The sequence below is a fragment of the Peromyscus leucopus genome, chromosome 9, assembly GCF_004664715.2.
Source record: "Peromyscus leucopus breed LL Stock chromosome 9, UCI_PerLeu_2.1, whole genome shotgun sequence".
Lineage (NCBI taxonomy): Eukaryota > Metazoa > Chordata > Mammalia > Rodentia > Cricetidae > Peromyscus > Peromyscus leucopus.
Window position 1 is genome coordinate 91958619 of NC_051070.1, and position 121896 is coordinate 92080514.

At 39.3% G+C, this 121896-nt stretch overlaps 1 protein-coding gene across 8 annotated transcripts; it reads left to right on the forward strand.

Moving 5' to 3' along the window:
• Positions 1-25879: 25879 nt before the first annotated feature.
• On the forward strand, positions 25880-121598 carry Slc4a7 (solute carrier family 4 member 7). Of its 8 annotated transcripts, none has more exons than XM_037208675.1 (26): positions 25880-26117; positions 52986-53067; positions 57952-58098; positions 64696-64834; positions 65520-65680; positions 67960-68148; positions 71209-71577; positions 75804-75919; positions 77815-77972; positions 80169-80256; positions 82196-82342; positions 85601-85707; positions 87785-87959; positions 90932-91065; positions 92186-92431; positions 99363-99468; positions 100827-100988; positions 101516-101629; positions 102877-103038; positions 103199-103450; positions 106385-106453; positions 107672-107845; positions 110683-110814; positions 113994-114091; positions 116092-116199; positions 117660-121598. In XM_037208675.1, the coding sequence occupies exons 1-26, from the start codon at positions 26070-26072 to the stop codon at positions 117739-117741; spliced, it is 3765 nt and encodes a 1254-aa protein (XP_037064570.1). In that variant the 5' UTR covers positions 25880-26069; the 3' UTR covers positions 117742-121598. The 8 variants fall into 8 exon arrangements, 7 of the variants coding, with proteins under 7 accessions (XP_037064570.1, XP_028712159.1, XP_037064569.1 ...); XM_028856326.2 differs by lacking the exon at positions 71209-71577 and adding an exon at positions 77102-77161 and having other exon boundaries at positions 25881-26117; positions 67960-68109; XM_028856325.2 differs by lacking the exon at positions 71209-71577 and adding an exon at positions 77102-77161 and having other exon boundaries at positions 25882-26117.
• Positions 121599-121896: the final 298 nt, after the last annotated feature.

Consider the following 121896-nt stretch of genomic DNA (forward strand, 5'->3'; position numbering starts at 1 on the left):
GTTGTCCAATTCCATTTAGAAGTTCTGGGGAAGTTCCTGGGAACTGGACACAGATTTTTCTGCAGAAGCTCCATCGGTTGGGTTCTCAGGAACAGCACAATGACAAGCTAGGACGCCACAGCTGTGGAGCCAGGACAGCCCTTCCGAAATCCACACAGTGAGGCCAGGCCTAGGCCTCTGGAGTTACTGCTGTCCCTGGGATTCTGTGATCTTTGGCAAGCTGGCTTCCTCAAGCTCCAGTCAGTTTCTGAAAGGAACTGAGTTATGGGCTGTCAGGCAAAGCAGAGTTCCTTGGTCTACTTGGGACTATGAAAGAGCATAACACTCATTTTGTATGTGTTAGGCAGGACATTTTGTCACAAAAGGGGAGATATAAACAGAAAATTCCAGAAAAGAGAAGGAAAACATTATAAGCAAGGAGAAAATACAGAATAAATAGTGAAAGTTAACTAAAACTAAAACATAGTGTTATGGTGACATAATCATAACTCTGGGGCCAAGGCAGAAAGGTTGTTATGAGTCTGAAGTTAGTCTGAGCTTTAGAGTGAGATCCTGTGTCAAAAAGCATAAGAAAAAATTTCTGTTTCTTAATCCTGGACCACAGTTTCACACTGTGCATCCTACGTGAATATTGGGATTAAAGTGGCCAAGGTCACCTGCTATACCACGGTTAGTTATGGAAAACCTGTGAATTCAGGCTGTAACCTCCAAAGTGCATTAACATGATTAGAGACTAGTTCATTAGAATTGTTTACTAGGGGAGGTTGTCCACTCAGATGAACAAGTCCAGAGCATGAGGCGCACACAATAAAGAGAATACTGATGTTGAGAAAATACTGCATTTAGCAAATCTGAGTCTTAGCTTATCAATGAATTGCTAACCTCTGTATGTGTACCCATGAGTGTGTGTGTGTGTGTGTGTGTGTGTGTGTGTGAGAGAGAGAGAGAGAGAGAGAGAGAGAGAGAGAGAGAGAGAGAGAGAGAGAGAGAAGGAGAGAGAAATGGGGGGGGGAGAAAGAGAGAGAGAGGGGAGACAGAGAAACTGCAGATTAAACTCCATGCCCAGCCTGCTCTTCTACCAGGAACATCCCTAGCCAAGAATTAGCAGCTTTGCATCATCCTTAGGATCTGGGGATCTTAGTGGACTTGGCTTTGAGATCCATTGCTGAGTGCATTTCCTAAACTTTAAGCCTCCTTTGAGCACAGGAAGAGAAGTATTTTGAGTTTAGGGAAGTGGTCTCTGACGGAGGCAGATGCCGACAGTCTGAAGCTTGCATGTGGGAGCTGGGAGGTGCAGGCAAAGACCTGCCACTATTTCCTCTCCCATCTTGACAATGATAAGTGTGTCTTGCTTGTTTTGGCACTGAGATTGGCTTGTATCCTTTGAGAATACCTCATGAAGGCTGAGGAACAAGAGGAACCCATTCTGAGATTAAGCATGCTGTCTGGAGTAAGGACAGGGCAAAATGGAAAGTTATTGCTAGCTTCACTAGGTACCCAGGCTGTGCATGAGAGCCCACAGAGGCAGTTTCCTCTTGACAGTCATTTGGACCACAAGATGTTGAAGGGGAGGTTATGGCGGAGTGGAAAGTTTCCAGGTGGCAGTTCCCTGGCTTCGTGCCAAGTGTGTTACTCAGCACTCACGAAGCTCCAGCTGGCATTTACCACTCAACAAAAGAGGAACGAAAAAGTACCTCTGTGCTTTTCAGGTCACATTGTTAACAAGGCATTCAGGAGGAAACAATATTATGGGGAAATGAGAGAGACGTTCCTGGTCTTTGTTCATTTTTATCACAGGACCTCAATTACTTCTACTACTTTTGAGAACGTAAGAATCTGAAGTGTTATTTAAGCCTTTTGCCAAAATTTGTTTACGAACTTCTGTATCTGAGGAAATGACAATTTAATCGGCTCACTTCCTGATAGGCTGGTTTCACTCCTGACTCAGATGATAGCAGAGCGGTCAGGGGACAAGTGTCCCCTTTCTTCCCCCAGAAAGCTGGCTGAGTAAACAAATAAAGGTGCTTTCCTCTCTGGTATGTGGTTCTAGCTGGCTTTGTATTTATTATTATTATTTGTTTTTAAAGATTCCTTTTATGGAGGATCAGGACATTTCTTGTCCCCCATCTTTGTTTCATTAGGACCCCTAGATAACTCTGTGTTCAACTGTTCAACTAATACCAGAAGATTCATTATTGCAAAATTAATTTTGAAACTATCAGTCACTTCCATGCACTTGAAAGTCTTCTAAGGACTTGTTAAACTTTGGCAGATCCTTCATGCTGCACAGCAAACTGACCATGTCACAACACTATCTCCCAAGCATTTCCTGCCCTCCACGCTACTCTACCCACAGAGCTGAAGAGGAAACACAGACACGAAACCCCTGCTTTTTAAAGGGAATGTAAACCTGTCTCTTCATATTTGACTTCTAGCTTGTCCAAAGATTTGTTCAGTTAATACTTCCTTGGGGATATTATATTTGCTTTGCAGAGTGAGCTTTTTTTATGGAGAGGGGTGTGACTCCTGCTTATTGTGGTGCTGTTCACAACAGTCCACTGATGGAACCAGCCTACATGTTCATCCACAGGGAGAAGAAAATGTGTTACATGCACATAATGGAGTTTTGTTCTGCCCTAAGGAACAAGGAAACGATCAATTGCTGGGAAACTGATGGACCTGGAGATCATGTCTAGTGTAATAGCCCAGGCTCAGAAAGACAAGTGTTGCACAATTTCTCTGGTATGTAAAGTGATTTTTAAAAAAGAGCATAAAAGTAGAAGAGAAAGGAGACTAGTGGGAGAGGAGGGAGACAAGAGAGGAGAACAGACGGGTGATGATGACCGAAGTTCATGACATCCATATACGGAAGTGTGAGGAAACTCAGGATTTTGTACAATTTACATGTGCTGACTTAAATGTCTAGGGTCTGGCAAAACACACAAGACCTGCCCAGGTTCAAGCCAAACAGGGTCCCAGAACTGACAGGAGAATGTGAACATGGCACCCACTCCTAACCAAGAAGCTACGTGAAACTGATGCACTCCAGCAAGGGAAACACCAGTTTTCTCCACTGGAATGTCACTGGGTATATCAACCACACTCCAGGGTAAGGCCAAGTGCTCTCTGCCTCCTCTCCTTCTCCTCTCCTTCTCCTCTCCTTCTCCTCTTCTTCCTCCTCTTCCTCTTCCTTCTTTCCTTCCTCCTCTTCTCCTTCCTCCTCCTCTTTCTCCTCCTCTTCTTCTTCCTCCTCCTCTTTCTTTGAAAGACAGAGCATAAAGTTGGATGGGGGTGGAGGTGGGGATGATCTGGGAAGAGTTGGGAGAGGAGAAAAACATGATCAAAATATATTGTACAAAAAATTCTAAAATGAAACAACAACAAAAACCATCTAGGGGCTGGAAAGGTGGCTCAGTGGGCAAGACCGCTCGTTATACAAACACGGTAACCTAAATTCAGATCCGCCCACATAAAAGTCAGGCATCGCGCTGTACAGACGCCTCCGCTGGTGAAGATGCCTTTTGCCAAGCTTGATGAATTGAGAACTGACTCTTGCAAGTTGTCCTCTGGCTTCCACATGCATGCTATGGCACACACATTCACACACACACATATACACATAAGCACACAAATAAATAAATTTTTAATAAAAAAAATTAAGCCAGGGCCTGGAGAGATGACTCAGCTTAAGGTAAGAGAACTGGTTGCTCTTCCAGAGGACCCGAGTTCCATTCCCAGCGCCCACATGGTAGTTTACAACCATCTGTAACTCGAATTCTGATGCCTTCTTCTGGCCTTCACAGACACTGCATGCACCTGGTACACAGACATTCATGCACATAGACATAAATAATTGTTTTCTTAATTTAAGCCAAGCATGGCCTTGTGCATACCTGCAAGCCTACGCAGTGTGGGGCAGAAACAAGAGGATTGCTGAAGTCTGCTGGATGCCAGCCTAGCTCCAGATTTAGTGAGAGACCCTGCCTGAAAGGAATGAGGTAGAGAGTGGTAGAACAGGTGGAGCAGGGCATCCAAAACACACTTTTGGCTTCTGCATACACCAAATGCATGCATGCACACACACACACACACACACACACACACACACACACACACACGCAGTGGGGGGGAGGGAAGGGGAGAGAGAGAGGGAGAGAGAGAGAGAGAGAGAGAGAGAGAGAGAGAGAGAGAGAGAGAGACTAAGTAAACATGATGGCTCACACTTGGAATCTTAGTACTTAGAAAGCAGGAGCAGGGATATTTCTGTTCCAGGTCAGCTAGAGAGGTACATAGCAAGAATAGCTATTGATCCTTGCTGCTGTGATGACCAGTGAGTGGCACCCACCTGCTGCTAGGCTGGCCTTATCCTCCCAAAGAAGCATAGTCATCTGAGGTTGCCCACTCTGTTCGGTATATTGGACCCCACCTAGTGATCCCATACTGCCTGTAGAGTTACATGTATTGGGCTGATACTGTTTCTTTTCACAACATGAACTGCTCTAAGAATCTATCTGGTGCATCCCACAAATCTCCAAACTGAGCTCTGCTTCTCCTACCTGCACCTGGCCGTCTTTGCTTCCCAACTCCCCACGCTAAGCCTGTTCTCTCCTGCCAAGCTCTCTTCTCCACTCCTTGGCACTTCCTTTTCTTAGTGGCAACTTGAATGATTTCTCTGTACCCCAGCCGCTCTGAGTAACTGTCAGCTGCCCCCAAGTGGCTCCCCGTTGCCTCAGATGTTGGAACTAACAAAATGCAGAAACTTGTTTCCAGTTACTGTCCATGATATGTGGCTCCACTGTAGCCAGTCTTCTTGTTTGCTTCTGAAATGCCCTATGCTCTCTACCCATTTCTCCCAATGCTGTTTCTTCCACCTGCAGATTGTCTTGGTTTTCTTCCTCTGTATACTTTGTCTTTCTAGAGGTCTCCGGGTGCACAATTTCTGTCTTAATTTCCTTCCTTTCTTCTTCCTAGGACTGGGGATTGAACCCAGGACCTTCTGCATGGTAGGCAAGCTTTCTATCATTGAGTCATGACTTCAGTTCTTTGTGTTTTATTCTGAGGCAGGAACTTACTAAGCTGCCCTCTGATCTCTGCCTTCTGTTCTTTCTGCCTCACATTCCTGAGCACTGAGACTAAGACAACAGGTGTGTGCTATTATACTTAACATGTTTTTTATTTTCTTGTCTCTTCTTTCTGGTAGTCAGAAAGTCTTATCAGTCAGCCATTGTGGAGCATTTAAAAAAAAATATTGCTAATTGATGTAGGAGGCCCAGTCCACTGTGGGTGGTGCCATCCCTAGGCAGGGGAGCCTGGGCTGTAAAAGAAAAGCAGCTGAGTAAACCATAGGGAGCAAGCCAGTAAGCAATATTTCTCTATTACTTTCTGACTCAAGATCCCAGCTCAAGTCCTAAGTGCTTCTCTCAGTAATGGACTGTGGTAGAGATGTGTAAGCCAAGTAAACCCTTTCCTCCCAAAGTTGTTTTTGGTAAAAGTTTTATCACAGCCACAGAGAAACAACCTAGAACAGATACCATGCCCAGGAAAATTTTACATGTCTTCTGGTGAATTGGGATTGAAGATAATTTTCAAGTATATATTTTTAAATATCTCAAATGAAATTTAATAAGTGCATAATGTTGTGGGGTATCCACCAGAAAAGACTGTTCAGACATGGGTTTAAGCCAATAGCAAGTCTTTATAAGCCAGCCGGCAACTACACTGGGTGTTCCAGATCCCAGGATAGCACTGAGCCTTTCTCAGGGTCAGCTTTTAAGCACAAAAAACATATCCTGGGTTGACATATTTCAGTTAACAAGAACAGTTAGCCAGAAGCAGAACTACAGCCAAAAAGTGAGGTTAGTATATCTAGAGACTTTCCCAGAACTGTGGTATTTGGTGGCTTAGGTTTTGTTTTGGCAGGTGTTGCTGTCTGTGTGCTGAGTTTTATGGCCTGAATGGTACTTCCATCATGGAGTCAGTTGTGCTAAGGTCTGGGGCCCTGTTATACAGAATTCCTGAAGTGAAGAAATTATGATTTAAATGTGGAAGTTCTAGAGTCGATATGTTGAGTTATTGTCTCAAGAAAGAGAGAGGGAAATATACAAAGCATATTTAAATAGCCAGATGTTGATTAATTGACTATTTTATGAATATCTATTCAGAACTTGTCTGCAAACGTTACTGCGTGACCACAGCAGGGCTATTGCACACGTTATAGGTCTATACATTTTACATTTTTAGACAATGAATAGTCATTATCCCTCATTTCATCTTTTAAAACTAAGAAGGTTTTGGAGGGTGGATGGGCTGGATACTCTTCTTTGCCTTTAACTTGTTGTGAGCTGAATATTAGCAGGTGCTGTCACCCTGTTCTGTGGTCACTTCTCAAAGGCCTCAAAGAAGCAAGGAGGTGAAGTCCTGCCTCTCTTATCTCCTACCAGATCGCCACAAAAATATGCTTGCCTGAGTAATAGGTAGGCGAGAAATACGGACAAGATGTTTGTTTTCCCCGTGAACTTAATGTCTCTATGCACCATGTCCTCTTTTGCCATGTTCTCCCAGGGTTGCACAGCCCTCCCCTCAGGCACCACAGGACCCATGTCAGAGCACAAGGTATCCAGTTGCGGGGCTTTCCCTCCAATCTTCAGAGTGATCCAGACAGAAGTGGCTTTTATTACATTGGACAAAAGAAATTTTGATTGACTGATCCAAGAAATCAATCCCAAAAAGTGTTAATCATGTTCGTCTACTTTCTTTTCATTTTTTATTATTAAGTTTTTCATATGTTACCTATAATTAATCTTTCATAGTCACAGTTAATTCTATCCAGAAACAAAGTGAAAGGCAGGTACAGTAGCTCACATTCCTCATTCCAGGACTTGGGTGGCTGAGGAAGATGGATGCAGTTTTAAGGCAAATGTGCTTCATAATGAGACGCTGGCTCAGAAAACCAAAACAGAGGGGAAAGACAGATCTGATTTGGTACTTCCTTCTCTTGTACACTCATTGTGACACAGGCACTCGAATGTGTGAATCCCACACCTTGCACAACCAGCATTTCTCCAGGGCCATCATCTTAGAGATGCCACAGGTCAGCTCAGGTCTGGTGCTGACACCATGCAGGGCCTGTCACAGGGCTGTCCTGCACATTGACTGCTAATTGTTGTCAGTCGATTACCAAGTTTTATCTAACTAGATGACAAGTGCAAAGTCCCCATGATCCTCCACTTAGATAATTTACTAGAGAACCTTTGAATTTCAAGGAAATACTAGATTTACCAGTTTGTTATAGTCAGACCTCAGCATCTGTAAATTCAATCAACCACAGACCAGAAACATTTGACAGGAAGGGTACCAGGACTGAACATACAAATGGTCTCAACACAGCATGAGATCTATCACACACTACCTGCACTGCATTGTAGAGATGACTGAAAGCATCTGAGGGAATGAGTGTACCTTACAAGCTTTATATAAAGAACTTCAGTATCCATGGGCTGCCAGGTCTGTGAACACTGAAGCATGATTTCTTTAAGATAATAGATGACATGCTCTATAGTGCAAAGTCTGGACAGGTTCTGTGTTCAGCAGTTCTGTCTCTGTGGCATTGGAAAACAGTATTCCATGGCCTGTACATGTGCTCACCTACCCAGAACGTCCCTGTACACAATAATACAGGACTTTGATGATGCATTGACCTGTAGGCATCATCTACACTGATTCAAGAACCAAACCCCCTCATATCTCAGGAGAACTTAGTGTACGCTGAAAATACTAAATGTCTAACCGTGGTCTGGGGTCTCTGCTGACCAACCCCACCTAGGGGCAGCTTGTGTCACTCCACCAGAACAGGAGATGTTCCTATCACCCAGAAAATTCAGAGGATTGGCCTCGCAGTGTCAGGAATCAGGCTCCAAAGCCAGATATTAGAACCAAGGATGAAGCCTTACCCCACCGCACAGGGCACAGCATAAGCTGTAGGAGCTCTGTACCAGATGCTCCTTCCTTTTGCTGTCACAATAGCATGTGCTCAATGTAATAGTTTGTATCCAGGTATGTGCTAGGTGCCACCCTGGCCCTGGAGGTGGTGCAGTGACAGGACACATTTCTGTTTTGACAGGACTTGTTGCTTGGTAGTAGAAACAGACATTAATATGTTGCAGGTAAGGACATCATGTAATTATAACTATCAGGAACTACTGGAAAAGAAATGATAGTTTACAACCATGTTTCTCAAACCTGCTCATCAAAATTTTGAATATTTTGGCTCCATTGTAGGAATGGATTCTAGGAATTCATATATTTTACAAATAACAGATCTAAAAATACCCTGCTCTGATGTTTTCAAACAAAGGTTGCAAACCTAAAACTACTTATGTTTATTCTTTCAAGTTTTTTAGATGTATTTATGTGTACGAGTGTTTTGGCTGCATGTATGAATATACACATGTGTGAGCTTGATGCTCTTGAAGGTCAAAAGAGGGAATCAGATCTCCTGGAATTGGAGTCTGGTGGTTGTGAACCCATGTGAGTGCTGCAAACCCAACCCAGGTGCTCTGTAAGACCAACAAGTGCTCTTAACTGCTGAGCCATCCCCTCAGCTCCACCTTTCCTGTTTCTTACAATGTAATACAAAGCTGGGGCGTGTTGGTGCTCACCTGTAGCTTTAGCACTTGGGAACTAAGGGAAGGAGGATTAAGGGTTCATGGCCAGCCTGGTCTGCATAAGCCCTTGATTCAAGAAAAAGGAAACAAACCAAACAACAAACCCAAATCAAAGATGCCACAAAGCTGCATGCAGTAGCCTAGTCACTGCCCAGCCTGTATCTTGCAGTATATTCAATACACTATTATAATATAACTCCCTCCTGACAAAGTAACAAAAGCCAAAAAGATAACAAATAAGAAAACGTGACAGTTCAGGGTGCGGTGGCTTCATTAGCAGTAGGGGGTCCTGAGAGTCCAAGCTTTGCCCTTTGCAGCTCCACTTTCTAGCTGTCCTGAAGCTCCCTTTGAAGCTGTCTCCTTTATGTTTCTGAGTTCCACAGATTTCTATGAAGAATAGATTATTCTTATACTGAGAAAAAGTATGTATTTTGTTAAGACAAAACAATTTAAAATATTAATTGAAGAAGCAAAAGAAATGTTGTGAGTTCAATTCCAGCTTGAGCTACATAGAGAATTACAGGCTGGCCTAAACTATGAGTAAGACTTTGATATATATATATATATATATATATATATATATATATATATATATGAAAAATATTATGTATATATGTTTGTGTGTGGTCTTACAATGCTTTATAAACTTTTTTTTTCTTTTTGAAACAGGGTTTCTCTGTGTAGCTTTGCACCTTTCCTGGAACTCACTCTGTAGCCCAGGCTGGCCTTGAACTCACAGAGATCTGCCTGCCTCTGCCTCCCGAGTGCTGGGATTAAAGGCATGCGCCACCACCGCCCAGCATAACTGGAGAGATGGCTCAGCCATTAAAGGCTAGGCTCACAACCAAAAATATAAAGAAGCTTTAAAGTTCCGTTTTCTTTTCTTTATCTCCTTCTTCCTCTTTCTCCTCTCCCTCCTCCCTCTCCTTTTTCTCTTTGTTTTGAGATAAGCTGTCACTCTGACCCCTGGCTGCTCTGTAACTCACTATATAGTTCAGGTAGCTAAGAAGTAATGTCTTACCTTCCTCAACCTAGTGAACTATTGGTTTATGGATTTGAGTTACCATCCAGCTAAACGTTACTTTCAAAAAGCCAAGCAGAGTGCTAGGGATGTAGCTTAATTGCTAGAGGGCTTGCTTAGCATGCCTGAAGCCCCAGATTCAGTTCCTAGCATTATGTGATTCATCCTTGTAATTCTAATACTTAGCATATGGAGGCAGTTGCAAAGCTCAGAAATAGCCAGTTTGAGGCAGCCTTAACTGAGCCTCCATGAGTTGTTCGTATTAAAAAGTTACAAAGCTAAGAACATTTCTAATAACCAAAGCTAAAAAAAAAAAATGTCATTTCATTATAAACCAGTCCTAGGAGCACAAGTTTGTACTCTCAGCTACACAGAGCAGTAGACTAGAAAGTTCAAGACCAGTTTGAACAATTAAGTAAGACCCTGTGTCAAAATAAAAAGTAAAACGAAGCTAGGAGTGGTAGTGCAGGCCAATCATTTCAAGGCTTGGGAGGCAGAGGCAGGAGGATCGATGCAAGTTTTATACTGTAAAAAAAAGTGAGGTGTGCATCTCAAAAAAGTATGATTGCATCATAGAAAAGGGGACAGAAAGAATGTAAGAGGCAGAGGGTGGGGAGGATGCTGTGAACTGCTGTCCTCTGGATATGACATGGTTGTTACATATTTGAGCATGTTATATATACATAACACAGCAGCCATGGTTACGTATACAAAATGTGCTCAAGATCAAGCCAGTCAATTCCAGTCTGGAGAAGGGTGGGGAGCTATTGGCAGTTGATACATGCTGGAGGAGGAGGAATCCCTTTTCTTTACAAGTGTGGCCAATGGAAGGTTGTCCATGCCCCAGTGAATGAGTCCATGCCCATGTGCATGTAGGCAGCACCAACTGGTCACAGTGGGTTAGAAAATAAATGAATGAATTATAAAAGAAGGACATGAAGTTGAGAGTGGAGATGTGATGGAGATTCTGGGGAGAATTGAACGGGAAAAATAAGGAATAGATATGACCAAAATATATTATATGCACATATGAAAAATTTAAAGAATAGATTCAATTTTTAAAAGTGCAACCGCAATATAAAGACACACATGACTTGCTAATGAGGCCTTCTCTATTGGAGGCTAAGCCAAAGCTGAGTGGGTCAAACATGAGCTTTCTAAAGACCAATGGTGTATGCAGTGAATCTTAAAGAATGTGAGATTCTCAGAGCAGAGAGTAAATATTTTCCATGACATCTTTTCTGAATAAGGGAAGTAAAAAGAACCTTCACACAAAGAAAATGAAGGACTTTCAGAAAGCGTTATGTGTAGGAAACAAAACCCAGTTGGTAGCAGACGTTGCCTGGCAATATAGAGTTCCACAAACATTTAAATCCACAGAGCGTCAGTTTTGGCAAACAGAAATTTGAATGTGAAGATATTTCCACCAACTTTTATAAGCGATCTTCAAAGACTTTCAAACAGTCCTTTAGAATGAAGGCTCCTAAGATTACCAGCTGGTTAGGAGCTAGGATTTCCTTCTTTGTCTGAAATTCTGGTAGGCCAAGATTTCCCATCTTGGCTTCTGTAGAAATATTGCCTGAGGTTGGGTCCAGCCCAGCTTGGCGGGCCTGTGAAGGCCCTGGGAGCCACCGCCAGCGTGGAGTAAGGCAGGTGCTAGTTTTTCAAAGTTGTGTGGACTTTGCAACTGAGGCAGGACTGTGGGCTGCTGCACTGTTCCCCTTCCTCAGGTGACATGGAATACCTGTCTCCTCTCTTCTGAGTGGTTTTTGTCTGTCTGTTTACCTTTTAGACACAGGCTCTCAGTATGTAGCTCTGGCTTACTCAGAACTCACTATGTAGACCGGACTGGCCTTAAACTCACAGAGATCCACCTGCTTCTGCTGTGAGTGCTGGAGTTAATGGTGTGCTTCACCACTCCCGACTCTCCTCCGACAGTCTCAGACTGTATTGATTGAACCTAGGACCTAGTATGGTAGCAAGTTCTACCCCTGAGCCATACCCCTAGCCCTTTCTTAAAGCCATCATTGTTTGAACTCACTCCGGAGTCCAGGCTGGCCTTATGACTCTCCTGACCAAACCTACTGAATAGTTGGCATTGCAGCTTACAGGCCTGCACCACCATGTCCGGCTTCTTTCTTTCTTTCTTTGTTTCTTTTTCTTTCTTTCTTTCTTTCTTTCTTTCTTTCTTTCTTTCTTTCTTTCTTTCTTTCTTTCTTTCTTTCTTTCTCTCTCTCTCTCTCTCTCTCTCTCTCTCTCTCTCTTTCTTTCTTTCTTTCTCCCTTTCTTTCTTTCTCTTCCTTCCTTTCTTCCTTCCTTCCTTTCTTTCTTTCTTCCTTCCTTTCTTTCTTTTTTTCAAAACATAGTGTCTCTTTCTGGTGATCAGTTTCTGTCTTAGTTAGGGCTACTATTGCTGTGAAGAGACACCATGACAACAGCAACTCTTATAAAAACCAAAACCATGTAACTGAGGTGACTGCTTACAGTTTCAGAGGTTCAGTCCATTATCATCATCATGGGGAGGATGACAGCGCACAGGCAGATGTGGTGCTGGCTACATCTTGACCAGAAGGCAGAAGGAAGCTGACTGACTGGCTGTTACACTGAGTAAAGTTTAAGAGACCTCAAAGCCAGCCCCCCACAGTGACACACCTCCTCCAACAAGGCCACACCTCCTAATAGTGCTGCTCCCTTTGGGGGCCATTTTCTTTCAAACCACTGCAGCTTCCAATTCATGGTTTTCCTGGCCCCATATCCTGAATTTTGGTACTATAGGCACACACCACCATGTCCAGCTTCAAGCAATTATTTATACCTAAATGGATGGTAACAGTATGTTTTGAGAATTTTAATTCCACAGTACGTAATCTTCTTAATTTCTGATTGCATAAATGTCGTTGCAGCTTTCTGTTTCGCAAAAATGGGGCCTTAGGAATTTAGATTTCCCTCAAGTGTAGGTGTTTTCTCTGAGCCTCTTGCATTCCACTTCATAGACTTCACTGATGGACACACTTTCATAAAAGGGTTACTTGATGGAAGTTTTGCTGTATGTAAAGAGGGGTATTCCTTATGTAAATTGGACAATAGGGATCTAATGATTCCACTGCCAAAGAGGAACCATCTCCTGAAAGTAATTGGATCATAAACCACACCTAGGTGTACTTAGGTGTGACCAAAATGGACTCTTTTAAAGAATATTACCTAAATCAAAACATGTGGCAGCTTTAAAAAGAAGTCTGCTGGAACATCTTGGATGTTCGTCTTGGGAGTGGATATACACACACACTTCTGTACTCCCCACCTGCTACTCAAAGGTACATTACTACAGTCAGCTTGACTGCTGACTGCTGAGAAGTCTAGGGGGTCAGGGACTTGGAATTGCCTTTAAATAAATCAGAATTGCAAAAGAAACAATGAGTTCTTAGCCTGAATAGGAACCCTTTCTAACTCACTGTGTTATTTAACTGTATGAGTGCTTCCAGCCTTCAGTTTAAAACAAAACAAAACAAAACAAAACAAAACAAAACCATTGTTCCTTCTGAATGTATATGTGTAAAAAGAAATTAGAAACAGATACATAGTTGGCAAAAACCTGCTGAATGAGGCAGAGCCACACCTATAATCTCAGCACTTGGGAAGCAGAGGCAGAAGGATCAGGAGTTCAAGGCCACCCTCTTGTTATCCTGCCTCAAACAAACAAAACAACAACAAACCCTAAAATAACTGAAAGGTGACAACTGAAATTATAATTATCTTATAATTACAAGATATAATTATTATGTTTTATTATGCTGTGATATACTGTTTCAGAGCACAGCATAATAAAACTGTTGTAGAACTATAGATAGGTAAAATCGAGTGACCGGAAGAACAATCCACCAACCCCAGATGGTGGAATGAGCATGTCAATTGTGCATATGCTTCTTTTTTTTAAGACATATTTTTATGCATGGGTGTTTTGCCTGCATGGATGTCTGTATGAGGGTGCTGGGAATTGAACCTGGCTCCTCCGGGAGAGCAGCCAGTACTCTTAAGTGCTGAGCCATCTCTCTAGCCCCATGTATCTATTTCTTTTGCTTATAAATTAGGTTGATTGAGGCATTTCCATAGAGTTCATCCACTAATATACAATATTGGACTGTTACACCCAGTCTGTTATGCACTACGAGGAAGAAGAGAGACAACACTTATGGGTTCCAAAGATTTTAATAAATTACCACATAAGCGGAGTCACTGATCCATCAGGGCTGAAGAACAAGGACTTGGGAGCCTTATTTCTCCTGGTAACCCAAAACCACAAATATTTTTGCCAAGTTACGGTTTCAATTTTCACCAATCAGGAATCAAAGATTAGGGACTTTCTTTGTGTGTTCCATCACTGTCAAGTGACATACAATGCAAGCCTTTCAGTCTAACCAATCAGATTCATCTGTTCTTTCTGTTGTTAGGAACAGCCATAATATTTCTAGAGAACTAAAGATGTAAAATGACTATTTCTGTGGTTTAAGGAGGAGGTTGATCAGCCATTGAAAAGTTCTCAGCTCCCTCAGGGTTTGGGAATCGGAACTTTATTTCACCCTACAGGCAAAATGAAGTCTGAAGGCAAAATGGCAGCACTTCGGCCAAGGTACTTCACCTTTCTTTGATGTTACTGTGATATCTGATGAAAACAAATGAAGCGAAATATGATTTCTTTTGATTCCCAGTTTCAGAGAGTTCAGTTCATGGTTACTTGGCCTCCAGTATTTTAGCATAATATCATGGCTGGAAGAGCTTAGGGCTGGAACCAGGGGTGGGGATACAACCTTTAAAGACCACCTACTAGTGACCCTGCTTTTACTAGCTAGGTCTCACCTCCTAAAGGTTCCGCAACCTCCCCAAACAGCACTGCCTGCTGTGGAACAAGCATCTATGTATGTTTCTAATTTTTAAGCAGTTTCACTAATTAGCTTTGGCTGGCCTAAAGCACAGAACAGCTGAGGATGACCTTGAACTCCTCGTAATCCTCCACCTCAGCCTCCAGTGTGCTGGGATTAAAGGTGTGCACCATCAGTCCCAGCAAATTCTTTTTAAAAAATTACATTTTTTTTTATTAGGGGGCAGGGAGCACGGCACAGTGTCGGTATGGAGGCAAGAAGACCACTTGTGGGAGTCAGTTCTCTCTTTCTACCCTTTGGGTTCCAGGGATCAAGTTTAAGTAACCAGGCTTAGCAGCAAGTTAATTGCATTTCATCATTTGGAGTTCTAAAATATATTTAGCCAATTTCTGTTGACAGTAGACTTACTCATGTTTGCTAAGATTTTTTTGTGTATTAGGGTTCTGATTTTGACAGTGTCTCCAATATAGCCCAGAGTGGCCTTAAACTGATAATTCTCTTGTCTCAGGCTCTTGTATGTTGGCATTACAGGCAAGGGCCACCACCTACCTGCAAGAGTGTACAAGGGAGAGGGAGAAGAAAAGGTTTCCTTTGTGTCGTGTGTTAAGGTCCAGACTACTTGCCTCTGGAAGATCAATATTTTGGAGACCAGAGTTGGCATTATGAAATCAGGTTTATTGAAGGGCTGGAAATCTGGAGAAGACAGAAAGGCACAAACTTCAAAGCACCATCTTCCAAGGGCTCAGAAGCAAAAGCTTTTCTAGGTGGGGAAGGGAGATGAGGAAGGCTAATTGCTGAAGAGGGTAGTATCTTCTGTGAAGTCATCCAGGACATATCACCTTTTCACCAACCCCAACCTCAAGTGTTTGGGACATCACAATGAAACTGAGATTTTAAAACAGAAGCTTGCCTTTACTCCCAGCACTAGGGAGGCAGAGTCAGGCAAATCTCTGTGAGTTCAAGGCCAGCCTGGTCTACAGAGCAAGATCCAGGACAGGCACTAAAACTACACAGAGAAACCCTGTCTGAAAAACCTAAGGAAAAAAAAAAAAGAAAGAGAGAGAGAGAGAGAGAGAGAGAGAGAAAGAAAGAAAGAAAGAAAGAAAGAAAGAAAGAAAGAAAGAAAGAAAGAAAGGAAGAAAGAAAGGGAGAAAGAAAGAAATGAAGTTCAATCCCTTGCTGACTTCTGACTGGAGCAAGAACCGCAAACAGTCTTTCAATTCACTTTCTCACATCCAGGGAAGATCATGTCTTCCCCACTTCCTACAGAGCTGAGATGTAAGTATAAAGTTCTGTCTATACTCAGATGCTCGTGAAAAAGGATGGTGAAGTTCAGGTTGCTGGGGACACTACAAAGGCCAGCAGATGGGCAAAGTGTTCCAGGTGTGCAAGAAGAAATACGTCATCTACACGGCAGGAGTGCAGAGGAAAAAAGACTAATGGCACAATAGTCCACGTGGACATCCACCCCAGCGAGGTGGATATCACCAGGCTAAAGCTGACAATGAAAAACAGAAAAGAAAAGAAAACCTGGGAAGGAAAGCCGAGTCTAGAGCTGAAGAAAGATAAGGCAAATACAGGAAGAAATGATTGAGAAGATGTGGCATTAGAGGAATCTCATGTACAACTTTTTCATTAAAGACTACTTAAGTAAAAAAAAAAAACAAACAAACAAAACAAAACAAAACAAAACAAAACAAAAAAAAACCCAGAGCCAAGTGATAGTGAAAAGTCGAGGAAAATTCATTTACTGTGCTCACACTGGGAGGAGGAACAGATAAAGGGGTCTTATGACCTACATCCAGCCTTAGGTTCTGACATGAGGTTTAGGCTGGGCATAGTAGTACATGCTTTTTATCCCAGCACTCAGAAGGCAGAGGCAAGAGATATCTAAATTCGAGGCCAGCCTGGTCCACCAAGCCAGTTCCAGGACAGCCAGGGCTACACAGAACAACTGTCTCAAACACACAAACACCAGAAAAACATCTATACATCATTAAGCAGTCCTGGTCTGAACCATCATTGGCCCATCATTTTCTCACTTTGGGTTCAGCAAGTCAGTGAAACAGTTAGGAGTCTGTTAATCACTGTCATTGTCCTAGGCAACCAATCAGGTTCCTACAGTACGATTACTTTTGATCCAAGGTGCATATCACCCATGGGGTTGGGGGTGGGAGGTGGGAGAGGAGTTGGTCTATCCAATGAGATTTTTGTTTTTTGAGTCCAAGGTGACCAGAGGTGTAGGACAATGACTTTTATCTTTCTATCTTTTGCAACAAAGGGATAGAGATAGGTTAAGTGGCAGAGTTAGGCAGGAGTCTGACCAAAGTAAAGGACACAGTCCAAACTGTAACAGATCCCCAGACCTTAGCATAACTGACTCCATGGTGGAAGTACCCTTCAGGCTGTAAAATTCAGCACATAGATATACCACCCACCAGAAGGAAAACAAAGACCTAAATCATCAGAATCCATAGTTCTGGAAAAGTCTCTAAATAACCTTTCTTTTAGACTTCTGCAGTTCAGTCTCTGGCTAACTGTTCCCACTAAACATTTTATTACTTAGGTGGGGCTTCTCTTTGGAGTTTAAGATGTCATGACCAAGGGAGGGGAACTGAACCTTACTGCAAAAACTAGTTAGCAGAAGGGCATAGGAAAGGAAGAGCCAAAGTTGCTTCTTCAGGAGCCTGGGATGCAAGGTCCTTCCCTTTATATGACCTTACACCCACCTCTCCCCCACTTCCAATGTGATAAGGACAGGTGCATTTCCTGTTCTTACTTAGCCACTGCAGTTAATGGTTGCATTTAACCAACCATTACTGCAATTCCATAAGGAGGCTACTACATTTATTCCCAAAAGAGCTTCCAAAAAGTTAAGGGGAGATGAGTCACCTAAAGCCTCAACTATGAGTCCAGAGAGAAACAGCTCAGAGCTATTTCACCCAAACTTGGCAAGCTTTATCATTTATCTTGCTGCTACCCTTCTGCTGTTGGGATCAGGCTGTGCCCTGCCCTATGTTACTTTGTTTTGCTCAAAAGTGTTTTTCCAGAATTGCCTTGGAAAAGGAGCCTAGACATGGAAAAGTCTGTGCAAAAATCTTGATAATTCTTAGTGGTTAAGGGCAACTTCATGCAACCAAGTAACATAAAATTAAGTCAATAACCTTAAAAAAGGTCAAAATGTCTTTTTTTCCCTTCAACAGAACAGAGAGGAATGTGGATAATGTACACACACTGGGTGGGGTTCTGTCAATGACAACAAAGACTGTGTCGGTTCATATCAAATCCAAGAATCAGACAATCAAACATTTAACCTTCTTGTGGTTTCTCTCAATATGCAGCATTCATTACGGTAGTTAGGTCCCTTCCCCGGCTTTCTGCAAGTCTGAAGTCGCGTTTCTGGTGTCATTGCCGGCGTCTCCGCCCTCAGAGCTGCTTTTGCCTTTATCCCACCATCATCAAATACTCAGTTAAATAGTAATTCATATTTTTTAGATGACTACTCAACATAATACTTAAGAATGGGATTTTCTTTCTAACAGAACCCAAGAGCCAACTCCTAGATATATATTGTTGGTATATTGGAGATGAATTGAAAGTCATCTTTCAATTTGAAGGCCATGTGTAAAGTTTAACCATATTGTACAATACCTGTTCTGTATTAGAAATAGATAGTTGAACTTACACTTCTCAAAACTCATGTTGCTGTGTACACAAACTGAGTGTATATGTGAACCTAGTGAGTCTTTTTGTGTTAGACCAAAATAAAGCAAGGATTTATTTTTTCCCAAAAAAAAAAAAAAAAGTGTTTTTCCAGACTGTGCCTAGCTCTAGGAGACTGCATTAATTAGTAGCTTTGGGCTCCATTTTTAGCATGAGGATGACCCCACATTGAGGTGGATGTGTGAGCAGCACTGTCTATCTAGCATCACCCACACAGGTGGTACAGACTGATAAATGACTTATTCCTGGCAGCAGAAATGCTGTCACCTGTATATTTATTGATGTGAATTGGGACTGTAGGGACACATGGGTGTATTAAAATGTTATCAAGGAATCAGGACTGAGAATTTACTGTGCACACCAGGCCAAGGAAAGGGTACAACTTCCTCACCTGAACCTGTAAAAAGATGGGTACCTAGTACAGCAATGGTGATGCCCCCGCCCCAATCTGTCATCTGACCATCCAGTGTGGATTAAGGACCAACAAACACAGAACTGCTGACTATGCTGGAAGTTTCAGCTTGGCTTGGTTCCACTGTTGACTCGGTCTACTTGACGTGCCATCTCCTGGTCCTCCTGCTTGTCTCTTAGGACTTGCTGTCTCCCTGATTGTTTGTCTGGGTCCAGTCTGTCCTTTTGCAGCTAAACTCAACTGTACAGTGCAATGCTGACCTCGCAGCCTGATTCCATGATCCACAACCAGAGCAGCTTTAGTTAGACCTCCAGCAGGGTTGGTTTGTCTTCAAACAGAGAATCTTGCATTTCTATCAGTTCCTCAACTTGCACCTCTCAGGCTTCTCAGACTATACTAACAACTTAACAATACATCTAAAAGCTCTAGAACACAAAGAAGAAATCACACCCAAATGGAGTAGATGGCAAAAAAATAATCAAATTGAGGACTGCAATCAATAAAATAGATACAAACAAGTAAAAACAACAAGAAAACCCCCAAAGAATCAATGAAGCAAAGAATTGGTTCATTGAGAAATTCAATAAGATTGACAAACCCTTATCCAAATTAACTAAAGGGCAGTGAGAGAATATCCAAATTAATAAAACTGGAAATAAGAAAGGGGACAGAACAACAGGTACAGAGGAAATCTAGAGAATCATAAGGACATACTTTAAAAACCTGTACTCAACCAATTGAGAAATCTAAAAGAAATGACTAATTTTCTTGATACATATAGCATACCAAAGTTAAATCAAGATCAGCTAAGCAATTTAAAAAGACTTATAACCCCTAGTGAAATAGAAGCAGTTATTAAGTCTCCCAATCATATCCATGCTGCCCAGAGAGGCTATGTAACAAGGAGGGCCCAAAGAGGGACTGATTTCGCTGGGGAGGGGAAATAGAAGAGATCTCCTGGGTAAACAGGGTGGGAGTGGGAGGACGGGGGTGGGGTAGGGATGGGACCATGAAGGATTGGGTTGGGTGGGTTGAGGGTGGGACAAAGGGGGAGAGTAATGAAAGAGATGTCTTGATGTGGGGGGCATTTCAGGTTTAGGGAGAAACCTGGTACCAGGGAAACTCTCAGGAATTCACAAGGATGACCCCAGCTAAGACTCCTAGCAACAGTGGACAGGTAGCCTGAACTGGCCGTCTCATGTAACCAGATTGGTGACTACTCTAATTGTCATCAGAAATACTCTATCCAGTAACAGATGGGAGCAGATGCAGAGATCTACAGCCAAACATTGGGCAAGCTCTAGGAATCCTGTTGAAGAGAGGGAGGAAAGATTGTATGAACCAAACCAAGGGAGGCAGGGGTCAAAGTCATCACAAGGGAACCCAGAGAAACAACCAACCTTGGCTCCTAGGAGCCCACAGACGAGAGCCCGCATGGGACTGGCCTAGGCCCTCTACATATGTATGACAGTTGCACAGCATGGTCTATTTGTGGGACTCCTCGCAGTGGGAGCAGGGCCTGTCTCTAATGCTTGGGCTGGCTTTTGGGAACCTACTCCTCATACTGGGTTGCCTGCCCAGCCTTAATATAAACGGAGGAGCTTAGTCCTACCTCAACTTGATGCACCATGCTTTGTTGACACCCATGGGAGAACTACTCCTTTCTGAACAGAAACAGAGGAGGGATGGATGGGGGGCAGGTGCAGAGGAGAGATGGGATGGGGGGAAGGAGTGGGAGGAGAGGAGGGAGGGGAAACTGCAGTAGGGATGTAAAATAAATGAAAAAATTAATTAATAAGGAAAAAAGTCTCCCAATCAATGCTGTGTGTGGTAGCACACACCTTTGATCCCAGAGTTTAGGAGGCAGAGGAAGGTGGATCTCTGTGAGTTTGAGGCCAGCCTGGTTTGCAAAGCAAGTTCCAGGACAGCTAAGGATGTTACACAGAGAAACCCTGTCTTGAAAAAACAAACCAGGAGTGGGGTGGGGCAGGGGTGGGAGGATGTGTACCAACCAAAAAAAAAAAAAAAAAAAAAGCCCAGTGACAGATGGTTTTAGCGCTGAATTCTACCAGAATTTCCAAGAAGAGTTAATGCCAATACTCTTCAAATTAGTCCACAAAATAGGAACAGAAGAAACATTGCCCAATTCATTTAATGAGGTCACAGATAATCTGATAGCCAAACTATATAAAGACCCAATAATCTGATAGCCAAACTACACAAAGACCCAACAAAGAAAGAGAATTACAGACCAATCACCTGTATGAATATAGATGTAAAAATTCTCAACAAAATACTTGCAAAACAAATTCAATAACCCATCAAAATGATTATCCACCATGATCAAGTGGGCTTCAACCCAGAGGGGCAGAGATGGTTCAGTATGCATAAATCAATAAATGTAATCCACCATATAATCAAATTGAAAGACAAAAACCACATGATCATCTCATTTAATATAGAAGAGCCTTTGACAAAATCCAATACCTTTTCATAATAAAAGCCCTGGAGATTAGGGATACAGGGACATATCATAGCAAGCCCATAACCAACATCAATTAAAATGGGGAGAAACACAAAGCAATTCTACTAAAATCAGGAACAAGACAAGGATGTCCACACTCTCCATACCTATTCTTTAGTAGTTGAAGTCTTAGCTAGAGCAATTAGACAACTGAAAGAAATCAACAGGCTACAAGTAGGAAGGGAAGAAGTCGAAGTTCTATGTTTGCAGATGATATGATGTTAAATTTAAATGTTGCTAAACATTCCTCTAGAAAATTCCTATAGCTGATAAACACTTTAAGCAAAGTAGCTGGATACAAAATTAAGTCACAAAAAATCAGTAGCCCTTCTATACACAAATGACAGACTGAGAAAGAAATGAGGGAAACAACACCTTTCACAATAGTGTTAAATAATACAAAATATCTTGAGGTAACTCTAACCAAGTGAAAGACTTGTATGATAAAAACTTCAAGTTGTTGACGAAGATATTAGAAGATAGAAAGATCTCCCATATTCATAAATCAGTAGAATTATCATAATAAAAATGGTTATTTTACCAAAAGCAATAAAAAAGAATTCAATGAAATCCCCATCCATATTCCAACACAATTCTTCACAGATCTTGAAAGGACAATTTTCAGCTTCATATGGAAACACAAAAATCCCAAGATAGTTAAAACAATCCTCAATAATAAAAGAACTACTGGAGGTATTACCATTCCTAATTCCAAGTTGTACTACAAAGCTATAGTAATAAAAACAGCATGGTATTGGCACCAAAACAGACACATTGATCAATGGAATCAAATTGAAGATCCAGATATAAATCCACACACCTATGGATATCTGATTTTTGAGGCTAGAAATATATACTAGAAGAAATAAGGCATCTTCAGCAAATGATGTTGATCAAACTAGATGTCTGCATGTAGAAGAATGCAAATAGATCTATAGTTATCTTCCTGCAAAAAATTCAACTCCAAATGGATCAAAAACTTCAATATAAAAACCAATACACTAGGCCTGATAGAAGAGAAAATGGGGAATAGCCTTAAATACATTGGCATAGGAGAAGACTTTCTGAACAGAACATCATTAGCAGAGGCACTAAGATCAACAATTAATAAATAGGCCCTCATGACAATTGAAAATCTTCTGCTAAGGATACTGTCATTTGGACAAAGTGGCAGCCTATAGGCTGGGAAAAGATTTTTACCAACTATACATCCAATTGAGGGCTAATATCCAAAATATATGAAGAACTAAAAAAAAAAAAAACCCTGAATATCAAGAAAATAATGCAGATCTCAACAGAGAATTCTCAATAGAGGAAACTCAAATGGCAGAAACTCTTAAAGAAATGTTCAACATTTTTAGCTATCAGAGAAATGCAAATCAAAACTACTTTGAGATTTTATCTTATGCCTATCAGAATGGCTAAGATCAACAAAAAAAGTGACAGCTCATGTTGGCAAGGATGTAGAGTAAGAGGAACACTCATCTATTGCTGGTGGGAAGACAAATTTGTACAGCCACTATGAAAGTAAGTGGAATTTCCTCTGGAAGATGGAAATTGATCTACCTCAAGACCCAGCTGTACCACTCTTGGATATATACCCAAAGGACACTTTATCCTACCACAGAGACATTTGCTCAACCATGAAATTGCCATAATGGGGGAGACAGAGTCTCAACTGGCCATTTCTTGTCACCAAAGAGGCTTCCAGTACCAGGATTGGGGTGTATCTAATTGAGTTGTTGGCCAAAGAGTTCCTGCTGGAATCTTCAAACAATGCAGGCTGTTGCTAAGGCTGTAGGTTGATGTCCACAATGATGGCCAGGCCCCATTACTGAAGACAATACCAACACAACTCATTGACCATGGTGAAGTTGAGCCAGTGCCTACATAGAGCCTTCTCCACTATGTTCTAGGGTCTTTTGTACAGGAAGGTACTCAGTACACTACCGAAAGAGAAACTTAAACACGGAGCCAGCCACAAACCCTCTGATCCACAATGGTGTCCTGCCTATAAGATATACTAGGACAATGGTGGCACAAAGCTTGTGTGAGTAGCCAACCAATAACTGATTTAATTTAAGGCCCACTCTACAAGATGGGACCCATACCTGACACTACTTGGGTGACTAAGCACAGGGACCTATGATAAAATCAAATACTACTGTTTTAGAAGAAAGAGGAGGAGGAGGGAAAAGAGGAAAAGATAAAATGACTCTTAATGACATTCTGCTACATTCATAGGTCAGTGTCCTGCTCAGCCACCAGAGAAATTTCCTCCCACAGCCAGACATTATGCAGAGAATGAGAGACCTTGGAACACTCAGCCATAAATGGGATATCTCCATCAAATCCTCCCCCCCCACCTTCCCACAGAGCTGGAAAAGAGTGTAGGAATAAGAGGTCATGGAGGACACCAAGAAAACAAGGCCCTTTAAATCATCATGATCAAAGTTCATATGAACTCACAGAGATTGAAACAGCTTTATGAGTTTCCTTAGAGCATGAAAGAATGAGTATATGATTCTTGTGCTTCTCTTGTGTTCTTTTCTTTCTATTGGCTTGTTCTGTCCAACTTTAATGTTATATATTTTGCTATAAGAGAGTTGAGAACAATTTTTTTTTTGGTGTATGGATGCATGTTTGTATGTCTGTGGAAACTTGTATGTGGAGATACATGTGCATATGTGTGTGTAAGTGGATGAGCTGGTGTTTTCCTCAATCACTCTCCACTTTTATTTGTTGAGGTTGGGTTTCTCAGTTGGACCCAGACCATGCGAGGGGCTAGTCTAGCTAGCTAGCTTGGTTGGGAGATCACTGGTCTCTGACTCCCATGTACTATGATGACAGGTAACTGTAGTACCTGCCTGGGTATCATGCATGTTGTAGGGTTCTGAACTTGGCTCCCATGCTTGCTGGGCAAGAGCTTTATCCAGCAAGTTATCTACCCTTCTTCATTATAAAGTGCATTCATAGGATGGGTGATATTGCTCAGTAGTAGAGTATTTGTCAAAATGAGTGAAGCCCTCGTTTAAACTTCTAGTGCAGAAAAACTAAAAAGTCAATCAATCAATTAATCAGTTATTCCTTTTCTTTATTTTTTTCATTCTCTTTATTCCTTTACTGAATTCTTTCTGAATCATGCTTAGTGAGGCATTAGAATGGTACAAAAGAGTTCTTGTACTTACTAGGACCCCTAGTTATTTCTATTTAGTCTTCACTTCCTCATCTGTAAAATGGGGATACAACACTCGACTAACTCCATTTGGTGTGGTTGTGCAGAACAAGGCAATCTGAGTCATTTATAAAGAAAAGCAGTATTTCTCACAGTTCTCAAGACGGTGGAGTTTAAGGTGGGAAGGCTGCATTTGGTGAGAGAAACTTGTTCCTGTGTCAACCTGAATCTGAAAGCAGAAGGGCTAACGGCATTTATGAGATAGCAAGAGTTTTATTTGCAGTCCCAGATCCTTGGGCTATAAACACTAATATGCTCATGAGTTTGTGATGCCTTACGTCCTAAATACCTCATCTCTCAACACCATTGCACTGGGGATTAAGTTTCCAATACAGCTTTTTGCGGGACACAGTCAAACCACAGCAAACACACTCTGTAGTATTGTGAGGATTGGAGATGAAACATATTTGCAAAATGTCACCGTCTGTAATTGTAGGTCTCTTCAAATGGTAGTTATTAATGGAAGCACATCTGCTCTTGGACACATTAGTCACAGTCATGTGCCAGCCTACCCTGTACCTCCTCTCTGGGAAATTTAGAACAAAAGAGGGTCTAGGAATCAAAGCAGGAACAGCCATCCAGTACACTTTGCTATTTATTGTTGACAATGGGCTTTACTAATATCCTGTTAAGGATGGGCAGGAGGTGTGCTCCTGACCTGCTGATAAGTATTTCCTTCCACAGTCGGATTTGGCGTTTCTCAACCTTTTATTGTCTTTATTAACATCCTGAGAACCCCGTTAACAATAGTGATAAGAAGCACACCACATGCCAAGCACCTTCACAGAGGGACGGAAATGTACTTAATCCTTCAATGACCTTGTGTGGTGGAGACCTTCATCACCTGGATACTTGACAGGTGCCCTGTAGGGCCGACCAATAGCGGGAAGGGCCGTGGTACTAGGCCCACTCAGCGAGCACACCAGGCAAGTGGTCAACTGCATCCCCTCTTTTACAGGGGCCATGATAGAGTTTCTCTAGGAGAGAAACTTGCAGAGGCGGAGAATGAATCGGGCGTCGTCCTGTTTCCCTCCTGCTGGTAAAACACGTGGTGAGGAGCCCGCAGGGGTGGTGACCCCACTCCACTTCAAAAGTCTGAAGAACTTCCGATCCGAAAAACTGAGTTCCACTCTTAGCCTCGGTCAATTAAGCCTTTACAAAGAGGGGCGGGGCCTGTAGGAAACGGACCGTGGGGGCGGGGGGCGGGGGCCGAACAGAACATCCCGCGCCGCTGATTGGCTGACACGAATGACTGTTCCCTTCTGCCTCCGCCCCATCTCCGAGCTGCCTAGCCACTGGAGGCGGTCGCTCGACGCCGGCCGCAGTGCCAAACAGGCAGGGGGCGGGCCCCGGGGGGCGTGCCTGAGCGCGCCCCGCCCCCGCCCGCCAGCCCCGCCCCCGCCCCGCCCCCGGCCCGGCGCGGCTGCCTCCTCCGCGCCGCGTCCTCTGGCTCCCTCAGTCCTCGCGGCACGCCGTTGCTTCTCCGCCTGAGGACGCCCCGCGCCCGCAGCCCGTTCCCGGCGCCAGCGCCGCTCTCCGCGGCCAGCGCTCCGCACAGGGTCGCCCGCCGCGTGCCCGTGTCGGCCGCGGCCTCACCGTGCCCCGGGGCGGGCCATGGAGGCGGACGGCGCCGGCGAGCAGATGAGACCGCTACTCACGCGGGTAAGGAGCGGGGAGGCCGAGGCCCGCAGACAAAGGCGGCGGCGCGGCGGGGCTGCCGGCGGCCTCTGTCGGCGGCCGCGCGCCGCCGTCGCCTTTGTGTGGCGGGGGTCGCGGGGGCCCGCAGCCCGCGGCCGGCCTGCAGCCCTGGCGGCCGGCTCCCCCGAGGGCGCGCGTGTCCGCCGGCCGCAGCGCCCCGCTCGCAGCCTCGCGGCGCCGGCCGCCGCCTTCTCCCGCCGCGTGGACGCCGCGGTCCTTGAGCCCCGCTGCTCTTCCTGCGCCCGCCGCCCGTCACCTCTGGCCGGACCGTCGGTGCCAGCGCTCTGTGGAGTGTCGGGTCGCCGGCCAGGAGAAGGACCGTGTGGATGTCCTCCTCCGGGCCCCATAGAAAGAGAAAGGACCGCGTCACCAGCCCAGCGGACCCCGCTTTCCCAGTGACACTAGCAAGCTGCTGGAGTAGCCGTGGGCTTGCAAAAGTGGGGTTCTCATTTAGACGGAGGACAAGTGGCCCTTTCCCAAGGAACAGGGGTGCATATGTGCTCCACAGCGGAGACTGTCTTCTTTCATGGGCTATGACTCAAAGGATGGGGTGGTATTAATTTTCCTACTTGCAATTTTTACTCTGACCAGCGAAAGGGGAGGGAAGCTTGCAGGGATAAAAATTTTCCAGTCTTTTCACAGCAGGGAAAACAACTTTTCACTTTCCTTTTTTAAATTAGAATTTTTCTTAACGTCCTCATCCCACGTTCATTTTAAGATTATTGTGGAGGCCACGGGCAGTGGTCATTCATTATTACTTCACCATATTCAAATAGAAGTTCTTTAAATATAAAGGGGAACTTGAGTCTGAAAACTGAATTCGTTCCGCAGTGGTTATGGGTTTGATGGGTCACAGTGATGGCGTACTGGAAACTCGTAAGGATTCTTTTTATGGTCTTTGAATGAACTGTTGGGCAGCACCTTCCCCAAGAGTATCTGTCAAATACACTGTTGCTTATTCTTAACCTTATTTGCACATTTTCAGCTGAACAGTAAACAGTATCAGTTTTCATTCTCAAACACTGCTTAAGCAGACGTAGTACATAATACCACCATTGCCACTCATTCATTCATTCTCTGCAGTAACTTATTAATATATACTGTAGTGTCCAAAGTAGAACCTGCTTTTTCCTAATAGGAGCTTCATTCAACGGGATGTGGGTGTGTCTACAACGAAGGACAGGATGGGACAAACAGATGGCAATGAACTCTCAGTTCTGGTATTAGTGGCATGATAGGAGAGTATTTTGGAAAGTCATACTCCCTAAGTCTTTGGGAGAATAAAATGTCAATAGTAAACTTACAGAAATTAATAATAGAAATAAAATTCAGCAAAATTTTCAAAATTTTTTGACCAAATGAAGCAGTGAAAATGGGTTGAAATGGTGGAGGGTGCTCTGATTTTTGAAAAGTGGGACACTAACAAAGTTAGAGTTTCCCATGCTCACTTTACTTTGATAAGTGAAAGTCATAAAAATGAAATACTCTGATGTTGGCCAATTGTAACTTTTTCTTCCTTCCTTCCTTCCTTCCTTCCTCCCTTCCTTCCTTCCTTTTTTCTTCTTTTTTTCTTTTTCTTTTTTAAACAGGGACTCACTTTGTCCTTCAGGCAGGCCTCAAATTTGCTACAGTCTTTCTGTCTCGGTCACACTAGTGCTAGGATTACAGGCATGAGCCATCATGCCCACCCAACTCTCACTTATAACTTTTAGTTCACAATAGACTGGCCTTGCCAAAAGAGTAGACTAAAATCAATACTTAGGCACCACCTTAAGTTTATAATTATGCAAAGAATTAAGTGGCCGTTAAGTTGGTGGCCATTTATATTATTCTGAAAATGGGGCCCATTCTTTTCATAATGTAGTATCTAAGGTTTCTTCTCCTAGAATTATGATTCTCACTGACCATAGCATTGGAAAGAAAAATCTTACCTTGCATTATCTAAACAGGGTGAGGGAAAGCTCACACATGCTAGGCTTGTGCCACCATGTATGGCTGCAACTTTTGTTTTGCCTTAATAAAAATATCACCTTTGTAGGTATCACTTAGAATTTATCAAAGTCTTACTTCTTAGTGTAGAGTAAGTAGTAGTTAGTCATATTTTCTAGTGTAGGCTGTAAACAAATGGTAGCATTTTTCTAGCAATAGCAAATAAGCTTTCTTTTGAACATTTTGGCAATGTCCCATGGAAAGGTTGCTTCTATGATTTCTTCCATTATTAGGCTTTTTGTTGTTTTTATTTGTTTGTTTTTCAACACAGCTGTTATAGGTCTGTGTTTCATCACTGGCTGTCCTGGAGATCACTTTGTAGACCAGGCTGGCCTTGAATTTACAGAGATCGCCTGCCTCTGCCTCCTCCTGAGTGCTGGGATTAAAGGAGTGTGCCACCACCCACCTGGCTTTTTTTTTTTTTTTAAAATTATTATTAAAGGCAAGGTTTCTGTGTATTGAGGATGATCTTGATCACCATATAGCCAGAACTGGCCTCAAAATGCATCAACCTCCTGCCTCAGCCTTAAATGCTGGGATTATAGGCATATTTTACCTCATCCAGCTTCATTTCATAGATATTAAGTGTCTCATGGATTCTGGGTGCTGGGAAAATAGACATACAAGGTAGATGGAGTCCTGCCTTCAGTGAGTTTATTTTGGCGTGTTGGGAGAACACAGTGATAGCCTTTATATTCCACTTGTGAATGCCAGTTAAAACATTTCATGAGTCTGTTAGAAATAGTTCTTAAAAAATAGATATTAGGCTAAATGTAATAAGACTCAAATAACCCAGCTTTTGTGAGTCTGTAAATAGCCTTATTTTGGGGGACTGGGTTGCTATTGACAGCTTTTAGGTATATGGCACCCCAGGAGTATTACTAGAATTCCACTAACCTTTTTGGCTTATTCTTGGTAATTTGAGTTCCAATTTGAGTTCATGGGTTTGTAACCGCAAAGCGAGAGGCAGCATACCTGTCATCTGTCTAAGGAAACTGGACTTGGATTGGGGGACCACTGTATTTGATCCTGAGACAGATGACGGCTGCTCTAAGAGGAGCCATCACAGGGTTTCTTTTGATTGAGCAGAGGATATGAAAATTAGCATGGTCTTATACTAAACTCTTATTAGTTGAGTAGATTAAAATTAAAAGCCAAAGTACCCTGGCATTGGAGGAACCTAGTATAACATTTTAGTGGCCTGTGGCGTGCTAGCTAATATATATATAAACTTCAGTAGTTACTTGTCAACATCCTGTAATGGGTTGTTTTTCTTCCTTTCTCTCTCTTCTTTCTTACTCTATCTTACCACAAATAAGATCTTAGAGCGGATAGGATTTGCAGCTACACAAAGGGTCGTTTATGTAAAGGAACATTATGGGTGTGAAAGTCAGTTCCAGCTCACCATTCTTCTGTCTCAACCCTCCATACAGCTGGGGTAATAATCAACACACATTATTTTACACTCCTGCAGTTACAATTCTTTTGTACATTTAGTAATTCTCAGTTTTGAAGTAAATGTATCAAAAAGAAAATTATAATTTTTATTAATAAAATATGTATCTTCTTTGTTTACCAGAGTATCACATATTTTATTGAGATTTAATGATTTGGACAAGTTTAGAGTTGTGTTTTTGAAGATGCTTAACCACTAAGAGGGCCTGTGACTGGTGTGATTTCAGGCTGTAGCAGTGCTGGGGTCTGTGACTGGTGTGATTCAGGCTGTAGCAGTGCTGGGGTCTGTGACTGGTGTGATTTCAGGCTGTAGCAGTGCTGGGGTCTGTGACTGGTGTGATTTCAGGCTGTAGCAGTGCTGGGGTCTGTGACTGGTGTGATTCAGGCTGTAGCAGTGCTGGGGTCTGTGACTGGTGTGATTTCAGGCTGTAGCAGTGCTGGGGTCTGTGACTGGTGTGATTTCAGGCTGTAGCAGTGCAGGGGTCTGTGACTGGTGTGATTCAGGCTGTAGCAGTGCTGGGGTCTGTGACTGGTGTGATTCAGGCTGTAGCAGTGCTGGGGTCTGTGACTGGTGTGATTCAGGCTGTAGCAGTGCTGGGGGCCGGATACTAGAAAAGTGCTAGGTTGGCCTGTGACTGCTATAGCAAGAGTGGATTAGATATTATGTGGTTATGATATAGATTTACATTTATCTGGAGCTGATACTATTTGAATTTTAATGCATTTAATGAAGCAGTTTTTTTTTTAACCCCAACAGTATAGAAGTGAAGAGTTAGAGCAATTTTGACAAAACGCATTAGTGTTTTAAATACCTATTCTTTCTTGTGCAGAGAGTGTTATGTGGACTAAAGCCATTTGCTTCCCATTCTGTTCATATCTCTGTGGAGATCTTCCTCTGCCTGTGGATTCCAAGATTGTATTACTTATTTTCTACTAGATTGCCCGGTTTGAGAAGCTGTTGGTTGTATATCATTTCTGATGAGGATTAAGAATGTATCTTTGGCCGGGCGGTGGTGGCGCACGCCTTTAATCCCAGCACTCGGGAGGCAGAGGCAGGTGGATCTCTGTGAGTTCGAGGCCAGCCTGGGCTACAAAGTGAGTTCCAGGAAAGGCGCAAAGCTACACAAAGAAACCTTGTCTCGAAAAAACCAAAAAAAAAAAACCAAAAAAAAAAAAAAAGAATGTATCTTTGAAAGTAGAGTCACACTCTGTAAGATGCACATTTGATTAGAAAGGAGCGTGGAATGGTTTCTAAAGGAATGGAGATAAAAAGGTTTTCTTTGCAGCTTTCTATAACATATAATTAATAACTTGGTGTGCTTGTGATTTGCATACTTTTATATACACAATTTTCTCTACCTAATAATATTTATTTTAAAAAATTCTTTTTGAGACAAGTTTTGCTGTGTAGCCCAGCATTGCTTGGTACTCATCTTCAGCTCAGGCTGGCCTTGAAATTTTAGTCCCCCTCCTACGTGTGCCTTCAGAGTGCTGGGATTACAATTGTGTATCAGTACATTAACTTACTGGCAGTCTTCATTTTGGGAAAATACTAAAGGTCTACAGAATCTCTTTTGCTTTAAAAATCAATGTATTCAACAAGAAAATGAATCAGATTCATGTAGAGCCTCTTTCTCTTAAGTCTTCCTGGTAGAACTACAGATGCTTTTGGTAAAAGTCTTCTAGGAAGCATCTAAAGAGTCTTACTCTGTGGCTCTGTTTGGCCTGTATAGACCAGACTGTCCTCAAATTCACACAGGTCCTCTGCCTTCTGATTAAAGGCATGTGCCACCATGCCCAGCAGAAACAAATTTTTTTGTGGAATAATTTTATACTTTGCCATGAAGATATTATTTTGGTTTGGAAATAAATATCTTTGAAAACTTTAGCAGTTTTAAGTATTGGTATGGTTGGCTGGAAAGTGGGCAAATAGGGGACTAGGGAAGTGAGGGAAAGACAAGTGTGATAGACTAGAGGACATGTGTGAATTCCTGTGGACACTTTTAGGCAGATGTGGTCACTTGTAAGTGGAGCTCAGGGGAGTTGGGTTTCAGTAATCCTCACAGTTCTCTCCACCTTCCTCCCTCCCTCCCATGATCTTGCTAAGCATTCTCAGCCCATCTGGAGAACAGGCTGGCCTTGAACTTCCATTGAACTTGACCCTGCCTCCAGAGTGCTGGCATTACCACACTTCACTGCTTTGATGTACATTTAAAACTGGATTTCTTTTCTTGGTGTTCACACTTCCCCGTTTAGATTGAAAGCAGAACTTTTTTTTTTTTAGTAGCGACTCTTAACAAATTGTGAAATTCATTGCTTTTTAAAAACTCCTAGGAGTTGGGTTCTTATGCATGCTTGTGTTGCTGTTAGCTACCTGGGAGGCCAAAGTAGGGAGGTTGCTTTAATCCAGAAGTCCAAGGTTAGCACAGGTAGTTAAGCCCATTTAAAAAAAAAAAAAATCTTGATTTTTATATTCTATGAAATGAATTGAAAGGACCAAATTTTTGTTTTGTGAGAATGTAATTTATTTAAAATATGAGAAAAGAGACTCCTGTATGATTAATGTTACCTCATAATACAGCACTGTATTTAAAATTGATTTAAAAATAGAGGTGACTGATATGGCATCAGGCGGGTTCATGAATCACCCCCCCCCCAAAAAAAAAAACTTTTTTCTATTTGTTTTTTTCTGGGAGAGATAGAAATAACTTTGAAATCTCAGAGGAGTCCCGAAGACAGCTAAAGAACATATCCTAAAAGTTAACTCAGTTTGACTACATGTCTTTAAAAATTCATAGGCTTATAGTTTGCTTAAATAATTGTTAGAAATTTCTGCATTCACCTCCATAACATACATTTGCAATTTATTTCTCAGATTCTAAAGTCTATAGGAGAGTCTGTGAAAGAACAATTTGTAGTCAAATAAGTTTGAGAGATGTCACACAGACTTTTTAGAAATTCGTAATACATAACAATACATTAAAGATTCTTGAGAAATCCTGTAATAGATAAGTATATTAAACTTTGAGAGAATACAGCCACATTCAGTGGTTCTTAGAAAACATGAACACCAGATCACTAATTTATGTCATGGATCTTTAAAAAAGCAAATCCTGTGACACCAGCTATGTAATCCTGTATAAGATAGACTTTTCTCTGTGTTAGTTACTGTATAGGAAAGATTGAAAATTGTGTCATTTTCAAAGTTGCTTCTTGCAATCATACCATCTGGGAAACTGAGGCAGGCCATTGGCTGTGATTTTGGCCTACATCGGAATACACTATCTTAAATAAAAACAAATTCGGAAGCAACCTCCTTGTGTGGCACAGGTAGAGTTAATTACAGGATATCCACCTCATGCCATCTGACAGGTGGCTGAAGAGTGAGGATGGTTCTTTGTACTGATAGAGAGGTAGCTAGATCTGATTACAGAGACTTCTCTAAGGGGTAAGAATATGTATCTAAATACACTGGAGAGCTAAAGAGGAAAATGGTATACATCCCTAGAGAGGAAGAGTGTGAACAGTGAGAGTGAGGGGAGGGAGCAGAGCTTCACAGTGAATTGTTTTCATACCTATGACAAAAGACACAGGATGTTTTTTATTTTATTTTACTTTTGTTGTTGTTTAAAGACAGGGTTTCATTGTGTAGCCCTGGCTGTCCTGGATCTCGCTCTGTAGACCGGGCTGGCCATGAACTCACAGAGATGCAACTGCCCTCTGCCTCCTCAGTGCTGGGATTAAAGGCATTTGCCACTATCATCCATCTTTTTTATATAAATAATTCTTATGTTTACACATAGCAGAAAAAAATTTTGAGCCTAGGCTGACCTTGAACTTACTGCTGACCTCAAACTAAGGCAATTTTCTTGCCTACATATATGCACCACCACACCAGCTTCTAATTCCTCCTTCTTCCCTCCTCTCCATACCTCTCTCCTTCTCCCCTCTCATCTTCTCCCCCAGCCCCCTCTTTCTGAGATTGGGCATCTCACTACGTAGCCCAGGCTGGCCTCAGATGGCATTGTTCATGAACAGAATCTTTATCCTCCTTCCTTAGTCTCTTGTCATGCCCAGCAGATGATTTATGTCATGGGTTGACATTACTTCATGAGAGGTGTTAATAGAGTCTTCTAACATATGAATTACCTAATTATCATGTTGTGAAGGTACTTCATCGATGCTATAGTTTATATAGTATATAAGCTCAAAAATCATAACTAATATTAATGAACTGCATAACTCCTACCTAATTATGTACCGAATTCATAACTAATACAGTGAGCTGCATACCACCTACCTAATTGTGTACTGAGTTCATTTATCCTTTAGAAATTGGAGTTTGTAGTTACTGATGTTCTTTCTAATCTGTTTACATTCTACTGAGGAATTCGAGTCAGTGAAGTGTAAAGGAAAGGTTAGGGGCACTATTTAAAATGCAATGGCTTGGGTATAAGGAAGTAACAGTTTGGTGATTGTACTGCTTATTTTTTGTCAACTTGACACAGGCTAGAGTCATCTGAGGAAAAGAAACATCAATTGAGAAAGTGCCTCCATCAGACTGGCCTGCAGACATGGCTGTGAGACATTTTCTTGATTAATGGTTTCTGTGGTATGGTTCCGTTCACTGTGTGCAGTGCCACCCTTGCACAGGTGGTCCTGGCTTGTATAAAAAAAGTCAGTTGAGCAAGCCATGGAGAGCAAGCCAGTAGTAAGTCATATCCTCCATGGCCTCTGCTTCAGTTCTTGACTGCAGGTTCCTGCCTGGGTTTCTCTTGATGGCTATAAGCTAAAGTAAGCCGTTTCCCCTAAGTTGTTTTGGTCATGGTCTTTATCACAGTAGAAAGCAAGCCGGGACAGTGATGTACAATATGACTTTGTTCCTTTCTTTCTGAGATGGTTTGGCTGACCTTCGGCTTTAGACGACCTTTTCTGACTCCTGAATGCTGTAATTACAGGTGTTTCACCATGCCCAGCTGGTGGATACGCTGTTGTAAACCTAGACTTTCCCCTTGTGAAAATACTTACCTTTTAATTGAAATTCATAATGGTTTTTAAGTTATCCATAATGTACTTAAGATTCATATATATATATATATATATATATCAAAGTTATTAAACGTTTTAAGTCATTTAAGTTATGAATAAAATAGTCATAATTTTTTAAGTTCAAAGGCTAGGGATGTGTGTAACTCAGTGGAAAAACACTTGCTCAAGGTGCTTAAGGGACTGCAATTAGATCTCCAACATCCTGAGAAATAAACTCAACAAATAATCCAGGTGAATTGGCATTTGCTGAAATTACAGGGACACAGTTGTAGGGGACACTGGTCATATTGCATTCCTGATTTTATTATGGGGGCCACTGTTTACCAAGTTTTTAAAGTTAACATTGGGGAAAAGATCATTTTTCCATCTTTTGAAGTTATTTTTCTTTTCAAGAAAGTATTTTTATATTTGTTTTTCAATATAAGTCTTAGTGCATGTTCAGAGATCACACAACCCCTTAGATAAAGTAACAAAACCCACTAAAGGTTCTTTTTTGTTGTGTTTGTGAGATAGTCACTTATTTTGTAGCTCAGGCTAGCTGTGAACTTGGACATAATCTTCCTGAGTGTTGGGATTGTAGCAAGTGCCCACATACTCTGAGGGCGTTTCATTTTCTGTTTGTGTTTTGAGATGAATTTTGCTACTTTATTGCCCAGGCTGTCCAGGAGTTCAGTACTTCGCCACAGCCCTTCCTGATCTGGGATCTCAGACTAGCCACTTGAGCCCTCTCCTTAATTTAACTAGAGGTAAGGCTTTATTCAAGCAGGTGATAAGTATTGAACACCAGGAACATAGAAATCAGTTTTCACCAGTTTTAGATATTTTTAAGTTTTGGGAAATTATGTATTTTACTTGTTTGCTACTCCTTGTGTGGTTTTCGATTTATAGAAACCATGGGTTTTTCATGTACATGATTATAAAAATGACTAATGACAAGAAGGATTTCCAAGCTCAGATGACAGCTGTTACACTGTTCTGGAAGTGTTGAAATGTGCTATTTCTAGTTCATCTTTAAGAATTACTATATGGTAGGAACCTTTGCTCCTCATCTGCTTTTAATTTTATGATTTGGGGTTTGTGGACAATCTTTGACTACAATTGCCCCCTAGCCTCATAGTGCACTTCTCAGTGGGGGCCTTTTAGGAAGAATGGGGTGATCTTACCTACTTCCAGTTGTCAGGAGGAGCTCCCTTGGGTATTTTTGCATTTCATACCTGCAGGGTACAGTTTTCCTTGAGATTATTTTTGCGTTTGGGAGACTTAGTTTCCCTTTTGCTAAGAATTTGGGATTCTTTCAGAATAAATTTAACCCTCATTCAACTTTTTATTTTGTCTAGCTGTTTTTTTTTTTTTTCAGAAATAGGGAATTTGAGAAATGATTATAAGTTCTACAGACTGTTTCAAAATAAGACAAAATTCAGAGACAGCACAACCCAGGCAACACATTCATAGCTTCAGACAGTCTTATCACCACCAGGTGGCTCCCCGCAGCCAACACACCTTTATATTCTCCTGCCTGCTGCAACTTTTAAATGCTGGATTACAGGTATGATTGCCCTGCTGGCTTTATGCATTCTACTACAATGCAGTTATTTGACTAATCTGCTTAATTAAAATCTGTAGTCTTAACCTTATTTAGAAGGATCCAGAGTAGAGCCTCTGATGAGAAAACAGGAAGCTGGAGCCAGTGCAGACAGTGATTTCTGGAGGACCTGAGAAAGAAATACACGACAGAGATGAGAAGGTTAGAGGCAGCTCTTCCCTGAGGCCTTTCCTAGTTGTCCTGTAGTGTTTGGTCATTATTTCTTGGATCCCAAAGAGAACTCTATGTACTTTCAGAAAGAATCTGGGAAGTTTAAACAAAGTTTAATAGAGAAACCAAGAGAAGCCTGGTTAGTAGCCTCACAGAATTTCTGTTTTCTTACTGAGATAAGAAATACCAATTATGAAATAGCAATAATATAAGAATTCAGATTAAAGCATTGCTAAATTGCTATGCAGGTCAACTGGCAGGTCTTTACCATTTATAGCAAATGCTTGTTGCCTGCATTCAAAGCTACTCTTTGACGCTTCTTTTGGATATTTATTTCAACAACTCATATTCAAATGAAAATTACTTCATAGTACAACAGTGCCTATGCTGAACAGAATACAAACTAAACTTTTAAGTACATTTATTAAACAATTTTAGCAAATACTTGATTAGGTATTTAACTTAACATTCTTCAAAGCACAGAGATCCCAAACATATTCCCAGTATTTTCCATATTCTCTAACAATACTTTTTTTTTTTTGTACATAAGAATAAATACCTCCTGACTGGGTCTGGTGGTATAGACCTGTAATCCCAGCTATTTGGGAGGCTAAGGCAGGAACATCACAAGTTGAATCCCCATTTAGGATCAAGAGTGAGTTTAAGGCCACTCTGGGGGACTTATTGAGACCCCTGTCTCATAACAAAATGTAAAAAGGAGGCAGGTTTATATAGCTCAGGACTAGTCTTTCCTAGCATGTGTGGGGCCTTAACGATTGTAACAGAATTAATACTTAGAGGAAATAAGGAGGTAAAGAAAAACAACTTGGAGGTCATTGGACCAAAGATTTGGGTCTAGGTGATTTCTTGCCCCTTCTCATTTGTTTACACAGTGGCAATTTTATGAGAGTAAACAGACAAGAGTTAAAGAATAGGAAAGGAAACAGGACCGAGCCAGGAAGATTGCCAGTTTGAGGCCAATCTGGGCTACAGAGTGAGGCTCTGTCTCCAAAGAATTCATAAAGAATAAAATGGGAGAATGGTATAATAAAAGAGGAATTTAATAAAGTCTTTGGGAATGTGAATGCAGGTGAGGCTACTCATTTAGAAAATCAATAGGAACTATAAAATAAGTGTCTATTTCTAAGAAGAAATGAATAGATTTCATTTTCTTCAACAATAAACTTTATTCCCCTTTTCACTCAATTATTTAACAACATTTATCAAGGAGCAGACGTACACTATTCCCAGACCCAGTTGTTCGGTTTAGTGTGTTCAGTCTCTGAAATGAGTTGAGAGTGTTTGAGGAGTTGGACGGGGGAGCCACGGGCTGGGCAGACGGCTCGGTGTTAAAGAGCACTTGCTGCTCTTCCAGGCACATCCTTCTGTTCCCGAGGGTCGGACACATCTCCTGGCCTACATGGGATCCAGGCATGCATGTGGTACACAGACATAAATGTAGGCAGAACATACGTACACATAAGTAGCAAAGTAGACCACAGGCAGTGTTGGAGAAGGGAAGTAAGGTAGACCTTTGGCTTGGATTCTTTCTGAGAGCTGTGGATATAATATCCACATTAAATGGGGGAACAGTCAGTACTGTCTCCTCCAGACAACTCTAGAGACAGTTACGTGGAAGCTGGAAGCCAACGAGAAAGTTACCATGTTTTCCAGGCCAGTGAAGATAGAGGCTTGAGCTGTGATGATCAGAGAAAGTAAAAGGAGAAGCAGGCTGCCATAAGATCCATAGGCAGCTGAATCAGCTGGACTTGGCACTTGACTAAAGTCATAGAAAAGCACTGGGTAGTAGTCATGTTTCTACTAAGCAGCCAAATATGAGTGTCTTATTTACTGAGGTAAATGTAGAGAAGAGAATGTCATTTAAGTTTAAATCTTCCTTTTGTAGCCCTGGCTGTCCTGGTACTTTTTTGTTTGTTTGTTTGTTTTTTGAGACAGTTTCTCTGTGTAGCTTTGCGCCTTTCCTGGAATTCACTCTGTAGACCAAGCTGGCATCGAACTCACAGAGATCCGCCTGCCTCTGCCTCCCGAGTGCTGGGATTAAAGGCATGCACCACCACTGCCCGGCTCGTCTTGGTACTTTTAATGACTGAATTAGCAATGGTCCTCCTGCTTCAGCCTCCACAGTGTTAGGGTTACAAATATGCACTCCTGTCTTAGAATTCAACATATCTTCAATGTAACTTAGCAGTTTGAGTTCTGCATGGGCTGCGTAGCAACACTGACTCAAACCCAAAACCAAACCAAACAAAAGTGCAGAGCCAAGAGCTAATGACTTTACAGTATGTTTAGTAGGTCTGTGGGATGAGTGTAGAAGCGCGCTGGTTTTGACAGCCGTTTTCGTATGTGAAAGTTCAATAGACTAAGGCCCAAAGACTTATTCTGTAACATTTGGAAGCACATAGAAAAAATGTTTTTCAGCTCCCTTTTATGGATTTAAAAATATTTTATGGAAATAGCAATAGGAATACAGAATAACATTTATGTGCATTTATATTTCTGTGCCCTGGAAAACAAGTATATTCAGTACAACTCTTTAAGTTCAAGATGTGTTTAGATCAGTTTTTGTGAAAGGATGAAGGCTTTGCTTTATGTTTGATTTTACACATCTTCATATTGTTGCTGAGATGGAACCAGGTAGATTTAAATTTTTTTCTTCAGGTTCTTTAAAATTAGTAGTGCTCCCTGGTTATTTCCAAAGCAGTAGATATCATTGTGGTTGGGCCCAAGGTATCTTTTTCCCTTCCAGTGGACATTTGGCAGCATCTGTGGATATTTTAGTTTATCCTAACTTTGGTGTGTGTGTATGTGTGTGTGTGTGTGTGTGTGTGTGTGTGTGTGTGTGTGCGCGCGCGCTTCTGACATCTGTTAAGTAAAGACTTAATATGTGATGACCTACCAGTTGTACAGCCTGCTAAGACAAAGTAGTACATAGGCGAAAATGTCATTAACACTAAGGTTTAGTGTCCCTGTCCTAAAGGATTTGATTCAAGAGTCATAGAGCAAGAGAACAAAAGTGTCAAAAGAGGGAAGGCAGAGTAAGTTTATCATAGTTTACTATATTAACCCCCCCCCCCCACATTTTTGCCCAGATTGGCCACGAATTTACTGTTCTCCTTCATGTTGGGGTGACAAACATACACCACCATACCCAACCGTATTTGACTTTTTTTACATGTGTGTGTATGTATGTATGTATGTACACATGTATGTCCACATGTTCACATGCGTATTGGGTGTGCATGCAGAGGTCCAAAGTTGATGTCAAGTGTTTTCCTAATTGCTCTTCAGTTTCTTTATTGAGGCAAAGTTTCTTGCTAAACTTGAAGTTGCCTTTGTGGCTAGTCTAGCTACTCAGCTTGACTCCAGGGATCCCCTGTCACTTCTCTCTGCTACTGGAATTGCAGGCAGCTGCCATGCTTGCGTGGCTTTTATGTGGCTGCTGGGAATTTAAACTCAGGGCTCCCCACTTTTGCAGAAAGCATTTTATTTACTTAGCTATCTCCCCAACCCATATTTTGACTTGGTTGTTGTTGTTGTTATTTGTGTGTATATGTGTCTGAATATGGGGTATACTAATGTGTTTGTGTCTGTGTGTATACATGGAAGCCAGCCTTCCTTCCTTCCCTGAACCTGGAACTGTGTGTCCTGCATCCCCCACACTCCCAGCTTCTAGCTTAGAAGCCAGCAAGCCCCAGTGACTATTCTTTGTTCACCTGTCCTTGGTGCTGGGGCCTCAGGGATGCACTGAACATCCAGCTTGTTATGTGGTCTCTGGTATCTGGACTCTGGTCATTAGCCTTGCTTGGCCAGTGTATGTTTGTTTGTTTGTTCTTTTTTTTTTTTTTTTTTTTTTAAATTTTCTGGAGCTGAGGGCCGAACCCAGGGCCTTGTGCTTGCTAAGCAAGTGCTCTACCACTGAGCTAAATCCCAACACCTTGGCCAGTGTTTCTAACCAGTGAGCCAATTTCATATATATATATATATATATATATCCTCCCTCCAACTTCCTCTGTACCTTCCTGGGGCTTCTTCCTTCCTTCACCTTCATGTTTTCCTCGTCGTCATCCTCCTCTTCTTTTATAACCATTGAGTCCAATTAGTGCTGCAGGCACCTGTGTGGGTGTGGGGCCACCCACTTGAGCATGGGAGACCTAGTATTGCTGTATCCAGAAGAAAAATGATTCCTCTTCTCCTGATCCTCAGCTTGGTGTTGAATCTCATGAACCTTCTCCATCATTGCTGGAATGCTAATTGGCTTGCTCTTGTGCAGGTCTAATTTGACTTTTTATTTTAAACTTGTGTGTGGGTCGGGGGGCTTGTCTGAAGGGATCAGAGGAAGGTATCATCTCTTGGAGCTGTAGTTACAGGTTGTTGTATGCTGTCTAACATGGGTGCTGGGATTTGAACTTGGGTCCTCTGGAAGAGCTACAACTGCTCTTAATTGCTGAACCGACTGTATCCCCTAGTTTAACTTTTTAAAATTATATTTAGATAAGTTGGAGTTTGTCCTTTACCTTTAAATTTCTTAGGTAAAATTTTCTAGCTAAGTGTAGTCCAATATGATCACTGCATCTTTATGATTAAATATTGTATGACTTTTCTTGGGGAGATAGGAACAAATGTCCACCTCAGGTAGGACACTGATGACAGACCAAAGAAATTATTCTACAAAGTCTGGCTTAGTGAACCAGTGAATTTATTGGGGTTACTTCCAGGACTGTAGGTGGTGGATTACTCACAGTAGCTGAATCACTGAGAAAGGACAGAAGTTATACCCCTGGAGCTCCCTGTTCAACTTGTAGGCAGTTTAGCCACCCCAGCAGTCTGGATTAAGCTTGAGGATGGGCCTGGTGATTCCTGTTACTTTGAACTGTTGAGTCCTGTAGATTTTGTTTACTTTCTGAGTCTGTAACTTTCTTTCAATACTGAGAGAACAACTACTAGACAGTACTATAAACACTGTAACTAAATTGACATTTCTCAAAGCAAATGCAAGCTGAATTTATATCGTTTTCGTCTTTGAAATTTAACTATGAAGTATTGTTTTTGTTGTATATGCAGCACTGAGGATTGAACCCAAGGCCTCCTGAATGTTAGCAAAGTCTTTACTTTGGCCCCTGAACTACTTTTTTTTTTTACTCTTAAGAAAAACAGAACCAGATGTGGTGGTATACTCACAGGTTCATACGTCAAAATAAGGTTATAAACAAAATTCTTGAAATGGTATGGCATTTGATACAACTTTAAAAATGGCCTCGAGGAGTTGTCTTTACCTCATATATAGCATAAGGAGAAAATTTCCTGTTTCTAATCAAAGCCATTAGCTGGTGATCTTATGGTGAGGCCTGAATTTTGGTGGTGGTGAAAACTGAAATGGTTGCCTAAATTAAGCCATGTGAATGTAGCAGTGTGGAGGATGTGGTCTGGCCTTGTGCTCCTTGAAGTATGTTGTAAATGAAGGAAGTCTGCATTTGGTTTATATGGATTTTTTTTTTCTTCAACAATTTCCTTCTAATTTTTCTGTAGAAATCAAATTAAGACCAAATATCCACTTTTATTATATTTATGCTGACCTACTACTGTGTTACCATTTTTGCTTTTTAATATTATTAGCTGTCACTAAATTACTAGTAGGTTTAAAGTATTGAAAAATAATTGAGCATTTTTGTGAATGAATAATTTATTTTCTTAAAATTCTCCCATGAAATGTATGAGCAAATAGCATTATGTAGGACAGATAAAGTTACATGTAGTTTAACTTTGAGGATAGGTGATGTGTTGGAACATTGTGGCTTTGACATTGAGTAGTCCTTGATTTGAATAGTGACCAAGTTCATTGTAACTAACTTAAAGAACTCTTGGAAATTAGGAATGTTTGAGTAGTTCAGCAAAGATTAAGTAGTTTCTGGAGGTAGGACATGGTTTCTTGAATAGATGGGTATTGTTTTTTTTTTTTCTCTTTTGGGGGGTCTGCCACCCAGCTCCTAAATAAATCACACACGGAGGCTTATCTTTATAAATACCCGGCCATAGCTTGGCTTATTTCTAGCCAGCTTTCCTTAACTTTAAATTATCTTGTCTACGTTTTGCCTCTGGGCTTTTATCTTTCTTTTACTTCTGTAAGTCTTATTCTTACTTCATTGCTGGTTGTGTAGCTGTGTGGCTGGCCCCTGATGTCCTCCTCCTTCCTCTCTCATTCCTTGATCTTCTTCTATATATTATCCTTGCCTGCCAGCCCCGCTTATCCTTTCTCCTACCTTGCTATTGGCTGTTCAGATCTTTATTAGACCATCGGGTGTTTTAGACAGGCACAGTAACAGCTTCACAGAGTTAAACAAATGCAACATAAACAAAAGTAACACACCTTAAAATAATATTCTGCAACAGAAGAGTGTATAGATCAGTGAGTGAATTTGTGTACTTGGGGCTGAGAACTGATATAGGGCCTTTATGCATGCTGATCACCTCTTTTATTATTTTCTCATGTAGCACTTACAGCTGACAGTATGGCATATAATAGATGTTTCTTCAAACATAAATGAAGAGAGCCTTTCACTTTCAATAAGACAATTGATTGTGTGTGTGTGGTTTTTAACTAGTAATAATAAACAATCTGGGCTATCAGGCAAAAAGGACTTTGGAAAACCTGTGTCTACCAGCCTCCTGACGCTGATATTTCTCAGTACTTGGTCTTAACCACACATGGTGATGGTTTTATTGACACATGTGAGTTGTTATTTTTCTTACCATGTCATGAGATATGACATTTAGAAAGACACTAATATTCCGTATGATAACCATTCAAATTACAAAAACCAGAGTGGAGGCACTTGGGAAGTTGAATAAGGAAGATTTCTGTAACTTCTAGCATTCTAGTCTGTAGAATACCTTGTCTCAAAAAGGAAAATTGGTTGGGGAGATTGTTCAGTGGGTAGCTTTGCAAACATGAAAACCTGAGTTTGGGTCCTCAGCACCCACAAAAACAACAACAACAACAACAAAAAAAAAAACCCAGAGCTGGTGTGTACCTGTGACTCTAGTGCTAGTATCCAGAGACTGGTAGATCTTTGGAGGTTCACTGGCCATCCAGTCTATTCAAAATGGCAAACTCCATTAATGAGGGACTTTGTCTGTTTCCCCACTCTCACGGACACACACACAAAACAAAGCTAAAAAGAAGACACGAATGCACACAGACAAACAATACAAAACTAAAAAGAAGACAAGAATACATATACAAATGGGTTTTGATAACTGTATACGGAATATTCATTTGAAATTGTTTCAGGTTTCACATTGCAGCTAACTTTACAGAATGATTTGAGTTGAATTGGTGTTAAAGAGGAGTTTCCACTGTTAATTGAGAAGAATATTTGCTGTGTGTGATGGCATACCATTATCATCCCAGCACTTGGGAGACTGAGGATTACAAGTTTCAGGCCAGCCTAGACTACATAGGGAGAACTTGTTTCAATCAAACAAAAACACAAAGTTATCCTCACTGAAGTTTGGATTGTTTTGATATACTTATTTTCATTAAGGTGTTACATAAGTTACCATGTATTTTTTTTTATTGTTTTCTAAATAAACTCTTTAGTTTTTTGAGTTTTAATTCTACTATGGTAAAAGTAGATGTAACTCTTAGTAACAAAAGCCCCTTGAAGTTTCTAGTAAAAAGGAAGGGTCCTGGTCAGGTGCTGGGGCTATGTTGCTTATTCTTTGTCTTCCCTTCAAGCTGTTAGAGATTATAGGATGACTATCAATTCTATTAGTAATGTAGTTGGAGGTAATGTGGTATAAATTTAGTAATCCTCAAAAACAAGCTCTCTCTGAATAACAGCATTTGGGTTGTGCTACATTTAAGTTTAGCTTACTGAAAAGTACAGTAAGGTACACAATACACTTAAATATCCACACACAGGATACTTAGACTATGCTTTCTTTGGTTTAATGTTGTCGAAGACTTCCTTTAAACTTGGTTGCTTCATTCTTTCAGTTCATCTTTCCTTTCTTGCCCCCCCTCTCTTCCCTACACTTTGTTTTAAAGATAAAGTTTCATGGCACTCACCAGCTAGCCGTGAACTCACCATGTAGTAGACGCTGGCCTTATGAATTCTTGGTCTTCTTGCCTCCATCTCCCAAGTTCAGGGATTGCAGAAACACCTGGCTTCTTTCAGTATTTCTAAATGTGTTTGTTACAGTTCAGATCTGGCTAGTGCCCTGACCCTTTCTTTCTAAGTTGTAGTTATCAGCTTGGAAGATTAGGTAACATAGAAGACAGTGATTGGCTGTACCATAAAAGCAACTTAGAGGAGTTCATCTGTATAAAGCACAGTGACCTAAATCAGATGTGCCCTCACTGCCCCTGGACTCTTCTAGGGATTTACTGCACTGTAAAAACAAGGCCTGTCAGTATTACTATGGAAAGATTTCGGCTGGCGAGGAAGTTACATGTAGGTATCTATTAGTTAGAATTCGTGTTTTATTTACAGATAAACTTTAATCTTTCTAAGCTTTATAGTATATCTTGGAGAAATGTGGGGTTCAGTTAATGCTGGCTTAGAATATTATCATCTCCTCTGTCCTTGGCTGTGGAACTCATCTGTGGAAGAGTAAAGCCTGTGTAAAGTTAGGAACATTGGTAGCGTCTGTACCACTCTACAAAGTTCTTTTCAAGGAAAGGCATATGGGAGGCTTGGAGGAAGGAAAGGGAAGGGGATGATGTAATTATACTATAATCTCAAAAAATAAAAGAAATAATTAAAAACCGTTACATGGCTAAGATAGTTGGAAAGAAATCACATCATATTAAGCACATTTGGAAGTTAAGATGTTTGGTAGCTGAAATTACTCTCTACAATGTTTAATAACCAGAATCTATGAGAGGTCTTACTTTTGGGTTATAGCCACATATGATGATAGAAAAATAAATTTCTAATGGGGATCTCTGATGTCTCTTTTAATACTGGATTTCCTAGCTTTGGTGTCAAAAGCTCTTATACTAGGTTAAAATGATACATTTTAAGTAACTTTAACATGTTATTCATACTATGCTAAATCTCATATTTTGATAATTTGACCAAGAAAAGTATATGTTGTAAATGTTGCTTTTTCAGGCAAGGGAAATGACTAAGAGAAATTTTAGTTATAGCATGTAATTTTAGTAAAAAAAATGATTTGTTTGATTTTTTTTTAAACTAGGATTCTTATTTGTGAATTGAATTTTGACTTTATGCTGATTCTGAGCTTTCAAAAATATAAATTGAACGATTACATTTTAAAGTATCATATTTATGCTCTGTGTTTAGAAGGGATCTTTTAAAGATTTATTATTATTATTATTATTATTATTATTATTATTATTATTATGTGTAGTTGTGTGTGCTGCATATGAGTGTATGCATGGGAGTGCAGGTTCCTGCCTCAGATTCCCTGGAGCTGGAGTTACAGAGTGGTTGTTGGCCCCTGATAAGGGCCTCTAGGAGAGCAGCAAGTACTCTTAACTGTTAAACTGCCTCTTTACTCCCTAGAAGGGTTTTTTCCTTTTAATATTATGTGCTTTGGTATTTTGCCTGCATGTATATCTGTATGGAGCTATTGAATCCCCTGGAACTTAAGTTATACACAGTTGTGAGCTGTCATATGGGTTCTGGGAATTGAACCCAGGTCCTCTAGAAGAGCAGTCAGTAATCTTAACCCCTAAGCCATCTCTCCAGCCCCGCTTCCCAAGGGATCTTTAAGTTTTTTAATTTTTTAAAATTTTTAATAGTTACTTATACTTTCAGACATAATGGACTTTCAGCGTTAAAATAAAGGACTTCCAAGGGTCCAGATACTCCTTGATGCTGGGAACTGAGTGGAGAACAAACCAGATGTGCTTACTGACTTTAGTAATTTATTGTTCAGCCTGTGAGATATTAAGTGATTCCATGAATTTGTTATTAAGTAAGAAATGCTGTATTATGACAAGTGACCTTGATCTGTAGTTTAGTGAATCAACAGTTCACAATTCAGGAGCCTTGGCTTTTCATTGTAGTTCTTTTACTGGCAATGTGATTGAACAAGTCACTTAAACTTTTCATATTTCTTTCATCATTTAGATTAAAAGAAAGAAGGAAAGAAAGAATGAAAATTGAATTGGAAAAACAAATTATATTCCATGTAGATGCCTTTATGGTCTCATTGGTCAGGATTTCAAAAGATAATTCCTTTGCCTCCAGATTTTTTCCCCCCTGGAGGATCATGTCTTAAATAAACCAATAAGTTGGAGACTTGAGTTTTCACTCACTGGCACCCTTGACACATACCTGTTTGTAGTATAATACTCATGTTGTGCCCTGGGTATTTGCTAAGTGAATGAGTTTTAGTTCCAAATCCTTAAGGAAATTATGCTTGTTCTCCTCCCTACCTTGTCCCTCCTTCCCTCACTCTGCTCTTCTCCTTTTCCTTCTCTTTTTCCATTCCTCCCCCCTCCGCCCCTTATGTTTTTGAGACATGACCTCATACTACAGCTGAACTCGGCTTGGAACTCTAGCAGTCCAGTTATCTCAACCTCCCAGTTTTGGGAATTGCAGTTTGGGGCTACCATACCTGGTTTGTGGACCTTGAAAAGCATTCAGTCTTTGTAGACCTCCTCACATCCCACTCTGGTTTTCTATAGTAAAGAGGTAGTTATACAAGTTGGTGTGTGTGTGTGTGTGTGATACAAGATTTCACTATATATACCTGGCTGACCAGAAGACCAAGCTGGCCTCAGATTCATGACAGTTCTCTTCTCTGCCTCCTAACTGGAATTACAGGTGTGTATTATTGTGTTTCTCTCTGTACTCCAGGCTGTCCTGGAATACACTGCATAGTCCAGGACGGAACTTGTAATAATTGTTGGTCTTGGCCTCTTATGCTAGAGTTACAGACATGAGCCATTATGCTAGGCTAACATCAGTAATTAAAATAATATTTGAAAATTTTTATCTCTGTTACTTTGTACATATTTGACTGCTAAAGTATTCTTGTGTCTTGGCAAGTCTGTGTTGGTTAAATCTTGGAGTGAGTATGTCTCTTTGTAAAAATAGTGAAATCTTAGTGTTTAAATTTCCCACAGAACCCAGTGAGGTTTTTGAGCTGGCTGGTGACAGTAATCCTGTGTTACATGCCTAAGCTCTCGTTGCTGAGGCTTTTCCTCGCCCGTGCTTGTCTCATCTCACTCCAGTCTCCCTGCTCTCACACTTCCTTTTTTTTTTTTTTACATTCCCTTTGTTTTATTTTCCTTAGAGGCTTTTTGTTCAAATTTGGATTGTCTTTAATTAAAATTCAAATTCCAACATAATGTCATGGCACAAGAAAAGTCAGATCTGCAGATGAATAAGTCAGGTGTTGTGCCTTTAACCTGTTTCCCAGCACCCAGGAGGCTAGGATAGGAAGATTCCCGCAGCATGTGAATTCCAGTCCAGCCCAGGGTAGAGATTGAGGTCTTGTCTCAAAACAGACAAGCAAGACATGGGGAAAGAAAAAGGAACCCAAATTGTATCAGCATTCAAATTTGATTTCCTCTAGTCCTGAAGACACCTTATTTCTATGCTGTGTACTACACATTTCTTTATCAAGGAATAGTAAGTTGTTTCTAGCCTTTTCCTATTACAAGCACTGCTGTAATAAATAACCTTGGCTACCTGTTACTTCATGTATAACATTTAATCTCTTTCTGGAATAAGATATCCACGTGCCTTATAGATAATTAATATTCTATTTTATGTTGTAATATAGTGGTGTTTATAAATTTAAAAAAATTGACACCAGAGCAGAATTAAGATAAGATTAGATTGAACCTGACTTGCACAGATGTAATTTGGATGCTTTTTTATTCTTTTGTATTTTTGTTTTTTCTTGTGACATGCCATTATTTATTTAGGTAGATGTTGTTGGTGTTATTCTTAGCTATTGCTATCTTTAGTTTACTGCTGTGTTCTTAGAGGTAAAAATGTTGAAAGAGTCTTTTCTATGTGAAAATTTAAAAATAATTGACATTGAAATGTGAATATTTAAAATGTTATACAAGAAATGAAATGCCACTAGGACTGCTGGGCTCTGTTCATTAGTGTGTTCTTAGTGAGCACATTACAAACATTTAATATGTACATGGATTTATTTGCATGTCAACTTTTAAAAAGAACGCACATTTTGCATGGAGTATTAATTTCCTGTGCATTGAAATGGCATAAAGCATTATTCTAAAACAATCACACCTAAAAGCCATGCATTTAGACCAAGTTTTTACCCCCTTCAAATACCCAGTGCCTTTGTTCTGGCGGTTTCAGTCTGTGGTCACATGTACCCTTTGTACTTTTGTTGTATTTCTTCCTGTACAGCCAGATGGCCAATTTTTACAGCCTACACAACACAGGCAGTTACAACAGATGCTGTCTTTACTACTCATGTTTCACAGTTGAAAGACTAGGAAAGGGAGAAGTGTATTTGTTTCCTAAAGTGCTCCTTTGGTCAGCTAGTGCTCTAAGTTTTTGATGGCTTGTTTTTGTTTTTGTGTTTTAAAAGACAGGGTCCCATGTCACCCAGGCTGACCTTGAACTCCCTATGCATCCTTAGATGACCTTTGAACTTGTGATTCTCCTGCTTCTACCTTCCAAGTGCTGGGGACTGAAAGCCATCACTGTGTTCATGCCAGCTAATTACACATACACATACCTAGCCCTATGTCTGTAATATTGTAATAAAATGTAATGTTAGTTACATTTGAGAACTGTAATAGCAACTGTATGATACTTGAACTTAGTTTTCCTTCAGACACATTTTTCTGAGCAGTTAATAGTTTGGTGCAGATTCCATCAAATCTTTCTCTTTACTTATTACTAAATAGAAATAAACACATGGAAACAGACGTTTGGGAACAAAACTGGTTTAATTGATTTTTAATGTGTATGTGATTTATTTATAACTCTGTAAATTACTTTTTCACCAAATAATATATCCTTGAGATCTTTCCTAACTATGTATTTAGATCTACTTTCAGCTTGCTTGCTTTCCTTTCTTCCCTCCCTCCCTCCCTCCCTCCCTCCCTCCCGCCCTCCTTCCCTCCCTCCTCCCCTCTTCCCTCCCACCCTCCCTCTCTTTTTTTCTTTATTTTTTTTTGTACCCAGGGGAGTCTTGAACTCAGTTCGTACCCTAAAGTCCTTCCAAGAGTCTCTTCTTTCTACCTCTCAAGTGTTAGTTGGTATGAGAGGTCTTTGCTACCTCAAAACTTGCTTCCAGTTTTTAGATTTTTGCCCCGCCCCCCACTCACCCACTGTGTGTGTGTGTGTGTGTGTGTGTGTGTGTGTGTGTGTGTGTGTGTGTGTGTGTGTATCAAACCCAGAGCCTGTGCATCTGTGCTTGTTAGGTAAGAATTCTCCTACAGAGCTACATTAAGAAATACAAGTGACCTGTTTTTATTTCTTTTCTTTTTTCTTTATAAGTAAAAGTTATAGGCCTTGTGTGGCGCAGGAGGCAGAGGCAGGCAGGTCTTTGTGAAGTCAAGATCACCCTAGTCTATATAGAGAGTTTCGGGCCAACCAGGGTTACACAGTGAGACCTTGTCTAAGAAAACAAAACAAAACAAAACAAAGAACCTACTACATTGAGAATGGAAGGGAATTGTAGAGTATCCCAGGAATAGGCTGAGTAGATTAGTAAAGGTGTCCACCCACCTTCTCTGAGGATTTTTGCACATGTGGAAGTATTTTTCTTTGACAAATATTTAAAATGATAGAGTATGTATATTTTTAACTCAATATAGTCGTAAAGTAAGTGTAATGAAAATATAAAGTAAATGGTAGATAGTGGACTTACGGTATTTTTAGTGCAAGCTGATTAGCATTGTTGATGCGTCTGAACACGTAAGTAGAGCTGTGTTGTTTGTTTGAGGCCAGGAATTAGTTGTATTGTTTCTTATCCTGGCACTTGTACAGGCTAAATGAAGCCTTGGATGGGAGCAGTTAATCCCTTTAGTGTGGACAGTATGTTGCCTATTAGGACACAGCCTTGGCCTCTTAGGTTTAGGAGAGAGCTTGTCAGTTGGAGGATTGGTGCATATGTGAACTCACAGACTGGCAGCATGTGCAGGGCCTTCGTGGGTCTAAGCCAGATGGAGTCCCAGCACTGAGAGGGGAGAGTTTACACAAGTCCCATACCTAACCCAGTATCTTCAGTTGATAACTTCTCACAAAGGAAAAATAAATTTTCTTCAATGGATTCTTACTGGGTATACAAACCACTATTAACCCCATGCCCAGCAGTAACACAACACAAACTCAATGGTGTTTTTGGAAGATCTTTGTCTCTAATGCTCAATCCTGCTGTGTTTAGAAGGCTTTGTTATCATGGTGTCCTCCATACCTTCTGGCTCTTACCCACTTTCTGCCTCCTCTTCTGCAGTGTTCCCTGAGCCCTGAGGGGAGACAACCCTTTTAGGACTGAATGTTCTGAGTTCTCTTACTCTGCAGCTTTAGGTCTCTGCATTTATTCCCATGTGCTGCAAGAACAATGATGGCTGAACAAGACACTGATCTATGAGAATAGCAGAGTATCATTAGGAGTCGTTTTATTGGTTACATTTCTTTAGTAGAACAGTAGTATTTGAATTTCCCTTAGATCCTTGTCCTCTCAGGTTCTTGGCTATCCAAGCAGTGTCTTGTATGGATTCCATCTCATGTAGTGGGCCTTAAATCCAATCAGATACTAGTTGATTACTCCTAAAAGCTTTGTACCTCAATTGCATGAATGCTTCTTGCAGGCAGTTCACCATTATCGATGAAAGGGTTTATAGCTGGGTTGGGGTTTCCCTTTCTCCTGGCAGCATGCAGAGTGCCTTCCAGTATCATGAACACTAGTAGTAGGGATGAAGTAGTTAGGCACCAGCTCAACTTCTCCATGTTCACTAAGGTGTGTAAGTGCTGTCTTCAATAATGGGGCCTTATCATCAGTTTGTGGGGAGCAACCAGAAACCTTGGCAATAGGCTTAGTTGTGTGAGGGTGTCCTTGGGTCCCCTTTGGCCAAAAACTCAGTTAGGTTTTTACCCATTCCCAGAAAGAGATGTTTATTGGGTTTTGTAGTTTCTCACCCTTAAGCTGTTTAAGGGCCTGGCTTTGTTTCTGACTTTGGCCCTATTACTAAGGAAGTCTGACTAACTGGTGTCTTTTTTCTCAGTTTATTGTGTGGAATTGTCTTATGGTTCATACAGCCTCTTATAGCAAGTCATTTAACTTCTCTGAATTGACTTGAACACTACCAATTCGGACATCTATTTGAGGTTTTCTTTGGGTGTCTACCTTTAGAAAGTAAGCCTGGATAGCAGAAAACTTTTATTTCCTAGGAATGCTATGCCTGGTGCTGAATTTGGTGGATTAGCTAGTGAGTTGGGATAGCAAGAAATTTATTTGAAAATTCAAGCAGACCAATCCTGTTTCTGAGTTTAGATAGTGAGAATTTGGGGAAAACTAATAAACAGCTTGTTAATTTATTGTGAGTATATGGAAAAGCCTTCCACCGCAGGCCAGCACTGCTAAAGGTTGTGCAAACCTTTCCTGGCACAACAGCCTATGCAGGGTCCAGAGAGTTAAATGTGGATCTGCTCAAACCCAGAACTCGGCTTTGAGAGATGGGTGTGTTACCTGTTGCATGTGTTGACAGAGCAAATATATTTATACTGTGTAGATGATGGTGATCACAATGTTCTTTTAAAGTTGTTAGGACTTGAGAAAGGAAGTATAAGCTACAAGCTTCTTTTAAAATGGTACAAACTATTTTGTAATACAAGTGTTTACATAATATATTTTTGTAGAGCTGGGGAAGGGAGCAGCTTGAAACTTAGATTTGATTAAGGTTGAGTCTTTACATCATAAGCCAGAATTTCCCTAGAGGTTACAATTTTGGCTTTGTAGGGAAATGAACCATTCTAATTTTTGCTGTTTTTTAACTTACAAGTAAAAATGGTACTACACATTGACCTCACCACTTATTTTGGACAGTGTTGTGTTTATCTGTAATCCATGGCAATGGTTGTTTTCCTTTATGATTTTGGAGCAAATGTCAAAACAAGCATTCCACCACTCTGACACTTAAGACAGCATTCCTTTCACATAAGATCGATTAACACTCCCACCCCCACCCCCGCCTTTGGCCTTGGTTGTGTTTTATTGGGGATAAATGTAGTATTTTTTTTAAAAAAAAAAAGTTTACAGCCCTTTGCTGATTTCATTCTTAACTTTTTTTTTTTTTTTTGGTTTTTTGAGACAGGGTTTCTCTATGTAGTTTTGGTGCCTGCTCTGGAACTCGCTCTGTAGACCAGGCTGGCCTCAAACTCACAGAATCCACCTGGCTCTGCCTCCCCAGTGCTGGGCGTAAAGGTGTGCACAACCAACGCCTTGCATAATTGTGGATTTAAAAAGTTCTTATAAACACTTTTAAAAAGATGTAGTTGCTCTCAGAACATTATTTTGTGAGAGGGTATCTGCTTTTGGTTCTTTGAAATAATATGTGCATTGGTTTATAGTAAAGCAGAATGTCTTGTTTCTAGGGTCCTGATGAGGAAGCCATTGTAGATCTTGGCAAAACTAGCTCAACCGTGAACACCAAGTTTGAAAAAGAAGAACTAGAAAGTAAGTTCATTTAAAATAATTTCTTATGCTTAGCAGGGAAATGAGCAACTGATGCTGTCAGTGTTTTCTTAAGTTCTACTTACTGCTTCTGGAAACATTGCTGTGGGGTCAGTGTTTGTTTAGAAGACTGAATGCTTTTCTAGTGTAGTGCAATGAATAATAGTGTAGAAGATATTCTTATCTATGTTCAGACTATCTCCTGATCATTTATTCTTTGTTGAATTATTGGCATAGATAGATTTCATAAAGCCTTTCCCACCTCATTGATAGTTGTCATTACTTGGGATAATGAAAGGTAATGATTATAAACTGTGCTCCTTTCCCACACTTTGGGTAGACTGGCTGGAGTACTGGAGTTTAAGCCACAGTGTCACTAGTTGTCATCAGTTGCTCATTTCATTAGTGCTACAGTAACCACCACTTAGAATTGTGCAACAAATGAGCTCTTTGTCCTCCCTAAATGGGAAGAAATTGTATTAAATAGTTCCTTTTCTTCCTTTTGTTTTGGAGTTATAAATGTCAGCATACACAGTACAGCACATTTCTGTGTGCACCTTAACAGGTTCATCTAATGTTAAGAACATTAATTTTGAAATCACACCATTTGTGAAAATAAAGAAGTTAACACTGGAGAACTAGAAAATGGTTTACTTACAGTTTCCTAAGCTACAGCTTTTATTTGGAATTCACTGGTTTCCTACTAACGGCCTTTTCTGTTCCAAGGACCCAGTTGGCACAGTGTAAAATCTGCAGCACCTTTAGTGATGTCTCCCTAGTCTCCTGTAGTCTGTATGAGTTTCTCATTCTGACCTAGTTTTCATGACAGTGACAGTGGAGGAGGAGAGAGTGGGTTTGTGCTTTGTACAGTGGCCCCCAGTTTGCAGTAATACCCAACATGTCTGTGGATATGAGACCATGTGTTATTTTTGAGTTAATGTGGAACATTTGGCTAAACTGGTGTTCATGGCAAAGTTTTTATAGACACTTTAGGGACTTTTTATGTTGAAATTTGCCAGTCCTGATGGAAGCAGATGCAGAGATCCACGGCCAGGCCCCAGGTGGAGCTCCAGGATTCCAATCAGCGAGAGAGAGGAGGGATTATGTGAGCAAGAGATATTGAGACCATGATTGGAAAAAGCACAGGGACAAATAGCCAAACTAGTGGAAACACATGAACTGTGAACCAATGGCTGAGGAGCCTCCATGGAACTGGATCAGGCCCTCTGGATAAGTGAGACAGTTGATCAGCTTAAACTATTTAGGAGGCCCTCAGGCAGTAGGACTGGGACCTGTCCTTAGTGCATGAGCTGGCTTTCTGGAACCTAGGCCCTTTGCTGGGACACTTTGCTCAGCCTAGGTGAAGGGAGGAGGGGACTGGACCTGCCTCAACTGAATCTTCCAGGCTGAGCTGAATCCCCAGGAGAGTCCTTGCCTTGGAGGTAGTGGGAATGGGGAATGGATTGGGGGGAGGGCAGGGAGGTGGGGGTGGCAGGAGGAGGGAGGAGATGACAATCCATGGCTGATACATAAAATTAAATTAATTATAAAATTTAAAAAAATTGCCAGTGCTATATCAGGCTTTTAATCTGTTGCTGTTATAAAGGAGATGGAGGCCAGGCGGTAGTGGTAGACACCTTTAATCTCAGCACTTGGGAGGCAGAGGCAGGCGGATGTCTGTGAGTTCAAGGCCAGCCTGGGCTACAGAGTGAGTTCCAGGAAAGGTGCAAAGTTACACAGAAATCCTGTCTCAAAAAAAAAAAAAAAAAAAGGATGGAGTCTTCTGCATTTTATCCTGAATTTTCTGCCTCTTCCTCCTGAGTGCTAGGCTTATGTTTGCATGAGCTAAGACGCCTGACTAAAAATGACTTAAAAGTCTAAGAATACCCTGTGGAATGTATTATAACAGGATACCAAAGGCAAAAGCAGAAGAAACAGACTGTCTTCTGATCCTTGAGTTTTAGTATAGTCTTACTTTTTCTAGCCTTTCTGCTATTAACTCATCGAACTTATTTTTGTTTTTGTGTGTTTTTTTTTTTTGTTGTTGTTGTTGTTTTTTTCCAAGACAGGGTTTCTCTGTATAGCTTTGTGCCTTTCCTGGAACTCACTTTGTAGCCCAGGCTGGCCTCGAACTCACAGAGATCCGTCTGGCTCTGCCTCCCAAGTGCTGGGGTTAAAGGCATGCACCACTACCGCCCAGCTTCATAGAATTTATTTTTATCTTGGTATATTGACTTGGTGTGCCAAGTGCCAGCTGGGCCCATGGGATTGTAATCTTAGTACATAGTGATGGGAATTGACTCTTCAGTTTCAGTTTCACTAAAATAAAATTGTAAAATCACTGGGTTTACCTACAGGTTTTACTTTAGTGAGATATAATTCACATAAGTACAGTTAGCCATTTAAATGTATTCAGTTCACTGTTTACTAAAAACTCAGTTTTAGTTCCAAAACATACCTGTCATCCCTGAAGAAATGTTGAGTATATAAATTTTAAATCTGTAATTTCTAGTATAGTTTTTCTGATAATTGAGTTAATTTCTGTAGAGATGTGTCAAGTTCTTAGTATGCTAGGCAGAATGCTTAGGTACTAGGAGATATTTTAACAAATAAGTTCAGTGTGTTTTTAGAAGTCTGGTTATTTTTTTTTTAAGTTGTTCAGTTACTTTTTTTTTTTTTTTTAAGACAAGGCCTTGCTGTGTAGCTCAGTCTGCTCAGGAACTCACTATATAGCCCAGGTCTGATGGTTAGCCTTCATTGTCAACTTGAGTAGATTTAGAATGACGGAGGCTCCACGCTTGGGGGCATGTCTATGAAGGTATTTCTAGAGAGTTTAAACTGAGGACAGAAACCCTATCTCTCTATCTCTAATGTGAGTGAGACTGTCTCATGGCCTGGTATCCCAGCCTGGAAGAAAGGGATGAAGAAGAAAGACACTGGGGTGGAAAGGAAGAAGGAGAACACTAACTAGCAGAGTTTTTGAATTCCCCTGTCTTTGCTTCCTGATCTGTCAAGATATGAGCAAGAGCCTGGTGTGTCTGCTTGTCATGTGTTACTGAATTTGATGGACTTATATATCCCCTCAAACTAAGTGAAATAAATTCTCCTGGTTTGATCTCAGCGTCCAGAAAGGTAATGTGAGAAAAATAACTAATATACCAGTCCGTCCTTGAATTTACAGTCCAGCTTCAGCCTCCCAAGTGCTGGGATGATGGGCTGTGCCACCAGGCTACATTTACTTGATTGACACTAATATTTTGACAGTTGACACATGACAGCAGTATTAGTTTGGAAATTAAAACAAAATTTTACTGAGCCAGCAGATTTCCTAGTAGGGAATAGACATGATGAGGATCAAATGTAGTTGATAAGGGTCAAGTGCACTTTTAAATCTCACCTAAGAGGCCAGGGTGGTGGTACATTCCTGTAGTTCCCATTTGCAGGGCAAGACAGGAGGATTCTGGGTGTAGTGCTGTCTAGCAAGACCCTGTCTCAAAAGCTAAAATGAGAATGTAAAATCTTATCTAAGGATAAAGAGTTTCTTGAAGTATTTATTTCCTGGCCATCTTAGGAAATTTTTTTATGAAAACAGTATTATTAGCCTAATATTCCAGCATATTATTTCTTTATTTTATATATAAAGGCAAAAAGCAACTCTATGTCAAGAGGTTTTTTTCCCCCCATAATTGCCTGTTTTTTGAGTTTGTAGTCACATCTTTTTGTATTCAACAAAACAATACAGCTTCAATAGGGAACTGTTTAAACTATTTGAAGAAAGCGGTTGTTGTCTTATAGTGGACACAGTGCTGTGTGTCACTAGTCCGTTTTATTGAGTGATCAAAATAGAGACTTACCTTTTGTGCTTCTTTGGTGGATTAGAATAGAAAGGATAATATTTTCCCAATAGTAGCTTTTCTTACTCTAAAAGCACACAGTAATGGTGTTAATAAAATTTTGTCTGCTACTCTGTATATATTTTGAAGATGTATTTAGTTCTTTATGTGTTTTGCCTTTATGTATGTGTATGCATCACGTGCATACTGGTGTCTACAGAAGTCAGAAGAGGTTTTGAATCCCCTGGAACTGGAATTACAGATGGTTGTAAGCTGCCTTGTAGGTGCTGGGAATAAACCTGGAAACTCTGGAAGAGAAACAAGTACTCCTGACCACTGAACCATCTTTCCAACCTTAACTGATGTCTTAAAATTCTTTATGTTTGAATTTTGTTCTGATTCAAATTAAAAAAGTCTTTGAAACAATGAAAAAATGATAAACATTTCCTTAAATGTTAGTATATTATGACATATGAGATACTTTATAACCCTTAAGGTATATATTAAGAATATCTGTTAACTTGAATTGGCCATGAATATAGGTAGAATAGATGTGTATATGTGTGTTTATGTGTGTATACATAAACACTTGACATATTTTTTGTTTATATTTTTTATAAGTATATAATTTTTTTTGTTTGCCTGCTTCTTATCTCTTTAAAGCCCAGGTTTACCATGAAATCTAAATCTTCTTGCCTTAACTTCCTGAGTTCTGGGACTATAGGTATATATGTCACCACTCTATTTTAAGGTAGAATAAATTTATCTCTGTATTGTATGGTATATCTAGCTTTTCTTGATTGACCTTAGATGACAAACTGATGCTTACACCAGTAATCTATGTGGCTAGTTAATTTTCGGTTTAGTTTAGTTATCAGTTAGTAGTGCAAAGCTCTACTGTGACATAGTACTTTAAAATATATCATTGAAGACCGCCATTGTTGACTTCATGAGCTTACATGCAGTTCTTTGTTTCTAAAGTGTGACGTGCTTTCTTGAATTTCATACTTGTACTTTGGTAAAACCAGTAATACACTTTTAAAACTTTTAATAGGCCACCGAGCTGTATATGTTGGTGTTCATGTACCATTTAGTAAAGAGGGTCGTCGGCGTCACAAGCATCGAGGGCACAAACATCACCACCGGAGAAAGAAAGACAAAGACTCGGATAAAGAAGATGGACGGGAGTCTCCTTCTTATGGTAGGAGAAGTTGCCCTCCACTGATGGCTTAAACTTTTTTTCTAAGAAGTATCATGTCTTTCATTTCATTCCTTTCTTAACTATATATCTACAGTAATTTGGGCACATTGGGAGGAGCCAATAAAAGTAGGACATTTTTTTGTTTTGTCTTTTGAGGTAAGGCATCTCTGAGCAGCCCAGCTGGCCTCAAATTTATTAGTCTTCTGAATGCAGACACACTTGGTGTGTGTGCCACCAAGATTTTTCTTTCTCATCTCTTTGCTTCTTCTCTTCCCTTCATCTCATCTCTTCCTGTCCCTTCCCTGTCCCTTTTGTTCCCTTCTGTTCTTCCATTCCTTCTTTCTGCCTGCTGGAGAATTAAATCCAGGGCCTCGTGCATGTTAGGTAAGCATACTACCACTGAACTATTTCCTTGTCCCATAGGATATTTTTCTTTATAAGAAGAGTATTGGCTAGTAGCTTAAGGCTTCATTGATATAAATGGTCGTGGTGGTAGTGGGACCCTTGTTTTCTTTTTATTAAGACTTTGAATTGTAAACACTGGTTCTTATCATTTAGCTTTCAAATTAGTGTTGTTTATATACTTCACTACCTGACAGTACATGAAGCAAATAATCTGCAGTACTAAAGCTTCTGGAGAGCACTGCACTTTTTATTTTGACACTTCTTTTGACATAGGGTCTCACTGTGTGGCCCTGTTACTATGTAGACCAGGATGGCTTTGAACTTGCAGCTGTCTTCCTCCTTCTGGCTCCCAGAGCTGAGATTATAGGTGTCTGTCACCATACCTGGATTTCTTGTTTCTTTTTAAGCTATATTTTTTGGTTAGAAGATCTTAATCCCTTGATTACCTGGTTACCTAAGGAAGAAGTAGTGGTTTGGTTTGTCAGTATTGCCTGTTTAGAACGACAAGAGTTTCTTTCTTCCCTCTTCTCCTTTTCCTTCTCCTCTCCTCCTTCCTCCCTCCCCTCCTTTTTCCCTCCCTCCCTTTCTTCCATCCTTCTTTGTTTTTGTTTTATTTTGTTTTGTTTTTTTGAGACAGGGTCTCTCTATGTAGTCCCTACTGTTCTGGAACTCATTATCTATGTAGATCAAGGTGACCTTGAATTTATAGAAATTTTCCTGTCTCTGCCTCCTCAGAACTGGGATTAAAGGCATGCATCACCACATCTGGCTTTAGAAGGTCAGGTTTTTATTTTATTTAAAAGCATAGTGCCAATGGAATTCAGAAAACAAAAGGTATTTATATATGGGCAGAGGATAGAGAAAACTATATATTCTGCTGTATAAAGATAGACAATTATGTGGTCCTGAGATTCAGTATATCATGAGGAAGATTTAGATGACATGTGCCGACATCACTGGTATCTTAGTGAGTGCTTTCTGAGAAAGCTGCATGAACTGTAGGGTTTTCTCTGAAGCCAAGGCTGGCCTGGGGCTCACTACAAGTCAGGCTGTCTTTGAGTTTGTGCTAGTCCTCCTGGGGTCTGAGATTACAGCTGTGTCCCAACTACACCTGTCTTGAACTTTAGGTTCTTGTGTGCTATACTGAAGTGTGAAGAAGTATGGATGGATCATATGCTGTACATATGATCATGAAGCCAATACTGACAGCCTGTTAAATATTGTATGCCAACACCAAAGTCTGATATGTGCTCTTTAATCTCAGGTGTCTCTCCCCCAAACTCCTTTTGTTTGTTTGTTTGTTTGTTTCTAGGAATTGAACCCACTAATGCTTGACACATGCCAGGCAAGCATGCTGCCACTAAGCTACATTCCCAGCTCTTTCAGTAGGTTTAAAAGATAGATACTATTATTTTCATTTCATAGGAAAGTTGCCTAAGCTTTAGCTCAGAGAGGTTAATTGATAGGAATTTCTTGAGCTTTTACTAAGAGGAAATGGTGACCTAATAATATTAAACAGTTATATACTGGAGAGAGGTCATGTTGCTAGCAATGATTGAGTGAGGGGTTGGCAAGATGGCTCAGGTGCGTGAAGATGGTTGGCACCAAGCCTGATAACTTGAGTTTGATTGCCAGAACCCACATGAGAGAGGGAGAGAACTGACATCTCTTGTGGGATGTTTGCACAATGTGTGAAGATATATTGCTGTGACCGGTGTTAATTAGAAGCTGAACAGTCAATAGCTAGGCAGGAGGTATAGGCGGGACTTCCAGGCAGAGAGGGAACTCTGGGAAGAAGTAAGACAGACTCACCAGCCAGACTCGGAGGAACCAGGATGAGCATTATGGAGATGAGGTAATGCCACATGGCAGAATGTAGATTAATATAAATGGTTTAATTTAAGTTATAAGTGCTAATTGAGAACAAGCTTAAGCTAAGGCCAAAGTTTTATAATTAATACTAAGTCTCCGTGCCATTAATGTGAGTTGACTGTCCAGATGAAAAAGTGCTGCTATAGACACCTGCAAGTTGTCCTCTTGACAACTTTATGTTTTTGTCCTGCTGCATCTATCTGCACATAGTCACTCAGAAAATCAATACATTGATTCCATAAAATACAGTCTATAGAATGGAATCTATTCTATACAAATAGGGCAGATGAATACTAGATTTAGAAAAGATCAGTTGTGAACCTGACTAGGGTGATAAGGAAATGAAGAAAAGACCAATGCATGGGCACAGAAAAGCTGAGCTCAGGTGGACTTGGCTCTCTGATGGAGAAGCTGCAGCATCCGAGAAGCCCAGTGTGTTTATTCTATACAGGTGGATAGGGAGGCAGGATTAATGCACAGAGCTGAATAAGAAAGCAAGGTTATTGCGTACAATGGAACAGGAAGGCACGTTTAGCTAAGCTGGGTAGCTGCAGTCTCTTGTAGGGGAGCAGGTTTTGATCAGAACATCTGGAGAGGGCAGAAAGCTACAGTGGATATTTTCTGTATATACTGTCAACATTTGCACTCAGACCCAGTGAAGGTTTTGCCATTGCTCTGAGCCTTACCCTGGGGAGGCTTTGCCACTTGCATGGGGCTGAGGCATTGGGGTCATTGACATGGCTGTGCTGATATCAATAACACACATTCACTCATGCCTACAAACTCCATGTTAGTCATGCCACTGCTGCACTAGTGAGTCTGTCTTCCCTGGTAGGTCAGTGTACAGCATTCAGAGTCCAATATGGGTAAGCTAGCCAGCAGAGAAAGTTTCCAGGTCAGTGCAAAACTGACTTCTCTATGCCCCATAACCAAAGATTGTGGTGTCTTCAGCGATAAGGTCCTATGTTCTAGTTATGATGGGCAGCCAAGAGCAGTTGCAGTAGCCTATGTTGTTTGGGTACCCCTGGGGCTTCCTGACCAATAACTTGGAAGGAGATAACGTATGCCTGGTGCTGAGATTTTCATTTTATAACTCATGTCTTCTGGGAACAGCATTGTCCTCTCATGCAAGGAACATCTGTTGAAGCTTATTAAAAATACGTGTGTATTTTAATTAGCTTATAAACTAGGTGTTTTCTTAAGACTTACTCATGTATCCTTAGTTTTGATTAGCTCACTCCCTATCCTGCCGTTTCGCCCATCCCACTGCCTCCATCCAAGCCGTTTGTCCCCTGTTCTTGTGTAGCCGTGCATTCTCTTGGATCTTCTTACTGTATTTTTTACTTGGGTTGCAAGATCATAGGTTTCCATATAGCTTTTTCATACTCTGTTCATTGTAGTTGACCCTTCCCTAACCTCGTGGTTTCCTCATACCCAACCTGACTCCCTACTTGAGCCTTCCCCACCTCCAGTAGTCTTTCTCTCAACTCCATTTCGTCTATGTTATGCTATCCCCTCTGTCTTACTCTACCTTCCCTCCCCTCTACCACAGTGGCCTTCACACATAACAGAGAATATGTGGTATTTGTTTTTCTGGACCTGGGTGACCTTGCTCAATATGATATTTTACAGTTCCATCCTTTTACTGAAAATTTCATAATTTTTTTTATAGCTGAGTAATATTTTGTCACATACATGTATCATATTTTCTTTGCCCATTCATCTGTTGATGGACATCTAGGTTCTTTACCATTTCCTAATTATTGTGACTAGGTCAACAATGAACAAAGATAGCAAACATCTCTCTAGCAGGGTAGAGAGCCCTTTGGGTATATGCCCAGGAGTGGTATTCTGGGTCATGTAGTACTTTTATTTTTAAAAATTAAATTGTCAGGTGCACCTAATGCAATGCTTAGAGACTTAGGCTCTTGGATGCTTGTATGTTAGAAAGAAGGAATAGGAATCAGTGATACCATGTTCTAACTTAAGAGACTAAAGGAAAATGTAAAACATAATAAGCTCAAAGAAAGGGACAAAACTAGAAATGGAGGGGTTGCTCAGGGAAGAGAGCTTGCTGCTCTTTCAGAGGACATTCATTCAGTTCCCAGCACCAACTTGTAGTTTGACTCAAGATCAGAGAGTCAGAGTTTATGCTGCTCTCCAAGGCTGCATAGTAGGGTGCAAAGGCTTGGTTATGAGGTGTTTTATATTTAAAGGCCTAATCACAAGATGCTTTGCTATGGGGCCTGGTTACCAGGTGTTTTGAGGGATCTACATTTGTTAGTACTTTGATCTTGAAAGGGGGAGGGAGGTCTTTTGCCTCTCCCCTTGCTAGTGTATATATATATATAAAAAAAAAAAAGCCCATTAGAAATAAACTTGAGGCTATTGGGTATTGACCCAGGGCCCTCCTGAAGTTATTCTGTGACTCTATGTCTCTTTTCTTCATTTACTTCTATATTTCCTATCTAGCATTTCTCAGTTCCTCACTTCCCCCTTCAAGGGACTCTTCAATAGGTCGGGGCTGGACCCCAACACTGGGCCCCGACAAGCACCCATCTCAGTCAGCTCACGACTGCCTGCACTACCTGTAAATCCAGCTACAAGGGATCCGACAACTTTTTCTGGCCTCTGCAGGCACTATATACATGCATACAAACCCCACACGCACATATATATACATAATTAAAAAAAAAAAAAAACACTGGGCATGGTGATGTATACCTTTTATTCCCAGTCCTGGGAGACAGAGGCAAGTAGATCTCTGTGACTTCATGTTTTCATCTCTCTTTGCTTTGTTGCTCCAAGGCAGGTTCTCTCAGCTCTCAGGACTGTCCCGTCTCTTTCCCAGTGCTGGGGTTACAGGCATGCATGACTGCCTGGCTTTTTATGTGGGCACTCAGAATTTGATCTGAGATCCCCACACTTGCAGAGCAAGTACTCATATGGCTCAGCTTTCCCCAGTCCCTGTGCCGTGTTTTACCTTTGCAACACACATTGTGATCTACAAACCTCATGTTTAAGAACTACACAGTTGTGTTTAAAAACAAGTAATCTCAATGTTTTAAGTAAGTTTACTTTTTTTTTTTTTTTTTTTTTTTTTTTTGCGGGGGAGCACATTCCTAACTGTCCTTGGCCACATGTCTGGAGAGCCTTTAGTGACTCAGATGAAGGCTGAAGTACCCTATCTTATTACCTTTATACAGCATTGTCCTGCAGCACCTAACCAGTGTGTGTGTGAGGGGGGGAGGGCAGCAAGCACACATGACATGCATGCATTGCGATGAAGGAAGAAGTCTGTGCAGATGTTGGCCTATGAGGTAGTAAACCTGAACAGTCTGCACACTGTGGGACTAAGGGACTCACTCACAGTAGAAAAATCAACCTTTCCTCACTAGTAGCAGTGAATAGCACTAAAAGAAGTTCTTTAGTAATAAATCCACTAAAAATCATGCAAGTCCTGAATGCAGGAGCAGTTGAGCACAGTAATATTGCTTTGCCTCTAGGCATTCATTCAGCACAACACCTGTGGAAACGTCACATATTTTGTATATCAACTCTCCCAGTTCTTACACTTTCGTCTTTCTGGAGGGTTCCTGTTGGGTCTTTCTCCTTTGGTCTCCATATCACTTAATTTTCTGTTTTCTTCATTTCTCGTTCTGTGTCATTTCCTTGTGTTTGCCATTTCTTTGCACATCTCTAATTGTCCTCTTCAAATATTCTGTTCATTGCATCCATAGGGGCCTGGAGGATGGCTTACATGGGTGTCAGTTTTAGTGAGAACTCACTTCTCATGTAATACAGGATGACTTTTGTTTTTAATTAAAAGCCTTAAGGTTTTCTACTAAAAGAGGCAGTGTCTATTCTGTTAGTATGTCTCATGCAGTAATTCTGACATAAACCCCAGCTGACAGTTGTATTTCTCGAGAACAGCAAGAAAGCTGGCCTGCACATATTGACAACTTGAAGCTTCACATCTGTTTCTACAACGTGAAGGCTTCCCTTTCTCTTAATTCATGAACTTAGCTATCTTAAGTATTTTATCTAATACTTCCATCTACACATATATGACTTGAATATATATGCTATGTATATTTTGGATTTTGGAAGTAAGATTTGTACAATCCTGGCTTGTCTGGAACTTACTGTATAGACCAAGCTGGCCTAGAACTTGAAGTGATCCTCTTGCCTCAGTCCTCTGAGGACTAGAATTGTACTTGTGAGCCACTACACCACACCATACCAAAATCTATTTTACATAACAGAAGTGTTTCAGTTTCAAAGCTTACCCTTAAATGTATGTACTGTTGTTTTGTTAAGACACACCGTCGCAGAGGGTACAATTCATCCTTGGGACTGAAGATGATGATGAGGAGCATATTCCCCATGACCTCTTCACAGAGATGGATGAGCTCTGTTACAGAGATGGAGAAGAGTATGAGTGGAAGGAGACTGCCAGGTCATTCTCAATTTTATGAATTGAAATTACAAGTTACAGTTGATTTGTTTATTTATTTATTTATTGAGGGTAGGGTCTTGTTTTATAACCCTGGCTGGTCTGGAATTTAGGATGTAGCCCAGGCTGGTCACAAACTTGCAGCAATCCTCCTGTTTCTGTCTACTTTGTGCTGGGACTGTAAGAATGAGCCACCCTTTCTGGTGCTTTAAATTATAGGATTTCCTTGTTAATGCCTGGAAATTTTCTTTTGTTCTCTGCTCTCAATTTATTTCCTCGAATGCATTCATTTAATGTTATAAAATGGTTTGTATGGTTGGTATTCAGATGCCTTTGAACAAATTTGAAGTTAAAAATCTTACATTGTGAAATGCTGCCGTTTTAGTTTTGTGGGCTTATTATTATTATTATTTTAAATATAAATTTCATTTATCATACAGTGGAACAAACTATGATGACCTATTTACTTATTGTTAAACTCCAAGCTTATCATGTGATGTAGGTGTCAAGTTTTGATGACTGCCAACAGTGTAAACTATTGGCCTATTTTGTGGAAATGTATTTGAGGTATATTTTGTTCCAGTAGTGATTTCTTGTTTCTTTTTAAAAATCAAGTTTAAGTTTATGGCATTAAAATAAACAAATGGAATGTCCATTGTTTTTTAATTTTACTATATTATTCATTTAGGTGGTTGAAATTTGAAGAGGATGTTGAAGACGGTGGTGACCGATGGAGTAAACCCTATGTGGCAACTCTCTCTTTGCACAGTCTCTTTGAATTGAGGAGTTGCATCCTAAATGGAACAGTCATGCTGGATATGAGAGCAAGTACTCTCGATGAAATAGCAGGTTATATAGTAAACTGACTTTTTTATGTTTAAGATAATAGAGAATAAGGTGTGATTTTAAGATACTCGTTTAACAACTGTATATGAAACGTCTACTCTTTGCAGGGGCAATGTAGGTTTGTGTAGAGACTAACAGGTTAAATTAGAAGTCTGACCACTGTCATCAGCACATATGTGGTCTGCCCTCTGGGAGTTCAAAGGAAAGTCTTTCATGGTGAAGGTCCAGTGAGAATATTAAATATACAGCTCTTGAATCAGAGTACCTGGGCATAAGGAACAGGTATATAAGAGAAAAGGCAGTGTTTATGGAGGAGTATGGGCAAGAAGAAGTTCCAGTAAAGTGTAGACAGTGGGACTTGGGAAAGTCAGCTAGCTCTACAAGCAGGCATGCATTTCTTGAATAAAGATAGAGGGCAGAGAGTATAGCTCAGTGTGTACAGTGCTGCGCTAACATGTATGAGGCCCTAGACTCATTCGTCCCCTTGCCCAAAAAAGGGACAGATGATGGCCACCCTTGAATTATTGGGCTGAAACACTGATTTTATATGATGAGCATTGGGGCAGTTTTGGTGATTAAGTTAGGAAAGGAATGATCCTGGCATGTGCTTTCAGAACATTATCCTGCTGAAAAAAATACAGGGTGACTGAACTGGGATGGTGATAGAAATGAGACCTCCAGCTATTTCCTTGGAGTTGCATAAATTAGTAAGGCTGGTGTTAGGTATAGCAGTAGAAACAAACAAACAAAAGACAGGCTTGAAGGACTATAAGGAGGGAGAGTGGAAAAGTGGAAAGAGAGAGTTGTGATTATTTGACGACTTTGGTCTATAGTTGCTCAACACCAAAGTCATGTGTGTTTTAGATGAGCATAATACTGTGTGATCACTGAAGATTGCTCCCCAGAAAAACCAGTCAAGTATTTTGATTTGTTAAGAAAGCCATAAACATAACTGTAATTCTTGGACTATAAATAATTTGAATTTTACCTGATTGTTAGATTTGACTGTGTGTGCAGATCTTTAAGTCAAGTCCCATTCTTATATGAATGACTGAAAAACTAAGTTAGAGTTAGGGATATTTAGTATGGACAGTTGAGTCCCACTGTCATTTTGTAGTTGTCACAAAATAGAGCTTTTCCTTTTTAAAAAGAATTTGTTACTTATTCTTAGACAGCTTCATACCTATAGTGTATCTTGATAATTTCTACACCCTATCTTCCCAGTCATGGCTTCTCAGTCCCCCTAACACACCCCCTCATGCTTCCATCTTGTTACGGCCCATGGAGTCCAGTTGGTGCTGCCATCCACCAGAGCGTAGCATGTGGTGCCTTGAGAGAGTATAGTTAAGCATGTGATGAACTGTGATTATGCTAGTGTTAAGAGTTACCTGCTAGATTGGTTTTTCCATTTTTCATTTAGGGTAATTTTATCATAGTTTTGAAGATTTGACTTAAAATGATCTCTAACAGGGCCGAGGATTTAATTCAGTGGTAGAGTATTTGTTTAGCATGTGTAAGGGCTCTGTCCCTATCAGAAAGAAAAAAGCAACAACAAAGAAAGCCACTCCACCAGACTCTTCTTAGTGCTATTGCTTAAAAATCTATACATGGGCTGGAGAGATGGCTCAGTGGTTAAGGTCATTTGTTGTTCTTGCAGAGGACTTGAGCTTGATTTCCAGTACTCACATGGCAGCTCACAACTGTCTGTAACTCCAGTTCCTAGGGATCTGATGCCTTTTTCTAATTTCTACAGGCTCCTGCAGGCACATGGTGCATGTCAACAATAGACATAGATTTGTAAAATAAATACATGTATTTTTGAAACCTTGTACACTTTTTTTGGACATTGAAAATATGCACAGTAGTGTACAGAATGGCACTGGCATTAGTCCTTTCAGTCTTCCATTCCTTTTCTTTCTTGACAGAATTTACTTTGACTGGGATTTTTAAGCTGCTTCATTGGTTCTGTACCTCTGGCAGAGTAAGAGCTACCATTTTTTGACTGCTCTGCTCCTAGCATGGCAGAGCAGTTGGAAGAAGTCTTTGGAAGCCCTTGCCATTGAATATTTAGTTAAAGAGAATTAACTATTTCTCTTTCATTTATTGACTAAATTTATCATGTCTATATAGGAAAGCAACCTCTTTAAAATATACTACTTAGTAAAATAAGAGTCTCTCTAGTTATTTTTTGTTGGATGGATAATGTTCATATTTACCTTTATGCATATGCTTACATAGTGTTTGTATAGTAAAAATAACTCTAATTTTTTTTCATTGAATAGATATGGTGTTAGACAACATGATCGCTTCTGGCCAGTTAGACGACTCCATAAGGGAGAATGTGAGAGAAGCTCTCCTGAAGAGACATCATCATCAAAATGAGAAAAGATTCACCAGTCGGATTCCCTTGGTTCGATCTTTTGCAGATATAGGCAAGAAACATTCTGACCCTCACTTGCTTGAAAGGAATGGTGAGATAAGTTGTAGTGTCCAGTTTTTGCTAACATTTCTCTAATGGCATTTCAGTATGTTGTAATTAATATATGTTGCAAGAAAGGTGGTATTTCCAGTTACCTTTTTCATTTATTCAAAGTTATCATTTCTAAAGTGTTTCTTTTCATTTGCTTGTTTTTGTTTCTTTGAGACAGTCTCATTATCTATCACAGGCTGACCTGTGTAGCCTTTGCTGGCCTTGAACTTGGATTTTTCTTCCTTAACTTCCCAAGTGCTAGAATTATAGGCTTGTACCAACAAGACCAGTGTGAGATGGAAATCATTTGAATGAAGAAAAAGCATTCACTGTTACTAAAATGTCATAAATTTTCCTTAAGCAATCTACAAGTACAGTCACTATCCCTTACCCTAAGTCATCTGCTTTTTGTTTTGATTTGGGGTATCTTGTGTAAATTATTTAAGAGGCATAAATTGTGATCTGTGACTTCAATGTTTTTAATTCTAAGTACTAAGTTTGATTTTTTTTTTTTTAAGTCTGGCACTTTTATTTTCATTGACAGTAGATCAAGACAAAGGAAAAGCTGAGAAAAATGTTCTAATCACAGTCATGCTTTTTGGTTTTAAAAATAGCAGTACACACTGGGTTTTCTAAGAGATAAGTTTGGGGTTTCCAAGTGGATTCACTGAGTCACAAAAGGTCATTATTTCTGAGTTTGCCATTTTCTGTCCAAGAATATTTAATGAAACTAGAAGAGAAACTACATGATAATATATTCAAACATAAATGCCGGATAACATGACACTTTGTAGATTTCTTTTGTAGATTCCTAAGAGTTTTTTGTTTTTAATTGGGGGGAGATGGGACACAAGGTCTTATGAAGCAAGGCTGGCATGGAACTTGTTCTGCAGTCCAGGCTGGGTTCTAAGTTTGAATTTTATGACTATATCAGATTTTTTCCTGATTTTTTTCCCTCCTAAATATGCTAAAAGTACTGATCATAAACAAGTGTTTTGGGAGCTTGTTTCAGATATTTATATACTTTCTGCAAGGTTTCATGATAGGGCTATCTTACATGCATGGCAGACAAGTTGATGTCTTTCAATCCATTGAGAAAGGCAAACCCAGGTGCCCAGACCCATTTCTACCCTTCCTTTCAGAGGATGGTGGCACATTATGTAGGACTTGAGGAGACAGTGTTTTTGTTTTTCAAATTTTACTTTTGTATTATGTGTGCATATGTTTTGCCTGCATATATATATGTGCGCACCATATGAGTGCCTGGTACCTGAGGAGGTCAGAAGAGGGCATTGGGTCCCCTGGAACTGGAGTTAAGGATGGTTGTGAGTCACCATGGGGTGCTAGAAGCAAATCCAGTTCCTGTGGAAGAGCAGCAGGTCTCTTAACTACTGAACCGTTTCTCCCTTCCTCTTCAACCTTAAATAGCCAGTTAGCTGTGTCAGTTTCTTAAAACTAATGCACATGGAACATCCATCTACCTTTTCCTTATTATCTTCTTTCCAAAGCAGGAACACACCAGTATGGTTCTCACTTGACTAGTAAAACAGAACTGTGATAACAGAACCTAAAAAGGCCATATGCAGAGACTTATGAGGGTCATTTCTGCCTCTAATTGTGTCATTACAAGAAGCCTAAGAGGATTGCAAGTTGGGACAAATGGATTATGGGACACAGTAGCTTTCTGCTCTGCTTCTGTCCCTGAATGGCTCTTAAGTGGTTGTCTAAGTCGTCAGCCATATGTGTAAGGCCTTAACATAACAGAAGTTGACAGCAGCCATTGCTTGTAGCTCAGTCTAAGATATTTTATTTGATCATTAAGGAGTCTTTTAATCTGTTTAAAGTTATGATGTGGTACATTTAAGGGATCTAAGTTTAATTTAGAAACAAGTTGTACATGGCATAGTTCTTGCTTTTATTTTTCATTTATTGTATATTCTCCACTGTGGTGAAGTAAATTTATTTACCTCAAGGACTCTATTAAACTTTTATTCTTTTTGTAGTTTAATTTCTTTTCATCACGAGACAATGGCTATTTTCTTTTGAATGTAATTTTTATCGCGTTAATTTTGTTACATTATAATTATAATGTAATAAACTTTATTGCATGTAGCTCTTTGAAAGCTAAGTGATTGTTGTTTATGTATTAACAGTTGTTTCTGTTAATTTATTTTAGTTACCATACAAATAATGGGTTTATCACATTCTTTATTTTTGTTGTATTTTGAATCTTCTGATCATGTAGCTTTGATTTCTTAAGGTCACAAGAGATTGTTACATTTCTCATACAACTACCATTTAGTTTTTAAAAAGCTTCAGGAGAAACTGTGTTTCTCTTTTAAGCCACACTTACTAGTAGTATCAGGTATTTCAAGTATAAGTATTCCTGTGCTTTGAAATATTCTAGATTTACTCTCATATTGCTCTTGGTAGAATGTTAAAATGCTTTGTCTTTAGCCAGCTAATATAGCGATTATATATCATTGATTAACTGGCTGTACTATGGTAGAGGCAAGACATGTTCTTTGGAATATTGATTTAAAACTTGATGTTATAATTCTCATATTCCCTTTTTTTTTTTTTTTTTTTGGAGACAGGGCCTTACTGTGTAATCTTGGCTAGCCTGAAACTTGCTTTATAGACCAGACTAGCCTTGAACTAAGAGATTCATCAAGCATACCTGGCTATTAATTCTCTTGAAAAATAATTTTTATAATTTGTTTTGTACTTCTAAACTGTACTTAAGGGCATTGACCAGCCCCTGTTACAAACACTTAATACCACTTTTAAGTTACTTATTAGGTAATGCTAATGTGGAATCTTGTGAGAGATAATTGTCTATAGATGTTCCCATTTACATATTTTTTTAAATACATGTTGAATCACAGAACTGATTACAGTTGAATAACTTTTCAGTAACACTATAACAAATAAGAATCTGACTGACCTGCTAACCCTCACAGGGGACTTTGAAGCTTGTGGTTTGTGGTTTGAGTTGAGTTTTGTATTCTCTGTTTACCTAATGCAATGAACATTTTTTTACTTACTTGTTTTATCTCAGGCGAAGGCCTGTCAGCCTCCCGCCACTCTTTGCGAACAGGTCTGTCTGCCTCAAACCTTTCCTTGAGAGGAGAATCGCCTTTATCTCTTCTTCTCAGTCATCTTCTCCCTTCTTCGAGAGCTGGAACCCCTGCAGGCTCGAGGTGTACTACCCCAGTGCCCACCCCCCAGAGCAGTCCTCCTTCCAGCCCTGGCCTAAGTCGCCTGGCCTCCGGAAGTTCCCAACAGAGTCAGCCTCAGGCCCCAGAACTCCTGGTGTCACCCAACAGGGACGATATTCCCAGAGTAGTAATTCATCCGCCCGAGGAAGACATAGAAGCACTCAAAGGCCAAGAGCAGAAGAATGAGGAGAATGTTGACTTCACTCCAGGCAACTGTCCAGAGTCCTCCACGTGTGGTGCTTTCTGCCTCTGGGTCACTTGCACTGAGAATGCCTGTCAGCACATAGCTTGAGCAGCATATGTAGAGAATGCTTATGATTTGACTTCTGCATGTTTTTGTTCTTTACAGTGTATTACAGAAAAGAATAGAGTTATTAAAACTTAGGTTATAAAAACACTATGAAGAAGGCTATACATAAGTCAAGCACATAATTTTTTTTAGAGATCGTGATATTTGGGTGGTTTAGCAAACACATTTTTGATGTGACTCTTAGAAGGGTGGATTTTTCTTGTGCAGTTTACTTGTAAGGTGAGGAACACATGATAGTAATGAAGTGAGGTGCCCTTCATCTATATGATGCTTTTCTTCAAAGAGTGTAGTACAGTTTAGCCTTCCTAATATGATAGGATGCTGTGTTGTTTGTCCCATTCTCTCTCTGACAAGACTGAAATTCTCTATTAATTGCTTCTAGTCGTTATTTCAAGAGGAGTGGTGTAGCTTGGGACAGACTTCAGTTGTCTTTTATTTATGGTTGTGTGTAAGTCCAACTTTTCCTCGATGTTTTGTAGAACTCCAGGCTGTATACTCAGTCTGAGGATCAGAACTACAGGCTCTATTACTCAGGCTGAGGATCAGAACTGCAGGCTCTGTACTCAGGCTGAGGATCAGAACTACAGGCTCTGTACTCAGGCTGAGGATCAGAACTGCAGGCTCTGTACTTAGGCTGAGGATCAGAATTGCAGGCTCTATAACTCAGGCTGAGGATCAGAACTACAGGCTCTGTACTCATGCTGAGGATCAGAACTACAGGCTCTATTACTCAGGCTGAGGATCAGAATTGCAGGCTCTATAACTCAGGCTGAGGATCAGAATTGCAGGCTCTATAACTCAGGCTGAGGATCAGAACTACAGGCTCTGTACTCATGCTGAGGATCAGAACTACAGGCTCTATTACTCAGGCTGAGGATCAGAACTGCAGGCTCTATAACTCAGGCTGAGGATCAGAACTGCAGGCTCTATAACTCAGGCTGAGGATCAGAACTGCAGGCTCTATAACTCAGGCTGAGGATCAGAACTGCAGGCTCTATACTCAGGGTGTGGATATAGTTTTGTAAGTGGATTACAAAACTTGCTTATGGGGCTGCAGAGGTCACTGGGTAAGACTGCATACTGCACCAGGCGGTAGTGGCGCACACCTTTAATCCCAGCACTCGGGAGGCAGAGGCAGGCGGATCTTTGTGAGTTCAAGGCCAGCCTGGTCTACAGCAGGAGATCCAGGAAAGGCACAAAGCTACACAGAGAAACCCTGTCTCAAAAAAAAAAAAAAAGACTGCATACTGCTCTTGCAGAGAACCTGACTTTGATTTCTAGCAGCCTTGTCAGGAATGGGTCACGGCTGCCTGTGACTCCAGCTCCAGGGGATCCGATGCCTTCTGCTAGCCTCTTCAGACCACTTGTGCACATGCTCACAACACACCATTAAAAATAAAGTAAAATCGGGAGAGAGAGAGAAATAAAGAAAGAGAGAAAACTTGTAGGGCAGTAAAGGTTTTTTGTTAGTTGAAAATTGAGGTATATGCGGAGCGGTGGTGGTGCACGCCTTTAATGCCAGCACTCAGGAGGCAGAGCCAGGCAGATCTCTGTGAGTTCAAGGCCAGCCTGGGCTACCAGTGAGCTCCAGGAAAGGCGCAAAGCTACACAGAGAAACCCTGTCTCAAAAAAAAAAAAAAAAGAAAAGGAAAGAAAGAAAGAAAATAATTGAGGTATATGTATTATTTTAATACCATGAAATTTTATGACAAGATAGGAGTTTTTTCTGAATAGATTGAATACAAGATAAAGCTCATAATTACTGAGAAAAGTCATAGGATCAGCTGTCAGCACTTCCTTTATAACTGCCATTTGCACGTAGAACATTTAGCTGTTTCTAGCAGGAGTCTGGAAGCTGATGCTATGTAGAGGAGGACTTCTAGAACTTGACATAGTATGCAGTGGCAGGAAGCTGCGTTTGCTGCTGACTGACTTGATTCTTGGTCAGCAGAATTAGTATCAGGAGCCAGGAGTCTTTACCAATTAAGGAGAGACTTTTAACTTAGCTGAGGCTTGGAAAGATTACTCAGAGAGAATCGTGGTAGAATGCTCTAGTTTCTTTCCTAAGAACAAGGTTTCAAGCTAGCTTTGAGCTTCTGATCCTTTTGTCTCTGTCTTCTAAGTGCTGATATTCACATGCTTGGCAGGTGAAATGTTCTTAATATGCACTGCCATTTGAAAAAGGGACAGGTTGGGCCGGGCGGTGGTGGCGCACGCCTTTAATCCCAGCACTCGGGAGGCAGAGCCAGGCGGATCGCTGTGAGTTCGAGGCCAGCCTGGGCTACCAAGTGAGCTCCAGGAAAGGCGCAAAACTACACAGAGAAACCCTGTCTCAAAAAAAAAAAAAAGAAAAAGGGACAGGTTGAAGATGACCAGCATAGCCAAGCAATCTCAAATAATTTCTGCCTTTGTCACCATTGAATTTTACTTGATTTCTTCTTTCCGTTCCTAATGATTTTGCCCTTCCCCTATCTCCACAGGCCTCCTTGTTCTTAGCTATCCATTCTAGTGGCCGAGCCATTCTAGAAACTGCATTATGTTCTTCTTTTGATAACCTGTAGAATACATTTGAACAGTCTGTAGTGCCTAGTGCTCAGTCACAGTTGTCACCAGGGTTTTAATAAGTTGCTTCTTGATTTTCTTGCATGTGAGTGTGTTGAAATCACTGATAAGGATAATTCCTCCCAGCCCCCTTGGGTGAGGAAGAGACACTACTCTGAAAGCATAGGGACAAAGGTTAAATAAAGATGAGGAATGTTAATAACTTTTCCATGCTAAGTCAACATTAAAAAAAAAGTATTTATTTTAGAAATTTTTTTTTGTTTCAGAATTGTTTAATTTGAGAATTACATGGCTAAATGAAGTGTAGTGCTTTTTATAGGAAGGTTTTTCACTTGTATCGATGCCCCAGTCTGTTTACCAGAAAAGTTACTATCACAGAGACTTACATCTAGAGTTGAAGCAGCAAGCCCAGATTCCTTAAGTTATGTGCATTAGTTATAATTGCTCCATCTAGAAGAATAAACATGCTTGTATGTATCGAGTACATCTGATAGGCTTGAAATTGCAGAAGTGATTACTAATTTTAACAAATGACTGATACTGACAAATATTAACTGAATTTTTGTAAAATAGTAGATTGTATTATATTGCAGTCTCTTTCTCTTAAAATGTTCAGTGTTTTGAGTGTTAATTTTTTTATATTCTTGGACTAGAAGTTTTTATTTTAATCTTTTAAGGAAAAACGAGACGTATTTAATGGTAGAAATCTGTTGATACAACTTGGATTTAAGTTTTTGAGATTTGAGCTTTTTATAGAACTCTCAGTGGTAAAGATAGATTAGTCTAGGCAATGCTTTTAAGCTGTCTTCCTAGGAAAGGCTGCTGTTGAATAAATACTAACATGAACATGGATCATTTATAATTCACACAACCATGTTAGTCCCATGTTAATTTATAGATAGGCTTGTCAGAACCAGAGAGGGTGAGTGAATTATTCAGTCACATGGCTACAAGTGATGAGTGTTATTTACCTAAATCTCTTTATGTACTTTTAATCTTTATACTGGGAAAGCTTGTTTATGGTCTTTGGTTTCTTGGGAAGAATGAGAGTAGAAATTAGACATAAATACTACTAACGCAAAATCAAAATTCTTAAGGAAATATGATTAATGAAGATTGAATGTAGCTCTTAAATTTTCTGAATTACACTTGGAATTTATCAAAGAATTCATATTGGTATTGATACGAGTGTCTTAGGTGAAGTTAGACCTCATTGAGTTCCATACAATTCCCATGTGCTAGAGGTGCTCAGAGTGTGTTACCTAGAAACATTTGTAGCGAGCAGACTGGTCTTAGTTCAGATCTTTTTGTGGTTCCACAGACTCACTTCTTTTCAAAAGGCTACTGTGTGAATTCTGTAATGCTTTAAATATTAAGATACACAACTTCATCCTGTTGATGTATTCTAATTCATGTGGCTGGTATGAAGCTAACACCTGGCACTTTTTAACCTCTCACATTTGCTTTCATAAACAAACCATCGCTTTAAGGATATGAGCAGAATCAGGCTACATGGTGAATTTTCTCCTTACTAATTTGGGTTGTGTATTTCCTTAAATACAGGGATTTTGGCTTCCCCACAGTCTGCTCCTGGAAACTTGGACAATAGTAAAAGTGGTGAAATGAAAGGTAACGGAAGTGGAGGAAGCAGAGAAAATAGTACTGTTGACTTCAGCAAGGTAATTCATTAATTGTAAATTTTCATTAGCTTTCCCCCTGAGAGATAACTAGGAATGTGCTGCTTTGTTGCCATCACTTACAGTAACTGTTTAGTAGACTGGTGCTTTCACACTTGCATAGGATGCCTGTGAAGTGTTAGCACAGAAACTGGGGTAGGCTCCAAGTCCATAAGTCAGAAGAACACACTGTAAATGTATGAATTCTTCTTTGTACCTGTTCATAGATACCCTGAAACTTGGGTGTCTTTGAAGAGGCTTTTCTGGGAGCGACATTGCAGCATGGACAGAGCCTTCTTCCTGGGCTATACTGCATCCCAGAATTACTGACTCATGATGTCAGGACCTTCTGGAATGCCACTGGGAAGTGTGGGTAGATAGAGGCATGGTTTAAACAACAACAGCAAATAGCCCCTATGAATTTATTTTGTTTGATGAGTATTAATTGAAATAAAGATGAAAACAACAACAACACAAAAAGACCCTCTATTCTTCAGCACTAAGCTCAAGTAACAGCCTAGTTTCCTAATGGTTGGGAAGTACCTTAATTTGCTGCCTGTCAGTTTACTATTAACTCATGAAACATTGACATTTTTACAACTTATTTCTAAAACTTTGTTTTAAATATCAATTAGGATTCGGTTTTTAAAGCTTTTTATTCTGCTTCATAGTGTGTCCACAAATGCACACTTCACTGAAAAAAGGTTTAAATGATTTGGATTGTAGTTTTGTGGAGCTTTGTAATCTCACGTTGTAGAAAGACTTACAATTAGGGATTTTGACTATTTGGGAAAAGTGTTCGCCTGAGCATGATGACATATGCCTGTAATCCTAGTTATCTAGAGGCCAAGGCAAGAGGATCTCAAGTTTGTGGCTAACCTGAGTTACATAGTGAGCTCTAGACTACTCTGAACAAAACAAACAAAAATTAAAAACAGACAATAAAGGCTCTTACAGTTGTCATTTCTAACTTACCTTGTTTTCATTAGTGCTCTGTTTCAGATCTTCAGAAAGTGTTCCTAGCTAAATTGGAATTTATTCTTTGTTGCTGAAAAGTAAATGACTATCATTTGCATTGTGGATCTTGTCTAGGCATGGCAGTTGTGGTTGATCTTTGTTCCTCTGTCAGTTTCACTTTTTTACTTGGCCTATTCTTGTATACCCTCCCTGTCTCCTGTTGGGCAGGAGTCTGCCTCCTGGCACTGTAGTTGTGGCACACTGGGAGTGGGACTCAAGAGGCCCGCTGTAAGTGCTGGTTTTCTCTCTTCATAGATAGTCTTGGTAGTGGTCGTTTAGTAACTGTGTGAACCTGTGTATAAATGAGAGCGAGTTTCACCTACTCTAGTGTCATGTGTGTAACTGTTTTGTAATTATACACAGGCAGCTGAGTTCCTTTACACACTGTCCCATGTGTGAACTAATCAAGGCTATAGATGTGCATTGTAAATAACATGTTTTTCCACATAAGGAAAAATACTAGGAAATGGTAGTCTTTTTTTTAAAAGGAGGATTTATAAAGACATATGAAACAATAATACTTAATAATAGAAAGTCATGCAATGAATATGTTGTAGCACTGTGTATAATTTCATGAGCCATTGTTAGTTTGTGCATTGTGTGTCTTCACCAGTGTTTAATGAATATTCTATTCATTGAAAAATTTTCAAGTTTATGTTTGATAATATAGAGCTCTAAAGTAATAAAGATAGTAGTAGTTAAAACAATAGACAATGAATTTTGCTTGCACTTTTTGTATTTGTCTACTTCGTTCTTTATATCTGTGGGAATTTTGGTATTATACATCTTTTAGATCGCAAGTTTTGTTTGGCAGTAGTCGTTTTAAAGTCATTCTTTCATTCATCTCTAAGCAATCATATTTCTAAATTATTTGTCAATAGGTTGACATGAATTTCATGAGGAAAATTCCCACAGGAGCTGAGGCATCCAATGTTTTGGTAGGAGAAGTGGACTTTTTGGAGAGACCTATCATTGCATTTGTGAGATTGGCTCCTGCAGTTCTCCTCTCCGGGTTGACTGAGGTCCCTGTGCCCACTAGGTAAAAAGCAATTCTCCTTCATGACTGTTCATATGGACCCACTGAAAGAATACTTGCTTTGTGTAATAGAGGCACTGTTGAATTACTAATTACTGATATTCAGTCATTGTGCCAAAATGCTTTTGAGTATTGGAGTGTAAATATCCTCGCTCCTCCAGCTTTTACCATGTTTCATTCTGCAGCTAACCTGGAACTTACTATGTAGCCCAGGCTAGCCTCTAACACCTCCTTTACACTCCCCAAATGATGAGATCGTAGCTCTGAGTCACCCTCTCCAGCTATAGTAATACTGTGTAAAAACAGCTCTTCATTTGTATCTTCATAAGAAGCTTGGTATCTTAGGAGCGTTTGTTTTACAAATCCAGTCACTGAGATTCATTTTGTGCTGGGGACCCAGAAGGGGCTGCTCATATTCAAATCTCATTCTGTTCTGAGATACAATCTAAACCCCGCTCAGTCGTTTTAGAAATGCCTATCCTTTGTGTATGCATGCAGAATTCTTTGTTCTGGTTTTCCATTCATTTACATTGAATGTACAAGTTGAGACCACAAATAATAATTATAGCAAATTATGTTAATCAGTTCATGGGCCATGAAAAGGACATTTCACAGAAACTTAATTGTGAATGTGACTTGTTTTGAAAGTAACTTTTTGTTTGAAGCATTTTGTTTGTTTGTTTGTTTGTTTGTTTGTTTGTTTTAGATGAAATCTCTTGTATGGCCCAGGTTGACTTACTATCCTTGGCAATCCTTCTGCCTCAGCCCCCTGAGTGCTGAGCTTCAGGCGTGTGCACCATCTTAGGGGGATTTTTCACCAGGGAGGTTCCACAGTACCGTGAAGAGGTGTGGTTGATAATGTATTCTCATGACTGATTTACTAATTAAAAATTAATAGGAGTTTGATGGAAATATACTTACTTAATATATATTTGCTCCATTTTCACTACTGATACAGTGTTAATAAGTGAGGCAAAATTATTTTATTTCATATGTAAATTTCTATAAAGCAGGAGAATAAGTGTTTGCATAAAAATATTAATATTTTATATAAGGTTGAGGAAGTAATGATGAAACCCATTATTTTGTATGGTAACCTACAAAAATAGTTAAGATATTAATATCTGCTCTAGTATTAATAGGGTACGACTCTACTTTTTATTGAACACTAAAATAGTTACAGGTTTGATATAGAAGTTGGAAATTCTTTTTCCTCCCAGAAAGGTTACTTGACTAAATGCCATATTTACAGTATTAAAGCTTTGATCTAAATAGTTTCAGACTGCAGACTTTTTTTGTGGATATATTCTGAACTATTTGATTCGACAGACCTTACTTTCAAGAAATGAGTGTGGGACAAGGGATGTGTGGTTAAGTTGGCAGAGAGCTTGCTTAGCATGCACAAAGCCCAGGTTCAGTCCCCAGCACTACATAAACCAGGTGTGGTAGAGGGAGCAGTGGAGGCAGGAGGATCCAAAGTTCAAGGTTACCTCTGGCTGCTTAGTAAGTGCTAGATCAGTCCGGGATACATGAACCTTCTTTCAAAAGAGAAATCAGTGTGGAAACAGTGTGGTACTGCAAATCTGTAACCCAGCACTTGGAAGAGTGAGTGAGGAGTTTGAGGTCAGCCTGGTCACTTGGAGACCCTAATAAGATTGTACAACTTTGCTGTTTTGTCATTTCAGACGAGAGTAAGTTGCTTAATCCAGAAGGATATAAAAGATGGAAACTTTTATGGAAAAACACTTCCTTAGTAACTGTTTTGCACTAAGGAAGCTGGGAAAGGGGAACACTATGGTAGAGTTAATTGTGAATGCCTTTTATAGTTTCATGATCTAATTTTTGCTTGTTTTGTTTTGGTTTTTGAAATAGGATCTTCTGTAGCTTGAGCTGAGAGGATGACTTTGAACTCAGATCCTCTTTGCCTCTGCCTTTTAAGTGTTAGAGTAGCAGGCTTGCCCACTACACTCAGTTAAGATCTGTTTTGAATAGAATTACCATTATTTTCTTGATTCTTGTGGGTGATTGCAAAGAAGGTCTGAGTGTTGTTTCTGTATTTATAATAGAATCATTTTTTAAAAGTTTCCTGGGTGTGTGTGTGTGTGTGTGTGTGTGTGTGTGTGTGTGTGTGTGTGTATGTGTATGTATGTATGTATATGTTGTTTCTTTTAAAATCTGCATATTTTAATCTTTTCTTAGGTTTTTGTTTCTGTTACTGGGCCCAGCAGGGAAGGCTCCACAATACCATGAAATTGGCAGATCTATAGCCACTCTCATGACTGATGAGGTAATTAAAATACAGTCAAATCCCTTTGAGCTAGACAGTGACTATGCAATTATAGTCCTTCTTTCTCTCATAGTAAAGCTTATAAAATTATCTTTGATGTCTATGCTATTTTATTTCATATGTACGCTTCTAACACATGGATTTGTTGTGAGTTTTAAGACCTATTTCTCAGGAATAGTAGTAGTTTTTCATGTACTTTGTGCTATTCTTTTAATTTGACCTCATTTACTACATTGACATTTTGAAATTTGTTTGATTTCAGGATGTCGCTTCTTTGGGGTTTCCTTGGGACTTACGATGTTTCTCCTTCTCTCTCCTGATTTTGTGATGTCATGTTTGACTGTAAACTCCTTAGTATCAGGACTTCTGCTTCTTAGAGAGAGATTTCTAACAGTGCTTGCTAGACATTCCAACACATCTCGCAGGGCATCAGAAATCCTGTAAACCAAATCTGATCTGGGTCAGTTATTCATCTATTTTCTAAATCACTGCCATTTCTCTGGTTTAGACTCTGACCTTTACTATGGTAGTTCAAGTGATTTACTGGGTTTTTATCTTTGGAATTTCTTACCTATATTGACAGTAGTAATATGTACATGTAGATCATCTAACATATCCTGATCCAACATGTATCCACAGCCTCATTATTTAAGGTGTTTTTTTTTTTTTTTTTTTCTGCGTTGTGGTTTCTGTATAACCCAAGCATGCTTCAAACTGGCTGTGTAGCTCAGCCTGACCTGGCCCTTGGCAGTCTTCTTAGCTTAGTTTCTCCCGTGCTGGGGTAAAGACTGACCCACCACATTTGCTTGAAGCTCCGATGCAGACCCTTTCCTGGTGTTGTCAGGGACCTTGCTCACTCCCCCATGCTTGCATTCAGATACTGCCTGCCCTCCACTTTGGGCCATAGGAGCGTCCTTTCTGTTTCTTGGATGGGTTTTGCTTTTGTACCCCTGTACATTACAACTATGATTCTGTTTTCCTAAGGACTGTTTCACCATCCCTCTGCACACTCTACCTGTGCTGTGATTTTCCCTCAGATAGCACCTCTGTTTTGTTTTTTGCTTGTTTATTTGGTTTGTTGGCTTTTCTTGGACAAAGTCTTGATGTGTAGCCTGGACTACGCTCAGACTCACACCAACTCTCCTCTTCCTGCCTCTGTTGCTGGGGTTATCAGTCTTCTCAGCAGCAGTTTGCTTGACTGCCTATTTTTCTCTCCCTCCATTCCTCACTTCGCTTAATTTTCTTCTTTTGTGAACAGTTACCTCTCTTGGAAGTTTGTCTTTCTATGCAGTTAACTCTGTTCTGCCTGGAAAGAAAGGCAGGGTTTTTTTGTTGTTGTTTGTTTGTTTGTTTGTTTTTGGTAGCACACAGCATTGCAACTAGCAAATAATAGATAACCAATAAATATTTATTAATCAGAATATCTTCATCCGTAATTATTCCTTCAGGATAAATAACACTTTAATGGCAGAAAGAATGACATGACATTATTGTAATGAATTAATTTGCAGTGAATTCATTTTCATCTTTGTAACAAATTATTATTTATCCATGAAATTTTTCCTTTGTGTCAACTCATCATTTTCTTTGGTTTGTTGTTGATTGATCTGTTAATACTAATCACAGGCTAATTCTTGCTAGGTAAGGTAAATGCCTGCAGCTAATAAGAATTTATGTCATTTTTACGGCTTTATTTTGTTATTTATTTCACATTGTATGCTTGTGTGCACATAGGAGTCAGGTCCCTCGGAACTGGAGTTAGACAGGTGTGAGCCCCCACAGTTCTGGGAACTGAAAGCATGTCCCCTGAATGCAGTGCTCACTGCTAGCCATGGTGCTGCTGCTCCATTGCAGTGTCTGCAGCTAAAGTGCATTTTGATACAGGTAGATCTTTCTTTCCACTGTAAAGTCCTCATGCTCAGTGTCTTTTTTTCCTTAGATTTTTCATGATGTAGCTTATAAAGCAAAAGATCGAAATGACCTCTTATCTGGAATTGATGAATTTTTAGATCAAGTGACTGTCCTTCCTCCAGGAGAATGGGATCCTTCCATACGCATAGAGCCACCAAAAAGTGTTCCTTCTCAGGTAAGCATCTAGGTATGCTTCTGGGGTTGTTTTCTTTTTTAAGCTCAAAACTTCTAATAAAAAGTGTAAGTTATGCATTTTTAGGACTCAAAAGTCATAACTATTTACAGTGGATGTGGGCACACTTTGTCACTGTGCCTGGAGCCCTGGATTTGGACCCTAGTACTAAAAGTAAAAGCAGTAGAAATCAGAGGTAGAGTCAGAGAGAATGGAGCTGTGTTTCTATGTCCCTTGTACTCTGTTATCCCGAGCAGATGTTTGTCTGTCAGCTTTGTGGTCATTCATACGAATGTTCTGTACCTGGACATGGAAATGTTAATAGTCTGCCTGCTCTTTTGTTATTGCATAATTTTAAGTTGTATATACGTATCTATGTATTTATATATATATATTTTTAAATCTGTCTTCAATTGCTATTTGTTTCACAAAAACCAATGAATAACTTTGGGGTGCTGGTTCTTGAGCACTTTAAATAGTATGGAATAATTTGTTTTTGCAAGTCTGGGAAATTTCTGGTATACATTTTTGAGCTACATCTCTTGCCAGTTGTGGACCCTAACAAGTTGCTTTGTTCTTTTATGAAAATTGGTTTATGTGAGCTTTTCTTCTTTCTTAGGTCAGTTGTGATAAATTTTGTTTGCCTAGTATATTACCCATTTTACCCAGATTTTAAATTTTCTTGGAATGTTTATATTATTAAACTTTCCTTGGTTTGTAGAGTTACATCCTGACATATCTTAGGTTTTGCTAATAGGTAAATTATTTATTATATTTTTCAAAGAGTAGTTCGTAAAATTATTTTAGATTTCATTTTAAATGTGGGTCTTTTTCTACTTCTTTTCTGCTTTTAGCTGATTTACTTCCCTCCTTCCACTATTCTTCAGTAAAGATGTATTTTCGCCTTTTCTGCCTACGTATTTAATTATTTTCATTTTTTTACTTTTATTTTATTTTATATGTATGAGTGTTTTGCCTGCATATGAGTGTGTACCACATGCATGGCTGGTACCCAGGATCAAATAACCCAAAACTGGAGTTATTCATAATTGTGAGCCACCATGGTAATGCTGGGAATAAGCCAGTGCTCTTAACTGCTGAGCTATCTCCTCAGCCCCCATCTTTTAAATTTTTCCTTTAAAAAAGAAAAGAAATTTTATTTTGTTTTGTTTTTTGTTTGGGACAATGTTTTACTATCTAGCTTTGAGTGGCCTGGAACCCTCTGTGTGTAGACAAGACTATCTTAAACTTGCAGTGATCCTCCTGTCTTAGTGTCTCAAATACTAGAATTGTAAGCATGAGCCACTGCCTGATGCTTCATGTTTTCATGTTTTAGCTACAACTTAGGTATGTAATGTGTTCTGTTCTTTTCTTGGGCTTAAGTAATGTTTTTTGTTTCCCCTTTGATCTAAGATATACATACATTGGTTTTAGCTTTGACATTTTCTTTTTTATTTATCTTTGGTGACTTCAGTTTTTCTAATTAATTAATTTTGCATACCAATCTGTTTCCCCTCCCTCCTCTCCTTCCATTTCCTCCTCCCACCTCCTTTCTAATGCGCCACCCCCCCCCCCCCCACTCCTCAGAAAGAGAAGGCCTTCCTCCTATGGGAATCAACAAAGCATGGCCCATCAAGTGGAGGCAGGACCAAGCTCCTCCCCCTGCATCAAGGCTGGGTGAGGCATTCCAGCATAGGGAATTCCAGCATAGGGATTTCCAGCATAGGGAATTAGGTTCCGACCAGGGACAGGTTCTGATCCCACTGTTAGGGGTCCCACAAACAGACCAAGCTACACAACTGTCACCCACATGCAGGAGGCCTAAGTTGGTCCCATGCAGGCTCCCTAGCTGTCTGTCTAGAGTCTGTGAGCTCTCATGAGCTCGGGTCAGCTGTTTCTGTGGGTTTCCCCATCATAATCTTGACCCCCCTCACCTTTACTTATATAATCCCTCCTCCCTCTCTTCAGCTGGGCTCTAGCTTTGACATTTTCAAGTGGTGATCTTACATTTTTATCCCAGTCTAGCTACTCTATATTAATAAAATATCTAGGTCCATGGGAGTCTTAGACATCGGGAGCACTTACAACCACACATGTCTTATTGTGTCTGTCTTTCGCTCCCTGTGTATTTCATTCCCTCCCTCTTCCCACTATCTGCGCTTATCTGCCCATAGATATTCCTTTAGCCAGTTCTTTCCTGAGGTAACCTGTGAAATACTCCTTTGTGTTCACATCGGGGAGAAGATCCTATATTTTAGAAGTGGTTTTATTGACTTTAAATAAAATATAAGAGGTCACTGAAGGAATTCTTGTGTTACTTTTCTAAGGAAATGTTTTAGTAAAGGAAAAGTGTTGTTGATTTCCCCCCCTTCCCCCTTCTCCCACCCCTTTTCTTGGAGCACAGGGTCTTTTCATAGCCCAGATTGATCATGAATTCAGTCTTTCTGCCTCAGCCTCCTGAGGGCTGGCAGTGCAGGTGTGTGGAGAAAGTAGGGTCTTTAAAATTAATGTAAAAGTTCTTTGGTAGTCAACCGTGAGTAGTATTGTAAATATTTTTGTGAAAAATATGCTTCTATGGGAGAATGTTTATTTTCAGAGCTAGGCTGGCTAGCGTCAGCTTATCATACGCTTGAGTTATACAGGAAGGAGGGAATTTTACTTGACAAAATGCTCTGTAACCAAGTCTGTAAGGCATTTTCTTGATTGATGCTTGATGTGGGAGGGCCTAGCTCACTGTGGGTGGTGCTACCCCTTGGCTGGTGGTTTTGGATGCTATAAGAAAGCAAGCTGAGTAAGCCATGAGGATCAAGTCAGCAGGCAGTGTCTCTGTACCAGTTCTTGCCCCTAGGTTCCTGATCCTGACTTCCTTTCATGAAGGAATATGATCAGTACAAATGAGCTGAACCTTTTCCTTCTGAATTTGCTTTTAGTCATGGTGTTTTATCATAGCAGTGGAAACTTTAATTAAAGCCATGGTTATTGCAGAACAGAAATTTGAAATGGTATGTATAAGTATATCTTATGGTACACTAATGTTAGAAGGTTCGGGAAGCTAATTGTAAATTTAAAATGTGAACAGAAAGAAATGGTAAAATATTTTAAATTCTATCTTATTTTTAAATGTTATTGTTTTAAAAGGTTATACTAGGAAACAGTTTTTGCTCCAGTGTACTTGTCTAAAATCCTGAAATGTAATATTCCCTCTAGCCATCACAGATACCTTGTCAGTTTTCTTAAAATTGATATTTTTGTGAAATTCAGGAAAAGAGGAAGATTCCAGTGTTTCCCAATGGATCTGCTCCAATGTCTGCTGAGCCTCCTAAGGAGGCAGCTCATCATGCTGGGCCTGAACTGCAGAGGACTGGACGGTGGGTACAGATGTTACTTTGGGGGATTAGGCACTGATTTAATGGAAAGGCATCAGCAGTCTTCTCTTTTAACTCCTCAGATATTTGGAACCTAATCTCATACATTATTTCTTCTGTGGTTTTGTAAAAATGCATTTCTATAAGATATGACATTAAGGAGAATTTTCATGCATTTGAAAACAATTTTAATAATTATACCCATCTTTACTTTAAAGTGAATATAATAGGACATATATTAAAAAATGTAGCTATTATAGTATGTGGGCTTTTTGGTGACCTCTAGAAGGTCCTGAAAGAAAATATAGATCCTTTTCCTAGTTAAAGAATTAAGAGATGAAAGAGGAATTACAGTGAATGATTTTTATACATTGTGCATGGATTTAAAGCTTATATGAACATTACTTTTTGAAATACTATAAAATTAGATGGACAAGCATGGTTAGACCCTAATATTGGCATCTGGAAACTTTATTAGAGAAATTAGAAAGTTAATTTTAGAGTAAAGGATAGAAATGCTGCCTGGTAAAATGTAATGAAATATGTTTAAAATACTTTGTCCTAACTTATTGTGACAGCATTTCCATACTGTAGAGAAGTACAGCTATTGCTATTGCATGGGGTACTGGTAGTCACTGTGGAGCTAAAGGACCTGGGGTCAAATCTTCATTTATAAAACTAGGATATCATATACAGACTCATTGTTGACAAGAGCAACAACTAATACATTCAACACAGTCACTCTAATGACTAGTGAAATGTAGGAGTCTTTGTGAATGTAGCAGAATAAGATTTTATTTCTCTGCCAATAATGCTGGTCTCCCATTGGCTGTACTTTTCTTTGTACTTTAGAGGTAGAAGTACCTAGTTAGATGCCCATCCATCTCAAGTACCTGAGAGCCTCCTTTGCCACCTGTTAAATAATCAGTTGTTTATTTGATGATGGAGATTCATTTTCTATTCTGTCATTGGTATCTTTTAAATTGAAAGATGATTTCTTTTGTGACAGATTTTAGAATCATTTCTAGTTATCAACGTGCCCTCAGCATTTATTTTAGTATTTAACTTAAAAAAATTAGAATGGTAAAGCTTGAAGCACCCAAACCCTCAAAAACATAAATTTAATATTTACCCATTTTCTTGCATTTGGTGTATGCATAATCACCTGTTCCTGAGTCATCAGACTACAATTTTCAGTTCAGCAGTGTTTATTTGGCACCGTCTGTATACCAGGCAGGGTTCCACTAGCTAGAAGCATGGCATTGAACAGAAGAAGAGTCCTGTCTGCTAGGATGCTTATATTTTATTGGAATAGTTTCAAATTAAATATATCTAAAGGCCTAATTTTTTAAAGTTGAAAAGGTATAATTTTGATGTTTTAATGTAAATATAGATTTTTTTATTCCCACTAAAACCTCGTAGTTTTATTAACATGCACATTATATATATATAATATATACATAAATTATATATAATATATATACATATACATATATATAATATACAGTATATAATAATATACTGAAATAACTTTTAAGGGTTTTTTTTCTTCTCCTGGACAGAAATACTCACATAAATAAATCAAAAGTTAAAAATCATTAAAAATAGTTTTGACTTCTGTATTAAAGCTTAGCATACTACATTCATTCTAAGGACTGTGTAAGATATAATTGCCTTCTCTGTATTTCTGTCCATTGCCTTTCACATCTGTATTACAGATAAGGAATAGAGTTGCAGTTGCACATTTATGTGAATGGCTGGTTAGGTTTTGTTGATTGTATGTTTAGTTGTATATTTGCATTCAAAGTTACAGTTACTCCTATAAAGTCATTTGCCTGCAGCCTTTTCAGCATATAATCTATAATATAATTTTATGTTTCCATTAACTTAACGAGATTTATCTTTCCTCTGACATCATTTCATTAGAGTCAATGAGGTAATCTTCTATAAGTTATACTATGATTTAAATTTTTATTGGCAAACAGTAAGCACCTACAATTTTATGTACCCCATAGATTTAGTTTGAACTAGTTAGAATCCTCTAGTCTACAGCTTGACGAGTTTCATCTCACCTATTTAGGCTTTTTGGTGGTTTGATACTTGACATCAAAAGGAAAGCACCTTTTTTCTTGAGTGACTTCAAGGATGCATTAAGTCTGCAGTGCCTGGCCTCGATTCTTTTCCTATACTGTGCCTGTATGTCTCCTGTAATCACTTTTGGAGGGCTGCTTGGAGAAGCTACAGAAGGCAGAATAGTGAGTACAAAAGATTGGTAGTGGCCAGGCTCCCAGCTCCTCAGAGGCAAGTGTCTGTATGCATTTGTCTCACTATCCGTGCTTGTATTTGAAGAGTCTCCCCACAGCATTAACCTGTCCCAAAGCAGACTTCCCCCAAAGGTAATTGCTGTGGAAAACATGGGGAAGCCATTTGAACAGGAGAAGATGCACAGTTGAGGTAAAAACAAACCAACCAACAGTTTGTCCTACCTTGCTTGATGAAATGGGTTATAAATTGAGTAAAACTTCCATTGTCTTCTGGGGGATGGATGGGTTGTGGGGGAGATTAGCTGCTGTGGGTGGATCATGGTGGGAAATTTACCCATGGGGTTCCCTGTCCTGTTAGTTACCATAGAGTTAGGGTTATGGCTGTATTTAACTCCTCAGCCCCAGCTGGTGACTGAACTGAGACCATTTGAAACAGCAAACGTAGCTGTAGGGAGGATGGAATTTTGAAGTTATATTTATTTTCATTTCTCTATTTAATCTGTGTTTAAGTCACCAAAGCTTTTAATTGTAATTGGGTGCTGCCTCCCTTTTTCCATGTGAATGTAGAGTCCTGTTTGATGTACTTGCCAATACTGTACTAGGAACTGGTGCTTCGTAAAATCTTGAATGGCATTTTATGGGGGGTACAAATATATTTTAATGGCATCTAAGTGACGTAATTTATAATTCTTGATTCCTGAAGTTTGTTTTAGTAATATTTACTCTTGAAAGAAATTTTATATTTTTATGGATAAAAGGTTAAAACAATAACTAAATCTAAGTGGTGACAATTCAATTATAAAGGCATATCTTTTTTTAAATAACTGAAAATTTCTAATTCTGAATTTATTTTTTACTACTTAGATCTCTTTTTACCTTTTCCTTTAATCATTGTTCATACATGTTTTTAGTTGCTATGCTATCAAAAATAGTACGTGTAACTCTGCTGGGCACTGTTGACATGTGGTTTAGCTATTACCTTTTGGAAATAATGCTGCTTGGCTCATGGACTATCACTGCCTGTCTCTCCTTCTGCCCTTTGACACCTTGTACCTGAGTTAGTGTGTTTGGCACTGGAGTAGGAAGAGAGAAGAGGGCACCTAGCCAGAGAGGAAATGGTAGCTTGTGTTTCCTGGGCTGTTTAAGTGAGAAAGGAGAGCTGACGAGTTGTGTGACAGAAAGAGAGGAACCAGGATGAAGATGAGGTGTTTGTTTCCATTGGCTTTATTGAAATAGACATTTTAGGAGCTTGTGTTCAGAAGCCATAGAGCGGCAGGATGAAATGTAAAGATTGGAGACCATTCATATGCCAACGAGGGTGAAATTGAGCTTTAATTATGGGAAGGGAAGGAAAGGTGAAAGGTGGAAACTTAGCTGATTTATAGAATGGAAGGAGTACAGTGGTCCAGACAATCAGACCCTTAGGATGGAGAGCAATTCCGTATCAGTGAAAGGTAGTTTGGGGGCCTTATATGGCTATAAGTGTTGGAGTAGTGAAGGTGGAGTTTCTGGTGGCAGTTGCCACGTTTGTAACCTACAGCTTGGGGAGAGGCATCTACTTTGTGCTCACGTGCTCCATTGGAATTTTTTGGTGTCCCTCTTTTCAGGTTTGTGCCCCCCCCCACGAATTTCACTTACGCATTTTCACCTTTTACTCAAGCTCATTCTAAATTCAGTTTTAAAATGTACAGATTTTAGTATAATTAAGGAGCTAGTGATAGTATGCCAGTGTATCGTAGTGAAGCCCTATTTTTCAGAGAGAAAGCAAATTTGTTCTTTATGATAATTTTATGTTATTAATATGGATGCTTGTTTTTTCATGTTGCTATTAGTTCAATTATATTTTATTTGGTTACTTTATGATTCTGTTTTGGAAGATGCTGTTAGAGTTGATGGCAAGAAATGCTACCTTTGTGCGATAGGCCCTAGGTAACAGACAGGGTTTGTAGGTTCCATTCATAAACACTAGTGGGGTCCTCCTAATTATCATCACCCCCATTTAAAATGAGGGCTCTTAGACTGCTCAGTTGCTGCACGGCTGCATTTGAGGCACTAGCCAGGCTTGCAGGGCAGCCCTGTCCTTGCCTGCTGTCTCTTGTTTCAAGAGTTTGTTTCTTACAACTTCTTGTCTTGCCTTCACCAATTCTGGGCTTTCTCCTTTCTGGATGGCACACCCCAGCTGGCCGTGATGCCTAAGAACGGCCAGTCCTTTTCCTTTCCCTCTGGTCCTGCCCTTTGTCTAGTGGCATCGCCTTGTCCTTGCTTCACCGTCTAACCTCATTAGCTAGGCTGTGATGCTGATAGCAAAACAAAACTGTACTGCATCTTACTGAGAACTCCTCCGAGGCTTATGTTTTCCCAGTGTTCGCATTTTGCTGAGCTTTGATGATAAAATACTTAATCATTTATTGTTTCTGTGTACCTTTTACAGAGTCCTCCCCACCTTGTTTATGTTACCTGTACCATTTTAAAGTAAATCAATTGAGATTGTCATTTTAGATTAATTTTCAAGAAATAATGGAAAGTTGCTTTCTTTTTTTTTCTTTTTTAAGAAAACTTGAGAGAGGGTCACATGTTTGCCTATTTGGAGATTCTCTTTTAATTACCATATTGGGTATTTAATGTGCATTTTATTTTTAGAATGAAAAAATACTTCTGTTAGTCATATAAGAGTAGTAAAAATAACACATATACTTTTCTGCTTGAATAGGCTTAGAAATAAAACACCACAGATGAAGTTGAAGCCCCATGTGTTTCCCTTTGCGTCTTGTGTCTTAGGATATTGAGTATTAAATTGAAGATGATTGCCAAAAGTTCAATTGAATATGCAGAAACAAAGCAGTTTTTCTGATGTACTTGATACGTTTGTACCTACTTGGCAAGTATATATGTTTTCCAGATGCTGTAGTAGGTTAGAGATAATTTTTTGATGTGTTGCTTTTATTCATTTTTTCCTTAAACAGAGTGCAATAGAGTCTCTTTTTGGAGCATCATTAACTGGGATTGCCTATTCATTGTTTGCGGGGCAACCTCTAACAATACTGGGGAGCACAGGTCCAGTCCTAGTGTTTGAAAAAATTTTATTTAAATTCTGTAGGTAAGTAGCAATTCGCATCCCTTGTATTTGTATACCTGTCAATTATATGTTATAGTGTACTGTTTATGAACTACACTTAGCTTTGTTAGCAGTGTGTGTATTTTCAGTATCTTTGGGTATTTTTATGTGGTTGTTCTGCCAAAGCTCCTGCTACCACTTCTTCTCAGTAATGTAGAAATAAGGAAAAATAAGATTTCCTATCAATGCTCATTTAATGAATTTGAGTATTGATAAGCAAATCATTTGATGAGTAATAAAAATCCTTAGTGCTACCAAAATTAAACCAGTAAGATGTTTATATGAACTATTTGTTAGGGGAAATGTAGATCTTACATAGGATAGAGTGAAATAGATCTTGAAAGCCCAGGCTGGCTTTGCCAGGCAATCTTGTGTAAAGAGATAAGGGCTCAAAGCTATCAGAGTGCAGTTAGTATCTATGGCTAGGCTATTCATGGCATGGGAATACTGTAGCTAATAGACTTCAAATTCAGCATTAACAATACCATTCTCTATATGTGCAGTTGAATATTTTAGCCTGAAACAATGTAGGCATTTGACTATTTGATTGTTGTAATTCTCTTGCTCTGATTCTCTGCTCATTGGCTAAGCTGGTTCTAATTCTGATTTGGCATGCTCCACTGACTAGTAGGGAATGAAATGACTTAAAGTATCTCTTATTTGAAGTTAAAAATAAGAAACCACTTTTTTTTTTTTTTTAGGGATAGTGGTGGGTGAAGAATGAGTAGTGGCGGCAAGATATTGGGGGTAGTGAGTTTGTTTACCTTACTGATACATATGGATTCTTCGTCTTTAGAAAGTCAGTCAGTTGCTTTTAACCTGTCATTTGATAGAGCTGACTGCTAATGTAAGATCTAAAGGCTTTATCCTTTTATTGCCTAGCATATTTTCACTGTAAATCTTTAATATAGTAACCAAGTCTCCAGCTGAAGCAGAAAAACACAGAGCTTCATCTAATCATTATTTTGGCCATTTGGTAATTGTTATTTTTAAAGGAACCCTATGTTGCTTGTGTTCTTACTGCTTGTTATGAAAAACTTTAGATGCAAATACTATTCTATATGTACGTGGTGATCATGTCTCCATTTATATTTCTAAACAGAGATTATCACCTTTCCTATCTATCATTAAGAACAAGTATTGGTCTGTGGACTTCTTTCTTGTGCATTGTATTGGTTGCAACTGATGCAAGCAGCCTTGTGTGTTACATTACTCGGTTCACAGAAGAAGCTTTTGCGGCTCTCATTTGTATCATATTCATCTATGAAGCCTTAGAGAAACTCTTTCATTTAGGAAAAATATATGCATTTAATATGCACAACAACTTGGATGAACTGACCAGTTACACGTAAGTGCTTCTATTGCTTCCTTATGTTAAAATATATTTTTTCTAAGATATCAGAGCAAATTTTTCTAATGAATTTTTTTCCTAAGAGCTTGGCATGGTAGTACACACTTTTAATTCCATCACTCAGGAGACTGAGGCAGTAGAAAGTATCACAAATTAAAGGTCTGCCTGGGCTACTTAGTAAAAAGAAAGAAAATAGAATTTTTGCAATATAGTATTCACTGTATCTAGTATTTACCATATAAGCCATAGAGTAGTTGACATTTGTTTCAGATGAAATTTTGCCAAAGCATTCATGGGTAGAATTATAGTTGATGAAGTTTATTCATTTTTGTTTACTGATATAATGATTGGTTTAAGTAATCAACTTGACACAATCCAGAATTACCTGGGAGAAGAATCTCATTGAGAGATTGTCAAGATATAGTTGTCTTTATGAGCTTGTCTGTAGATTTTATTAATTGAGTCAGGAAGACCCACCCACTATGGGTAGTACCATTCTCTAGGTAGGGGATCCTGGAAGCAAGCTGAGAACTAGCATGTATATATTAATTTGTTCTTCTCTGCTTCTTGGCTATGGATGCAATATGACTAGCTACTTGAAGCTGCTGCCGCTATGACATCCCTGTAGTTGATGGACCCAGACTGAGATCAAATGAATCCTTCCTCCCCTATGCTGCATTTGTCAGGGTTGCGTTTTATCACAGCAATAGGAAATGAAACTAATACATGAAACTGAAATAACTTAAAGTAACTGAAGTATGTGGTCTTCTGTATGAGTTGGATTGGCAAATTTAAATCTTACTAGTGTATCAGTCAGGGTTCTTTAAAGAAACAGAGCTGATAGAGTGAAAAAAATATGTGTGTGTGGGGTGAGGGGGCGAGGATGATTGTTAGCTTGGCTTATAGGATGTATTCCAGGTAATCCAACAGTGGCTGTCTTACATTGGAGAGGTTGAGAATCTATTAGTTGTCTTGACCAAGACTCTAACTCTCAGCAGTTCCACTCTGGCACTGGAGTCCTGGAGGATCCCACCAGAGTTGCTGCTCTTTGTATTTTTGATTCCCAGAGAAGTTGGTTCTGATATCAGTGAAGAATCACCTCAGTGACAGGATAGATGCCAGTGGAGTGATGGCAAGCAGGCAGAAAACAAAGCTTTATTTTTTTCATGTGTCTTTATCTCAACTACCACCAGAAGGTACTGCCCATATTTAGGATGGGTCTTCCTGCTTCAAATAATCTGATCAAGAAAATCCCTCACTGGAGTGCCCAGCAACTTGTGTTTAGTTGATCCCAGATGCAGTCAAGTTGACAGTCGAGATTAACCATCACAATTGGCAATCTATGTTCTGTGTATATTCCTGTATTCTTTAACCACTCGGGTGTAGGATATATTTTTATTTATTTTTTTTTAATTTTTGTATTTTTTATGTATTTATGTATTCCTTGCATTTTATATAATTGCATTTTTAAAGTATAGAATGTTCAACAAATGTACCTCTCATTCTTACATATAGTATACTTTTGTCAAGAAAGGTATTTCATTAGTACTTTTTTGTTATACTTGAGATGGAACTCAGGGCTTTGTGCATGGTAGGTGTCTTAAGGTTTCTATTGCTGTAAAGAAGCTCCCTGGCCATGACAACTCTTATAAAGGAGAACATTTAATTGGCTAGCTTACAGTTTCAGAGGTTTATTCCATTATTGTCATGGCAAGAAACATGGTGTCATGCAGGTAGATATGGTGCTGGAGAAGAAGCTGAAAGTTCTATATCTTGATTCATAGTCAATGGAAGTGAACTGTGTCATTGGGTGTAATAGGAGACCTCAAAGCCCACCCCCACATTGACACACTTCCTCCAATAAGGCCGTGCCTACTCCAACAAAGCCACACCTCCTAACATTGCCACTCCCTCTGAACTTATGGGGCCAGTTATGTTCAGATTACCACATTCCACCCCCTTGCTCCCATAAGCTTATAACAGTATCATAATGCAAAATGGGTTTAGTCCAACTTTAAAAGTCCTCATAATCTATCACAGTCTCAAACTCATTTAAAAGTCTAAAGTTCAAAATCTCTTCTGAGATTCATGTAATCTCTTAACTCTAATCCCCTATAAAATCCAAATCAAAAAGCAGATCACTTACTTACAACATTCAATGGCACACGATATACATCACCATTCCAAATGTAGAGAAGGGAGCATAGTGAGGAAATGCTGGATGAAAGCAAAACCAAAAACCAGCTGGGCACATTCTGTATCTCCATGTCTGATGTCAAAATGCTCTTCAGATCTCCAACTCCATTCATATTTGTTGACCACAGCACACTTCTTTTCCTTGAGCTGGTTCCACTCCCGGTTAGTAGCTCTCCTTGGCAGATATCCCACGGCTCTAGCATAGCCAACATCTTGGGTTTGCCAAGGCAAACCAGGTTTCTCCTTCACTGCTTCAAGCACTGGCCTTTCTAGGCCTATATTAATGGACATCCCTGATATATACCTGGCCTTAACTGCTTTCTTTAGTCACAGAGGAAGATTCCACAAACCCTTTCTTCTATCCTTGACTCTAAAGCCAGAACCACATGGCTAAAACTGCCAAGTTCTGCTGCTTGCTGGGGCTGAAACATGGCCCTCTCCTTCAACTACATCTTCACCATCATTTTGTTTTTGATCTGTAAACCAGGCTGGTCTCAAACTCAAAGATCCCCCTGCCCCTGCTTCTGAAGTGCTGGCATTAAAGGCATGCACCACCACTCCCAGCTTTGAGGTTTTCTTTAATCCCTTTTCACAAGTTGGAGGCTTAGCTGGTGGAATCTTGCCTCAGGATCACTACTCCCTTTATTCCATTTCTTAATCTGTTTATCTTCTTGAACACAGGATTTAGCTCTAATCCACTTCCTGATGTCCCTTTTCTCCTCAAATTGTATATTTTGTATTTTTCCTTTCTCAGCTTACTCCTTTTCATTATAAATTTTTATAAGCATGAACACTAGTAACCACCTAATAGAGTCTGTGCTAGGCTGTTTTGAGATTTCCTCTGCTGATGGAATTAGTCTAAAACTCTTCACTTTAGCCTCAGGTAGACTTTTCAAATAAGGGCAAAATGCAGCCACATTCTTCACCAAAATATCACAAGAATGATCTCTAGGCAACATACTAAAATTTTCTCCTCTGAAACCTCTTGAGTTAGGCCCCATAGTTCAAGTGACCCTGAGCATCATCATCTTCCATGCTCCTACTAGTATGGCAGCACTTAAAGCATTCCACCACTTTCCTAACCCAGTGTCCCAAAGTCCAAGTTCCTCCAAACAAAAACAGGGTCAGGCCTATCATAGCAATACCCCAGTCCCTGGTACCAATTTCTACCTTAGAGTTTCTATTACAGTGGAGAGACACCATGACCATGGCAACTCTTATAAAGGAAAACATTTAATTGGGGTGGCTTATAGTTTCAGAGGTTTATTCTATTATCATCATGGTGAGAAGCATGGTGGCATGCCGGTAGACATGGTGCTGGAAAAGGAGCTGAGAATTCTACATCTTGATCTGCAGGCAACAGGAAGTGAACTGTGTTACTGGGCATATCTTGAGCATATATGAGACCACAAAGCCCACTCCCACAGTGACACACTTCTTCCAACAAGGCCATACCTTCTCCAACAAAGCTACACCTCCAAATATTGTCACTCCTTATGGACTTAAGGGGGCCAATTACACTCAAACTACCACAATAGAAAAGCTCTATAACTGAACATCTCCAGCCATTCATTTGATTTTTTTTTTTTTAAAGGACAAGATTTCACTATATATTCCTGGCTGATCTTGAACTAGCTGTGTAGATCTGGTTGGCCTTGAACTCTGCCTCCTCAATTAATTTTTTTTGTTGTTAGTTTTGAGAATTTCATACATGAGTACTGTATTAACATCATTTCTTCCCTACTCTTTCCCCTTAAAACTCTTTCCATGTTCCTTCCCCTCTCAAAATCATATCTTTTTAACTATTATTGTTACACACACATACATACACACACACAAACATACAGACATGTAGTTGGATTTTTCTTTGGGCTGCCAGCTCACAAATAATGATACAGAGACTTTTATTGATTATGAAAGCCTGGCCTATAGCTTAGGTTTATTCCTAACTGGCTCTCATAACTTAAATTAACCCTTTTATATTAATCTACATTCTTCCATTTTGTACCTCCTGTTTCCTGTCAGTGTCTCTTAGCTTCTCCTGCAGTATGCGAGATTCATCTCCTCTTTCTCCCTCTCTTCCCCAAAGTCCCACCTCTATCTCTTGCCTAGCTATTGGCCATTCAGCTCTTTATTAAACCAACCACAGCAATATATCTTTAAACAGTGTACAAATATCATACAACACAGACAGATACTTATGTGTATATAAATACAAACTACTGACCCCATTGCTTGAATATGTATGTGTTTAAGGCTGACCACTTTGATAATGTATCAGGATACTTGTCCCTGGAAAAGACTGATTCTCCCTGTCTCAGCAGCCATTGATAGTCTGTGGCTCTTCATCCCCAGTGGAATGTCTACTAATGTCATTGTGTAGGTCCTGTTTAAGTAACTGTTTATTAAGATTTCATGGGTACAACATTGCTATCTTATACAGAAGGTAGGATGTCCTGATCCTCTGAGTTTTATAGTCTTTCTACTCCTTCTTTTGTAATATTAGGTGTACAGGTTGTGTTGTAGATATATCAGTTGGGGATGGGTATTCCACAGTCAGTTGTTCTTTGCATTTTAACCCATTGTGGCTCTTTGTAATGGTCTCTGATGCAAAAAGAAGCTTCTTTGGTGAGGGGGACTGTGGATATAAGGATAGGTTTTTAGGCCGGGCAGTGGTAGTGGTACATCTTTAATCCCAGCACTTGGGAGGCAGAGGTAGGCAGATCTCTTGAATTTGAGACCAGCCTGGTCTACAGAGTGAGTTCCAGGATAGCCAGGACTGTTTCACAGAAGAAACCTTAACTCGAAAAACAAACAAACAAACAAACAAAACAAAAAACAAACCAGTTTTTTAGAATGTAGCTTGCAATTGTACTGGTTTAGCAAAGTGGCAGGATCACCTTGAGGGTCCATGACCTCATTAGCTGAAAGTTGTTGACTAGGTGTATAGTGCCAGAATGAATTCCCTCCAATTGAGTGGGAAATAAAAATTTTAAACTTTAAAGACTTGAAAAGTCATGTATAGTGGTTATAAAAAGTTTTAGAGATTGGGGTTGTGGAGATGGCTCAGTGGTTAAGAGCACTGGCTGTTTTCCCAGAGGACCCAGTTCAGTTCCCAGCAGCCACATGGCAAGTCACAACTGTCTGTAACTCCAGTTCTAGGGTATCTGACACCCTCACACAAATATCCATGTATACCAAACATCAAAGTGTATAAAATAAAAATAAACATTTTAAGAAAAGTTGCAGAAATACAAAATAAAAGTCAAGTGCTGTTAAAGTCAGATATGTCTAGGATGTCCTCTTTGCTCTCTAGCAGTTGTATGTGACAAAAATGTGGTACTCCACTCCATTTACCTATAAGGAGAAATATAATCCCTAGAGCACAGAAAGTATGCTAGAGAGATGGTTTAGTGGATGTACTGTGCTTGCTGCCAAAACTTACACTTGAGTTCAATCTCCTAAAAGTTGTCCTTTTACCTCTACAGAATTGTGGTGACCTGCCCTGTTTCCCCATAATAAATAAGTGTATAGCATTCAAAACATAAAAGGCAATCTGGGTGTGGTGGCTCATGCCGGTAAACCTAGCACTTAGAAGGTAAAGTCAAGAAAATCAGGAGCTCAAGGTCAGCCTTGAGTAAATTTGATTTCGGGCTGGGCTGCAAGAGGCAAACAAACCCAAAATAAACAACAAAAAACAAATAGGCCATCTTTCTTGGCCCTAAGCCACAGACCCGTATCCTCTTCTCTTTCCTCAATCCAGTTTTTAATCACCTCGTTACCTTTTTTGCAGTCTTAGCTTGATGGACAAAGCAGGAAGGGGTCTGAAATGACTGTGATGCTGAGCTACTTAAAAATACTAGATACTTCAATGCCCAGTTTTATCTGTAGCATGTTTGTATCTTCTTTGCTTTTAAATGCGTGATGTTTTGACATTTACAAGTTGGTAGTTGAAAGAGTTCTAGATATGGACTGAACTCTGATCTTAAGCATCTCCTATCTCATCGCATGAAAAGCTATTTTATTTAAGAGTGAGTCTTTAAGCTGAGAGTGTAGGCAATGATAGCCTATCATGCCAAGGCTCTGGCTTCCATTCCTAGCACCACAGGGGGAAAAAGTTCCTTTTCTTCTGTTTAGGTTGCCTTACTAGCAAAGGATGACCTTGAATTCCTGTTCTCTTTCCTCTACCACCAGAGTTCTGGGATTGTAGTCTGTGCTACCATGCTACATGTATTCATGCTAAGAATGAGTTTTAAGATCATAAACAATGAGCATGAGTAGGGCAGTGGTGCTGTGGGTTTTATTTGGAATGTTTATGTGTTGTTGGAGTATCAAGAGACAGCAGTTAATAAGCTTTAGTAGTAAATAGTCTTACTATAAACATGGTGGTGTCTTTTTATCCTTCCCAAACATTCTATCCAACTAGTGTTGTTAAGTAAATGTGTCATTGACAGTTACATTAGTTCTACTGATGTCACCCAAACATTACTCCATTTGGCTGTTTGTTTGTTTCTAATGCATACTCACTTTCTCTTCTCCCCCTCTTTTTTCCTCCTCTCTCCCTCAGACTTTGGGTTCCCTGCTTCTGTTTCCTGTTTTACTTCCTACTCCCCATGCTTGCTACATGGAAGAAATGCTGAGATGTTAAAAGCTACAACTTTGTGTAATTGATTTAGAAAAACAAAAATTAAATGTAGGATTCTTAAAAATGTATCTTGTTCTGATTTCTTAGGTGTGTATGTGCAGAGCCATCTAACCCTAGCAATGAAACTATAGAACTGTGGAAGAGAAAGAATGTGACGGCAGACAGTATTTTCTGGGGAAACCTCACTGTATCCGTAAGTATAGTAGGATTGAGGACTATTTGAGGCCCATGGGAAGCTGGCTTTCCTCTCTTCCTGTTTTGTTTTAGAGGTGGTTTCACACTATAGCTGATACTGGCTTAGGGTTTGCAGCAGTCTTCCCATCTCAGCCTCTCCTGTTCTGGGATTCAAGATGTGAGCTTTCATGTCCAGCTGTCTTTATGAATATGTAGATTGTTTTCAAAATATGTTGTTCTGTTTCTGTCCTAATTGTCATTTTTAATTTATGTACACCTGTGTGGGTGTATACATGAGTGCACTTACCCACAAAGGCCAGAAGAAGGTGTCAAATCCCTTGGAGCTGGAGTTTCAGGCAGTTGTGGGCACCCAATATGAGTGCTAGAAACTGAGCTCAGTTCTTCTGCAAGAGTAGCAAATGTGCTCTTAACCTCTGAGCCATCTCTGTAGCTTCTGTTGTCTAAAGCCTCAGACCAGTGCTTCTCAACCTCCCTGATGCTGTGGTCCTTTAATATAGTTCCTCATGTTGTAGTGACCACAACCGTAAATTATTTCATTGCTACTTCATAACTGTAATGTTGCTATTGTTAATGAGCCATAATATTAACATCTGATATGTAGGATATGATGTGCGGCCCCTGAGAACCACTGCCCTAGACCTAGGACCTCACACATACTAGGCAAGAGCTTTACTGCTGAGCTATAGCTATAGCTCCAGACCAGATGTGGTGTTTTCACTAAAATTTTCATTACCACTTTGCTGCTTATAAAAGACTATGTTTTAATCCCACGTGTCAAATCAGAGCTAAATTGGTTACCTTTAAATTTTCCTGTTTTTTTTCCTAGGGGAGGGTGAGTGCTAAAGTCTCATTTATCTCAGGCTGCCATCTAATTATAAATAGCAGAGGCTAGCCTTGAATTCCTGGTCCTTTGGCCTCACCTCGAGAGAGATAAGGATTACATGCCACCATGCCCAGCTCCAGTGGTCTTTTAAGGCAGTGCTCTATCCATGCTCCATTCACTGTCTATAAAGACCTTGGTAGTGATTTTCTGTCTGCTGCTTATATTTAAACCACCTGCCAGACAGTGCAGTTGTGGCCTACAGGGATGCAGAAGAAACTTTTCACAGTTAGCACTCATTGTGAGCCTTTCTCTAAAGGGATCATGCAGTTGAAAGAATGGGGAATCTTGGTGAAATACTCTATTGTGGTGATTTTGATAGGAATATCATAATCTCTAATTGATGATGTATGGTTAGCTTAGCATTAGCTTTCTGAGTAGAGCATAAAATCGACGTCTTAGATTCAATCATGTTCATGAGTACTTTATTGGATACTTGAAAAATCTCCATCTTCTTCCCTCTACCACCCTTCCAGGAATGTAAGTCCTTCCACGGTATGTTTGTGGGATCAGCCTGTGGTCCTCATGGGCCCTACGTTCCTGATGTGCTCTTCTGGTGTGTCGTCCTGTTTTTCACGACGTTCTTTCTGTCTTCATTCCTCAAGCAGTTTAAAACCAAGCGTTATTTTCCTACCAAGGTAACTGAGTTGAATTTTGGTAATATGTATGTTTTCATTTCTTTTCGTTTATTTCAAAGCAACAATGTATTATTTAAAGTTAATGTTCTATGCTAAATATTTTAAAAGAAATTCCTTTTAGTAAAAAATATATCATCTAGGTGGTGGTGGTGCACTCCTTAAATCCCATCACTTGGGAGGCAGACACAGACAGATCTCTTTGAGTTCAAGGCCAGCCTGGTCTACAGAGTGAGTTCTAGGACAGTCAGGACTGTTACACAGAGAAACCCTGTCTTCAAAACCAAAACAAAACTATACATGTATTGCATATCTGAGCACACAGAAGGAAGATAATACTGTGAGAATGTAGAGGTTAGTTGTGACTTTTTTCTTACGTTTGGGTGATTAAGTGGAAGTATACATATGTAACACTATTATTAAAAGTCTCCTCCATGCATTGGGGACATATTTTATGAGAAAGACATGAATTATTTACAAAGTACAGGAAGTAATTCTATGTTTATGTTAACGTAATCTTTCTATTGTAGGTACGATCAACAATCAGTGACTTTGCTGTATTTCTCACAATAGTAATAATGGTTGCAATTGACTACTTTGTAGGAATTCCGTCTCCTAAACTTCATGTTCCTGAAAAGTTTGAGGTAAGTATTAAAGCAAGTGGCTATTTTTTTTTCCCCCTGGAAATTCCAAACTACTTAGTGAGGAAGGGACTTGAACCCAGGACCTTGTACTTATTAGACAAGAGCTCTTGTGAACTGCAATCCTCAATTTTCCTTTGCATTGACAAATATAAATTTAAATTTCAGTACTTGCTATCCTCCAGAGTACTAAACTCTCTAATTCATGTTTACAGTGTTTGATCTAAAAATTAATTTCATGTTACATCATTGAAATGTGTTTGAATCTGATAAGGTGCCAGATTTTTGTCATTAGTTGTTTTTTGCCAGTTCTGACTCAGTACCAACCTTGCTGTGACTACTAGTTTCAAGATTCTAACCCAAGGTACTTTAAGAATTTATATGAGGGAGATTTATTTCACTATGTATGGTGTATGTAGGTCCATGGTAAAATGTCATTCTTTTTTACTTGTCCTGTGTCTGCATGCCAACCCTCATCAAAACCCAGTCTCTAGGATGGGCTCTGTGGTACCTGCCTGTAATCCGAAACTGAGGATGTTGAAGCAGGATGCTTGTGAATTTGAGGCTGGCCTGGACTACATAGTGACATGACTTAGCAATACCTTATTTCTCCATAAATAATAAATAAATTGAAACAAACAAAAACCCTACCCCCAAACCACCAGTCTCTAAATAGTAAACCTCTGTTTATAATCCTTTGGCAGTTGGACTTGCCCAGGTGGAATGTGATCTGGTCAGTAGGTCTCACACTCTTCACATGTCTAGTCATCTAGTGGCTTGGTGGGGACAGTTTAGCTCCATTTACTGACCTGGAGACTCAGCTGAAACAGTTGGAGTGGTGGTCTTTCTCTTCCCTGCTTTTGTTTTGTAGCTTCCATTCCAGAAAGCTTATTCAGCAGCACAGTCATCTCAGGACTTCAAGGAGTTAAGGAAGCTTCAGGGTTTCTGAAGTCCAAACTGGACATGTCCCTTTGGTCTTACTTTGTGTGTTAAGTTACAAGATGGTCTTGAGTTGAAAAAGGGGTAGATACCGCTGTAGTGGGCAAGTCCCATGACAAGGGCATGACAAGGGCATGCTCGTGTGCACAGGATGAAGTTTCTGGGCTTTGTCTGCAAACAGTTCACTCCACATCCTAACTCAGCCTTTTCCTCTGTCCCTTGGCGTTTGATGGAGTACATCCATTATATGCGGTGGAATTTTAGGACAATAGAGGAATGAAACTTTTCTCTTTATGTTTAAACTTTAATAGCCTACTGATCCAAGTAGGGGCTGGATCATAAGCCCTTTGGGAGATAACCCTTGGTGGACATTGCTAATTGCAGCTGTTCCAGCTCTCCTTTGTACCATTCTCATCTTTATGGATCAACAGATTACAGCTGTAATCATCAACAGAAAAGAACACAAACTCAAGGTAATTCTCAGACTTCTTTAAGGGGTTGGGGCATTTTCTTTAATAACAAGAACATTTAAAAATACAAGATAAAAATTAGTTCCTTCCTTCTTTATAATTAATTTGGAATTTTAATATAAAGGAACAATCTGGATTTACTAGTGTTCTTTTCCTTCTTCAGAAAGGAGCTGGCTATCACCTTGACTTGCTCATGGTTGGTGTCATGTTGGGAGTCTGCTCTATCATGGGCCTGCCTTGGTTTGTGGCTGCGACAGTATTGTCTATAAGTCATGTTAACAGCTTAAAAGTAGAGTCTGAATGTTCTGCTCCAGGGGAACAGCCCAAGTTTCTGGGGATTCGAGAACAACGAGTTACAGGGCTGATGATTTTTATCCTGATGGGCCTCTCTGTGTTCATGACTTCAGTACTAAAGGTAAAATCCTTTGTGGTAGCATTCTAAAATCTTACTGAACATTTGTATTTAATTATATAGAAATGAAACATTGAAATATGTGGGGAATATATAAAATCCTCTTCCCCCTGTAATTTAAAATCCATTCAAGTTTAGAAATACAATTTGGCAGTGTTTTTCATATGATAAGCATGTAGATTAATGAATTATAGCCGGTAGATCCATCAGTTACAGCCTGCAGTTGGAACAAGTTAATCAACATGTAGTTAGAACATAGCACAGGAAGTAATTGGAAACAATAGAAGAAAAATTCTTTGGTTTCTTTAAAGTACTGTTAGTGAATTTAATAAGTTTTTTCTTAATAAATAAAAATGGTAAATAAACACTAAAAAATAAATAAAAACAAGATTATCAATGAAGCACATAAGAAATTCTGTTAAACACATTTTTCTCATATCCATATTTTACAGATATACACTCTACAGAATATAGTCATTAAAAAGTAACTATGTAGCATAGTATCTAATCTGAAACCTTTTTTTTTAACCGTGTAAAACCCAGCTCCATATTTGTCTTTGCTGTTTTGATTATTTTTGTTGTAAAGAAAATGACTGAATGAAAGCTGACACCACTATAAACTAGAAGAGACTTATGTGTATTAGCTTTAAAAGGATATTCTTCATTGTTGGAATTCCTTGGGCTTGTTTCATGGACTTCTTACTAGCCCGTTTAAGTACCAAGTGTCTGGACTGTTTGCAGTGCCTTTAGACCAGGGGATAGCAATAAATAGGGTGTAGTATTGTCTTCCTACAGGGACTCCACAGTCTGTTGATGAAATCAATAGGTACTGAGTGTATTTCAAAGGAACTTGGAGACAAGAGAGGTATTTTATATAGTCTTCTGGGGGCGAGGGCCCATTAAAGCTCTTTGGAAGTTGCCCCTTAAGTCTTATAGTTTCTAAATTTCTAATGAATTAAACGCTGCACATAACTAGAAAAACTCAACTCGAACATGCAGAGAACTCTAAAATGAAACTTAGTCTCCATATTGGTTTTTCACTTTTCAAAAGCAACTCTTCAGAGACAGTTATTTTCAACTTTGTGATTTAAATAAAAAAAAAAGTGTGTGTGTGTGTGTGTGTGTGTGTGTGTGTGTGTGTGTGTGTGTACTTGTGTACATACAGGTGCACATGTGCAGTAGTGGGAGCTTGAAGGTCAGAGAACAACTTTCTTCAGTTTCTGTTGTTCTGTGATGGGTCTCCAGAGACCACACATAGGTTGTCTGGCTTGCATAGCAAGAGCTTTGACTTACTGAGGAGCTACTTGTTGACCCTCAACTTGATTGTGTAACTTCCTCTGGCAGTATTTGGGTGTGGTGGTCTGTAGTCCTAGCTTTTAGACAGGGGTCAGATGGGAGTGGGGCTAATTGTTGTAAGTTAGAGGATAGCCTGGACTACATAGTGAGCTCCAGTCAGACTGAGCTCAGTATGAGTCCCTGCACCAAAGTTAAAGGACTGGAAGGTGGGTCAGTTAGCAAGAGCACTGCCGATGCCATGTTAGACAGAACCACATGGTCGTGTCTTTGACATCCACGTGTATATTGAGACACGCGTGCTTGTGTGCACATGCACCTGCATGCATGTGCATACACACAGGTCAAGAAGGAAGGAAAGTAAGTAAGTTAAGTTATTCTGGTAGTTATCATTGTAATCTTGAATATTGTTAGGATTATATTTTTTACACTTATGTTTATATTGACTCTTTTTTTTCCTAGAACAGAAATTTTCAAGGTCTACTCCAAGGACTTTGGAGTCCCTGGCATCCTATCAGGATTCCACTGGGGCCCTCCATTCCACAGGCTACATACTGCAAAAGGCAGGGTTTTTTCATGTATGTCATACAAAAGAGGATAGTGTACATATTGCTGTAAACTAAACACAGTTGCAAATCGAAGATTCCTTGTCTCTTGTTAAGCAGCCACTAAAGAAATTTACAGAAATGTAAAGCAGTGCTAGTCTTGAATTTCACTTTGTTTTAGAAATTGTAGTCTTTCATAGAAGTGTGTTCCTGGATGTGGCTCAGTTGGTAGTAAAGTGCTTATTGTACAGGTGTAAATCTGGGTTCAGATCCCTAGCACCCATGGATAAGGAGCCTGTCATCCCATCACCCTGCACGTGGAGACATGTATATCTTCTGAGCTTATTGGCCGGCTAGTTTTGCCTAATTGGTGAGCTCTAGATTATTTGGTAAAGGACCCTGTCTTTAAAAAAAAAAAAAAAACATGAGGGAGGAAGGCATCACACAGCTCACATCCACATCCACACAGACGTGTACTTCTACACAGATAGTGTTCTTTATGCCAGCTTATCATGGTTATTGATATTATTGCTGTTATTTTAAATTGATAATAGCTACTTAAAGGATCTTTGAAGTTTACACACACAGCCAGGAGTTCTGACAAAAGGCCTGCCAGGACAGTGGTTTGTCATCTCCATCCTTCCAAGTTCTCAGGACTTCATTAGTTAATGCCGTTCTGCTGCATTGGTGCTGGACAGCAGTAACTTAGTACTTTGGTGACTGATGGTGTATCAGCTACTTTGTGGAATGTTGTATTTAAAGAAATGTAGTCCCACAGCAAACTGATACAGAAGCTGAAGGCCCAAAAGCTGTTTGTTTCAAAAATTAACTAGGTTTAAACTAAGCTGTCGACTGAAGGGCCCTTGCTCCTTATGCCTGAGTTCACTCTTTATGAACAGTCTATAGGTCAACTGACTCTCAAATGTATAAACAATATACCTGTTTTCTTCTTTCCTGTAGGAATGTTGGTCTAATCCTTATCACAAAAGAACCTTTCAATTCTGTCATCATACTCATCAGTGTTTCTGTATACTTATTATTATTATTATTAAAATTATTTCAGTACAATGAGTTCTAATTGTAGTAATTTTATTTACAGTTTATTCCAATGCCAGTTCTGTATGGTGTTTTCCTTTATATGGGAGTTTCATCACTGAAAGGAATTCAGGCAAGTATTTAATAATGGCACTATTTAAAAATTACAGAAGTTGTACTTGTGATTATTTTCTGTCTGGTTATGTCAAATCCATACTTACTGAGTGATTGTTGCTCACTGTATGTGTTTACTCCAAAGAATGAGATGATTAATTCACCTGGTTTGACTTAAACCCAATGAAAAGTCACATACCTGTTCAAGGAGGACTAGTATAGTGAAAGGAGGCTCAAAGGGTCAAAATGGAAAGGCCTTTCTTTCTCTCAAGTGGAGAACACTTTCCACTCTGAGAAAGAAAGGGTATACAAAATTGTATGTCAGAGTGAGGCCTACCTAGCACACTGACTGTTTTCTGTCATTCTGAAATGCTGACTGATGGAGGGGAGGAGGAGCTCCTGCTACAAACCAGGGTGCTGAGACAGTGGGGCTCAGTGGAGCTTGTGTGGTAAGGAAGCCAGAGCCGGCGCTTCCTGTGCCTTGTGCAAACAGTCTGCTAAAATGTGGTCAGGTTGGTACAGGCATGAGTAGAAAATGTTTAGATTAGCACAGTGACCCCCATAGCTCACAAAAACAGTGCCATCCACAGTCACTCTAGTGTACAGGTAGCGTGCAGCACGTTCCGAAGCCAACATTTTTTTTTTTAAAAATCATGTCTCCCATGGTGAAGAAATGATACTATCACACTCACTTGATTTTTATAACCGTTTTGTGAGGTGGATAGGTTGATTTTACTTGTAGTTTATAAATAAGGAAATCAAGTTCAGAAGTATCCAGTGAATGAATTGGTGATTTCTCTTCATACCCTTAGTGGTGTTAAGCTTGGAGAAACCTCAGAAGACTGCTAGTATTTGTGTGTATTGGAAATAGCCCAAAGAAATTCAGTATATTTGGAATTTGACCATACACAGTAAAATGTTTTGTCCATTTCGTTTTGCTCTTTTGAGACACGGTTAGCCCTAGGCTGGCTTGAACGGTAGTCTCCTGCCTCAGTCTTCTATGTGGTAGGATTACAGGTGTATAGTACCAGTCCTGGCTGCCTTGATCTTTTTTTTTCCCCCTTTCTCTTTGGTTTCAGGGATTCTTTCCCAAAACATTCGTCTGTATTATAAAAACATACCAAAGAACCTAGAGTTTTCTTTAACACATACACAAAACCCCAAAAGTTAAAATTTCTTAAATAGCAAAAATGGTTTTTGTTGATAAATCTTTTCTTTTCCTTCATTACATGTGTAGTTTTTTGACCGTATCAAGCTATTTGGAATGCCTGCCAAGCACCAGCCGGACCTGATCTATCTCCGCTATGTACCCCTGTGGAAGGTGCACGTGTTCACTGTTGTCCAGCTGACCTGCCTCGTCCTGCTGTGGGTAATCAAAGCTTCTGCTGCTGCAGTAGTTTTTCCCATGATGGTAAATTTTCGGATTTATTTTGTTACTAAATCATAATGTAATTGTCATTTTCATGGTAACATTTAAAAAAATTATAATTGACTTTAAGGAAAGAAATAACCGCCTTTAAATATCTTAAGTATTGAAAAATGTAGATGAACTGTTTCTAGCTATAAACTAATACTTTGCATTCTGGGTATTCTTCTGGTATTCTCAAGAGTTTTTTATTTTTAATATTTTAGTCCTTGGTGTATAGGGCTCTATTTTGTAATGCTATGTAACTCCAGAACTTAGGACATTCATAGAACAAATGTGAAAGACAGATACATAAAACAAAGCAACTTTGAAACATCTAGGCTTTGAAATGGGATGCTACAATGTATCTTTTCTAGAAACTTAGAGATCTAGAAGTTTAAAACATATGAAGTGCATAAAGGATTTTAATAGGACACAATCCATATAATTCATTAAATCATTCTTTTCTTGCATAAAAATTATGCAAATAGATATTTCTTGTCTTTTTCTGGGTACTATATAAAATATAATTATTGACTTAGCTCCAGAAAATGTTAAGAGATTCAAACTCAACTATTAGGACTAGCTGAGCAGTACTTCCTGATTACAGTTAAATCACATGTGAAATGAAGCTTTTAAAATAATGTTATAGATTTGGAAATTAAATTTTATGTAAAATGTCAAATTAAAGAAGGAAAGAGCATTGTAATGATCTGTTTCTAAAGCTTTGAGCACAGCTGGGGTTGTATACTCAAAGGAAGATGTGCACCACACGTGGGCTTTATTATCAAAGAAAACAAAATAAATACAGCAAAAATCAGTCATGGACCCGTCTCTCTCAAGTCAGGGATAGAAAGAAATGAGAGAATAAAGTATTTATGTAAGCTTAAGAAGGAAAGAATTTAGCCACAGATGCACAAAAGATTCTAATGGACTTAAGTTCATTGGACATCTAGAACAGAAGGGCCAATAAGTATTTTACTGTAAAGGGCCAGATAGTAAATATTTAAGGCTTTGTAGGTCAGGAGAATATTCTGTACGTACTTGAATAATACAAGAAAGAAATACATTTTTATAATTTCTTAGTGGTAAAATTAAAGAAATAGTACTTTTTTTTTAAAATGCAGGACTACTAATGAAAAGAATGGCATTCTCTTTTATTGAGAGAACATTTCACTCAGTTCAGGTTCAAGGTCAATACTGCATTCATTACTAAGGTTAGGGGGTGTGACTCAGTAGTAGTGTTGCCTAGAATATGTAAAGACTAAGTTTGATTCTTAGCACTGAAAAAAAAAAAAAAGAAGGAAAAAAACAAATGAACCTTTATTCTTAGAACTCTTCCAAAAGTTGTCTATAAAAACCATTTTTAGTTTATGAGCTTTACAAAAATGGCTGGTGGCCCAGGTTTGAACTAGGACCTATGAGTTGTCACTTCCTGATTTATAGGAAGTAGATTCTTATCATACTGTGTATGAATTTTTACAGGTAGCCCAAGCAAGAGGGTTAAGTAGCTGAGAATGGTAGGCGCAGGTTCATGAACATTTAAAGACCAGACAGTGATCTAAAGCCAAGAAAAAGATATGTTTTTCTCAGGAAACACTAGTTAGATCTCAGCACCAAAAAATCTAATGAAGTTGTGAAAGATCTATGGTGTTTTCTTTTGATTAAATACAATCAGCTTAAAATGCTAGTGTATGTGCTCAGCATTATTTCTTAGCATTCTATACCACAATAAAGCAGATAACGATACTTTAGCATCAAAAGGAATTATTAGCATATTTATCTTTATATACATTTCAACCTTTTAGTCAGAATCTAATGAAAAAAGAATGAAGACCTTACTACAGTTGGTAACAGTTGTATTTGAATATCTGGATAAGAACATATCAGAAGTAGTAGATAGAATCTACCTCAATAGTCGTGTTAATCATGGAAAATAACAATTGTATAGTAGACTATACAATTCTGGAGACTAAAAGTGTGAAATCAGGTTGTAGGCACAGGAATACTTTCTTAAACCTGCAAGGAGTCCCTCTTCCTAGCTGCTTGTTGTGTTTGTCCTGTAGCTGCATAGCTACAATCTGAATTATCCCAGCATGTTCTTCCTGTGACTCTGTTTGCACATGGCATGTGTATGTGTACATGTATGTGTGTGTGTGTATCTCCATCCATCCCTTTGGTTAAAAAGACCTTTTAAAGAAGATGGGGAAGCTTACAGGTAAAGGGTAAATTTAGTCTTGTGAAGTGTTTTTATGTGATAGGAGACATTTTAAACAGAGTAGAGTTTTAGAGTTGTGAACCGGGAGGAAGTATTTGTAACACACAAAGTAGATGGAAAGTTTCTTCTAAAGTAAAGAGTCCACTAAAAAGTTAACAGTTACTTTTCAAATGAGGGGAAAACAAGTAAAAGATAAAATATAGCAAGCAACAGTAATGGAAAGCCAGTTGGCCTCTGTAAACATGCACATTCACAACAGCTGTGATAGGATAGCAAGTTCAAATACATCCTTTCCTCTCAACTCATGGAAAACCAAAGCTCAGACCTGAGATCAGGTGTTCCAGTGCATTATCTAGGAATTGCAGAGCTGTTTTTATGATGGGTACTTACATACTATAAAATCTTTATTGAGAGGAAGTAAAATGGCTTTTTTTATTTTATTCCTATATGTTGTTTTTGTTTTGAGTACACAGAAGATACAAATAAATAACTCTTTTGATCTAGTAAGTGTTAACTAATTTTTAAACAAAGTGAATGTAGCATTTCCTATTATGTATAGACTTTAGCAAGCATTTACTTTTCTTTTTCGATGTATGTATTATGTTTCTGTCTCTCCCATCGTCAGGTTCTTGCCCTAGTCTTTGTGCGTAAGCTCATGGATCTGTGTTTCACAAAGAGAGAACTCAGTTGGCTTGATGATCTCATGCCAGAAAGTAAGAAAAAGAAAGAAGATGACAAAAAGAAAAAAGAGAAAGAGGTAAAAAGACATTCCTTTGTTTAATGCTTTGCACCACTTAGCAGATACTGTTGTCAGAGCTGTAGTTTAATCTTCATGGAACAGTACGAAGCACAAGTACTGCTAAGTATTCTGTTTTACTAGATGAGGGAGGTAATGTTCCTTAAATACTGCATCTCACCCATTTCCCGTCTTGACCCTGTTTAACACAAGAATACTTTTTTAAAATTGGATATTCTGGCTGGGTGATGGTGGTATACCCCTTTAATCCCAGCACCCAAGAGGCAGAGGTAGGTGGATCTCTGTGAGTTCCAGGCCAGCCTGGTCTATAGAGTGAGATCCACAGCAGTCAGGCCTGTTATACAGAGAAGCCCTGACTGGAAAAACCAAAAACAGGGGGGGAAATGCATATTCTGTGAGCTAAAAATTACAAGAATTAGAGTTTTTAACAGTACTAAAATATCACACATTAATATTATGTCTGATTTAACCTTGCACTGGGTGTGTTAGTGTGTAGCACAACACCAGTATTTTAGTGTCTGACATATACTCTGACAAAGTCTAAATGTGTTTAAGACTCTACTAGGGGAGGGGGGGCGATGATTTATCAAGTAAAAGCATTTGCTGCACAGGCATAAAGACCTGAGTTCACAGTCCTTAGCACTCATTTAAAAGGCTGGGTGTAGCTGTTTGTACCACTCCCTGGAGCCTAGACAGGAAGCTAGCTCCTGATTGAGTGAGAGACCACAGCTGTATAAAAGTAATAGGTGAAAAGTGATGGAGCAGGACACCAGACACCTCTGTTCTCTGTAGGTACACACATGCAAAGAGTCTCCTAGCTTTTTTGTTTTGGGGCAGGGTCTCATGTCCATGCTGCTGTTGAACTCTTGAGTTGAAGGATCCTCCCACCCCAGCCTTCAGAGTAGCTAGAACTAAGGCACTCCACCATCCCTAACTTAAAAATGCATTTATTTATTGTTTTGTGTGTGTGTGTTCATGGTCAGGGTGTGTAGATAGCAGTCTCATCACTTGGAGATGAGAGCACAATTTTCAGGAGTTTGTCTTGTTGACTTTTAGGTAGGTTCTAGGGTCAAGTCAGATTGCCAAGCCTGTACAGTAGGTACCTTTTCCTAATGAGGTTTCTCTCCAGCCTGGATTTTAGTTTTCATATTCAGTATTATGTACCACCATTAGTTGATCTGTACAGTGATATTTAAAAAGAAATACTTTATTCTAGGTTTGATGTTTGTTTAACTACAGTTGTGCTTTTACTAAATAGGAAGTAGAAACTGAATATGGTCTTGTTGGCCATAGTACTTGCCTAAATATTCCTGTCTTAGTTACTGTTGCTGTGATGAAACACCATGACCAAAAGCAACTTGGGGAGGAAAGAGTTTATTTCATTCACAGTTCATTATCAAAAGCAGCAAGGGCACTAACTCACAAAGGGCAGGAACTGATGCAGAGGTCATGGAGAGGTGCTGCTTAACTGGCTTGATCTCCATGGCTTGCTCAGTTTGCTTTCTTACAGAACCCAGGACCACGTGCCCAGGGGTGGCACCACCAACAGTGGGCTGGGCCTTTCTCCATCAATAACTAATTAAGAAAATGCCTTACAGACTTGCCTACAACTGGACTTTTATGGAGGCATTTTCTCATTGAGGCCCCCTCCTCTCTGATGACTCTAACTTGTGTCAAGTTGGCATAAAACTAGCTGGCATAATTCCTATTCAGAACTTTGTTTGAAAATCAGGTGAGAGAGATTCAGTTTTTGTTTGCTTTGTTTTTGAGGTGGGTCTCACTATGTAGCTAAGGCTAGCCTAGAACTTGTGCCTATTCTGCTTCAGCTCTCCCTACTCTGAGTGCTTGGGATACATTTGTGCACCACCATACCTGGCTACTTATTTTTAAATGTCATAGTCTTACTTAAATATAGATAGGAAAGGGTATATTTCTCAACTAGAATTATAACTAGGATAGTTATTATAATTATTTGAATGAGGTTCTAATTTTAAAATAAGAAGGGTTTGTTTTCTTTAATGATGCATGCATAAACATGTAAGATTTTGGTAGTTTTTCTTTGTGTAGGATATTATTTATTTGCAAAACACATAAAATAAGCAGGTCAGATTGCTTGCTTTTTGTATTAATTGGTCCAGAAGCATATAAATTTAAAGGACAACAGTGAAAGTGCGTTTTAAAAGTCCAAGAATCTGCTTTCTCATATGGAAGAACTCTCGGAAGTAAGTGAGCTAGTGTCATGATTCTGTAGAATCATCAGGGATTCTAGGTTGCTGTTCTCTGTGTCAAGCATACAGTCTTCCATTTTCAGATGCACCTTTTGGATAAGAATAGCTGATAAACCCCAGCTCTCACGCTAGAACAGAAGCAAGGGGAAGAGAACACAGAAGGCAAAATGAACATTATTCTCTTTTCAGGATTCTTTCTAAAACTGTCATTCAGTAAGTTGCTTGTGTAAGGTCTCCCACTGAGTTGCAAAGAATGCTGGGAAATTAGTGTAGCAGTTTTAAATCTGGGTGCATTGTCAATTGTAAATGGTGGGATTTCTGTTAATAGGGAGATGAGATGAGATTGAGTACTCTTATGCTTCTTTGTGTCTTCCTCCATTATTAATGGGTCATAATTTTAGTCCTTTTTTTTTTTTTAAATGTTCAGGTGGTTTTCAACCCAGGATGATGTCCTCTCCAAGGGATATATTCAGTGTCAGAGTCACATTTTTATCACCTGGAGGGGCTGCTACTAGCACAAGTTATATATGGACTTGAAAAATGTCCTGTATCCTCAAATCGTCCCCTTACACAAATATGTATGTTCTGTCAGTGTTGCTGAGGCTGAGAAACTGTGACTTATATAGATGAGCTTTTACCGTGCCCTGTGATGAGACAAGAGATGTCAGTTTTCTCTCCTTTGCTATGTATAACTAAGTCTTCAGACTTAGGTGATACTGCCTTTTAGATAGCATTAATTATTCATTTTCAGAAATAGAGGATGTACCTTGGGAAATAAATTTCTACAAGTAGTTCTTTTAATTTCATGCTGTTAATTATGTATTTATATTGCCAAAAGAAGTTTTCAGTTTGGACAGATTTCGGCTTTCCAAGTCTTTAAGGTATTCTTGGTAACAGATCCTCCTAGGGATATTCTGAAGAAAGTAATGTCTTCATGTCTGTGCTCTAAAGGAAGCTGAGCGGATGCTTCAGGATGATGGGGATACTGTGCACCTTCCATTTGAAAGAGGAAGTCTCCTACAAATTCCAGTTAAAAACGTAAAATATAGGTAAGATGCGACTTTATTTTGTACAATGTATTTTTAACATGTGTCAGGTGTACAGATAAACATGTAATATTTCTTTGAAATAGTGGTGAATAAATATTTTCTTCAAGTCAACACAGTGGGAGGTTAGAAGGCTTACTGTTTTCAGCTTGGACATTTGGCTTATGTGGTGAAAGTCTAGTAACCATTCCAAGTGCATTGACTTTGTCATACTACTCTGCAGTCGTAATGCTGTGTGTTTGGTTGTTTGAACAGAATTACACTATGTAGCCCTGGTTGGCCTGGAGCTCACTGTGTAGACCAGTTTGGCCTCCAATTCACAGAGATGTATCTGCCTCTACCTCCAGAGTGCTAGGATTAAAGGTGTGTGCTCCCATGCCCAGCTGCGGTCTTAACTTAAATATGATTTAAAGAATGAGCACAGGTGGAATACTTTTTAAGCACCTGGTATCAGTCACTTATAACATAGCTGCTATTAGAGACTGTTATTTTAATGTGATCTAATTTCTTCTTTTTGTAGTATCTGGTATTGAACCTAGGATTCTGTGCATGCGTGGCAAGCTCTCTCCCACTGAGCTACTTCCCCAGCTTTTTTTTGCTAGAGTTATTACTGTTATGATCAAACATGATGACCAAAAGCAACTTGGAGAGGGAAGGATTTATTTTGCTTACTTTTCCATATCAGTGTTCAAGGCTGTCAGTGCAGAAACTCAAGCAGGGCAGGAAGCTGAAGGCAGGAGCCGATGCAGAGGCCGTGGAGGATTTTGGCTTATTGGCTTGTTCTCCTCATAGATTATTCAGTATGCTTTCTTAGAGTGCCCGAGACCACCATCCCAGGAATAGCAGATACCACAGTAGGTTGGGTTTTTTTTCCCATCCATTGCTAATTAAGAAAATGCCGATTTTATGGAGGTGGTGGCTCTATTGAGGTTTCCTCCTCTTAAAGGACTCTAGCTTTGTGACGTTGTTGTAAACTAGCCAGCATGCCACACACTTTCTGTTGTTTATTCTGAGATGGGATCTTACTGAGTTAGCAACTGCCCTCAGACTTACTGTGGTCTACTGCTTCAGCCTCTGCCTCCTGGTGGCTGTGACTAAATGCTTGCATTGCCCATCTCACTCATGTAATTCAGTATGACATTCATGTTTGTAGCTTGTTTGCATGAATTGTTTTTCTTTTGGTTAAGAAGGGGAGGGCCTAATAAGTGTATTGCAGTTTTATCTATCGAATGTTCATATTACTTGTGATCAATAACATTAAGCCCACGTTATTTATGGATATAATCATTATTGGATTGGGGGGTCTGAAGTCATTTTGAGTATTTCATAGAAATGTAGAAGTGTTACATTTGACTTTTATAGTAAATAGCATTACTATTCTTTGTTTTGATACATCTGATGAAATAACACTTTGACACTAAAACTATGAGACTATCTAGCTAAAAATTGGTGGAGTCATTTTTTTTTTTGTGCCATCTTTGCTAAGTTCAGAACTTCAGTTGTTTGTTTTCCAGCATTTAAAAAAAAAATGATTTGCAAAAGAAAAACAAAGGGCTTTTTTTCTCGTTGTCGTTATTATATGCTGTGGTTTTACTTGATGTGAGAGTGTGAATTCTAAGAGTTTTGACTAAATCTCTATATTTAGGCTTTTAGACACAGTAATTGGTTTTTGTGTTATCTCAATGATAGAGCTTAGATGATCAGAAGGTGTCATGGCTGGAATACTGGTGAAGAACCATCTAAATCCAAACTGAAGTGGATTTTGCTAACATAATCCGTCCTCTTAGTTTTGATTGTAAAAGAACTTGGAGTTCTCTGTGAATACTTGATAGCAGAATTCTAAGTTTATAATACTTTGTTAGATTGTAGTTTAAGTGCATGCCAAATGTTTTCTCAATTTTTAAATTGATGAAAACAATAAATTATATGATGCTTATAAAAATGACACCATTAATGCTTTTGCAAATACTCAATACTAACCACAAAGTGTATTTGTTCTTCAGTATTGACCCTTCAGTTGTTAATATATCAGATGAAATGGCCAAAACTGCCCAGTGGAAGGCACTTTCCATGAATACTGAGAATGCCAAAGTAACCAGACCTAACACGAGGTAGTTATAACTATTTATGTCTTTGTAACTATTGCCAGTTTTCACTCATATTAATTTACCTAATGTATCTAAATATATTTTCTTTGCTGGACAAAGCCAGTCCTCTCCCCATTTCCTTCAATCTTTTCTACCTATATCGTGTTCTGATGCAGGTTGTGATTGTTTTTTCCTCATGATTATCTTTTATAATTTTTAAATTTACAATTTCATATTTCAGAAAAATATTTTTACCATTTTATAATAAAAATAAATTCTGAAAAGTAGTGCATATATATTTTTGTGAATATGGTTATATTCACAAATTATATATTCATAATTTAAAGTTCAATTAAGGATAATTATATCCAAATTAAAAGAAAAATATATAAAGAAAGATAATTACTAAGAATTAAATTAATGCTACCAGGATAGTGGCTCCTATAATTCCATTCCTTAGAGGCAAAGGCAGGAGGAGGGACCCAAGTTTGAGACTTGATGTAGTCCATGTAGTAAGCTCCATGCCAGCTTGGGTTACATAGCAAGACCCTGACCTAAATATAAATAAATTGTACTTTCTTTTGGTATTGATAGAGATAGAGGGAGAAAGAAAGATTGATTGTGCTCTCAGGTTACATAGCAAAACCCTGGCATAAATAAATAAATGAATAAATATATAGTAATAGAATAATTGTGCTTTCTCTTGGCTGAGTTCTACCTTGTGATAAGTGTTTACTTTTTCTCTCCTTTTATAAAACCTATTTCTACCTAATCTTCATCTTTTCTTTCTTTTTCTTTTGATTATTTGACATAGGGTCTCACAATGTAGCCCTGGTTCTTCTAGAACTCACTCTGTAGCCCTGACTGTCCTGGAACTCACAGAGATCCACCTGCCTCTGCTTCCCAAATGCTGGGATTAAAGGTGTGTGCCACCATGCCCAACTCTTCATCATATATTTTTGATCTTTGTTTCTTAAAGTTCTAATTCTAAGCTTCACTGTTCCTTCTTTCAGTTTCTGTCTTTAGCCTCTAGGATTTTACAGTTCTTTGAACTTCACCCTGAGTTCCTATTCACATTCTGCCAGCACTCTTGACTCGGATTGCTAATAGTGTTGTGGTAAAAATAAAGGCTATGTAGTAATATTAGTGCATATCTTTTATATTTAGCTTGTCGTGTGGGTTGGCCATCTACTCAAAATCACATTAGAGTAAAGACAACATCCTGGCTTTACTCATGATAAAAAAGTGATGTGATGGGAACAAGAAAGGGTTCAAAGAGAGTGAGAGGGATGAATATGATCAAAGTACATTATATTCATATATGAGATTACAGAAGAAACAAAAACAGCCAGATTGTAATAGCAAGTTGTAGGCTGGTGTTAGCAAGCAGCTCATAGGTATATTGTAGATATTAGTTGACCATTTGAGAATTTATGGTTGATTCTTTTAAAAATAATTTTTTCCTCATTGTTTGTTTTAAACAGCCCTGAAAAGCCTGTGAGTGTGACAATAAATTTCGAAGATGAACCATCAAAAAAATACATGGATGCTGAGACTTCATTGTAAAGTCAAACCAAAAGGAATATATAGAGATATATGCCTGTCTGTACACACACACACACACACACACACACACACACACACACACACACACACACACAAAATTCACATGTGCTGTGCCATTGTGTATAATAGTACTGCAGGTCACGCTGTTTATGTGTGACTATGGGGCTCTTTGAAGTAGCATCTGACATTTGTTGTGAGCACCATGGAGACTGTTTTAATGAAATGGTCTCTTAGAAACGAGGTACATGGTTTTTACTCTTCAGATATTTATTTTCTTGGGGGTAAAGCCTTTCTGTTATGTAATAGAAAGATGTGGAAAACTGTATTCAATCTGCTTTTCTGAAATCTCTTTGTTAGTGGCAATCATATCAACCTTAAGAGTTACATACTTAGTCTATATATTTATAATTTTGAAAGATTATTGTTTCCCTTTTGGTAGTGTTTTATAGGTAAAATAAGAAGTCTGCCCATGTTGTGGGAAAATGACATGTCCTGGTTTCTCTTTGGGCTTCCTTCATGTAGCTCTCCCTCATACTTCACAGGTGATGAATACAGATGTGATTATAGATTACTGGAGATTTTCTAGGTAGGAACTTTATTTCTTAGGAGTGATTTTTAAATTTTAAAAATTATCTGGGCTTCCATTCTGATGGACAAGTAAAAAACAAATTATATGTGACTTCTAATTTAACACCCACACCATTCGTAATGTTTTGAGTTTTAGAAACTATAAAGTGCCCATTTGCAATAGTTAACTTTTGTTACCTTGGTAGCAAGACTTTTCCAATGTTTATCCTTTTCTAGAAACCCAGAGTCCCACTGTTCTTGGTCTTTGCTCTCTTTTACTTAAAGTGATCTCGTGTGCTCCAGGTTCAGATATCTTCCTGTTGTAAGCAGTAATAAAAAGGGTCAGCACACTTTTAAATGGGCTTGTGATCAGTGTTCCTTTATAAGAATTACCTTTCATTTTCTTTGTTACTCTATTGTATGCAATGTATTTTAATAGGTTTTATACACAATTTCCTTTTAAAATATTTTATTTATTCTGATACTTAAAATATTATATAATATTTGAGACAGTAACAAATATAGAGTAAATTGTTCCTGTTGTAGATATTTGGTGCTCACTTGCATTTTGAAATCAGTGACAAACATATCTTTGATATAAAGCACTGCCATATTTACATTTTAAAAGGAAGTTGGATATTTTCTGTGCAGCTCAGGTCGATGACATTGTTCCTTGTCTGTGATAGCATTGGGGTTCCAGTATTTCTGAGCTGTCTTTTAAATGTGTAGCAAATTGTCATCTTTTATATATTCTTAGCTCCCCATAGATTAAATAAATGCTGATTCAGCCTGTGGGACGAAAGTGATATAACAAGAGGATGGATAATACACAGAAATAGTGAGAAGCCCCAGGAATGCTGAAGGTGAAGGGGACACATGAAAGAGCAAACGTGTTAAGGAAATTCTAATGTCCCTTAGTCATTTCAAACTAAAGTACAGAAGTATGAAGAAATTGATCAAATGAATAGAATTGCCCAAAGCAAATATTCCTGGCAAGTCTGAAGTCGTTTTAGTTCATTCTAAACTATGTACCAATTAGTGTAATTCACTCATCTGAGATCGCATAGTTCAATTCTAGTTAAATAGTAGTTGGCACCATCTGGTACTATCTGGAGTTCTATTGGACTCCCTTAACCTATGATGGGGAGTGTTGCCATGGTGCTTATGGTCATTGGTAACCTCCACTGAAGTGATTTCTCATCACTCAGCAGTGTAGTGATTTCCAAAGTTCCCATTTGCTGCTAATTATAACCCCCCTGATGTGCCCAAACAAGAGAATTTCCTCATATCGTTTCCTTGTGTCTGGACATCAAAGGGTTAACATATTTTACAGGAAGTGATTTTAAAATTTAAACTGAAAACTACCTGGTATCATAATTTTCCTGTGATTTATTTAATTATATATATATGTATGTATGTATTATCCAGTGCCAGGAAAAAAAAAAAAAAAAAAAAAAACATGACATACAAAATACTTTGCATCTAAGATGTTTCACTGTGGTTTTGGTTACTAATGACTTCTTTCTTTTGACTACTTGACTTACTGATCTGATGCGACTACTCCTCTGAAGAGCAGAGGGAATTAACTGCTTCCTTCAGGTGGTTATGTTTCTTGTGCTATTTTTTGAAAATAACAATCATGAATAACACTCATTGCAAGACAGCAAGAGAGATAATTTACTATATATATTGATTTTTAAATGCTGCCTTAAATAGGTGTATATGAGCAGTAGTAATTGCTATGTACTGATTTACCTCAAGGTGCAAAATAATTAAACTTGTACATACCCATTTACAAAATAAATTCAGAGAAAAGCCCTGCACTTTCTTAGATGCCTTGATTTTCAGAGTAGAGCTTAGTGCTACTGAACACCATGGCCATGGAGCCACCTCAGGATACTCTTCCCTCCACCATATTTTATTTATTTGTAGAGTGTGTTTACAGAGACTATAATAAATCCTGGTGTTAACTATCTGAAATTTACTTCCTTTGTATTACTGTTTCAATCTAAAGTAGGAGCTTTTGAGAAAACAGTAAACTAGCTTCCTGATGCTAAAGGGGTGAGTCTATATATATTTTTAATAATATTAGATATGCAAAAGTGAAGTACAAGGTTTTTAAAACATTGTGTGAGTGTTTGTATATGTGTATGAAATCACTCTTAACTCTCTTAATTTTTTTTAAACTTGTGGCGTACCAATGTTCAGATTTGCCAAGCTTTCTATAAGACACGTAGGATGAAATGTTTTTGTGTGCTAATGCATGTATTTATTACGATTTGTTTACTGCTGAGAATCACTAACTCTTGTTTCTCCATTCCCCAAAGTGTTTGTTTCTTCCACACACTGAAAGATGTGGCTTGAGTGTAAGCTTTCTGGTTTCCTTTTCACAAAGGCAGGTTCAAAATTCTTCAGAAAGAATGGTCTCTGACAGTGAGGTGTCACATCAGAGCTTCCTGTTTAGGTTTTATGAGTGTGCACCGCTCAGCAGCTCAGAATCTGCATCCTGACAAAGTGCTGAGAGTGGGATACGTGAGCCATCAATACAACATTTTAATTCAAATGTGTTTATATTAAGTAATTTACATGTCTGAAATGTATTCATGTAGGTTTCATCATTGTTATCATTTGTAGCGCCGATATGTGAAACTGTCTTCATTTAGTCCAACAATTATTTATTTTTAGAAAGTAGATTTAAAGAGAAACTGCATTCAAGTTTTCAAATAGTGTTCCAATTACAAGATTTATTCATTTTAATTGCACGGTCCCTTTTAACTTTCTGGAAAGTAAATTGTCAAATAAAATCATGTAAAGATTATTTTAAAGTTTTAATGTGTACTTAGAATTTAAGCCCCGGTTCTATGGTTTTTAATCATATTTTTTGCACATTGATTGTTTCTGTGTAGCTTTTCTTTTGTTCCTTTGTTCAAAATTTTTGACTTTTTAGGGGTAAGGTGTCTTCCAGTGTTTACTATGTTAGGATTAAATTAAAATTCAAATTTGTTGTCCATTTATATAATATTTGATATTGGTATGATTTCCTAATCTAGTTACAATTTTTATGGTGTTTACTGTAATTGCAATGGTATTTTCTTTTGTAATAAAATCCAAAGTCAATTAAACAAATTGTAGACCTGATATTTTTCATCTATATGAAGTAAAAGTCTCTACTTGAGTCTATAATGTGAACCATCCTGCCTTTCACATTTGTTTCCTAATTGTTAGAGAAAACTATTTTTTTGTAGATGTTATTGAAAATTGAAAGAGCAATAAAAGTCTACATAGCAAACTGTTGGCTGTCGTTTTTTACTCTGTTATTGGGAGAGCTGCAAGTCTAAGCTAGGGACAGGGAGGAAGGGAGTGAGTGCCTTCTGCTTCCTGCTTCCCAGTCCTTCCTGTAGAAGAGAAAGAAAAGAAGAGGAGAAGAAAAAAGAAAATGATGGCATTTTTATAGTTAGGAAATGTTGAAGGTAGCATTCCTTTCAAAAGCTTGCCCAATTTTCTCTTGTGTTTTAAACCTAGAAACTTGTACTGTGTACTGTATTACCATTTTCTTGATAACACTGACCTCTGCTCAAGGCCTGTTTC

Coding starts and splice junctions, on each gene's coding strand:
- Slc4a7 (XM_037208675.1), top strand. CDS start 26,070: ATGGAGGCGGACGGCGCCGGCGAGCAGATGAGACCGCTACTCACGCGG. Junction 64,835..65,519: donor GAGTGGAAGGAGACTGCCAG/GTCATTCTCAAT, acceptor TTATTCATTTAG/GTGGTTGAAATTTGAAGAGG. Junction 103,451..106,384: donor TCATGACTTCAGTACTAAAG/GTAAAATCCTTT, acceptor TTTTATTTACAG/TTTATTCCAATGCCAGTTCT.